Genomic DNA, 111,945 nt, shown 5'->3' on the forward strand with positions numbered 1-111,945 from the left:
GTGTAATATTATCATAAGGCAGGGTTCCCCAACCCCAAGAAGGAGAGGTTAGGAGGAGTGTAATATCATAAGGCAGGGTTCCCCAACCCCAAGAAGGAGATGTTAGGAGGAGTGTAATATCATAAGGCAGGGTTCCCCAACCCCAAGAAGGAGAGGTTAGGAGGAGTGTAATATTATCATAATGCAGGGTTCCCCAACCCCAAGATGGAGATGTTAGGAGGAGTGTAATATCATAAGGCAGGGTTCCCCAACCCCAAGAAGGAGATGTTAGGAGGAGTGTAATATCATAAGGCAGGGTTCCCCAACCCCAAGAAGGAGAGGTTAGGAGGAGTGTAATATCATAAGGCAGGGTTCCCCAACCCCAAGAAGGAGATGTTAGGAGAAGTGTAATATCATAAGGCAGGGTTCCCCAACCCCAAGAAGGAGAGGTTAGGAGGAGTGTAATATCATAAGGCAGGGTTCCCCAACCCCAAGAAGGAGAGGTTAGGAGAAGTGTAATATCATAAGGCAGGGTTCCCCAACCCCAAGAAGGAGATGTTAGGAGGAGTGTAATATCATAAGGCAGGGTTCCCCAACCCCAAGAAGGAGATGTTAGGAGGAGTGTAATATCATAAGGCAGGGTTCCCCAACCCCAAGAAGGAGATGTTAGGAGGAGTGTAATATCATAAGGCAGGGTTCCCCAACCCCAAGAAGGAGATGTTAGGAGGAGTGTAATATCATAAGGCAGGGTTCCCCAACCCCAAGGAGGAGAGGTTAGGAGGAGTGTAATATCATAAGGCAGGGTTCCCCAACCCCAAGGAGGAGAGGTTAGGAGGAGTGTAATATCATAAGGCAGGGTTCCCCAACCCCAAGAAGGAGAGGTTAGGAGAAGTGTAATATCATAAGGCAGGGTTCCCCAACCCCAAGAAGGAGAGGTTAGGAGAAGTGTAATATCATAAGGCAGGGTTCCCCAACTGGCATCCCACGGGTGGTTTTATTTGGCCCCTAAGTAAAATGTTTATCAGCTCCAAACTATTTTAATTTAAATAAAATCTGTTCCCAAGTATTCCCAAGCATAATAGAGAATGTCATCGTAGACAAATGTAAGAAAGGCTTGAAGTTGTTTGTCAAACATCTGTTTGGGCTTCTTGCGGTCAATTTGCAAATATGTTTCGGCCCACATCTGAATGTAGTTCATGATCCCTGTCATAAGGAGATGGATACTTGAAATACGGAAGGAGGAATGGAGGGGAAAAGAAAGGCAGAGGAGGTCAAAGAGAAAGAGAGAGAAGAAGAGGGAGGAAGAGGGGGAGCTTGAAGCGGTTTAAAAATGACGGGGAAAAAAGGGAGATGGTTTGTTCGAAGTAGAATGATAGAAAGTGTAAGCAGAGTGAGCTGTATGCCAGATCAAACTCTGGAGGAGAAATGGAAGTGAATGAGGGTGAATTATAGGAGGTGGTAGGTGTGGTAAAGATCTCGGAGCCCGAAGCTTGCAATGATGAATCTGTTACTGTAGGAGTGATATGATGATAATGATGGTCAGGATAAAGATGAGTCTGTTACTGTAGGAGTGATATAATGATGATAATGATGGTCAGGATAAAGATGAATCTGTTACTGTAGGAGTGATATAATGATGGTCAGGATAATGAGTCTGACTGTAGGAGTGATATGATGGTCAGGATAGAGATGAATATGTTACTGTAGGAGTGATATAATGATGAGTGTGACTGTAGGAGTGATATAATGATGAGTCTGTGACTGTAGGAGTGATATAATGATGGTCAGGATAAAGATGAATCTGTTACTGTAGGGGTGATATAATGATGGTCAGGATAAAGATGAATCTGTTACTGTAGGAGTGATATAATGATGGTCAGGATAAAGATGAATCTGTTACTGTAGGAGTGATATAATGATGGTCAGGATAAAGATGAGTCTGTGATGTAGGAGTGATATAATGATGGTCAGGATAAAGATGAATCTGTTACTGTAGGAGTGATATAATGATGGTCAGGATAAAGATGAGTCTGTGATGTAGGAGTGATATAATGATGGTCAGGATAAAGATTAATCTGTTACTGTAGGAGTGATATAGTTATGGTCAGGATAAAGATGAATCTGTTACTGTAGGAGTGATATAATGATGGTCAGGATAAAGATGAATCTGTTACTGTAGGAGTGATATAATGATGGTCAGGATAAAGATGAATCTGTTACTGTAGGAGTGATATAATGATGGTCAGGATAAAGATGAATCTTACTGTAGGAGTGATATAATGATGGTCAGGATAAAGATGAATCTTACTGTAGGAGTGATATAATGATGGTAATGATGGTCAGGATAATGATGAGTATGTTACTGTAGGAATGATATAATGATGGTAATGATGGTCAGGATAATGATGAGTCTGACTGTAGGAGTGACATTTTTGGAGAAAGTGGAGCCCAGGCCTTTTGGCTGATCCATTAGTGGTTTCAGGGTGGGTGTGAAAGGAGTTGGGTGCTGTGGAATCGGTGAGGGTAACCAGAAGTGGTCTTGTGATAATTGTTTGTGTTTCTGCTGGTCAGAGTGAGAAGGCGCTCCACGATAAACGAATGGGGGCAAGAAATGTGAATTGTTTTTGCTCTCAAGAAAAGAGCACCATTGAAGGGAGTTATAACTGAGGTAGCGGTAAATGTGGACCAACTGAAGAGGAAGACTCCCAGTGTTGATGTTTCGTTGTTATGGTGATTACTGAGGTAGCGGTAAATGTGGACCCACTGAAGGGGAAGACTCCCAGTGTTGGTGATGTTATGGTGATTACTGAGGTAGTGGTAAATGTGGACCCACTGAAGAGGAAGACTCCCAGTGTTGGTGATGTTATGGTGATTACTGAGGTAGTGGTAAATGTGGACCCACTGAAGAGGAAGACTCCCAGTGTTGGTGATGTTATGGTGATTACTGAGGTAGTGGTAAATGTGGACCCACTGAAGGGGAAGACTCCCAGTGTTGATGTTTCGTTGTTATGGTGATTACTGAGGTAGCGGTAAATGTGGACCCACTGAAGGGGAAGACTCCCAGTGTTGGTGATGTTTCGTTGTTATGGTGATTACTGAGGTAGTGGTAAATGTGGACCCACTGAAGGGGAAGACTCCCAGTGTTGGTGATGTTATGGTGATTACTGAGGTAGTGGTAAATGTGGACCCACTGAAGAGGAAGACTCCCAGTGTTGGTGATGTTATGGTGATTACTGAGGTAGTGGTAAATGTGGACCCACTGAAGAGGAAGACTCCCAGTGTTGGTGATGTTATGGTGATTACTGAGGTAGCGGTAAATGTGGACCAACTGAAGGGGAAGACTCCCAGTGTTGGTGATGTTATGGTGATTACTGAGGTAGTGGTAAATGTGGATCCACTGAAGGGGAAGACTCCCAGTGTTGGTGATGTTATGGTGATTACTGAGGTAGTGGTAAATGAGGACCAACTGAAGGGGAAGACTCCCAGTGTTGGTGATGTTATGGTGATTACTGAGGTAGTGGTAAATGAGGACCCACTGAAGGGGAAGATTCCCAGTGTTGATGTTTCGTTGTTATGGTGATTACTGAGGTAGCGGTAAATGTGGACCCACTGAAGGGGAAGACTCCCAGTGTTGGTGATGTTTCGTTGATATGGTGCGATGCAGACAGGGTGGTGAAACAGAAGAGTCATCGTCTGTCGTTCTGATATGGAGTCTTTGCCCGACCAAGTGATGTTAGGATATTTCAGTTATCCTGTACAAGCTTTTATGCCAAATACATTATGTTGTTACAGGTGTCAAGCTTATGGGCATGTGGCAGCAGTGTGTAGGGGGGAGGTTCCTAGGTGGCAGCAGTGTGTAGGAGGGAGGTTCCTAGGTGGCAGCAGAGTGTAGGAGGGAGGTTCCTAGGTGGCAGCAGTGTGTAGGAGGGAGGTTCCTAGGTGTGAGAAGTGTGCAGAAGGGCATGAGACAAAGGAATGTGTAGCATTGGGGAAAGTAGTGTGTGTCAATTGTAGGGGTGCCCATGAGGCTGGGGATCAGAAATGTCTCCGTGAGAGAGAGGCATGTTGAGGTTACCAGGGTTAGAATAGTGCAGAAGTTGTCATATGCTGAGGCAGTGAAGGAAGTAGAGGAAGATGGGTCAAGGGGAGGGATCCTGAGAGGAGAGGTGAGAGTAGTAGATCTGTACCAGTACAGAGGGAGGGATCCTGAGAGGAGGGGTGTTAGTAGTAGATCTGTACCAGTACAAAGGGAGGGATCCTGAGAGGAGTGTTAGTAGTAGATCTGTACCAGTACAAAGGGAGGGATCCTGAGAGGAGTGGTGAGAGTAGTAGATATGTACCAGTACAGAGGGAGGGATCCTGAGAGGAGTGGTGAGAGTAGTAGATATGTACCAGTACAGAGGGAGGGATCCTGAGAGGAGTGGTGAGAGTAGTAGATATGTACCAGTACAGAGGGAGGGACTGAGAGGGGTGTTAGTAGTAGATATGTACCAGTACAGAGGGAGGGATCCTGAGAGGAGTGGTGTAAGTAGTAGATCTGTACCAGTACAGAGGGAGGGATACTGAGAGGAGTGGTGTTAGTAGTAGATCTGTACCAGTACAGAGGGAGGGATCCTGAGAGGAGGGGTGTTAGTAGTAGATCTGTACCAGTACAGAGGGAGGGATCCTGAGAGGAGTGGTGTGAGTAGTAGATCTGTACCAGTACAGATGGAGGGATCCTGAGAGGAGTGGTGTTAGTATTAGATCTGTACCAGTACAGATGGAGGGATCCTGAGAGGAGTGGTGTAAGTAGTAGATCTGTACCAGTACAGAGGGAGGGATCCTGAGAGGGGTGTTAGTAGTAGATCTGTACCAGTACAGAGGGAGGGATCCTGAGAGGAATGGTGTTAGTAGTAGATCTGTACCAGTACAGAGGGAGGGATCCTGAGAGGAGTGGTGTTAGTAGTAGATCTGTACCAGTACAGAGGGAGGGATCCTGAGAGGAGAGGTGAGAGTAGTAGATCTGTAACAGTACAAAGGGAGGGATCCTGAGAGGAGTGGTGTTAGTAGTAGATCTGTACCAGTACAGAGGGAGGGACTGAGAGGAGTGGTGTTAGTAGTAGATCTGTACCAGTACAGAGGGAGGGATCCTGAGAGGAGTGGTGTTAGTAGTAGATCTGTACCAGTACAAAGGGAGGGATCCTGAGAGGAGTGGTGTTAGTAGTAGATCTGTACCAGTACAGAGGGAGGGACTGAGAGGAGGGGTGTTAGTAGTAGATCTGTACCAGTACAGAGGGAGGGACTGAGAGGAGGGGTGTAAGTAGTAGATCTGTACCAGTACAGAGGGAGGGATCCTGAGAGGAGGGGTGTTAGTAGTAGATCTGTACCAGTACAAAGGGAGGGACTGAGAGGAGGGGTGTTAGTAGTAGATCTGTACCAGAACAGAGGGAGGGATCCTGAGAGGAGTGGTGTTAGTAGTAGATCTGTACCAGTACAAAGGGAGGGACTGAGAGGAGGGGTGTTAGTAGTAGATCTGTACCAGAACAGAGGGAGGGATCCTGAGAGGAGGGGTGTTAGTAGTAGATCTGTACCAGAACAGAGGGAGGGATCCTGAGAGGAGTGGTGTTAGTAGTAGATCTGTACCAGTACAGAGGGAGGGATCCTGAGAGGAGTGGTGTTAGTAGTAGATCTGTACCAGTACAGAGGGAGGGATCCTGAGAGGAGTGTTAGTAGTAGATCTGTACCAGAACAGAGGGAGGGACTGAGAGGAGTGTTAGTAGTAGATCTGTACCAGAACAGAGGGAGGGATCCTGAGAGGAGTGGTGTTAGTAGTAGATCTGTACCAGTACAGAGGGAGGGATCCTGAGAGGAGTGTTAGTAGTAGATCTGTACCAGTACAGAGGGAGGGACTGAGAGGAGTGTTAGTAGTAGATCTGTACCAGAACAGAGGGAGGGATCCTGAGAGGAGTGGTGTTAGTAGTAGATCTGTACCAGTACAGAGGGAGGGATCCTGAGAGGAGTGTTAGTAGTAGATCTGTACCAGTACAGAGGGAGGGACTGAGAGGAGTGTTAGTAGTAGATCTGTACCAGAACAGAGGGAGGGATCCTGAGAGGACTGGTGTTAGTAGTAGATCTGTACCAGAACAGAGGGAGGGATCCTGAGAGGACTGGTGTTAGTAGTAGATCTGTACCAGTACAGAGGGAGGGATCCTGAGAGGAGTGTTAGTAGTAGATCTGTACCAGTACAGAGGGAGGGATCCTGAGAGGAGGGGTGTTAGTAGTAGATCTGTACCAGTACAGAGGGAGGGATCCTGAGAGGAGTGTTAGTAGTAGATCTGTACCAGTACAGAGGGAGGGATCCTGAGAGGAGGGGTGTTAGTAGTAGATCTGTACCAGTACAGAGGGAGGGACTGAGAGGGGTGTTAGTAGTAGATCTGTACCAGAACAGAGGGAGGGATCCTGAGAGGAATGGTGTTAGTAGTAGATCTGTACCAGAACAGAGGGAGGGATCCTGAGAGGAGTGGTGTTAGTAGTAGATCTGTACCAGTACAGAGGGAGGGATCCTGAGAGGAGTGTTAGTAGTAGATCTGTACCAGTACAGAGGGAGGGATCCTGAGAGGAGGGGTGTTAGTAGTAGATCTGTACCAGTACAGAGGGAGGGACTGAGAGGGGTGTTAGTAGTAGATCTGTACCAGAACAGAGGGAGGGATCCTGAGAGGAGGGGTGTTAGTAGTAGATCTGTACCAGTACAGAGGGAGGGACTGAGAGGAGTGTTAGTAGTAGATCTGTACCAGTACAGAGGGAGGGATCCTGAGAGGAGGGGTGTTAGTAGTAGATCTGTACCAGTACAGAGGGAGGGACTGAGAGGGGTGTTAGTAGTAGATCTGTACCAGTACAGAGGGAGGGACTGAGAGGGGTGTTAGTATTAGATCTGTACCAGTACAGAGGGAGGGATACTGAGAAGGGTGTGAGTAGTAGATCTGTACCAGTACAGAGGGAGGGATCCTGAGAGGAGTGGTGTTAGTAGTAGATCTGTACCAGAACAGAGGGAGGGATACTGAGAGGAGTGGTGTTAGTAGTAGATCTGTACCAGTACAGAGGGAGGGATACTGAGAAGGGTGTAAGTAGTAGATCTGTACCAGTACAGAGGGAGGGATCCTGAGAGGAGTGGTGTTAGTAGTAGATCTGTACCAGAACAGAGGGAGGGATACTGAGAGGAGTGGTGTTAGTAGTAGATCTGTACCAGTACAGAGGGAGGGATACTGAGAAGGGTGTTAGTAGTAGATCTGTACCAGTACAGAGGGATAGGCCGAGGAGTGATGTATGCTTCAGTAAGATTGTCTTTTTAGCGTTCATAGCTAATAGTTATCAACTTCACTGAAGGGATGGAAGATAAGTCACAGAAAACAGAGGTTGTGGTGGCAGCTGCAGAGAAGTATTTGGTTGAACGAGAAGAGAGACAGCGTGTAGAGTTGAGAAGATGGTGTCCTGTCCTTTCAGGCTGTTGGCCTGAAGTACGACTAGACAGATTTAGTGGAGTAGGGTGGTGGGTTTTTAACGAGTGTAGGGTTAGATGTGAAATGAGGCAATCCAACATTTATTCGGAATAGGTTTGATTTTTTTCGCATGCCAAATAAGCTGTTGACCAACAATGGTATTTCTAGGATTTTAAAACATTGGGGGCTTAGACCACAGCCAGTAGGGGGGTTTGTGGGCATCCCCCCCCACCCCCCAAAAATAAACATTAACAGCTACAGTTGAAGTCGGAAGTTTACATACACTTAGGTTGGAGTCATTAAAACTCGTTGTTCAACCACTCCACACATTTCTTGTTAACAAACTATAGTTTAGGTAAGTCAGTTAGGACATCTATTTTGTGCATGACACAAGTAATTTTTCCAACAATTGTTTACTGACAGATTATTTCACTTAACTCATTGTATCACAATTCCAGTGGGTCAGAAGTTCACATACACTAAGTTGACTGTGCCTTTGGAAAATTCCAGAAAATGTCATGGCGTTTGAAGCTTCTGATAGGCTAATTGACATAATTTGAGTCGATTGGAGGTGTACTTGTGGATGTATTTCAAATGGACAGTGACCCCAAGCATACTTCCAAAGTTGTGACAAAAATGGCTTAAGAACAACAAAGTCAAGGTATTGGAGTGGCCATCACAAAGCCCTGACCTCAATTCTACAGAACATTTGTGGGCAGAACTGAACAAGCATGTGTGAGCAAGGAGACCTGTACAAACCTGACTCAGTTACACCAGCTCTGTCAGGAGGAATGGGCCAAAATTCGCCGAACTTGTTGTGGGAAGCTTGTGAAAGGCTACCCAAAACGTTTGACCCAAGTTAAACAATTTAAAGGCAATGCTACCAAATACTAATTGAGTGTATGTAAACTTCTGACCCACTGGGAATGTGATGAAAGAAATCATTCTCTCTACAATTATTCTGGCATTTCACATTCTTAAAATAAAGAGGTGATCCTAACTGACCAAAAACTGAATTTTTACTAGGATTAAAATGTCAGGAATTGTGAAAAACTGAGTTTAAATGTAATTGGCTAAGGTGTATAAACTTCCGACCTCACCTGTAAATGCATGGATTTGGTGCACTTTGAGAGATCAGATATTTTCTCAGGTAACTTGTACCTGCCACAGCAGACACTGCCAGCACTAAATTACAGTAGCTACTGTGGGTCTCTCTACTTTGAAACACAAGTCTACAGTGTATTGCCAAAAAAACTCCATACCACTCAACAACTTCAAACAAACTCTGACCTGTCTAACGAACCAAACTGATTAAAGAATCCCACAGTACCCAAACACCCTCTCTCTCTCTCACATACAGTACCCAAACACCCTCTCTCTCTCTCTCTCACATACAGTACCCAAACACCCTCTCTCTCACATACAGTACCCAAACACCCTCTCTCTCTCTCTCTCACATACAGTACCCAAACACCCTCTCTCTCTCACATACAGTACCCAAACACCCTCTCTCTCACATACAGTACCCAAACACTCTCTCTCACATACAGTACCCAAACACCCTCTCTCTCACATACAGTACCCAAACACCCTCTCTCTCACATACAGTACCCAAACACCCTCTCTCTCTCTCTCTCTCACATACAGTACCAGTCACAAGTTTGGACACACCACATTCCAGGGTTTTTCTTTATTTTGACTATGTTCTACATTGTAGAATAATAGTGAAGACATCAAAACTATGGAATTATCTAGTAACCAAAAAAGTGTTAAGCCCTCTTCTGTTGCTGTCCCCTAGTCTTCTATGCACTGCATAACTGTGTGTACATGTGATTTTGGAGACCCTTCTGGCAAAGTAGTATTTTTTTTTTTTTAGATTAGAACACAATATCCCAGAATCCCCAGCTCTCATTGTTAGTCCCTGCTGAGACTTTGTGGCAACTAGTGACAACCCAACAGAGTCGGGATGTTTGAGACTGTGGATGCCGATGTGATAAGATTGAAAATTATTCAATTACATTTTTTGCAACAATGTCTCCAGAACAGGTACAAAAAATATTACACACTGGGTATAATTCAAATTTTTAGATTGTGATATAAAAAAAAATCACCTTGTCAGCAATGTCAAGGTAGGTAGCTAGCTAGCTACATAGTTGATGATAGCTACGGTGAATTATTCTAAAATGGATTAGATTGAGAAGAAACAATCTAAACACAATACCCCATACTGACAAAGCCAAAAATTATTATTATTATTATTTTTACATTTAAGCACATTTATAAAAAATAAATGACAGAAATACCTTATTTACATAAGTATTCAGACCCTTTGCTTTGGGACATGAAATTGAGCTCAGGTGCATCCTGTTTCCATTTATTATCCTTGATATTTCTACAACTTGGAGTCCACCTGTGGTAAATTCAATTGATTGGACATGATTTGGAAAGGCACACACCCATAAAAATAAGGTCCCACAGTTGACAGTGCATGTCAGAGCAAAAACCAAGCCATGAGGTCGATGGAGTTGTCCATAGAGCGTCGAGGCACAGATCAGGGGAAGGGTACCAAAAAAATTCTGCAGCATTGAAGGTCTCCAAGAACACAGTGGCTTCCATCATTCTTAAATGGAAGAAGTTTGGAAACACCAAGACTCTTCCTAGAGCTGGCCGCCTGGCCAAACTGAGCATTCAGGGGAGAAGGGCCTTGGTCAGGGAGGTAACCAAGAACCCAATGGTCACTTTGACAGAGTTCCTCTGTAGGGATGGGAGAACCTTCCAGAATGACAACAATCTTTGCAGCACTCCACCAATCAGGCCTTTATGGTAGAGTGTCCAGACGGAAGCCACTCCTCAGTAAAAGGCACATGACAGCCCACTTGGAGTTTGCCAAAAGTAACTTAAAGGACTCTGACTATGAGAAACAAGATTCCCTGAATGCCAAGCGTCACGTCTGGAGGAAACATGGTACGACCCCCTACGGTGAAGCATGGTGGTGGCAGCATCATGGTGTGGGGATGTTTTTCAGCAGCAGGGAGACTAGTCAGGATCGAGGGAAAGATGAACAAAGCAAAGTACAGAGAGAGCCATGATGAAAACCTGCTCCAGAGCACTCAGGACCTCCAGACTGGGGTGAAGGTTCACCTTTCAACAGGACAACGACCCTAAAGCAAACAGCCAAGACAACACAGGAGTGCCTTCGGGACAAGTCTCTGATCGTCCATGAGTGGCCTAGAGCCCGGTCTGGAACCCAATCAAACATCCCTGGAGAGATCTGAAAATAGCTTTGCAGCGACGCTCCCCATCCAACTTGGCAGAGCTTGAGAGGATCTACAGAGAAGAATGGGAAAAACTCACCAAATACAGGTGTGCCAAACTTGTACCGTCATACCCAAGAAGACTCAATGCTGTAATCGCTGCCAAAGGTGTTTCAACAAAGTACTGAGTAAAGGGTCTGAATACTTATGTAAATGTCATCAGTTTGACTTATTTATTTATTTATTTATTTTTTGTTGAATTTTTACCCCTTTTTCTCCCCAATTTCGTAGTATCCAATTGTTGTAGTAGCTACTATCTTGTCTCATCGCTACAACTCCCGTACGGGCTCGGGAGAGACGAAGGTTGAAAGTCATGCGTCCTCCGATACACAACCAACCAAGCCGCTGCTTCTTTAACACAGCGCAGATCCAACCCGGAAGCCAGCCGCACCAATGCGCCGGAGGAAACACCGTGCACCTGGCCACCTTGGTTAGCGTACACTGCGCCCAGCCCGCCACAGGAGTCGCTGGTGCGCGATGAGACAAGGACACCCCTACCGACCAAGCCCTCCCTAACCCGGGCAACGCTAGGCCAATTGTGCGTCGCCCCACGGACCTCCCGGTCGCGGCCGGTTACGACAGAGCCTGGGCGCGAACCCAGGGACTCTGATGGCACAGCTGGCGCTGCAGTACAGCGCCCTTAACCACTGCGCCACCCGGGAGGCCTTCAGTTTGACTTTTTATACATTTGCTAAAAAAATAAATCTACAAATAAAAAATCTGTTTTTGCTTTGTCATTATGGGGTATTGTGATGTCATTATGGGGTATTGTGATGTCATTATGGGGTATTGTGATGTCATTATGGGGTATTGTGTGTAGATTGAAAAAAAAAAGTTTAATCCATTTTAGAATAAGGCTGTAACATGGAAAAAGTCAAGGGGGCAGACATGCCAATAGGTACCAGTCATGGTGAGTAGAGACATGCCAATAGGTACCAGTCATGGTGAGTAGAGACATGTCAATAGGTACCAGTCATGGTGAGTAGAGACATCATGTCAATAGGTACCAGTCATGGTGAGTAGAGACATCATGTCAATAGGTACCAGTCATGGTGAGTAGAGACATCATGTCAATAGGTACCAGTCATGGTGAGTAGAGACATCATGTCAATAGGTACCAGTCATGGTGAGTAGAGACATGCCAATAGGTACCAGTCATGGTGAGTAGAGACATCATGTCAATAGGTACCAGTCATGGTGAGTAGAGACATCATGTCAATAGGTACCAGTCATGGTGAGTAGAGACATCATGTCAATAGGTACCAGTCATGGTGAGTAGACATCATGTCAATAGGTACCAGTCATGGTGAGTAGAGACATCATGTCAATAGGTACCAGTCATGGTGAGTAGAGACATGTCAATAGGTACCAGTCATGGTGAGTAGAGACATGTCAATAGGTACCAGTCATGGTGAGTAGAGACATCATGTCAATAGGTACAAGTCATGGTGAGTAGAGACATGTCAATAGGTACCAGTCATGGTGAGTAGAGACATGCCAATAGGTACCAGTCATGGTGAGTAGAGACATCATGTCAATAGGTACCAGCCATGGTGAGTAGAGACATGTCAATAGGTACCAGCCATGGTGAGTAGAGACATCATGTCAATAGGTACCAGTCATGGTGAGTAGAGAGAGACATCATGCCAATAGGTACCAGTCATGGTGAGTAGAGACATGTCAATAGGTACCAGCCATGGTGAGTAGAGACATGTCAATAGGTACCAGCCATGGTGAGTAGAGACATCATGTCAATAGGTACCAGCCATGGTGAGTAGAGACATGCCAATAGGTACCAGTCATGGTGAGTAGAGACATGTCAATAGGTACCAGCCATGGTGAGTAGAGACATCATGTCAATAGGTACCAGTCATGGTGAGTAGAGACATCATGTCAATAGGTACCAGTCATGGTGAGTAGAGACATCATGTCAATAGGTACCAGTCATGGTGAGTAGAGACATCATGTCAATAGGTACCAGCCATGGTGAGTAGAGAGAGACCTCATGTCAATAGGTACCAGTCATGGTGAGTAGAGACATCATGTCAATAGGTACCAGTCATGGTGAGTGGAGACCTCATGTCAATAGGTACCAATCATGGTGAGTAGAGACATCATGTCAATAGGTACCAGTCATGGTGAGTAGAGACCTCATGTCAATAGGTACCAGTCATGGTGAGTAGAGAGAGACATCATGCCAATAGGTACCAGCCATGGTGAGTAGAGACCTCATGTCAATAGGTACCAGTCATGGTGAGTAGAGAGAGACATCATGCCAATAGGTACCAGTCATGGTGAGTGGAGAGAGACATCATGCCAATAGGTACCAGCCATGGTGAGTAGAGACCTCATGTCAATAGGTACCAGTCATGGTGAGTAGCGAGAGACATCATGCCAATAGGTACCAGTCATGGTGAGTAGAGAGAGACATCATGCCAATAGGTACCAGTCATGGTGAGTAGAGAGAGACATCATGTCAATAGGTACCAGTCATGGTGAGTAGAGAGAGACCTCATGTCAATAGGTACCAGTCATGGTGAGTAGAGACATCATGTCAATAGGTACCAGTCATGGTGAGTAGAGACATCATGTCAATAGGTACCAGTCATGGTGAGTAGAGACATCATGTCAATAGGTACCAGTCATGGTGAGTAGAGACATGCCAATAGGTACCAGTCATGGTGAGTAGAGACATCATGTCAATAGGTACCAGTCATGGTGAGTAGAGACATCATGTCAATAGGTACCAGTCATGGTGAGTAGAGACATCATGTCAATAGGTACCAGTCATGGTGAGTAGACATCATGTCAATAGGTACCAGTCATGGTGAGTAGAGACATCATGTCAATAGGTACCAGTCATGGTGAGTAGAGACATGTCAATAGGTACCAGTCATGGTGAGTAGAGACATGTCAATAGGTACCAGTCATGGTGAGTAGAGACATCATGTCAATAGGTACCAGTCATGGTGAGTAGAGACATGTCAATAGGTACCAGTCATGGTGAGTAGAGACATGCCAATAGGTACCAGTCATGGTGAGTAGAGACATCATGTCAATAGGTACCAGTCATGGTGAGTAGAGACATGTCAATAGGTACCAGCCATGGTGAGTAGAGACATCATGTCAATAGGTACCAGTCATGGTGAGTAGAGACATCATGTCAATAGGTACCAGCCATGGTGAGTAGAGACATGTCAATAGGTACCAGCCATGGTGAGTAGAGACATCATGTCAATAGGTACCAGTCATGGTGAGTAGAGAGAGACATCATGCCAATAGGTACCAGTCATGGTGAGTAGAGACATGTCAATAGGTACCAGCCATGGTGAGTAGAGACATGTCAATAGGTACCAGCCATGGTGAGTAGAGACATCATGTCAATAGGTACCAGCCATGGTGAGTAGAGACATGCCAATAGGTACCAGTCATGGTGAGTAGAGACATGTCAATAGGTACCAGCCATGGTGAGTAGAGACATCATGTCAATAGGTACCAGTCATGGTGAGTAGAGACATCATGTCAATAGGTACCAGTCATGGTGAGTAGAGACATCATGTCAATAGGTACCAGTCATGGTGAGTAGAGACATCATGTCAATAGGTACCAGCCATGGTGAGTAGAGACATCATGTCAATAGGTACCAGTCATGGTGAGTAGAGACCTCATGTCAATAGGTACCAGCCATGGTGAGTAGAGAGAGACCTCATGTCAATAGGTACCAGTCATGGTGAGTAGAGACATCATGTCAATAGGTACCAGTCATGGTGAGTGGAGACCTCATGTCAATAGGTACCAGTCATGGTGAGTAGAGACATCATGTCAATAGGTACCAGTCATGGTGAGTAGAGACCTCATGTCAATAGGTACCAGTCATGGTGAGTAGAGAGAGACATCATGTCAATAGGTACCAGTCATGGTGAGTAGAGAGAGACATCATGCCAATAGGTACCAGTCATGGTGAGTGGAGAGAGACATCATGCCAATAGGTACCAGCCATGGTGAGTAGAGACCTCATGTCAATAGGTACCAGTCATGGTGAGTAGCGAGAGACATCATGCCAATAGGTACCAGTCATGGTGAGTAGAGAGAGACATCATGCCAATAGGTACCAGTCATGGTGAGTAGAGAGAGACATCATGTCAATAGGTACCAGTCATGGTGAGTAGAGAGAGACCTCATGTCAATAGGTACCAGTCATGGTGAGTAGAGACATCATGTCAATAGGTACCAGTCATGGTGAGTAGAGAGAGACATCATGCCAATAGGTACCAGTCATGGTGAGTAGAGACATCATGTCAATAGGTACCAGTCATGGTGAGTAGAGAGAGACATCATGCCAATAGGTACCAGTCATGGTGAGTAGAGAGAGACATCATGCCAATAGGTACCAGTCATGGTGAGTGGAGAGAGACATCATGCCAATAGGTACCAGCCATGGTGAGTGGAGAGAGACATCATGCCAATAGGTACCAGTCATGGTGAGTAGAGACATCATGTCAATAGGTACCAGTCATGGTGAGTGGAGACCTCATGTCAATAGGTACCAGTCATGTTGAGTAGAGACATCATGTCAATAGGTACCAGTCATGGTGAGTGGAGACCTCATGTCAATAGGTACCAGTCATGGTGAGTAGAGACATCATGTCAATAGGTACCAGTCATGGTGAGTAGAGACCTCATGTCAATAGGTACCAGTCATGGTGAGTAGAGAGAGACATCATGCCAATAGGTACCAGTCATGGTGAGTGGAGAGAGACATCATGCCAATAGGTACCAGTCATGGTGAGTAGAGACATCATGTCAATAGGTACCAGTCATGGTGAGTAGAGAGAGACATCATGCCAATAGGTACCAGTCATGGTGAGTAGAGACATCATGTCAATAGGTACTAGTCATGGTGAGTAGAGAGAGACATCATGCCAATAGGTACCAGTCATGGTGAGTAGAGAGAGACATCATGCCAATAGGTACCAGTCATGGTGAGTGGAGAGAGACATCATGCCAATAGGTACCAGCCATGGTGAGTGGAGAGAGACATCATGCCAATAGGTACCAGTCATGGTGAGTAGAGACCTCATGTCAGGTTTAAATGTATTATTGTCATAATGCATATTGTGTCATATCATGCCATACATAATCATATCATCCTGTCAATTCATATCTGACATTAAGATACTCTACAGAAACTTTATTGAGGTTGTATCTTACAGACTGAATAGCTAGTGTATAGTTTGATGATACAACCTCAGAGTTTCTGTAGAGTATCTTACAGACTGAATAGCTAGTGGCTAGTTGGATGATACTCTACAGAAACTCTGAGGTTGTATCACTAAACTAACCACTAGCTATTCTGTCATGGTGAGTGATGTCTAATGGCACATTTAGAGTACAATTACATGGATGCATGTAGGGGGGGGGGGGGGGGGGGGACTTTTATTTTGAAAAAAACATGTCTTCAATGGGAGCAGCAGGTAAAAGCAGCAGCAGGCCTCGACTATTTCTCAATTCATCATTCCCCGATGCCTCTTTCTCTTCGTCTCCCCCTCAAAATGGAGAATAAAGTCAGAGAGGAGGGACCTCTGAACTTCTCCTCTATGACAGTTGAGAGGAGAGTGGAGCGAGGAATCACACAGAAAGACAGTCTTTTCCCGTCTCCCGTCAAACTAGACGGTAGTCTCTTTCATATGTTTCTGTTGGTGTGTCTTTAGTGCTTTGGGTACAATGAACCCTTTCCCACACAGGCTACAGACGTACGGCTTCTCCCCTGTATGAAACCGTCTCATGTGCACCTTCAGACTCCCAGAGGTGGTGAACCCCTTATCACAGACAGTACAAGGGTACGGTCTCTCTTTAGTGTGCTTGATCTGATGCACTCTCAAGTTCCCCGATTGGGCGAAACTTTTCCCGCATATGGCGCAGACAAAGGGTTTCTCTCCGGTGTGTGTTCTCTGGTGACTCTTTAGATCCCCGTCCCGTAGGAACATTCTCCCGCAGTATGAGCAGCAGTACTTCTTTTCCAGGCTCTTGTAGTGCATTCTCGCGTGCACCTCCAACCTTTTCATGTCCGGGAAACTCTTCCCGCACTCGCACATGTGATGGCGGACCTCTGCCATGTGTATCCTCTTGTGTTTCTTCAGGCTTTCGCTTCTGGCAAAACGTTGGCCACACACAGAGCACTGGTGCGGTTTTTCCTTGGTGTGGATCAGTATGTGGGTCGCCAAGGACGTTTTCTGAGTGAAGCCCCTCCCACAGTAGGAGCAGTGGAGGAGGTTCTCCCCTGTGTGGATTGACCGGTGGGTCTTGAGGGTGTAGAAGTGGGTGAACGTCTGGCCGCATTGGTCACAAAGGTACGGTTTCTTGTTATTGTGTGTCTGCTTGTGCTCCCTGTACTCCAACAGGTTGCCAAAGCTCTCTGGGCACTTGGAGCAGTGGTACGGTTTCTCTCCCGTATGGGTGCGCTGGTGAGTCTTTAGGTCCTGCAGCAGAGTGAAGGTCTTCCCACATGGTTGGCAGATGTGCTTGGTCTTCTCTCCTGTGTGGATCGTCACGTGAATGTTCAAGTCGTCGAGCTTCAAGAAACTCTCCTCGCAGACAGAGCACTGGTGGGGTTTTTCTGTGCTGGCGCCCTCTCCTGTTTCAATGACAACATTACAAGACAGAGAGGATACATTTATTGGTGCAGAAACAAAGCGTTTCTTATTGGAAAATATCTGGGAGTCCATCCCCGTTTCTGCCTGTTTGCTTCAGTGTGGTTTCCTAGTAAACATGACTCAGGTGTGTGGGTCTCTCTTACCTTTGTGGATCACCTGGTGTCTCTTCAGGTCCTGGTATCGCAGGAAACACTTCCCACAGACGGAGCACTGGTGGGGTTTCTTTCCACTGTGCGTCATTGTGTGTGTCTTCAGGCTGCTGGCTGCAGTGAACCTCTTACCGCACTGGGAGCAGAAATATGGCTTCAGCTCCTGGTCAGGATCCCCTGGACTGTCAGGGTCAGAGCTGGTGCCCTCTCCTGTTTCAATGACAACATTAGTTGTGTTTAACACAGGAGGAAAATGATAAGGATAGCACAACTCCAACCTGGTGTTCCTCTCACCTTTATGGGTCACCAGGTGTCTTTTAAGGTCGTAGGGTCGAAGGAAGGCCTTGCCACAGACGGAGCACTGGTGGGGTTTCTCTCCGCTGTGGATCTTCATGTGTGCCTTAAGCCTGAAGGCTGCGGTGAACCTCTTACCACACACAGAGCAGGGGAACGGTCTCTCCGGATCTGGTTCCCCTGGACTGTCTGCGTCAGAGTTGTTGCCCCCTTCAATGACAACATTACAGGGGTTAAAATGGTGCACTGTCAATAAATGACAGTTTATTACAGACTAATACACATATAAATACCCAGCTAATTTATGGAAAGAAGCACTGCTGTGGATATGTTGATGTTTCTTCAAGTCACCTGTCTTCCAGCAGAGATCTCAGGGTCCTTTTTCATTACTGCAAATTATTGTTGCAAAATGTTTTCGGGCCCATTTGTTTCTGTTTGGTTCCTAATGAATATGACCCAAGTGTGTGAGCATAGACTTCAGGGGTGTATTCACTAGGAACAAAAATGGAAGCAAACAGAACAAAATGGAGAAGGAACCTGAATTTGTCCAATATAATTTTTGCACAAAAATGTTTCCCTTTCCGTTGCAAAACGTTAGCTACAGTGTGCGAATCAGTGTGTTTGTGTATCTCCAGGTGTCTCCCTCTCACCTGTGTGTATCTCCCGGTGTCTCTCTCTCACCTTTGTATCTCTCTCTCACCTTTGTATCTCCCGGTGTCTCTCTCTCACCTTTGTGTCTCTCTCGCTCACCTTTGTATCTCCCGGTGTCTCTCTCTCACCTTTGTGGATCTCCCGGCGTCTCTCTCTCACCTTTGTATCTCTCTCTCTCTCACCTTTGTCTCTCTCCCGGCGTCTCTCTCTCACCTTTGTGGATCTCCCGGCGTCTCTCTCTCACCTTTGTGGATCTCCCGGTGCCTCTCTCTTTCTCTATCACCTTTGTGTATCTCCCGGTGTCTCTCTCACTCACCTTTGTGTATCTCCCGGTGTCTCTCTCTCACCTTTGTGTATCTCCCGGTGTCTCTCTCTCTCACCTTTGTGTATCTCCCGGTGTCTCTCTCTCTCACCTTTGTGTATCTCCCGGTGTCTCTCTCTCTCACCTTTGTGTATCTCCCGGTGTCTCTCTCACTCACCTTTGTGTATCTCCCGGTGTCTCTCTCACTCACCTTTGTATCTCCCAGTGTCTCTCTCTCACCTTTGTGGATCTCCCGGTGTCTCTCTCTCACCTTTGTGGATCTCCCGGTGTCTCTCTCTCACCTTTGTGTATCTCCCGGTGTCTCTCTCTCTCACCTTTGTGTATCTCCCGGTGTCTCTCTCACTCACCTTTGTGTATCTCCTGGTGTCTCTCTCACCTTTGTATCTCCCAGTGTCTCTCTCTCACCTTTGTGGATCTCCCGGTGTCTCTCTCTCACCTTTGTGGATCTCCCGGTGTCTCTCTCTCTCACCTTTGTGTATCTCCCGGTGTCTCTCTCTCTCACCTTTGTGGATCTCCTGGTATCTCCCTCACCTTTGTGGATCTCCTGGTGTCTCTTGAGGTCCTGGAACAGCAGGAAACACTTCCCACAGACGGAGCACTGGTGGTGTATCTCCCCACTGTGAGACTTCATGTGAGACTTTAGTAAAGGCGCTGTGGTGAACCTCTTGCCACACTCTGAGCAGAGGTGCAGTCTTTTAGGGTCCGGGTACGGCTTCTGCCCTTGTTCGGGATCCCCTGGGCTGTCTGGGTCCGAGGTGGCGCTCTCTCCTGCTTCAATGACCACGTCACAGGGTTTAGAACACATCGAGACAGAAGCAAGAACAGCAAGTACACATACAGTAGACTTACACCCTATGGCAACTGTCCTCTGAGCCTCTATAACCACACCCTACGGTAACTGTCCTCTGAGCCATCATAACCACACCCTACGGTAACTGTCCTCTGAGCCTCTATAACCACACCCTACGGTAACTGTCCTCTGAGCCTCTATAACCACACCCTATGGTAACTGTCCTCTGAGCCTCTATAACCACACCCTATGGTACCTGTCCTCTGAGCCTCTATAACCACACCCTATGGTAACTGTCCTCTGAGCCTCTATAACCACACCCTACGGTAACTGTCCTCTGAGCCTCTATAACCACACCCTACGGTAACTGTCCTCTGAGCCTCTATAACCACACCCTATGGTAACTGTCCTCTGAGCCTCTATAATCACAACCAGTCGGACAGTACTGTTTCCGTTGAATTCAACGATGCACCGTTCTGTCATTCCGAACACGATCCTGGGGCTTGCGAAGGTCACGTTCTACCAACGAGCCACACAGGACCATGTCTTCCAGCAGAGAGATGTTTCTCTCACCTTTGTGCACCACCTGGTGTCTCTTCAGAACACACAGCCACAGGAAACGCTTCCCGCAGACGGAACACTGGTGTGGTTTGTCTTCGCTGTGGATCTTCAGGTGGATCCTCAGGCTGGTCGGCGAGGTGAACGTCTTGCCGCACTCCGAACAGCGGTACGGTCTGTCCGAGGTGACTGCTTTAATGACAACGTCACAGAGGTTAAACCGCTGCAGTACACAAAGGAGAGAACAGCACCACCAGCGCATACAGTATTAGGCATTATGGGCAATTCCATTTTAACTGAATGGAGACAGATTTTATTTGATTTTTTTACGTAAAATGTATGCTCTACAAAAAAAAATTACAAAAAAAACCTAGATTTTTAACAAACATACAACTTTATGCACAAGGACTACGTTTACACTGAACATTTGACCCCCCAAAAAAAACACATTTACTGGAAGAACTGTGAGGGAGTTTGGTAGGAGTTGTGAGGGAGTTTGGTAGGAGTTTGGTAGGACTTGTGAGGGAGTTTGGTAGGAGTTGTGAGGGAGTTGTGAGGGAGTTTGGTAGGAGTTGTGAGGGAGTTTGGTAGGAGTTGTGAGGGAGTTTGGTAGGAGTTGTGAGGGAGTTTGGTAGGAGTTGTGAGGGAGTTTGGTAGGAGTTTGGTAGGAGTTGTGAGGGAGTTTGATAGGAGTTGTGAGGGAGTTTGGTAGGAGTTGTGAGGGAGTTTGGTAGGAGTTTTGAGGGAGTTTGGTAGGAGTTTTGTAGGAGTTTGGTGGGAGTTTGGTAGGAGTTTTGAGGGAGTTTGGTAGGAGTTTTGAGGGAGTTTGGTGGGAGTTTGGTAGGAGTTGTGAGGGAGTTTGGTAGGAGTTGTGAGGGAGTTTGGTAGGAGTTGTGAGGGAGTTTGGTAGGAGTTTGGTAGGAGTTGTGAGGGAGTTTGATAGGAGTTGTGAGGGAGTTTGGTAGGAGTTGTGAGGGAGTTTGGTAGGAGTTGTGAGGGAGTTTGGTAGGAGTTGTGAGGGAGTTTGGTAGGAGTTGTGAGGGACTTTGGTAGGAGTTGTGAGGGACTTTGGTAGGAGTTGTGAGGGACTTTGGTAGGAGTTGTGAGGGACTTTGGTAGGAGTTGTGAGGGACTTTGGTAGGAGTTGTGAGGGACTTTGGTAGGAGTTGTGAGGGACTTTGGTAGGAGTTGTGAGGGACTTTGGTAGGAGTTGTGAGGGAGTTTGGTAGTAGAATTTCAGTCAAATCTCCCTCAGTTTATTATTTACGTGACCTGGTTTTCTTAAAGACTCAGCATAGAGAACGGCGTGTCGGTTACTCAGCATAGAGAACGGTGTGTCGGTTACTCTGCATAGAGAACGGTGTGTCGGTTACTCTGCATAGAGAACGGTGTGTCGGTTACTCTGCATAGAGAACGGCGTGTCGGTTACTCTGCATAGAGAACGGCGTGTCGGTTACTCGGCATCGGTTACTCTGCATAGAGAACGGCGTGTCGGTTACTCGGCATCGGTTACTCTGCATAGAGAACGGCGTGTCGGTTACTCTGCATAGAGAACGGCGTGTCGGTTACTCTGCATAGAGAACGGCGTGTCGGTTACTCAGCATAGAGAACGGCGTGTCGGTTACTCTGCATAGAGAACGACGTGTCGGTTACTCTGCATAGAGAACGGCGTGTCGGTTACTCAGCATAGAGAACGGCGTGTCGGTTACTCAGCATAGAGAACGGCGTGTCGGTTACTCTGCATAGAGAACGGTGTGTCGGTTACTCTGCATAGAGAACGGTGTGTCGGTTACTCTGCTTAGAGAACGGCGTGTCGGTTACTCTGCATAGAGAACGGCGTGTCGGTTACTCTGCATAGAGAACGGTGTGTCGGTTACTCTGCATAGAGAACGGCGTGTCGGTTACTCTGCATAGAGAACGGCGTGTCGGTTACTCTGCATAGAGAACGGCGTGTCGGTTACTCTGCATAGAGAACGGTGTGTCGGTTACTCTGCATAGAGAACGACGTGTCGGTTACTCTGCATAGAGAACGACGTGTCGGTTACTCTGCATAGAGAACGACGTGTCGGTTACTCTGCATAGAGAACGACGTGTCGGTTACTCTGCATAGAGAACGACGTGTCGGTTACTCTGCATAGAGAACGACGTGTCGGTTACTCTGCATAGAGAACGACGTGTCGGTTACTCTGCATAGAGAACGACGTGTCGGTTACTCTGCATAGAGAACGACGTGTCGGTTACTCTGCATAGAGAACGGCGTGTCGGTTACTCTGCATAGAGAACGGCGTGTCGGTTACTCAGCATAAAGAACGGCGTGTCGGTTACTCAGCATAAAGAACGGCGTGTCGGTTACTCTGCATAGAGAACGGCGTGTCGGTTACTCTGCATAGAGAACGGCGTGTCGGTTACTCTGCATAGAGAACGGCGTGTCGGTTACTCTGCATAGAGAACGACGTGTCGGTTACTCTGCATAGAGAACGACGTGTCGGTTACTCTGCATAGAGAACGACGTGTCGGTTACTCTGCATAGAGAACGGCGTGTCGGTTACTCTGCATAGAGAACGGCGTGTCGGTTACTCTGCATAGAGAACGACGTGTCGGTTACTCTGCATAGAGAACGACGTGTCGGTTACTCTGCATAGAGAACGACGTGTCGGTTACTCTGCATAGAGAACGACGTGTCGGTTACTCTGCATAGAGAACGGCGTGTCGGTTACTCTGCATAGAGAACGGCGTGTCGGTTACTCTGCATAGAGAACGGCGTGTCGGTTACTCTGCATAGAGAACGACGTGTCGGTTACTCTGCATAGAGAACGACGTGTCGGTTACTCTGCATAGAGAACGACGTGTCGGTTACTCTGCATAGAGAACGACGTGTCGGTTACTCTGCATAGAGAACGACGTGTCGGTTACTCTGCATAGAGAACGACGTGTCGGTTACTCTGCATAGAGAACGACGTGTCGGTTACTCTGCATAGAGAACGGCGTGTCGGTTACTCTGCATAGAGAACGGCGTGTCAGTTACTCTGCATAGAGAACGGCGTGTCGGTTACTCTGCATAGAGAACGGCGTGTCGGTTACTCAGCATAAAGAACGGCGTGTCGGTTACTCAGCATAAAGAACGGCGTGTCGGTTACTCTGCATAGAGAACGGCGTGTCGGTTACTCTGCATAGAGAACGGCGTGTCGGTTACTCTGCATAGAGAACGGCGTGTCGGTTACTCTGCATAGAGAACGGCGTGTCGGTTACTCTGCATAGAGAACGACGTGTCGGTTACTCTGCATAGAGAACGACGTGTCGGTTACTCTGCATAGAGAACGGCGTGTCGGTTACTCTGCATAGAGAACGGCGTGTCGGTTACTCTGCATAGAGAACGGCGTGTCGGTTACTCTGTTTTCTTAAAGACTCTGCATAGAGAACGGCGTGTCGGTTACTCAGCATAAAGAACAACGTGTCGGTTACTCTGTTTTCTTAAAGACTCTGTATAAAGAACGGCGTGTCGGTTTATGACAGGACACATTGAGCTTGAAAGAAGTGAGTGAAGTGGATTTACACCCGGTAACAGATCTCTACAAAAAAGGGTGTAAATATGCAACATCCTCCTCTACATATGTGGGGAGAACAAGTATTTGATCCACTGCCAATTTTGCAGGTTTTCCTACTTACAAAGCATGTAGAGGTCTGTAATTTCTATCATACGCACACTTCAACTGTGAGAGACGGAATCTAAAACAAAAATCCAGAAAATCACATTGTATGATTTTTTAAGTAATTAATTAGCATTTTATTGCATGACAAATGCAACATCCCCTTTTACATATGTGGGTATTATGATGCAACATCCTCCTCTACATATGTGGGTATTATTATCCAACATCCTCCTCTACATATGTGGGTATTATTCTACACACGGGCAATTAGTTAAATCAGCTCCGCAGCAAAACCACATTTGGTTCATCCGAAGCTAAATCTGCACGAATGTTTTACAAGTTTGGATTAAAGCACAGTAGAGTTCAGTAGAGTACAGTACAGAATAGTTCAGTAGAGTATATTTCAGTACAGTATAGAAGATTTCAGTACAGTTTAGTAGATTTCAGTAGAGTACAGTAGATTTCAGTAGAGTATAGTAGATTTCAGTCCAGTATATTAGAGTATAGTAGAGTTCAGCACAGTATTGTAGAGTTCGGTATAGTAGATTTAAGTAGAGTATAGTACATTTCAGTAGAGTAGAGAAGAGTTCAGTACAGAACAGTAGAGTTCAGTAGATTTCAGTAGAGTTCAGTAGAGTACAGTATAGTAGAATACAGTATAGTAGATTTCAATACAGTACAGTTCAGTAGAGTATAGTAGAGTTCAGTAGAGTACAGTACAGTATAGTTCAGTACAGTATAGTAGATTTCAGTAGAGTACAGTACAGTTCAGTAGAGTACAGTAGAGTTCAGTAGAGTACAGTACAGTATAGTTCAGTACAGTATAGTAGATTTCAGTAGAGTACAGTACAGTTCAGTAGAGTACAGTAGAGAAGAGTTCAGTAGATTTAAGTAGTGTATAGTACATTTCAGTAGAGTTCAGTAGAGTACAGTATAGTAGATTTCAGTACAGTACAGTAGACTTCAGTAGAGTACAGTAGAGTAGAGTGCAGTACAGTACAGGAGTACAGTACAGTTCAGTAGATTTCAGTACATTATAGTAGAGTACAGTAGAGTAGAGTACAGTATAGTAGAGACGGTAGAGTTCAGTTCGGGTGCAGTTCAGTAGAGTTCAGTAGAGTACAGTACAGTTCAGTAGAGTACAGTACAGTACAGTAGAGTACAGTTCAGTAGAGTTCAGTAGAGTAGAGTACAGTAGAGTATAGTAGAGTTCAGTACAGTGCAGTTCAGTAGAGTTCAGTACAGTGCAGTTCAGTAGAGTAGAGTATACAAGATATTAGTATAGTAACGTTCGGCACAGTAGAGTATAGTTCAGCACAGTTCAATATACTCAATACTAGTGTGCTCTACTGTGTTCTACACTCCACAGTACAGTATGGTACTATACTGAACTCCACTCCACAGTACAGGACTGTATGGTACTATACTGAACTATACTCCACAGGACTGTATGGTACTATACTGAACTATACTCCACAGGACTGTATGGTACTATACTGAACTATACTCCACAGGACTGTATGGTACTATACTGAACTATACTCCACAGGACTGTATGGTACTATACTGAACTACACTCCACAGTACAGTATGGTACTATACTGAACTACACTCCACAGGACTGTATGGTACTATACTGAACTATACTCCACAGGACTGTATGGTACTATACTGAACTATACTCCACAGGACTGTATGGTACTATACTGAACTACACTCCACAGTACAGGACTGTATGGTACTATACTGAACTATACTCCACAGTACAGGACTGTATGGTATAATACTCCACAGGACTGTATGGTACTATAATCCACAGGACTGTATGGTACTATACTGAGCTATACTCCACAGGACTGTATGGTACTATACTGAACTACACTCCACAGGACTGTATGGTACTATACTGAACTATACTCCACAGGACTGTATGGTACTATACTGAACTATACTCCACAGGACTGTATGGTACTATACTGAACTACACTCCACAGTACAGTATGGTACTATACTGAACTACACTCCACAGGACTGTATGGTACTATACTGAACTATACTCCACAGGACTGTATGGTACTATACTGAACTACACTCCACAGTACAGGACTGTATGGTACTATACTGAACTATACTCCACAGTACAGGACTGTATGGTATAATACTCCACAGGACTGTATGGTACTATACTGAGCTATACTCCACAGGACAGTATGGTACTATACTGAACTACACTCCACAGGACTGTATGGTACTATACTGAACTACACTCCACAGTACAGTATGGTACTATACTGAACTACACTCCACAGGACTGTATGGTACTATACTGAACTACACTCCACAGTACAGTATGGTACTATACTGAACTACACTCCACAGGACTGTATGGTACTATACTGAACTATACTCCACAGTACAGTATGGTACTATACTGAACTACACTCCACAGGACTGTATGGTACTATACTGAACTATACTCCACAGTACAGGACTGTATGGTATAATACTCCACAGGACTGTATGGTACTATAATCCACAGGACTGTATGGTACTATACTGAGCTATACTCCACAGGACAGTATGGTACTATACTGAACTACACTCCACAGGACTGTATGGTACTATACTGAACTATACCCCACAGTACAGGACTGTATGGTACTATACTGAACTATACTCCACAGTACAGGACTGTATGGTATAATACTCCACAGGACTGTATGGTACTATAATCCACAGGACTGTATGGTACTATACTGAGCTATACTCCACAGGACAGTATGGTACTATACTGAACTACACTCCACAGGACTGTATGGTACTATACTGAACTATACTCCACAGGACTGTATGGTACTATACTGAACTACACTCCACAGTACAGGACTGTATGGTACTATACTGAACTATACTCCACAGTACAGGACTGTATGGTATAATACTCCACAGGACTGTATGGTACTATACTGAGCTATACTCCACAGGACAGTATGGTACTATACTGAACTACACTCCACAGGACTGTATGGTACTATACTGAACTATACCCCACAGTACAGGACTGTATGATACTATACTGAACTATAATCCACAGGACTGTATGGTACTATACTGAGCTATACTCCACAGGACTGTATGGTACTATACTGAACTATACCCCACAGTACAGGACTGTATGATACTATACTGAACTATACCCCACAGTACAGGACTGTATGATACTATACTGAACTATAATCCACAGGACTGTATGGTACTATACTGAGCTATACTCCACAGGACTGTATGGTACTATACTGAACTATACTCCACAGTACTGTATGGTACTATACTGAACTATAATCCACAGGACTGTATGGTACTATACTGAGCTATACTCCACAGGACTGCATGGTACTATACTGCACAGTACAGGACTGTATGGTACTATACTGAACTATACTCCACAGTACAGGACTGCATGGTACTACACTCCACAGTACAGGACTGTATGGTACTATACTGAGCTATACTCCACAGTACAGGACTGCATGGTACTACACTCCACAGGACTGTATGGTACTATAATCCACAGGACTGTATGGTACTATACTGAACTATACTCCACAGTACATGACTGCATGGTACTACACTCCACAGTACAGGACTGTATGGTACTATACTGAGCTATACTCCACAGTACAGGACTGCATGGTACTATAATCCACAGTACAGGACTGTATGGTACTATAATGAACTATACTCCACAGGACTGTACTCTACTCTGTGTTCAGCTCATTGTGTCTTCTGCTACTGTCCTCCCTTCCTGAACATAACAGTATGTCAGTGGAAGAGAGGACAGTAACAGGAGACACTATGAGCTGAACATAAGTCAGTGGAAGGGAGGACAGTAACAGGAGACACTATGAGCTGAACATAACAGTCAGTGGAAGAGAGGACAGTAGCTGGTATGATGTACAGAGCGCCGACACTACCTTACAGAGCACCAACACTACCTTACAGAGCACCAACACTACCTTACAGAGCACCAACACTACCTTACAGAGCACCGACACTACCTTACAGAGCACCAACACTACCTTACAGAGCGCCGACACTACCTTACAGAGCACCAACACTACCTTACAGAGCACCAACACTACCTTACAGAGCGCCGACACTACCTTACAGAGCACCAACACTACCTTACAGAGCACCAACACTACCTTACAGAGCACCAACACTACCTTACAGAGCACCAACACTACCTTACAGAGCACCAACACTACCTTACAGAGCACCAACACTACCTTACAGAGCACCAACACTACCTTACAGAGCACCAACACTACCTTACAGAGCACCAACACTACCTTACAGAGCACCGACACTACCTTACAGAGCACCAACACTACCTTACAGAGCACCAACACTACCTTACAGAGCACCAACACTACCTTACAGAGCACCAACACTACCTTACAGAGCACCGACACTACCTTACAGAGCACCAACACTACCTTACAGAGCACCAACACTACCTTACAGAGCACCAACACTACCTTACAGAGCACCAACACTACCTTACAGAGCACCGACACTACCTTACAGAGCACCAACACTACCTTACAGAGCACCAACACTACCTTACAGAGCACCAACACTACCTTACAGAGCACCGACACTACCTTACAGAGCACCAACACTACCTTACAGAGCACCGACACTACCTTACAGAGCACCAACACTACCTTACAGAGCACCAACACTACCTTACAGAGCACCAACACTACCTTACAGAGCACCAACACTACCTTACAGAGCACCAACACTACCTTACAGAGCACCGACACTACCTTACAGAGCACCAACACTACCTTACAGAGCACCGACACTACCTTACAGAGCACCAACACTACCTTACAGAGCACCAACACTACCTTACAGAGCACCGACGCTACCTTACAGAGCACCGACACGACCTTACAGAGCACCGACACTACCTTACAGAGCACCGACACTACCTTACAGAGCACCAACACTACCTTACAGAGCACCAACACTACCTTACAGAGCACCAACACTACCTTACAGAGCACCAACACTACCTTACAGAGCACCGACACTACCTTACAGAGCACCAACACTACCTTACAGAGCACCGACACTACCTTACAGAGCACCAACACTACCTTACAGAGCACCAACACTACCTTACAGAGCACCGACGCTACCTTACAGAGCACCGACACGACCTTACAGAGCACCGACACTACCTTACAGAGCACCGACACTACCTTACAGAGCACCGACACTACCTTACAGAGCACCAACACTACCTTACAGAGCACCAACACGACCTTACAGAGCACCGACACGACCTTACAGAGCACCGACACTACCTTACAGAGCGCCGACACTACCTTACAGAGCGCCGACACTACCTTACAGAGCACCAACACTACCTTACAGAGCACCGACACTACCTTACAGAGCACCAACACTACCTTACAGAGCACCAACACGACCTTACAGAGCACCAACACTACCTTACAGAGCACCAACACTACCTTACAGAGCACCAACACTACCTTACAGAGCACCAACACTACCTTACAGAGCACCAACACTACCTTACAGAGCACCAACACGACCTTACAGAGCACCAACACTACCTTACAGAGCACCAACACTACCTTACAGAGCACCAACACTACCTTACAGAGCACCAACACTACCTTACAGAGCACCAACACTACCTTACAGAGCACCGACACTACCTTACAGAGCACCGACACTACCTTACAGAGCACCAACACTACCTTACAGAGCGCCGACACTACCTTACAGAGCGCCGACACTACCTTACAGAGCACCGACACTACCTTACAGAGCGCCGACACTACCTTACAGAGCACCGACACTACCTTACAGAGCACCAACACTACCTTACAGAGCACCAACACTACCTTACAGAGCACCGACACTACCTTACAGAGCACCGACACTACCTTACAGAGCACCGACACTACCTTACAGAGCACCGACACTACCTTACAGAGCACCAACACTACCTTACAGAGCACCAACACGACCTTACAGAGCACCAACACTACCTTACAGAGCACCAACACTACCTTACAGAGCACCGACACTACCTTACAGAGCACCGACACTACCTTACAGAGCACCGACACTACCTTACAGAGCACCAACACTACCTTACAGAGCACCAACACTACCTTACAGAGCACCAACACTACCTTACAGAGCACCAACACTACCTTACAGAGCACCGACACTACCTTACAGAGCACCAACACTACCTTACAGAGCACCAACACTACCTTACAGAGCGCCGACACGACCTTACAGAGCGCCGACACTACCTTACAGAGCGCCGACACGACCTTACAGAGCACCAACACTACCTTACAGAGCACCAACACTACCTTACAGAGCGCCGACACTACCTTACAGAGCACCAACACTACCTTACAGAGCACCAACACTACCTTACAGAGCACCAACACTACCTTACAGAGCGCCGACACTACCTTACAGAGCACCAACACTACCTTACAGAGCACCGACACTACCTTACAGAGCACCAACACTACCTTACAGAGCACCAACACTACCTTACAGAGCACCAACACTACCTTACAGAGCACCAACACTACCTTACAGAGCACCAACACTACCTTACAGAGCACCGACACTACCTTACAGAGCACCAACACTACCTTACAGAGCGCCGACACTACCTTACAGAGCACCGACACTACCTTACAGAGCACCGACACGACCTTACAGCTAATCTGAAGATGGTGCTGGCTAAAGCTAAAACTGGCGAGTGTAGAGAGTATAGGGATATTGTTATCCACGTCGGCACCAACGATGTTAGGATGAAACAGTCAGAGGTCACCAAGCGCAACATAACTTCAGCGTGTAAATCAGCTAGAAAGATGTCGGCATCGAGTAATTGTCTCTGGCCCCCTCCCAGTTAGGGGGAGTGATGAGCGCTACAGCAGAGTCTCTGGCCCCCTCCCAGTTAGGGCGAGTGATGAGCTCTACAGCAGTCTCTGGCCCCCTCCCAGTTAAGGGGAGTGATGAGCTCTACAGCAGAGTCTCTGGCCCCCTCCCAGTTAGGGGGAGTGATGAGCGCTACAGCAGTCTCACATCTCAACCGCTGGTTGAAAACTTTTCTGCCCCTCCCAAAAGATACAATTTGTAGATAATTGGCCCTCTTTCTGGGACTCAACCACAAACAGGACCATGCCTGGCCTGCTGAGGAGTGACCTCATCTTATCTACCAACATAGACAGGGCTCTAACTCCTCTAGCTCCACAATGAGACAGGGTGCAGGCTAGGCAGCAGGCTGTTAGCCAGCCTGCCAGCTTAGTGGAGTCTGCCACCAGCACAGTCAGTGTAGTCAGCTCAGCTATCCCCATTGAGACTGTGTCTGTGCCTCAATCTAGGTTTGAAAAAAACAACTGCATTTTCATCTTTTGAGCTTCTAGTCATGAAATCTATGCAGCCTCCTCACTTTTTATAGCTACTGTTTACAGGTATCCTGGGCCGTATCCAGCGTTCCTCACCGAGTTCATATCCTGTATTCATGGCAGATAATATTCATATTTTTCGTGACTTTAATTTTCGCATGGAAAAGTCCACAGACCCAATCCAAACGGCTTTTGGAGCCATCATCGACTCAGTGGGTTTTGTCCAACATGTCTCCGGACCTACTCAATGTCATTGTCATGTTCTGGATTTAGTTTCATCCCGTGGAATAAATGTTGTGGATCTTAATGTTTTTCCTCATAATCCTGGACTATCGGACCACCATTTTATTATGTTTGCAATCGCAACAAATAATCTGCTCAGATCCCAACCAATGATCATCAAAAGCTGTGCTATAAATTCTCAGACAACACAAAGTTTCCTAGAATTGGAACGGAAATGGCGCCACACCAAACTGGAAGTCTTCCGACGAGCTCTGAAAGACAGTACCGCGCAGTATCGAAGAGCCCTCACTGCTGCTCGATCATCCTATTTTTCCAATTTAATTGAGGAAAATAAGAACAATCCAAAATAGATTTTTGATACTGTCGCAAAGCTAACTAAAAAGCAGCATTCCCCAAGAGAGGATGGCTTTCACTTCAGCAGTGATAAATTCAGGAACTTCTTTGACAAAAAAGATCAGTATCATTAGAAAGGAAATTAAGGACTCCTCTTTAAATCTGTGTATTTCTCCAAAACTCAGTTGTCCTGAGTCTACACAACACTGCCAGGACCTAGGATCAAGGGACACACTCACGTTGTTTAATATCTCTTGACACATTGATGAAAATAGTATTGGCCTCTAAACCTTCAAGCTGCATACTGGACCCTATTCCAACTAAACTACTGAAAGAGCTGCTTCCTGTGCTTGGCCCTCCTATGTTGAATATAATAAACGGCTCCCTATCCACCGGATGTGTACCATACCTACTGGAAGTGGCAGTAATAAAGCCTCTCTTGAAAAAGCCAAACCTTGACTCAGAATATATTAAAAAAAACGAATCTGCCTATATCGAATCTCCCATTCTTCTCAAAGAAAATTTAAAAAGCTGTTGAGCAGCAACTCACTGCCTTCCTGAAGACAAACAATGTATACGAAACGCTTCAGTCTGGTTTTAGACCCCATCATAGCACTGAGACTGTACTTGTGAAGGTGGTAAATTACTTTTTAATGGTGTCAGACCGAGGCTCTGCATCTGTCCTCGTGCTCCTAGACCTTAGCGCTGCTTTTGATACCATCGATCACCACATTCTTTTGGAGAGATTGGAAACCCAAATTGGTCTACACGGACAAGTTCTGGCCTGGTTTAGATCTTATCTGTCGGAAAGATATCAGTTTGTCTCTGTAGATGGTTTCTCCTATGACAAATCAATTGTAAATGTTGGTATTCCTCAAGGCTCCGTTTTAGGACCACTATTGTTTTCACTTTATATTTCACCTCTTGATGATGCCATTCGGAAATAATGTTAACTTTCACTGCTATGTGGACGACACACAGCTGTACATTTTGAGAAAACACGATGAAGCCCCAAAATTGCCCTCCCTGGAAGCCTGCGTTTCAGACATAAGGAAGTGGATGGTGACAAATTTACTAGTTTTAAGCTCGGACAAAACAGAGATTCTAGTTCTTGGTCCCAAGAAACAATGAGATCTTCTGTTGAATCTGACAATTCATCTTGATGGTTGTACAGTCATCTCAAATAAAACTGAAGGACCTCACGTTACTCTGGACCCTGATCTCTCTTTTGACGAACATATCAAGACCGTTTCAAGGATTGAGTCACTGACGTGATCTTCCTGTCCAGGTTGGCGCCCCCACTCGGGTTTGTGCCGTGGGGGAGATCTTCGTGGGCTATACTCGGCCTTGTCTCAGGATAGTAAGTTGGTGGTTGAAGATATCCCTCTAGTCGTGTGGGGGCTGTGCTTTGGCAAAGTGGGTGGGGTTATATCCTTCCTGTTTGGCCCTGTCCGGGTGTATCGTCGGACGGGGCCACAGTGTTTCCCGACCCCTCCCGTCTCAGCCTCCAGTATTTATGCTGCAATAGTTTGTGTTGGGGGGCTAGGGTCAGTCTGTTAAATCTGGAGTATTTCTCCTGTCTTATCCGGTGTCCTGTGTGAATTTAAGTATGCTCTCTCTAATTCTCTGTCTCTCTCTCGGAGGACCAGAGCCCTAGGATCATGCCTCAGGACTACCTGGTCTGATGACTCCTTGCTGTCCCCAGTACACCTGGTCGTGCTTCTGCTCCAGTTTCAACTGTTCTGCCTGCGGCTACCGAACCCTGACCTGTTCACTGGACGTGCTACCTGTCCCAGACCTTCTGTTTTCAACTCTCTAGAGACATCAGGAGCGGTAGAGATACTCTTAATGATCGGCTATGAAAAGCCAACTGACATTTACTCCTGAGGTGCTAACCTGTTGCACCCTCTACAACCACTGTGATTATTATTATTATTATTATTATTATTATTATTATTATTATTATTATTATTATTATTATCATCATCATCATCATCTGACCATGCTGGTCATTTATGAACATTTGAACATCTTGGCCATGTTCTGTTATAATCTCCACCCGGCACAGCCAGAAGAGGACTGGCCACCCCTCATAGCCTGGTTCCTCTCTAGGTTCTGGCCTTTCTAGGGAGTTTTTCCTAGCCACCGTGCTTCTGCACCTGCATTGCTTGCTGTTTGGGGTTTTAGGCTGGGTTTCTGTACAGCACTTTGTGAAATCAGCTGATGTAAGAAGGGCTTTATAAATACATGTAATTGATTGAGTGATTGGTGACCCAACTGAGGTTTGTAACTATAGGTTTGTAACTATTATAGTCTATTCAATTGCAGAAATTCTGTTACCGATTTTTTTTTTTTTGGGGGGGGGTCAAAGAATTTCGAATTCATAAAGAAAATTGATATCAGTAAAAACACTATAGCTAAATTGGTAGGTCTACATTTACTTGTTACATTTGTGAACTTTCATTATCCTCCTTATGGAGGGAGAGACATTAGGAAATATCTTAAAGATATGTGGTTTTTAGTAACGAGGCAACGATTCAGTAAAATTTATCCAAAACTAAATATAAGAATTGATGTTAGTTGGGTTTTTACTTCGATATTATTGTGTTTTGATCTATTTCTTCTAACACTTTTTCTGGTAGATGTTATTTAGGAACCCTTGTCCATCCAATAAGCCTTTTTCTGGTAGATGTTTATTTAGGAACCCTTGTCCATCCAATAAGACTTTGTCTGGTAGATGTTTATTTAGGAACCCTTGTCCATCCAATAAGCCTTTTTCTGGTAGATGTTATTTAGGAACTCTTGTCCATCCAATAAGACTTTGTCTGGTAGATGTTATTTAGGAACCCTTGTCCATCCAATAAGCCTTTGTCTGGTAGATGTTTATTTAGGAACTCTTGTCCATCCAATAAGACTTTGTCTGGTAGATGTTATTTAGGAACCCTTGTCCATCCAATAAGACTTTGTCTGGTAGATGTTTATTTAGGAACCCTTGTCCATCCAATAAGACTTTGTCTGGTAGATGTTATTTAGGAACTCTTGTCCATCCAATAAGACTTTGTCTGGTAGATGTTTATTAGGAACCCTTGTCCATCCAATAAGACTTTGTCTGGTAGATGTTTATTAGGAACCCTTGTCCATCCAATAAGACTTTGTCTGGTAGATGTTTATTTAGGAACTCTTGTCCATCCAATAAGCCTTTGTCTGGTAGATGTTATTTAGGAACCCTTGTCCATCCAATAAGCTTATTCACATTTTTTGGGGGATGGAAAATGGTTAAAATGTATGTATGCCTTAATTTCTTCAAAATATAGACTCTCTGCTTTCATTTGACACACAATTTGACACGCTCCAATGAACTTCACGTTGGTGCTCATGGGTCATTTTAACATGGGAATGAACCTACACCGTATAGATCAACTTATTTAACTGATAAACAGGTGCACTGGTGTGGACACGCTGATTGACAGTGTTCCAACAGAGAGATGTGTGTGAGGAGCGACGCCGGGTGTGTGAGGAGCGACGTCGGGTGTGTGAGGAGCGACGTCGGGTGTGAGGAGCGACGTCGGGTGAGAGAGGAGCGACGCCGGGTGAGAGAGGAGCGACGCCGGGTGAGAGAGGAGCGACGCCGGGTGAGAGAGGAGCGACGCCGGGTGAGAGAGGAGCGACGTTGGGTGTTTGGGTGTCTCTCTTACCTTTGTGGATCATCTGGTGTCTCTTCAGGTCTGTGGATCGTAGGAAGCGCTTCCCACAGAAGGAGCACTGGTGGGGTTTCTCTCCGCTGTGTCTCTGCATGTGAGTCTTCAGGCTGCTTGGTGCAGTGAACCGCTTACCACACTGGGAGCAGAGGAACGGTCTCTCTTTGTCTGAGCTGGCACCCTCTCCTGTTTCTATAACAACATCACAGGGGTTAAACACAGGAGGAGTCCCTGGACACAGCCCTTAGCCGTGGTATATTGTCCATATATCAAAAAACCCCCAAGGTGCCTTGTTGCTGTTATAAACTGGTTACCAACGTAATTAGAGCAGTAAAAATACATATTATGTCATACCCGTGGTATACGGTCTGATAAACCACGGCTGTTAGCCAATCAGCATACAGGGTTTCGAACCACCCAGTTTATTATACTGTATACAACACTATGTATTGGTATGTAGGAAGGTAGAAAGGGAAGATGACTCCTCTTAGACCCCTTTCAATGTAAACTGATCAGGAGTTATTTGGTTAGGGGGCACAGATTATTACATACAAGATTGACAGCTATAAGCAGTCACTCAGCCGTCTGGGCCCTTCTCAAAAGTAGTGCTCTATATAGGGAACTGGGTTCCATGAAACTGGTCTCTGATGTTCTGATCAGGGATTACCTGGTTGGTCCTGTCCCCAACCTCCTTAGTCATCTGAAACTGGTTTCTGATGTTCTGATCAGGGATTACCTGGTTGGTCCTGTCCCCAACCTCCTTAGTCATCTGAAACTGGTCTCTGATGTTCTGATCAGGGATTACCTGGTTGGTCCTGTCCCCAACCTCCTTAGTCATCTGAAACTGGTCTCAATATACTGTAGCTCCCTCTGGATGTTTTGATCAGTGATTGATTACCTGGGTTGGTCCTGTCCCCATCCTCCTCCTCTCTGTCCCCAACCTCCTCCTCTCCATCCTCCTCCTCCTCCTCCTCTCTGTCCCCAATCTCCTCCTCTCCATCCTCCTCCTCTTCTTCTCTTTTAATAGTAACAAGTCCTGTAAATTGTCAAACCAAAAGATCTAAAACACTTTATAATATAAATGCCTCCACCAGAGGGAGCTCTAACTTGGTTCCCTGTAGAATCAAGAGCTCCTTGGGGGGGGAGACACATTCTGGTACTCTGCTGGAGTTCTGTGGAACTGAACCTGAAAAGTGTCACTTTCTGAAAAGTAACGGAACGGTGTGATTAGGGGTAGGCTATTCTTTCAAGAGGTGACTCTTAAAACGAGCACCTCTGTGCTGTTAATTGTTCTAAGTTGTTGTATATATATATTTTGTAATTGATGATAAGGTTGTTATAAATTGCATTGAGAATAATGTGTAAATCAGGCCCACCTGCCATCTCACAGGACCACAATGGAAATAATAACCTGCCATCTCACAGGACCACAATGGAAATAATAACCTGCCATCTCACAGTGGAAATAATAACCTGCCATCTCACAGTGGAAATAATAACCTGCCATCTCAATGGAAATAATAACCTGCCATCTCACAGGACCACAATGGAAATAATAACCTGCCATCTCACAGTGGAAATAATAACCTGCCATCTCACAGTGGAAATAATAACCTGCCATCTCACAGTGGAAATAATAACCTGCCATCTCAATGGAAATAATAACCTGCCATCTCACAGGACCACAGTGGAAATAATAACCTGCCATCTCACAGTGGAAATAATAACCTGCCATCTCACAGGACCACAATGGAAATAATAACCTGCCATCTCACAGTGGAAATAATAACCTGCCATCTCACAATGGAAATAATAACCTGCCATCTCACAGTGGAAATAATAACCTGCCATCTCACAGTGGAAATAATAACCTGCCATCTCACAGTGGAAATAATAACCTGCCATCTCAATGGAAATAATAACCTGCCATCTCACAGGACCACAGTGGAAATAATAACCTGCCATCTCACAGTGGAAATAATAACCTGCCATCTCACAGGACCACAATGGAAATAATAACCTGCCATCTCACAGTGGAAATAATAACCTGCCATCTCACAGTGGAAATAATAACCTGCCATCTCACAGTGGAAATAATAACCTGCCATCTCACAGTGGAAATAATAACCTGCCATCTCACAATGGAAATAATAACGTGCCATCTCACAGGACCACAATGGAAATAATAACCTGCCATCTCACAATGGAAATAATAACCTGCCATCTCACAGGACCACAATGGAAATAATAACCTGCCATCTCACAGGACCACAATGGAAATAATAACCTGCCATCTCACAGGACCACAGTGGAAATAATAACCTGCCATCTCACAGTGGAAATAATAACCTGCCATCTCACAGTGGAAATAATAACCTGCCATCTCACAGTGGAAATAATAACCTGCCATCTCACAGTGGAAATAATAACCTGCCATCTCACAGGACCACAATGGAAATAATAACCTGCCATCTCACAGTGGAAATAATAACCTGCCATCTCACAGGACCACAATGGAAATAATAACCTGCCATCTCACAGGACCACAGTGGAAATAATAACCTGCCATCTCACAGGACCACAGTGGAAATAATAACCTGCCATCTCACAGTGGAAATAATAACCTGCCATCTCACAGGACCACAGTGGAAATAATAACCTGCCATCTCACAGGACCACAGTGGAAATAATAACCTGCCATCTCACAGGACCACAGTGGAAATAATAACCTGCCATCTCACAGGACCACAATGGAAATAATAACCTGCCATCTCACAGTGGAAATAATAACCTGCCATCTCACAATGGAAATAATAACCTGCCATCTCAATGGAAATAATAACCTGCCATCTCACAGGACCACAATGGAAATAAGCCTTTAGACCTCAGTGTTTTTATCCTGAATAATTGTTTGTGTTATATTGTGTTATATTATGTTATGTTATATTATGTCATGTTGTGTCGTGTTGTGTCGTGTCATGTTGTGTCATGTTGTGTCATGTTGTGTCATGTTGTGTCAGGTCATGTTGTGTCGTGTCATGTTGTGTCGTGTCATGTTGTGTTGTGTCATGTCATGTTGTGTTGTGTCATGTTGTGTCATGTTGTGTCGTGTCATGTTGTGTCATGTTGTGTCATGTTGTGTCGTGTCATGTTGTGTCATGTTGTGTCGTGTCATGTTGTGTCGTGTCATGTTGTGTCATGTTGTGTCAGGTCATGTTGTGTCATGTCATGTTGTGTCATGTTGTGTCATGTTGTGTCATGTCGTGTTGTGTCAGGTCATGTTGTGTCAGGTCATGTTGTGTCAGGTCATGTTGTGTCATGTCATGTTGTGTTGTGTCGTGTCATGTTGTGTCATGTTGTGTCATGTTGTGTCATGTCGTGTTGTGTCAGGTCATGTTGTGTCAGGTCATGTTGTGTCAGGTCATGTTGTGTCATGTCATGTTGTGTTGTGTCGTGTCATGTTGTGTCATGTTGTGTCATGTTGTGTCATGTCGTGTTGTGTCAGGTCATGTTGTGTCAGGTCATGTTGTGTCAGGTCATGTTGTGTCATGTCATGTTGTGTTGTGTCGTGTCATGTCGTGTCATGTTGTGTCATGTTGTGTTGTCTTCAGCTGGAGCAGACTACTACTTTTAATTACCTAATCAATTTAAAATCAATCAATATTCACATAATAAGGTCTTGGGATAGTACATCTAGTCTATTCCCTGGCTAGTGTACTTATTACCTGCGTTGGCCACACCTCCTCCTTCCTGGTCCTCCTCTTCTTCCATATCTACTGGAACAACATCAACATCACACATATTGGTCTGTGTCCGGAATGACACACTATTCCCTATGTAGTGCACTACATGCTGTGCAATACTCTGAACTATAGCAGACCTGGGTTCAAATAGTATTTGGAAACCATTCAAATGCTTCATCTGTGCTTGATTGAGCTTGCCTGGAGCAATTGAACCAAATGGGATAGTCCCAAAAGTGTCACCCCGCCCCCCTGGCTATTTGGCCCTCCAGGCAGGCTCAACCAAACGCTGAAGGATTTGAATGTTTTAAATGATTTGTTATATATTTTTAAAACTAGATTAGGATGTAACCTCTCTCTCTAAAAACTCATATTAGGATTTAAACTAGCTCTCTAAAAACTCCTATTAGGATGTAACCTAGCAACCTAAAAGTCCTATTAGGATGCAACCTAAAAACTCCTATTAGGATGTAACCTAGCAACCTAAAACTCCTATTAGGATGCAACCTGAAAACTCCTATTAGGATGCAACCTAAACTCCTATTAGGATGTAACCTAGCAACCTAAAAACTCATATTAGGATGTAACCTAGCAACCTAAAACTCCTATTAGGATGTAACCTAGCAACCTAAAAACTCCTATTAGGATGTAACCTAGCAACCTAAAACTCCTATTAGGATGTAACCTAGCAACCTAAAACTCCTATTAGGATGCAACCTAGCTCTCTGTAACTCCAGGCAGCATTCTGCCTTCTCCCTACAGTTTTCAGCCATCAGCGTCAACTGGCTCGTGTGAACTACAGTCCTGACGCTGTGTTTTAACGTTGAGAAACATCAATAATCATCGCTTGAGATAAGGCTTTCAAAACAAATGGCTATGGAGCCTCCATCCTACTAAACTACACTGTAGCAGTTACAGATCCATACAGCCTCCATCCTACTAAACTACACTGTAGCAGTTACAGACCCATACAGCCTCCATCCTACTAAACTACACTGTAGCAGTTACAGATCCACACAGCCTCCATCCTACTAAACTACACTGTAGCAGTTACAGATCCATACAGCCTCCATCCTACTAAACTACACTGTAGCAGTTACAGATCCATACAGCCTCCATCCTACTAAACTACACTGTAGTAGTTACAGATCCATACAGCCTCCATCCTACTAAACTACACTGTAGCAGTTACAGATCCATACAGCCTCCATCCTACTAAACTACACTGTAGTAGTTACAGATCCATACAGCCTCCATCCTACTAAACTACACTGTAGTAGTTACAGATCCACACAGCCTCCATCCTACTAAACTACACTGTAGCAGTTACAGATCCATACAGCCTCCATCCTACTAAACTACACTGTAGCAGTAACAGATCCATACAGCCTCCATCCTACTAAACTACACTGTAGCAGTTACAGATCCATACAGCCTCCATCCTACTAAACTACACTGTAGCAGTTACAGATCCATACAGCCTCCATCCTACTAAACTACACTGTAGCAGTTACAGATCCATACAGCCTCCATCCTACTAAACTACACTGTAGTAGTTACAGATCCATACAGCCTCCATCCTACTAAACTACACTGTAGCAGTTACAGATCCATACAGCTATGGAGCCTCCATCCTACTAAACTACACTGTAGCAGTTACAGATCCATACAGCCTCCATCCTACTAAACTACACTGTAGTAGTTACAGATCCATACAGCCTCCATCCTACTAAACTACACTGTAGCAGTTACAGATCCATACAGCCTCCATCCTACTAAACTACACTGTAGCAGTAACAGATCCATACAGCCTCCATCCTACTAAACTACACTGTAGCAGTTACAGATCCATACAGCCTCCATCCTACTAAACTACACTGTAGTAGTAACAGATCCATACAGCCTCCATCCTACTAAACTACACTGTAGCAGTTACAGATCCATACAGCCTCCATCCTACTAAACTACACTGTAGCAGTAACAGATCCATACAGCCTCCATCCTACTAAACTACACTGTAGCAGTTACAGATCCATACAGCCTCCATCCTACTAAACTACACTGTAGCAGTAACAGATCCATACAGCCTCCATCCTACTAAACTACACTGTAGCAGTTACAGATCCATACAGTCTCCATCCTACTAAACTACACTGTAGCAGTAACAGATCCATACAGCCTCCATCCTACTAAACTACACTGTAGCAGTTACAGATCCATACAGCCTCCATCCTACTAAACTACACTGTAGTAGTTACAGATCCATACAGCCTCCATCCTACTAAACTACACTGTAGTAGTTACAGATCCATACAGCTATGGAGCCTCCATCCTACTAAACTACACTGTAGTAGTAACAGATCCATACAGCCTCCATCCTACTAAACTACACTGTAGCAGTTACAGATGCCCCCATCCTACTAAACTACACTGTAGCAGTTACAGATCCATGCAGCTATGGAGCCTCCATCCGACCAAACTACACTTCCACTACTCTTCCGGAGTTACACTTACACACAGGTGTTCGGAGCATGCTATAGACAGCTAATTGGCAGGTGGCCTCTTGTATTCCATCTGTTTTCCATAAACAAGCGCTGTAACTTGAAGATATGGCCGTATGGGAACAATAACCCTATCAAGGTGTGTATCAATTTAACCTTTTGTTTTTATTTTTTTTTAGAAAATTCCAAAACCGTACCGCAAGCGACTTGTGTTAATATTCAGATTGAGCGTATGGGCTCTTAACAAAACTCCCCCCTGTACAGAAGACGCCTTCATCCAATGTCTTCTGTAATGGAACTGAGAGCTAGGATCGGGGTCTAGATGTAACCCAGTGGCAGGTGTAGGCATCTTAGACTCACCCGAGTCAATGTTACCGTCTTCCCTCTCCTGTTCTACTCCCCCGTTCTCTTCCTCGGTTCTTCTCTCATCCTCCTCTTCCTCTTTTTTGACAATCACATTGAGCTCCAGTGTTTGACTGCAGTCCTCCAGCTTCACTGACGCCATCTCTTGACCTGGCTGTGAGCTTTTCTGGGCCGGACTCGGTTCAGTCATGGTATGCTAGAGGCGGATGCTTTTTAAGAAAGGAAAATAGATATGTTAATGTAATTAAAATAATATATAAAACAATAAAAATATATATAAATCACACTGGGAGGAACCGACTTTCATGCCAGGGAAAGCGCTGCAGATAAACAATTAGCTAAAGGCCATTTCACCAATCACCATGTTCGTATAGGCTAAATGGTGATGGAATGTACGACCGCGCGAAAGAATGTAGTCTTTCTACGTACAGTGTTTTCACTCCGACATAATTCATTCATATGGAGTTCCTCCCATGAACTGTAATGGATTTTTATCGATAACGTTCCTGGCCAGAACAACAACCGAGACAGCCCAACGGACCGTGGCTGTCTACAACCACACTGTTCAACATCTTCCACATCGCCGACCGACAATAAACGTTAACTGTAAGTTTCAGCGTCTGGTTATAGTTTAAATTACTATAATCAAAACACGACAGATTACCTGATATCACTGGTCTTTTATTGTTTGATTAGACTCTGAGCATGGAGAATCGGATGAGCCAGTACTGTAAACTTCCGCTTGCGCGCAGGATGGGAAAGGGCGTCATGTTCACGGGCGTCATGTAAGCGCAGGCGTCGGCCATCACACCGACCCATTCGCAACCCTCCTCCCAGTTTATCAATAAAAGACCAGCGATTTCAGGTAATCCGAAAATGCTTTCATGATCATTTAAACGATAGACAACAGTTGAACATTACAGTAAACGTTTATTGTCAATCGGTAATGTGGTCGATTGCAGCTGTTGAATAGTGTCAGTTTTGTCGGGCTTGCAGCGGTTGTTGTGGTTTCCGTGTGTCATGTTTATTATTATTTTTTTTACTCAGGGTCGTTATCGATAAAAGCCATTACATACCTGAGGACTCAAAATGAATGTATATCTGAGTAAGAGTATGGTACTGTGTAAAAAAAAGTGACGATTAGTTAATTACCCCTTATTGTTCTGCTGTAGCGCTTGTTGCACAAGCAATAAAACGGACTCCTCACACCGTGACAAATATAATGAAAAGAGGATACCGGGTCAGTATGTGTGTGTGTATATATATATATACTACCGTTCAAAAATGTGGAGTCACTTAGAAATGTCCTTGTTTTTCATGAAAACATCCATGAAATTAGTTGTAAAATGAATAGAAAATATAGTCAAGACATTGACAAGGTTATAAATAATGATTTTTAATTGAAATAATAATTATGTCCTTCAAACTTTGCTTTCATCAAAGAATCCTCAATTTGCAGCAATTACAGCGTTGCAGGCCTTTGGCATTCTAGTTGTCAATTTGTTGAGGTAATCTGAAGAGATTTCACCCCATGCTTCCTGAAGCACCTCCCACAAGTTGAATTGGCTTGATGGGCACTTCTTATGTACCATACGGTCAAACTGCTCCCACAACAGCTCCATAGGGTTGAAATCTGGTGACTGTGCTGGCCACTCCATTATAGACAGAATACCAGCTGACTGCTTCTTCCCTAAATAGTTATTGCATAGTTTGGAGCTGTGCTTTGGGTCATTGTCCTGTTGTAGGAGGAAATTGGCTCCAATTAAGCACCGTCCACAGGGTATGGCATGGCGTTGCAAAATGGAGTGATAACCTTCCTTCTTCAAGATCCCTTTTACCCTGTACAAATATCCCACTTTACCACCACCAAAGCACCCACAGACCATCACATTCCCTCCACCATGCTTGACAGATGGCGTCAAGAACTCCTCCAGCATCTTTTCATTTTTCTGCGTCTCACGAATGATCTCCTTTGTGATCCGAATATCTCAAACTTAGATTTGTCTGTCCATAACACTTTTTTTCCAATCTTCCTCTGTCCAGTGTCTGTGTTCTTTTTCCCATCTTAATCTTTTATTTTTATTGGCCAGTCTGAGATATGTCTTTTTCTTTGCAACTCTGCCTAGAAGGACAGCATCCAGGAGTCGCCTCTTCAATGTTGACATTGAGACTGGTGTTTTGCGGGTACTGTTTAATGAAGCTGCCAGTTGAGGACTTGTGAGGCGTCTGTTTCTCAAACTAGACACTCTAATGTACTTGTCCTCTTGCTCAGTTGTGTCCCGAGGCCTCCCACTCCCCTTTCTATTCTGGTTAGAGACAGTTAGTGCTGTTCTGTGAAGGGAGTAGTACACAGCGTTGTTCAAGATCTTCAGTTTCTTGGCAATTTCTCACATGGAATAGCCTTAATTTCTCAGAACAAGAATAGACTGACGAGTTTCAGAAGAAAGTTATTTGTTTCTGGCCATTTTGAGCCAGTAATCAAACCCACAAATGCTGGTGCTCCAGACACTCAACTAGTCTAAAGAAGGGCAGTTTTATTGCTTCTTTAAATAGCACGACCGTTTTCAGCTGTGCTAACATAATTGCAAAAGTGTTTTCTAATGATCCGTTAGCCTTTTTAAAATGATACACTTGGATTAGCTAACACAGCGTTCCAGGTGAACACAGGAGTGATGGTTGCTGATAATCGGCCTCTGTACCCCTATGTAGATATCCCATTACAAATCAGCCCGTTTCCAGCTACAATAGTAATTTACAACATTAACAATGTCTACACTGTATTTCTGATCCATTTTAATGGATACATTGTTTGGCTTTTCTTTCAAAAACAAGTACATTTCTAAGTGACCACAAACTTTTGAAGGGTAGTGTGAATGTATATTATATATGTTTTTCTGATCGTTTATTTCATTTCTGAACAACACTTAGATTTTAGTTTTTTGATTCAGACACTTTCTTTAAAATAAAATAAAAAGCATCCAGTCCACTTCATACCATGTCTGAACTGGGTTCTGACTGCAGTGTTCATACCATGTCTGAACTGGGTTCTGGCTGCAGTGTTCATACCATGTCTGAACTGGGTTCTGGCTGCCGTGTTCATACCATGTCTGAACTGGGTTCTGGCTGCAGTGTTCATACCACGTCTGAACTGGGTTCTGGCTGCAGTGTTGCAGCCCAGACAAGCTCACAACAGGGTCCAGAGATGGCATCAGTGAAGCTGGAGGACTGCAGTAAAACACTGGAACTCAATGTGATTGTCAAAGAGGAGGAGGAGGAGCGAGAAATTGAGGAGGAGGAGGAGGAGGAAGAAGAGGATGAGGAAGATAATGACATTGACTCTGGTGAGTCCAGGTTGGCTACGCCAGCATTTTGGTTCCATCATAGTCCTTAAAGTCCAGATCTGGGTTCAAATAGGATTTAAAAACGTGTTTGTTGGAGCCTACCTGAAGTGTCAGCTAGTTAAGTGGGGTGATGGTCACTTTTGAGACTATTGGACCAGGCACATATTGATTTCAATCAAGCACAGACGGATTTTCAATTCGAATTGAACCCATGGCTACTATTGTCTGGTGTGGCACACACAGCATGTGTAGTCCAAAAATAACGCCTAAGCCCCTGTTTTGATGTTGTTCAAGTAGATATGGAAGAAGAGGAGGGCCAGAAAGGAGGAGGTGTGGCCAACCCAGGTAATAAGTACACTAGCCAGGGTATAGACTAATATAGGTCATATATTACAATAGAAAGAGGACTAACCCAGGTAATATATTACAATAGAAAGAGGACTAACCCAGGTAATATATTACAATAGAAAGAGGACTAACCCAGGTAATATATTACAATAGAAAGAGAACTAACCCAGGTAATATATTACAATAGAAAGAGGACTAACCCAGGTAATACATTACAATAGAAAGAGGACTAACCCAGGTAATATATTACAATAGAAAGAGGACTAACCCAGGTAATATATTACAATAGAAAGAGAACTAACCCAGGTAATATATTACAATAGAAAGAGGACTAACCCAGGTAATATACTGTATTAGAATAGAAAGGGGACTAACCCAGGTAATACATTACAACAGAAACAGGACTAACCCAGGTAATATATTACAATAGAAAGAGGACTAACCCAGGTAATATATTACAATAGAAAGAGGACTAACCCCGGTAATATATTACAATAGAAAGAGAACTAACCCAGGTAATATATTACAATAGAAAGAGGACTAACCCAGGTAATATATTACAATAGAAAGAGAACTAACCCAGGTAATACATTACAATAGAAAGAGAACTAACCCAGGTAATATATTACAATAGAAAGAGGACTAACCCAGGTAATATATTACAATAGAAAGAGGACTAACCCAGGTAATACATTACAATAGAAAGAGGACTAACCCAGGTAATATATTACAATAGAAAGAGGACTAACCCAGGTAATACATTACAATAGAAAGAGGACTAACCCAGATAATATTATTACTATTATTATTACTACTACTATTACTACTACTACTACTACTACTACTATTATTATTACTATTATTATTACTACTACTATTACTACTATTACTACTACTACTAGTATTATTACTACTACTATTACTACTATTATTATTACTACTATTACTACTACTATTACTACTACTACTACTACTACTACTATTATTACTACTACTACTACTACTACTACTATTATTACTACTACTACTACTAATAATAATAATAATATTATTACTATTATTACTGGTATTATTATTATTAGTATTATTATTATTATTTTATATTTTATTACTATTATTATGTGAATATCTATTATAAAGTTTTAATGAACATTGTGTTCCAGTCTAATTGGTTTGATGTTTTACAGGGCTTGTTATTGTTAAAAGACAGGATGAGGAGGAGAGGGACAGAGAGAAGGATGAAGAGGAGGAGGAGGAAGGTGTGGATAGGACCAAGCCAGGTAATCACTGATCAGAACATGCATCCAGAGGAGGAGGTGGGGGATGGAGAGGAGGCGGAAGGTATAGATGGGACCTTGCCAGGATTTATTTAAACCCATTCAAATACCCATTCATATACACATTAATATACAATAAACACATTCAACTACCCATTCATATACACATTAATATACAATAAACACATTCAACTACCCATTCATATACACATTAATATACAATAAACACATTCAACTACCCATTAATATACATATTAATATACAATAAACACATTAAACTACCCATTAATATACAATAAACACATTCAACTACCCATTCATATACACATTAATATACAATAAACCCATTCAACTACCCATTAATATACAATAAACACATTCAACTACCCATTCATATACACATGAATATACAATAAACACATTCAACTACCCATTCATACACATATTAATATACAATAAACACATTCATCTACCCATTCATATACACATTAATATACAATAAACACATTCAAATACCCATTAATATACACATATTAATATACAATAAACACAAACTACCCATTCATATACACATTAATATACAATAAACACATTCAAATACCCATTCATATACACATTAATATACAACAAACACATTAATATACCCATTAATATACAATAAACACATTCAAATACCCATTCATATACCCATTAATATACAATAAACACATTCAAATACCCATTCATATACACATTAATATACAACAAACACATTAATATACCCATTAATATACAATAAACACATTCAACTACCCATTCATATACCCATTAATATACAATAAACACATTAAACTACCCATTAATATACAATAAACACATTCAACTACCCATTCATATACACATTAATATACAATAAACACATTCATCTACCCATTCATATACACATTAATATACAATAAACACATTCAACTACCCATTAATATACAATAAACACATTCAAATACCCATTCATATACACATTAATATACAATAAACACATTCAACTACCCATTAATATACATATTAATATACAATAAACACATTAAACTACCCATTAATATACAATAAACACATTCAACTACCCATTCATATACACATTAATATATAATAAACCCATTCAACTACCCATTAATATACAATAAACACATTCAACTACCCATTCATATACACATGAATATACAATAAACACATTCAACTACCCATTAATATACATATTAATATACAATAAACCCATTCAACTACCCATTAATATACACATTAATATACAATAAACACATTCAAATACCCATTCATATACACATTAATATACAATAAACCCATTCAAATACCCATTCATATACATATTAATATACAATAAACACAAACTACCCATTCATACACATATTAATATACAATAAACACAAACTACCCATTCATATACATATTCATATACAATCAATTCATTAAACTCCACATTTATATACACATTAATATGCAAAGTGCTGTACAGAAACCCAGCCTAAACCCCCAAACAGCAAGCAATGCAGGTGTAGAAGCACGGTGACTAGGAAAAACTCCCTAGAAAGGCCAAAACCTAGGAAGAAACCTAGAGAGGAATCAGGCTATGAGGGGTTCTGAGGCCCCACAAGGGTGTGTTCTCAGCCCTCTCCTGTTACTCCCTGTTCACCCATGACTGCGTGGCCATGCACGCCTCCAACTCAATCATCAAGTTTGCAGACGACACTACAGTGGTAGGCTTGATTACCAACAATGACGAGACGGCCTACAGGGAGGAGGTGAGGGCCCTCGGAGTGTGGTGTCAGGAAAATAACCTCTCACTCAATGTCAACAAAACAAAGGAGATGATCGTGTACTTCAGGAAACAGCAGTGGGAGCACCCCCCTATCCACATCGACGGGACAGCAGTGGAGAAGGTGGAAAGTTAAGTTCCTCTGCATACACATCACGGACAAACTGAAATGGTCCACCCACACAGACAGCATGGTTAAGAAGCTGAAGAAATTTGGCTTGTCACCTAAAACCCCCACAAACTTCTACAGATGCACAATCGAGAGCATCTTGTCAGGCTTTATCACCACGTGGTAGGGCAACTACACTTCCCTAAACCGTAAAGCTCTCCAGAGGGTAGTGAGGTCTGCACAACGCATCACCGGCGGCAAACTACCTGCCCTCCAGGACACCTACACCACCCGATGTCACAGGAAGGCCAAAAAGATCATCAAGGACAACAACCACCTGAGCCACTGCCTGTTCACCCCGCTATCATCCAGAAGGCGAGTTCAGTACAGGTGCATCAAAGCTGGGACTGAGAGACTGAAAAACAGCTTCTATCTCAAGGCCATCAGACTGTTAAACAGCCATCACTAACAAAGAGAGGCTGCTGCCAACACACAGACTCAAATCACTGACCACTTTAATAAATTGATTTAATAATGTTATCACTAGTCACTTTAAACAATGCTTTCATATGTTTACATATCCTACATTACTCATCTCATAGGGGCGGCAGGGTAGCCTAGTGGTTAGAGCGTTGGACTAGTAACCGAAAGGTTGCAAGTTCAAACCCCCGAGCTGACAAGGTATACATCTGTCGTTCTGCCCTTGTTCCTAGGCCGTCATTGAAAATATATATAAATGTGTTCTTAACTGACTTGCCTAGTTAAATAAAGGTTAAAAAAATATGTATATACTATATTTTATACCATCTATTGCATCTTTCCTGTGCCGCACGGCCATCACACATCCATATATTTATAGATACATATTCCATCCCCTTACATTGTGTGTATAAGGTCGTTGTGAATTTGTTAGATCACTTGTTGGTTATTACTGCACTGTCGTAACTAGAAGCACAAGCATTTCGCTACACTCACATTAACATCTGCCAACCATGTGTATGTGACCAATAACATCTGCCAACCATGTGTATGTGACAAATAACATCTGCCAACCATGTGTATGTGACAAATAAAACGTGATTTTATTTAAACCCATTAAACTACCCATTAATATACACATTAATACACAATAAACCCATTAAACTACCCATTCATATACACATTAATATACAATAAACCCATTAAACTACCCATTCATATACACATTAATATACAATAAACCCATTAAACTACCCATTCATATACACATTAATATACAATAAACCCATTAAACTACCCATTCATATACACATTAATATACAATAAACCCATTAAACTACCCATTAATATACACATTAATATACAATAAACCCATTAAACTACCCATTAATATACACATTAATATACAATAAACCCATTAAACTACCCATTAATATACACATTAATATACAATAAACCCATTAAACTACCCATTCATATACACATTAATATACAATAAACCCATTAAACTACCCATTAATATACACATTAATATACAATAAACCCATTAAACGACCCATTAATATACACATTAATATACAATAAACCCATTAAACTACCCATTCATATACACATTAATATACAATAAACCCATTAAACTACCCATTAATATACACATTAATATACAATAAACCCATTAAACTACCCATTAATATACAATAAACCCATTAAACTACCCATTAATATACACATTAATATACAATAAACCCATTAAACTACCCATTAATATACAATAAACCCATTAAACTACCCATTAATATACACATTAATATACAATAAACCCATTAAACTACCCATTCATATACACATTAATATACAATAAACCCATTAAACACATTAAACTACCCATTCATATACACATTAATATACAATAAACCCATTAAACACATTAAACTACCCATTAATATACACATGAATATACAATAAACCCATTAAACTACCCATTAATATACACATTAATATACAATAAACCCATTAAACTACCCATTAATATACACATTAATATACAATAAACCCATTAAACTACCCATTCATATACACATTAATATACAATAAACCCATTAAACACATTAAACTACCCATTAATTTACACATGAATATACAATAAACCCATTAAACTACCCATTCATATACACATTAATATACAATAAACCCATTAAACTACCCATTCATATACACATGAATATACAATAATAAAGAATGTTTATTCTTATTGTTAAAATAATAATAATAATAAATGTTTATTTTAGTTTCTAAATGCATTCTGTCATTACTAAATCATGTGATAGGTATTTTTATTTTATTGTAAAAATAAATAAAAATCACACACAAACATTTAATTAATAACATATTTAATCAGTCTTCTTCCTCAAATGAAGGAGATGATGACGCACTCTTTGCAAGAGGGAGGGATTCTGATTTCATTGGTCCTCAACTCGCGGTTCAGACTATTCATTCAGGATAGTGTTGGGCAGGTTAGTTCTGAAGGATTCATTCAGGATAGAGTTGGCCTGCTTGGGAGCAGGTTAGTTCTGAAGGATTAATTCAGGATAGAGTTGGCCTGCTTGGGAGCAGGTTAGTTCTGAAGGATTCATTCAGGATAGAGTTGGCCTGCTTGGGAGCAGGTTAGTTCTGAAGGATTCATTCAGGATAGAGTTGGCCTGCTTGGGAGCAGGTTAGTTCTGAATGATTCATTCAGGATAGAGTTGGCTTGAGGTTAGTTGGTGAAGGATTCATTCAGGATAGAGTTGGCCTGAGGTTAGTTGGTGAAGGATTCATTCAGGATAGAGTTGACCTGAGGTTAGTTGGTGAAGGATTCATTCATGATAGAGTTGGCCTGAGGTTAGTTGGTGAAGGATTCATTCATGATAGAGTTGGCCTGAGGTTAGTTGGTGAAGGATTCATTCAGGATAGAGTTGGCCTGAGGTTAGTTGGTGAAGGATTCATTCAGGATAGAGTTGGCCTGCCCGGGAGCAGGTTAGTTCTGAATGATTCATTCAGGATAGAGTTGGCCTGAGGTTAGTTGGTGAAGGATTCATTCAGGATAGAGTTGGCCTGAGGTTAGTTGGTGAAGGATTCATTCAGGATAGAGTTGGCCTGAGGTTAGTTGGTGAAGGATTCATTCAGGATAGAGTTGGCCTGCTTGGGAGCAGGTTAGTTCTAAAGGATTCATTCAGGATAGAGTTGGCCTGAGGTTAGTTGGTGAAGGATTCATTCAGGATAGAGTTGGCCTGCCCGGGAGCAGGTTAGTTGGTGAAGGATTCATTCAGGATAGAGTTGGCTTGAGGTTAGTTGGTGAAGGATTCATTCAGGATAGAGTTGGCCTGAGGTTAGTTCTGAAGGATTCATTCAGGATAGAGTTGGCCTGAGGTTAGTTGGTGAAGTATTCATTCAGGATAGAGTTGGCCTGAGGTTAGTTCTGAAGGATTCATTCAGGATAGAGTTGGCCTGAGGTTAGTTGGTGAAGGATTCATTCAGGATAGAGTTGGCCTGAGGTTAGTTGGTGAAGGATTCATTCAGGATAGAGTTGGCCTGCTTCGGAGCAGGTTAGTTCTGAAGGATTCATTCAGGATAGAGTTGGCCTGCTTGGGAGCAGGTTAGTTCTGAAAGATTCATTCAGGATAGAGTTGGCTTGAGGTTAGTTGGTGAAGGATTCATTCAGGATAGAGTTGGCCTGAGGTTAGTTGGTGAAGGATTCATTCAGGATAAAGTTGGCCTGAGGTTAGTTGGTGAAGAATTCATTCAGGATAGAGTTGGCCTGAGGTTAGTTGGTGAAGGATTCATTCATGATAGAGTTGGCCTGAGGTTAGTTGGTGAAGGATTCATTCAGGATAGAGTTGGCCTGCCCGGGAGCAGGTTAGTTCTGAATGATTCATTCAGGATAGAGTTGGCCTGAGGTTAGTTGGTGAAGGATTCATTCAGGATAGAGTTGGCCTGAGGTTAGTTGGTGAAGGATTCATTCAGGATAGAGTTGGCCTGCTTGGGAGCAGTTTAGTTCTAAAGGATTCATTCAGGATAGAGTTGGCCTGAGGTTAGTTGGTGAAGGATTCATTCAGGATAGAGTTGGCCTGAGGTTAGTTGGTGAAGGATTCATTCAGGATAGAGTTGGCCTGCCCGGGAGCAGGTTAGTTCTGAATGATTCATTCAGGATAGAGTTGGCCTGAGGTTAGTTGGTGAAGGATTCATTCAGGATAGAGTTGGCCTGAGGTTTGTTGGTGAAGGATTCATTCAGGATAGAGTTGGCCTGCCCGGGAGCAGGTTAGTTGGTGAAGGATTCATTCAGGATAGAGTTGGCCTGAGGTTAGTTGGTGAAGGATTCATTCAGGATAGAGTTGGCCTGAGGTTAGTTCTGAAGGATTCATTCAGGATAGAGTTGGCCTGAGGTTAGTTGGTGAAGGATTCATTCAGGATAGAGTTGGCCTGCCCGGGAGCAGGTTAGTTGGTGAAGGATTAATTCAGGATAGAGTTGGCCTGAGGTTAGTTGGTGAAGGATTCATTCAGGATATAGTTGGCCTGAGGTTAGTTCTGAAGGATTCATTCAGGATAGAGTTGGCCTGAGGTTAGTTGGTGAAGGATTCATTCAGGATAGAGTTGGCCTGAGGTTAGTTGGTGAAGGATTCATTCAGGATAGAGTTGGCCTGAGGTTAGTTCTGAAGGATTCATTCAGGATAGAGTTGGCCTGAGGTTAGTTGGTGAAGGATTCATTCAGGATAGAGTTGGCCTGAGGTTAGTTGGTGAAGGATTCATTCAGGATAGAGTTGGCCTGAGGTTAGTTCTGAAGGATTCATTCAGGATAGAGTTGGCCTGAGGTTAGTTGGTGAAGGATTCATTCAGGATAGAGTTGGCCTGAGGTTAGTTGGTGAAGGATTCATTCAGGATAGAGTTGGCCTGAGGTTAGTTGGTGAAGGATTCATTCAGGATAGAGTTGGCCTGAGGTTAGTTGGTGAAGGATTAAAAGGTGAGCCACATTCATATGACTGGTTGTCCTTTTAAATAGTTTTCAAACCAGCTACATGCAGCCTGGTCCAGGCCTCAGAATAAGTTGTGTAGTATTTATTGGGATCCTCAATTAGCCCCTCTTTCAGGGGTCCAAACAGGAAATAAAACACAACAAATAAAATACATGATATCCATAAAATATACATAACACTACATACTCTCCTGCCTCTGCCTCACGCTTCAGAAACAGGGGATGCCTCCTGTTCTATGAGCCGTTCCGGCTTGTTCAGACCAAGGCTTGTGGAAGGCTACTTACCGACATACAGTGCATTCGCAAAGTATTCAGACCACTTGACTTTTCCCACATTTTGTTACACTACAGCTTTATTCTGAAATAGATTAAACAAATTTAAAAAAAATCCTCATCAATCTACACACAACACCCCATAAGGACGAAGCGAAAACAGGTTTTCAGAAATGTTTGCAAATGTATTAAAAATGAAAACAGAGACCCTTTGCTAGGAGACTTGAAATTGAGCTCAGGTGCATCCTGTTTCCATTGATCATCCTTGATGTTTCTACATCTTGATTGGAGTCCACCTGTGGTAAATGTAATTGATTGGACATGATTTGGAAAGGCACACACCTGTCTATATAAGGTCCCACAGTTGACAGTACATGTCAGAGCAAAAACCAAGCCATGAGGTGGAAGGAATTGTCCTTAGAGCTCAGAGACAGGACTGTGTCACGACACAGATATGGTGAAGGGTTTCCTAGAGCCAACTGGCCAAACTGAGCAATCGGGGAGAAGGGCCTTGGTCAGGGAGGTGACCAAGAACCCGATGGTCACTCTGACAGAGCTCCAGAGTTCCTCTGTGGAGATGGGAGAACCTACCACAAGGACAACCATCTCTGCAGCACTCCACCAATCAGGCCTTTATGGTAGAGTGGCCAGACAGAAGCCACTTCTCAGTAAAAGGCACATGACAGCCAAAAGGCACCTAAAGGACTCAGACCGTGAGAAACGAGATTATCTGGTCTGATGAAACTAACATTGAACTCTTTGGCCTGAATGCCAGCGTCACATCTGGAGGAAACCTGGCACCATCCCTATGGTGAAGCATGGTGGTGGCAGTGCTGTGGGGATGTTTTTCAGCGGGAGGGACTGGGAGACTAGTCAGGATCGAGGGAAAGATGAACGGAGCAAAGTACAGGGAAATTCTTGATGAAAACCTGCTCCAGAGTATGGGGCGAAGGTTCGCCTTCCAACAGGACAACGACCTTAAGCACACAGCCAAGACAACACAGGAGTGGCTTCGGGACAAGTCTCTGAATGTCCTTGAGTGGCCCAGCCAGAGCCCGGACTTGAATATCCCAGTAGTCGCTGATCAGAACATACATCTATGAGGAAGGTGTGGGTAGAACCAACTCAGATCAGAATATACATTTAGGAGAAGTCAACTATCCTTTCTACCTTTTTAGATACCGATGCATAGTATAGCATATAAAATAGAAAACATGTGTTTAACCCCTGTAATGTTGCCATTAAAACAGGAGAGGGTGCCAGCTCTGACCCAGACAGCCTTGGGGACCCTGACCCGGAGAGACCGTACCTCTGCTCCCAGTGCGGCAAGCGGTTTACTGCAGCCAGCAGCTTGAAGATACACACGATGACCCACAGCGGAGAGAAACCCCACCATTGTTCCATTTGCGGGAAGGCCTTCTTGCGATCCTATGACCTGAGACGACACCAGGTGGTTCACAAAGGTGAGAGAAACACCCATACCCTGATGTTAAACTATTTGATTTATTATGGTACAGGTACACTATTGTGTAACACAAGGAATTTGAAGATGATCTCCACTGTTTGCTTGTTAGCTAGCTATTCCAGACAGCTTAAAAAAAATAGCTGCCAACATTCCATTAAAACAATGCAGTCAATCCACAGCTGTACACTTTCTGACATCAGTTGTTGATAGGACTTAGACAAGTTGTAAAATGCAAGTACTGATATTGTATCGTATAAAAACACTCACTGCTTTCCAAGAGAGCACACATTGAGACATTGTGGGTTTGTTTAGATATATTTTAGAGGCTAATTATACGGAAAATTTGTATAAAACCTGTATATGACCAATATTTTAGGTCGACTAATTATATTACCCAATTTCTGATGCAACACATGCCTTTTATTTTCCTGCGTCAGTTAAAGCAGGAAATGCATAATCTACTGCCATTCATTCCAATTAGACTGGGTTGGATTTCTCCCTGACCAAGATGGCTGCCATTTTCAGACCATCATGGAACTTTGAGGGTTCACAACACAGCCCCTCTAATAATTGAGTAGGATCTCTATGGGTGCAGGTACATGGTATTGTAGCAAATTTGGGGTGTATCTCCGACCAGTATGGTCGGTATGGTCCTGGACCAAACTGGGTCCAGGAGACTGTCAACCCAACAGTGATCTGAACCTCTTGACGAGTTTGCTAGGTGTTGGGTTAAGGTCGCTATAGTATTTTACTGTATGTACAGTATATTGTTAAGCATGCAAGTGATGCTGTTCTCTCCTCTCTGTCCTAGCAGCTTCTCTAACCCCTATAATGTTGTCATTGAAACAGGAGAGGTTGCCAGATCTGACACAGACATCTCTGAGAAGCACCACCGCTGCTCCGAGTGCGGAAAGAGGTTCCTCACAAAGACGCGGCTGAACAGACATGCGCTGATTCACAGCGGAGAGAAACCACATCAGTGCTCTGTCTGCGGGAAGTGTTTCTTACGACCCGACGACCTGAGGAGACACATGACCATCCACACCGGAGAGAAAACCAAGCACGTCTGCCATCCGTGTGGGAAGACCTTCACCTTGCTACGGCACCTCAAGATCCACCAGCGAGTCCATACAGGAGAGAAACCATACCACTGCTCCAAGTGCCCGGAGAGTTTCGCCCACCTGTTGGAGTATAGGAAGCACAGACAGACCCACCGTATCGAGAAACCATACCACTGTGACGACTGTGGCAAGATGTTCTCCCACTTCAGAACCCTCAAGGTTCATCGTCTGATCCACACAGGAGAGAACCTCCACCACTGCTCCTACTGCGGGAAGGGTTTCACGATCAGAGGGAACCTCAACACCCACCTACTGACCCACACCAAGGAGAAACCGCATCAGTGCTCCATCTGCGGACAACGCTTCGCCAGATCCCAGTGCTTGAAAAAACACAAGCTCAAGAAGTTACACATGGAAGAGGTCCTCTACCACATCTGCGACTGCGGTAAGAGCTTCACGGATGTAGAGAAGCTGCAGACGCATGCAAGGACGCACTTGAAGAACCTTGAGAAGAGGTTCTGCTGCTCGTACTGCGGTCGGACGTTCGTACGGGCTGGTGACCTTCAAAGCCACCAGAGAACACACACTGGAGAGAAACCGTACGTCTGCACTATATGCGGGACCCGTTTCGCCCAGTCTGGGAACCTGAGAGTGCACCAGATCACGCACACTAAAGAGAGGCCGTACCCTTGTACTGTCTGTGATAAGGGGTTCACCACACCAGGGAGTCTGAAGGTACACATGAGGCTCCATACAGGGGAGAAGCCGTATGTCTGTAGCCTGTGTGGGAAAGGGTTCCATGTACCCAAATTGCTGAAGAAACACCAGGAGCATCACACAAGCGAGATGACAGCCTCCTTGGACATGACATAGGAAAAGCCTACAATTTGTCTGGAGGACTTTTATTTTGAAAAACACATGTCCTCAATGAGACCAGTGGCCAGTACTTTAGTCACTGAGGCCTATCCTTTCTCAATTCATCTTTCCTCGATTATCTCGCATCCTCTCTCCTCACCTCCTCAACTGTATTGGAGGAGAATATCTAAAGTCCCTCCCCTCAGACCTTCTCCTCCAATGAGTTTTGAGAAGAAGCTGAGGAGAGAGAATGCAAAGACTCGAGGACTGATGAATTGAGAAAAAAAATCCAGGTTTCTCTGCTGCTCTCATTAACACTAGCATCGCTGGGCCTCGGGCACGTACCAGTGGAGGGTCTACATTTGAAACAGTCTATAAATTCATTTAAGGACATGGGTTTTCAAAATAAAAGTCATCTGAAATTGTGCTCCAAATGTGCTTTTCAACGTCTCACTAGTCATGACTGAATTTGTAGTGCTTCATTTAGTGATACAGCCTTCATAAAGCTTCTCTAGGTTAACGCCATATATGAAGACAATAATGATGTGTTACATCGTGTTGCCCTCTTTAGGTAGCCTAGTGGTTAGAGCATTGGGCCCGTAACTGAAAGGTTGCTGGATCGAATCCCTGAGCGGACAAGGTAAAAATCTGTCATTCTGCCCCTGAGCAAGGCAGTTAACCCACGGTTCCCCTGAGCAAGGCAGTTAACCCACGGTTCCCCTGAGCAAGGCAGTTAACCCACTGTTCCCCTGAGCAAGGCAGTTAACCCACTGTTCCCCTGAGCAAGGCAGTTAACCCACTGTTCCCCTGAGCAAGGCAGTTAACCCACTGTTCCCCTGAGCAAGGCAGTTAACCCACTGTTCCCCTGAGCAAGGCAGTTAACCCACTGTTCCCCTGAGCAAGGCAGTTAACCCACTGTTCCCCTGAGCAAGGCAGTTAACCCACTGTTCCCCTGAGCAAGGCAGTTAACCCACTGTTCCCCTGAGCAAGGCAGTTAACCCACTGTTCCCTGGGCGCCGTGGATGTCGATTAAGGCAGCCCCCCACACCTCTCTGATTCACAGGGGTTAAATGCGGAAGACACATATCAGTTGAAGGCATTCAGTTGTATAACTGACTAGGTATCCCCCTTTCCATTATTGCCATCGTGGTTATTATTTGACCCTGCTGGTCATCTATGAACGATCTGGCCTTAATGGTCACATGGACTCTTAAATCTCTATCCGGCACAGCCAGAAGAGGTCTGGTCACCCATCAGAGCCTGGTTCCTCTCTACCCAGTACAGCCAGAAGAGGACTGGTCCCGCCTCGGCGCCTGGTTCCTCTCTACCAGACACAGCCAGAAGAGGACTGGTCCCGCCTCGGCGCCTGGTTCCTCTCTACCAGACACAGCCAGAAGAGGACTGGTCCCGCCTCGGCGCCTGGTTCCTCTCTACCAGACACAGCCAGAAGAGGACTGGTCCCGCCTCGGCGCCTGGTTCCTCTCTACCCGACACAGCCAGAAGAGGACTGGTCCCGCCTCGGCGCCTGGTTCCTCTCTACCAGACACAGCCAGAAGAGGACTGGTCCCGCCTCGGTGCCTGGTTCCTCTCTACCAGACACAGCCAGAAGAGGACTGGTCCCGCCTCGGCGCCTGGTTCCTCTCTACCAGACACAGCCAGAAGAGGACTGGCCACCCATCAGAGCCCTGCTTCCTCTCTAGGTTTCTTCCTAGGTTTCTGCCTTTCTAGGGAGCTTTTCCTGGTCCCTTTGCTTCTGCCTCTGCATTGCTTGTTCTTTGTGGTTATAGGCAGGGTTTCTGCAGGGCACTTTGTGACACCTGCTGATGTGAAAAAGGGCTTAATAACATACACATGATTTGATGTGACACAATGTGAACATATGTTATGACAATAAATGCCAACTGTGTGATGTGTTGTTCTTTGTTTGGGGTTCTCTGAGGGGTGGTTTACCAGACGCAGATTAAGCCTAGTCCTTGTCTAAAAAGCATTCTCAATGGAGAATTTATAGTGAAAAAGTGCTTTTTTAGTCCAGCACTGGGCTTGATCTGTGTCTGGGAAACCGCCACCAGAGACTTTTAACATGTGGAGTGTAGAAATGCTAAAATAAAATGAATGAATACCTGTCTTGGTGGCAATTTTGGGGATTATTTTGGTTGTCCAAGATGAGGCCTATCCAGCAGTACAATTATCCTTAAAAAATAAAGACGTTTAAAAATGTTGAGCTTACCAAGTAGTTTAGACACATTCATTTTCTAGAAATGTCTTAGATTTAAATAAAAAGTCAAGGAGTCCTGCCGAATTGCGCCTTTAAATCGCTCTTGATAAGAGCATCCGATACATGTATCTCCTTTTTACACCAATACTACTGTACGCCGAATAGTATACTGCTCTACCGACTAGTAGGCTGTCATTATAAATAATAATGTGTTATTAACTGACTTGCCTAGTTAAATAAAGATTAAATATAAATCATAATAAAAACAATCCAAACAGAGTGAAAGAAGCGCAATGACTGCGCATACGTGATGCTCGTGAACACACCTTTTTCCTCATACAGGCGGAAGTTTACAGTTGGATTCCCCGACCCTCCTCCATGTCAAATAATTGAAGAAAACCTATCCCAGGTAATCTGTATAACGTTGAAATTTGTCCCCAACATCCTATGTCAGTGTTTAAGCTACTAGAACGACTACCAGCCAGGGAAGCGTCAGGTCGAGCTAACTAGGATGCGCCTATGGCTTTTTTCCCCCACGTCCTCCACCTAGTCAGTAGCCACAGAGGATGTATAATCTACAACATGTGCAGGCTATTCCGGTCTCAGTAACTAGCTAACCTTAACTAGATCAGTGACCATTGTTGTTTTTCCTCCAATGTTCTGCAAGCAGCGAACTAGCAAGCGTAGACTCATATCTGATACAATAACGGCGTTAGATAGCTAGACGTCAGTGTGTTTTCTGAATAGATCGATCGATCGATCACATATCTCCTCTTCATATTTAAGACTGTGGCACCATGTCTGATCCGGAATCCCCGGATGCTAGTGACCCGGCCCAGAGACGTCCAGAGATGACGTCAGGGAGGCTGGAAGACTGCAGTCAAACACTGGAACTCGGTGTGGCTGTCAAAGATGATGATGGTAATGACGAGGAGGAGGCTGATGAAGAGGAAGAGGATAGCGATGATGTAGACTCTGGTAAATTCAGTTGTTGAGTCAAGTCAATATTGGGCTACAATAAACTCTACTGTGCTGTGTAGCCTCTTCATAGCCTGACTGACAGCCTGTTTCCCCTATATTGCCAACTCCTTATGGAGTGTGATTTGACAAGAGCACTACTGTCTGTTTTCAGTCAGGCTAGCTTATTCATAGTGCTGATGGTCTTTCATCAACACTACTGTCTGTTTTCAGTCAAGCTAGTTTATTCATAGTGCTGATGGTCTTTCATCAACACTACTGTCTGTTTTCAGTCAGGCTAGCTTATTCATAGTGCTGATGGTCTTTCATCAACACTACTGTCTGTTTTCAGTCAGGCTAGCTTATTCATAGTGCTGATGGTCTTTCATCAACACTACTGTCTGTTTTCAGTCAGGCTAGCTTATTCATAGTGCTGATGGTCTTTCATCAACACTACTGTCTGTTTTCAGTCAGGCTAGCCTGGGCAACTCCATTCCTCCAGGGCCTGATTAATGTCACAGTGTTGTCCCAGCCCCAGCTAACACACCTGACTCCAATAATCATCTAATCACGATCTTCAGTTAAACATGCAATTAGTTTAAATCAGGTGTGTTTGCTAGGTAGGAATGGGGGGAAAGTGGGACACCAATCAGGCCCCAGAGGACTGGAATTTCCCTGGGCTAGTCTATTCATCACTACTGTCTGTTTTCAGGCTAGTCTTTCCATCACTACTGTCTGTTTTCAGTCAGGCTAGTCTGTTCATCACTACTGTCTGTTTTCAGTCAGGCTAGTCTGTTCATCACTACTGTCTGTTTTCAGGCTAGTCTATTCATCACTACGGTCTGTTTTCAGGCTAGTCTGTTCATCACTACTGTCTGTTTTCAGTCAGGCTAGTCTGTTCATCACTACCGTCTGTTTTCAGTCAGGCTAGTCTGTTCATCACTACTGTCTGTTTTCAGTCAGGCTAGTCTGTTCATCACTACTGTCTGTTTCAGGCTAGTCTATTCATCACTACTGTCTTGTTTTCAGGCTAGTCTGTTCATCACTACTGTCTGTTTTCAGGCTAGTCTTTCCATCACTACTGTCTGTTTTCAGGCTAGTCTTTCCATCACTACGGTCTGTTTTCAGTCAGGCTAGCCTGTTCATGACTACCGTCTGTTTTCAGGCTAGTCTATTCATCACTACTGTCTGTTTTCAGGCTAGTCTATTCATCACTACTGTCTGTTTTCAGGCTAGTCTGTTCATCACTACTGTCTGTTTTCAGGCTAGTCTGTTCATCACTACTGTCTGTTTTCAGTCAGGCTAGTCTGTTCATCACTACTGTCTGTTTTCAGTCAGGCTAGTCTGTTCATCACTACTGTCTGTTTTCAGGCTAGTCTATTCATCACTACTGTCTGTTTTCAGTCAGGCTAGTCTGTTCATCACTACCGTCTGTTTTCAGTCAGGCTAGTCTGTTCATCACTACTGTCTGTTTTCAGTCAGGCTAGTCTGTTCATCACTACTGTCTGTTTTCAGGCTAGTCTATTCATCACTACTGTCTGTTTTCAGGCTAGTCTGTTCATCACTACTGTCTGTTTTCAGGCTAGTCTTTCCATCACTACTGTCTGTTTTCAGGCTAGTCTTTCCATCACTACGGTCTGTTTTCAGTCAGGCTAGCCTGTTCATGACTACCGTCTGTTTTCAGGCTAGTCTATTCATCACTACTGTCTGTTTTCAGGCTAGTCTATTCATCACTACTGTCTGTTTTCAGGCTAGTCTGTTCATCACTACTGTCTGTTTTCAGGCTAGTCTGTTCATCACTACTGTCTGTTTTCAGTCAGGCTAGTCTGTTCATCACTACTGTCTGTTTTCAGTCAGGCTAGTCTGTTCATCACTACTGTCTGTTTTCAGGCTAGTCTATTCATCACTACTGTCTGTTTTCAGACTAGCCTGTTCATCACTACTGTCTGTTTTCAGTCAGGCTAGTCTATTCATCACTACTGTCTGTTTTCAGGCTAGTCTTTCCATCACTACGGTCTGTTTTCAGTCAGGCTAGTCTATTCATCACTACTGTCTGTTTTCAGGCTAGTCTATTCATCACTACTGTCTGTTTTCAGGCTAGTCTATTCATCACTACTGTCTGTTTTCAGGCTAGTCTATTCATCACTACTGTCTGTTTTCAGGCAAGTCTATTCATCACTACTGTCTGTTTTCAGGCTAGTCTATTCATCACTACTGTCTGTTTTCAGACTAGCCTGTTCATCACTACTGTCTGTTTTCAGTCAGGCTAGTCTATTCATCACTACTGTCTGTTTTCAGGCTAGTCTATTCATCACTACTGTCTGTTTTCAGACTAGCCTGTTCATCACTACTGTCTGTTTTCAGTCAGGCTAGTCTATTCATCACTACTGTCTGTTTTCAGCCTGTTCATCACTACTGTCTGTTTTCAGTCAGGCTAGTCTGTTCATCACTACTGTCTGTTTTCAGTCAGGCTAGTCTGTTCATCACTACTGTCTGTTTTCAGTCAGGCTAGTCTGTGCATCACTACTGTCTGTTTTCAGTCTAGTCTGTTCATCACTACTGTCTGTTTCAGGCTAGTCTGTTCATCACTACTGTCTGTTTTCAGGCTAGTCTTTCCATCACTACGGTCTGTTTTCAGTCAGGCTAGCCTGTTCATCACTACCGTCTGTTTTCAGGCTAGTCTTTCCATCACTACTGTCTGTTTTCAGGCTAGTCTTTCCATCACTACGGTCTGTTTTCAGGCTAGTCTGTTCATCACTACTGTCTGTTTTCAGGCTAGTCTGTTCATCACTACTGTCTGTTTTCAGGCTAGTCTGTTCATCACTACTGTCTGTTTTCAGTCAGGCTAGTCTATTCATCACTACTGTCTGTTTTCAGGCTAGTCTTTCCATCACTACGGTCTGTTTTCAGTCAGGCTAGTCTATTCATCACTACTGTCTGTTTTCAGGCTAGTCTATTCATCACTACTGTCTGTTTTCAGGCTAGTCTATTCATCACTACTGTCTGTTTTCAGGCTAGTCTATTCATCACTACTGTCTGTTTTCAGGCAAGTCTATTCATCACTACTGTCTGTTTTCAGACTAGCCTGTTCATCACTACTGTCTGTTTTCAGTCAGGCTAGTCTATTCATCACTACTGTCTGTTTTCAGTCTGTTCATCACTACGGGCTGTTTTCAGTCAGGCTAGTCTGTTCATCACTACTGTCTGTTTTCAGGCTAGTCTATTCATCACTACTGTCTGTTTTCAGACTAGCCTGTTCATCACTACTGTCTGTTTTCAGTCAGGCTAGTCTATTCATCACTACTGTCTGTTTTCAGTCAGGCTAGTCTGTTCATCACTACTGTCTGTTTTCAGTCTGTTCATCACTACGGGCTGTTTTCAGTCAGGCTAGTCTGTTCATCACTACTGTCTGTTTTCAGGCTAGTCTATTCATCACTACTGTCTGTTTTCAGACTAGCCTGTTCATCACTACTGTCTGTTTTCAGTCAGGCTAGTCTGTTCATCACTACTGTCTGTTTTCAGTCAGGCTAGTCTGTTCATCACTACTGTCTGTTTTCAGGCTAGTCTATTCATCACTACTGTCTGTTTTCAGTCAGGCTAGTCTGTTCATCACTACCGTCTGTTTTCAGTCAGGCTAGTCTGTTCATCACTACTGTCTGTTTTCAGTCAGGCTAGTCTGTTCATCACTACTGTCTGTTTCAGGCTAGTCTATTCATCACTACTGTCTGTTTTCAGGCTAGTCTGTTCATCACTACTGTCTGTTTTCAGGCTAGTCTTTCCATCACTACTGTCTGTTTTCAGGCTAGTCTTTCCATCACTACGGTCTGTTTTCAGTCAGGCTAGCCTGTTCATGACTACCGTCTGTTTTCAGGCTAGTCTTTCCATCACTACTGTCTGTTTTCAGGCTAGTCTTTCCATCACTACGGTCTGTTTTCAGTCAGGCTAGCCTGTTCATGACTACCGTCTGTTTTCAGGCTAGTCTGTTCATCACTACTGTCTGTTTTCAGGCTAGTCTGTTCATCACTACTGTCTGTTTTCAGTCAGGCTAGTCTGTTCATCACTACTGTCTGTTTTCAGTCAGGCTAGTCTGTTCATCACTACTGTCTGTTTTCAGGCTAGTCTATTCATCACTACTGTCTGTTTTCAGTCAGGCTAGTCTGTTCATCACTACCGTCTGTTTTCAGTCAGGCTAGTCTGTTCATCACTACTGTCTGTTTTCAGTCAGGCTAGTCTGTTCATCACTACTGTCTGTTTTCAGGCTAGTCTATTCATCACTACTGTCTGTTTTCAGGCTAGTCTGTTCATCACTACTGTCTGTTTTCAGGCTAGTCTTTCCATCACTACTGTCTGTTTTCAGGCTAGTCTTTCCATCACTACGGTCTGTTTTCAGTCAGGCTAGCCTGTTCATGACTACCGTCTGTTTTCAGGCTAGTCTATTCATCACTACTGTCTGTTTTCAGGCTAGTCTATTCATCACTACTGTCTGTTTTCAGGCTAGTCTGTTCATCACTACTGTCTGTTTTCAGGCTAGTCTGTTCATCACTACTGTCTGTTTTCAGTCAGGCTAGTCTGTTCATCACTACTGTCTGTTTTCAGTCAGGCTAGTCTGTTCATCACTACTGTCTGTTTTCAGGCTAGTCTATTCATCACTACTGTCTGTTTTCAGACTAGCCTGTTCATCACTACTGTCTGTTTTCAGTCAGGCTAGTCTATTCATCACTACTGTCTGTTTTCAGGCTAGTCTTTCCATCACTACGGTCTGTTTTCAGTCAGGCTAGTCTATTCATCACTACTGTCTGTTTTCAGGCTAGTCTATTCATCACTACTGTCTGTTTTCAGGCTAGTCTATTCATCACTACTGTCTGTTTTCAGGCTAGTCTATTCATCACTACTGTCTGTTTTCAGGCAAGTCTATTCATCACTACTGTCTGTTTTCAGGCTAGTCTATTCATCACTACTGTCTGTTTTCAGACTAGCCTGTTCATCACTACTGTCTGTTTTCAGTCAGGCTAGTCTATTCATCACTACTGTCTGTTTTCAGGCTAGTCTATTCATCACTACTGTCTGTTTTCAGACTAGCCTGTTCATCACTACTGTCTGTTTTCAGTCAGGCTAGTCTATTCATCACTACTGTCTGTTTTCAGCCTGTTCATCACTACTGTCTGTTTTCAGTCAGGCTAGTCTGTTCATCACTACTGTCTGTTTTCAGTCAGGCTAGTCTGTTCATCACTACTGTCTGTTTTCAGTCAGGCTAGTCTGTGCATCACTACTGTCTGTTTTCAGTCTAGTCTGTTCATCACTACTGTCTGTTTCAGGCTAGTCTGTTCATCACTACTGTCTGTTTTCAGGCTAGTCTTTCCATCACTACGGTCTGTTTTCAGTCAGGCTAGCCTGTTCATCACTACCGTCTGTTTTCAGGCTAGTCTTTCCATCACTACTGTCTGTTTTCAGGCTAGTCTTTCCATCACTACGGTCTGTTTTCAGGCTAGTCTGTTCATCACTACTGTCTGTTTTCAGGCTAGTCTGTTCATCACTACTGTCTGTTTTCAGGCTAGTCTGTTCATCACTACTGTCTGTTTTCAGTCAGGCTAGTCTATTCATCACTACTGTCTGTTTTCAGGCTAGTCTTTCCATCACTACGGTCTGTTTTCAGTCAGGCTAGTCTATTCATCACTACTGTCTGTTTTCAGGCTAGTCTATTCATCACTACTGTCTGTTTTCAGGCTAGTCTATTCATCACTACTGTCTGTTTTCAGGCTAGTCTATTCATCACTACTGTCTGTTTTCAGGCAAGTCTATTCATCACTACTGTCTGTTTTCAGACTAGCCTGTTCATCACTACTGTCTGTTTTCAGTCAGGCTAGTCTATTCATCACTACTGTCTGTTTTCAGTCTGTTCATCACTACGGGCTGTTTTCAGTCAGGCTAGTCTGTTCATCACTACTGTCTGTTTTCAGGCTAGTCTATTCATCACTACTGTCTGTTTTCAGACTAGCCTGTTCATCACTACTGTCTGTTTTCAGTCAGGCTAGTCTATTCATCACTACTGTCTGTTTTCAGTCAGGCTAGTCTGTTCATCACTACTGTCTGTTTTCAGTCAGGCTAGTCTGTTCATCACTATTGTCTGTTTTCAGTCAGGCTAGTCTGTGCATCACTACTGTCTGTTTTCAGTCTAGTCTGTTCATCACTACTGTCTGTTTCAGGCTAGTCTGTTCATCACTACTGTCTGTTTTCAGGCTAGTCTTTCCATCACTACGGTCTGTTTTCAGTCAGGCTAGCCTGTTCATCACTACCGTCTGTTTTCAGGCTAGTCTTTCCATCACTACTGTCTGTTTTCAGGCTAGTCTTTCCATCACTACGGTCTGTTTTCAGGCTAGTCTGTTCATCACTACTGTCTGTTTTCAGGCTAGTCTGTTCATCACTACTGTCTGATTTCAGGCTAGTCTGTTCATCACTACTGTCTGTTTTCAGTCAGGCTAGTCTGTTCATCACTACTGTCTGTTTTCAGTCAGGCTAGTCTGTTCATCACTACTGTCTGTTTTCAGGCTAGTCTATTCATCACTACTGTCTGTTTTCAGACTAGCCTGTTCATCACTACTGTCTGTTTTCAGTCAGGCTAGTCTATTCATCACTACTGTCTGTTTTCAGGCTAGTCTTTCCATCACTACGGTCTGTTTTCAGTCAGGCTAGTCTATTCATCACTACTGTCTGTTTTCAGGCTAGTCTATTCATCACTACTGTCTGTTTTCAGGCTAGTCTATTCATCACTACTGTCTGTTTTCGGGCAAGTCTATTCATCACTACTGTCTGTTTTCAGGCTAGTCTATTCATCACTACTGTCTGTTTTCAGACTAGCCTGTTCATCACTACTGTCTGTTTTCAGTCAGGCTAGTCTATTCATCACTACTGTCTGTTTTCAGTCTGTTCATCACTACGGGCTGTTTTCAGTCAGGCTAGTCTGTTCATCACTACTGTCTGTTTTCAGTCAGGCTAGTCTGTTCATCACTACTGTCTGTTTTCAGTCAGGCTAGTCTGTGCATCACTACTGTCTGTTTTCAGTCTAGTCTGTTCATCACTACTGTCTGTTTTCAGGCTAGTCTGTTCATCACTACTGTCTGTTTTCAGGCTAGTCTATTCATCACTACTGTCTGTTTTCAGTCAGGCTAGTCTGTTCATCACTACTGTCTGTTTTCAGGCTAGTCTATTCATCACTACGGGCTGTTTTCAGTCAGGCTAGTCTATTCATCACTACTGTCTGTTTTCAGTCAGGCTAGTCTGTTCATCACTACTGTCTGTTTTCAGTCAGGCTAGCCTGTTCATCACTACTGTCTGTTTTCAGTCAGGCTAGCCTGTTCATCACTACTGTCTGTTTTCAGTCAGGCTAGCCTGTTCATCACTACTGTCTGATTTCAGTCAGGCTAGTCTATTCATCACTACTGTCTGTTTTCAGTCAGGCTAGTCTGTTCATCACTACTGTCTGTTTTCAGTCAGGCTAGCCTGTTCATGACTACCGTCTGTTTTCAGGCTAGTCTATTCATCACTACTGTCTGTTTTCAGGCTAGTCTATTCATCACTACTGTCTGTTTTCAGGCTAGTCTATTCATCACTACTGTCTGTTTTCAGGCAAGTCTATTCATCACTACTGTCTGTTTTCAGGCTAGTCTATTCATCACTACTGTCTGTTTTCAGACTAGCCTGTTCATCACTACTGTCTGTTTTCAGTCAGGCTAGTCTATTCATCACTACTGTCTGTTTTCAGTCTGTTCATCACTACGGGCTGTTTTCAGTCAGGCTAGTCTATTCATCACTACTGTCTGTTTTCAGACTAGCCTGTTCATCACTACTGTCTGTTTTCAGACTAGCCTGTTCATCACTACTGTCTGTTTTCAGTCAGGCTAGTCTATTCATCACTACTGTCTGTTTTCAGTCAGGCTAGTCTGTTCATCACTACTGTCTGTTTTCAGTCAGGCTAGCCTGTTCATCACTACTGTCTGTTTTCAGTCAGGCTAGCCTGTTCATCACTACTGTCTGTTTTCAGTCAGGCTAGCCTGTTCATCACTACTGTCTGTTTTCAGTCAGGCTAGTCTATTCATCACTACTGTCTGTTTTCAGTCAGGCTAGTCTGTTCATCACTACTGTCTGTTTTCAGTCAGGCTAGCCTGTTCATGACTACCGTCTGTTTTCAGGCTAGTCTATTCATCACTACTGTCTGTTTTCAGGCTAGTCTATTCATCACTACTGTCTGTTTTCAGGCTAGTCTATTCATCACTACTGTCTGTTTTCAGGCAAGTCTATTCATCACTACTGTCTGTTTTCAGGCTAGTCTATTCATCACTACTGTCTGTTTTCAGACTAGCCTGTTCATCACTACTGTCTGTTTTCAGTCAGGCTAGTCTATTCATCACTACTGTCTGTTTTCAGTCTGTTCATCACTACGGGCTGTTTTCAGTCAGGCTAGTCTGTTCATCACTACTGTCTGTTTTCAGGCTAGTCTATTCATCACTACTGTCTGTTTTCAGCCTGTTCATCACTACTGTCTGTTTTCAGGCTAGTCTATTCATCACTACTGTCTGTTTTCAGCCTGTTCATCACTACTGTCTGTTTTCAGTCAGGCTAGTCTGTTCATCACTACTGTCTGTTTTCAGTCAGGCTAGTCTGTGCATCACTACTGTCTGTTTTCAGTCTAGTCTGTTCATCACTACTGTCTGTTTTCAGGCTAGTCTGTTCATCACTACTGTCTGTTTTCAGGCTAGTCTTTCCATCACTACGGTCTGTTTTCAGTCAGGCTAGCCTGTTCATCACTACCGTCTGTTTTCAGGCTTTCCATCACTACTGTCTGTTTTCAGGCTAGTCTTTCCATCACTACGGTCTGTTTTCAGTCAGGCTAGCCTGTTCATGACTACCGTCTGTTTTCAGGCTAGTCTATTCATCACTACTGTCTGTTTTCAGGCTAGTCTATTCATCACTACTGTCTGTTTTCAGGCTAGTCTGTTCATCACTACTGTCTGTTTTCAGGCTAGTCTGTTCATCACTACTGTCTGTTTTCAGGCTAGTCTGTTCATCACTACTGTCTGTTTTCAGGCTAGTCTGTTCATCACTACTGTCTGTTTTCAGTCAGGCTAGTCTGTTCATCACTACTGTCTGTTTTCAGACTAGCCTGTCCATCACTACGGTCTGTTTTCAGTCAGGCTAGTCTATTCATCACTACTGTCTGTTTTCAGGCTAGTCTTTCCATCACTACGGTCTGTTTTCAGTCAGGCTAGTCTATTCATCACTACTGTCTGTTTTCAGGCTAGTCTATTCATCACTACTGTCTGTTTTCAGGCTAGTCTATTCATCACTACTGTCTGTTTTCAGGCAAGTCTATTCATCACTACTGTCTGTTTTCAGGCAAGTCTATTCATCACTACTGTCTGTTTTCAGGCTAGTCTATTCATCACTACTGTCTGTTTTCAGACTAGCCTGTTCATCACTACTGTCTGTTTTCAGTCAGGCTAGTCTATTCATCACTACTGTCTGTTTTCAGTCTGTTCATCACTACGGGCTGTTTTCAGTCAGGCTAGTCATTTCATCACTACTGTCTGTTTTCAGGCTAGTCTATTCATCACTACTGTCTGTTTTCAGACTAGCCTGTTCATCACTACTGTCTGTTTTCAGTCAGGCTAGTCTATTCATCACTACTGTCTGTTTTCAGCCTGTTCATCACTACTGTCTGTTTTCAGTCAGGCTAGTCTATTCATCACTACTGTCTGTTTTCAGGCTAGTCTATTCATCACTACTGTCTGTTTTCAGGCTAGTCTGTTCATCACTACTGTCTGTTTTCAGGCTAGTCTGTTCATCACTACTGTCTGTTTTCAGGCTAGTCTGTTCATCACTACTGTCTGTTTTCAGTCAGGCTAGTCTATTCATCACTACTGTCTGTTTTCAGGCTAGTCTATTCATCACTACTGTCTGTTTTCAGGCAAGTCTATTCATCACTACTGTCTGTTTTCAGGCAAGTCTATTCATCACTACTGTCTAATTTCAGGCTAGTCTATTCATCACTACTGTCTGTTTTCAGACTAGCCTGTTCATCACTACTGTCTGTTTTCAGTCAGGCTAGTCTATTCATCACTACTGTCTGTTTTCAGTCTGTTCATCACTACGGGCTGTTTTCAGTCAGGCTAGTCTGTTCATCACTACTGTCTGTTTTCAGGCTAGTCTATTCATCACTACTGTCTGTTTTCAGACTAGCCTGTTCATCACTACTGTCTGTTTTCAGTCAGGCTAGTCTATTCATCACTACTGTCTGTTTTCAGCCTGTTCATCACTACTGTCTGTTTTCAGTCAGGCTAGTCTGTTCATCACTACTGTCTGTTTTCAGGCTAGTCTATTCATCACTACTGTCTGTTTTCAGTCAGGCTAGTCTGTTCATCACTACTGTCTGTTTTCAGGCTAGTCTGTTCATCACTACTGTCTGTTTTCAGTCAGGCTAGTCTGTTCATCACTACTGTCTGTTTTCAGTCAGGCTAGTCTGTTCATCACTACGGGCTGTTTTCAGTCAGGCTAGTCTATTCATCACTACTGTCTGTTTTCAGTCAGGCTAGTCTGTTCATCACTACTGTCTGTTTTCAGTCAGGCTAGCCTGTTCATCACTACTGTCTGTTTTCAGTCAGGCTAGTCTGTTCATCACTACTGTCTGTTTTCAGTCAGGCTAGCCTGTTCATCACTACTGTCTGTTTTCAGTCAGGCTAGCCTGTTCATCACTACTGTCTGTTTTCAGTCAGGCTAGTCTATTCATCACTACTGTCTGTTTTCAGTCAGGCTAGTCTGTTCATCACTACTGTCTGTTTTCAGTCAGGCTAGTCTATTCATCACTACTGTCTGTTTTCAGTCAGGCTAGCCTGTTCATCACTACTGTCTGTTTTCAGTCAGGCTAGTCTATTCATCACTACTGTCTGTTTTCAGGCTAGTGTATTCATCACTGTCTGTTTTCAGGCTAGTCTATTCATCACTACGGTCTGTTTTCAGTACTGTATCTTGTGTTCTCCACCAGGGCGTAACGTTGTGAAAGTGGACATGGATGAGGAGGAAGGAGGAGCAGTGAAGTCGGGTGAGTAGAGAGTCCTCTGGGTAGTAGTGGTACAGGAGAGTCCTCTGGGTAGTAGTGGTACAGTAGTGTCCTCTGGGTAGTAGTGGTACAGGAGAGTCCTCTGGGTAGTAGTGGTACAGTAGAGTCCTCTGGGTAGTAGTGGTACAGTAGAGTCCTCTGGGTAGTAGTAGTACAGTAGAGTCCTCTGGGTAGTAGTAGTACAGTAGAGTCCTCTGGGTAGTAGTAGTACAGTAGAGTCCTCTGGGTAGTAGTAGTACAGTAGAGTCCTCTGGGTAGTAGTAGTACAGTAGAGTCCTCTGGGTAGTAGTAGTACAGTAGAGTCCTCTGGGTAGTAGTAGTACAGTAGAGTCCTCTGGGTAGTAGTAGTACAGTAGAGTCCTCTGGGTAGTAGTAGTACAGTAGAGTCCTCTGGGTAGTAGTGGTACAGTAGAGTCCTCTGGGTAGTAGTGGTACAGTAGAGTCCTCTGGGTAGTAGTGGTACAGTAGAGTCCTCTGGGTAGTAGTGGTACAGTAGAGTCCTCTGGGTAGTAGTACAGTAGAGTCCTCTGGGTAGTAGTACAGTAGAGTCCTCTGGGTAGTAGCAGGACAGTAGCTAGCTAGAATGGGGTGGGAGAGAGTCCTCTGGGTAGTAGCAGGACAGTAGCTAGCTAGAATGGGGTGGGAGAGAGTCCTCTGGGTAGTAGCAGGACAGTAGCTAGCTAGAATGGGGTGGGAGAGAGTCCTCTGGGTAGTAGCAGGACAGTAGCTAGCTGGAATGGGTGAGGAGAGAGTCCTCTGGGAAGTAGCAGGACAGTAGCTAGCTGGAATGGGTGAGGATAGTCCTCTGTGCTCCTAACCTTCTGCACTCATTATTGTACACTCCTAGTTACCCATGTCTATATCAAACACTGATTGACAGAAATAATATACATCAGCAGACACTCAGGCCCCCGTTGCCTGGTTACCTGGTTGCCTGTTATAGAGGTTCTGATGTATATTATCGGTTCTATTCATGTGAATCTGTATTTTAACAGGGCTTTCTATTGTTAAAAGAGTTGCGGAGGAGGGAGGTGGCGGAGATGAGACCAACTCAGGTTGGTTACAGGCCTCAGGCCACAATAACCATTCATGGGGATGATAAAAGCTTTGGTTGTATCCACTTTGATAGTGTTTACGTAAGAGAACATTGATCTTAAGAGATGCACACGGTCCCCTACAGTATTTAACCTGTAGTGTTGTCACGGAAGCAGGAGGGGGCGCCAACTCGGACACAGACAGTTTAGACGGGGAGAATGAACAGAGTTCGAACGCTCAGAGTGCAGTGGAGAAGCCACACCATTGCTCCCAGTGTGACAAGACCTTCATCACCGTGGGGAGCCTGAAGAGGCACACACAGACTCACAGCGGAGAGAAACCCCATCAGTGCTCCGTCTGCGGGAAATGTTTCTCACGCTCAGACGACATGAAGAGACACCTCACCATCCACACAGGTTATTGTGAACAATTATTATTTTTCAGTATTTGGCATAAACTATTACAAGATAGAATATAGCTGTAAGCAGCCATAGTGGTGCTCAAGCCTTATTGCACCACAGCGCCAAATTCAGTACACCAAACCATGCCTGCCAATTATCACAACTCAACATCCACCAGACCATGCCTGCCAATTATCACAACTCAACATCCACCAGACCATGCCTGCCATAACATCACAACATCCACCAGACCATGCCTGCCATAACATCACAACATCCACCAGACCAGACCATGCCTGCCATAACATCACAACTCAACATCCACCAGACCACACCATGCCTGCCAATTATCACAACTCTAGCAATGGGAAATATCACTTAAATGTATTATTTTTAGATTACAAAATGTTGGAATCGATATACAGTGGGGCAAAAAAGTATTTATTCAGCCACCAATTGTGCAAGTTCTCCCACTTAAAAAGATGAGAGGCCTGTAATTTTCATCAGACGAAATGAGAAAAAAAATCCAGAAAATCACATTGTAGGATTTTTTTATGAATTTATTTGCAAATTATGGTGGAAAATAAGTATTTGGTCACCTACAAACAAGCAAGATTTCTGGCTTAGATGACAAAATGTTGGAATCGATATATATGGATGCTCTTGATCGACTATCAGTACCTCTAACTCATCCCTAGGAGAGAGGGTGAACCGCGTCTGTCACCAGTGTGGGAAGACTTTCACCAGTCTGGGAGGGCTGAAGAAACACCAGATGACCCACACAGGTGTAGTGGCTCCTTCTTCCAGGTGTATAGAGGATGATGTTTGTTGATGATCAGGGCGCGGCAGCGTAGCCTAGTGGTTAGGGCGTTGGGCCAGTAACCCGAAATGGTTGCTGGATGGAATCCCCCGAGCTGACAAGGTCAAAATCTGTCCTTCTGCCTCTGAAAAAGGCAGTTAACCCACTGTTCCCCGGTAGGCAGTCATTGTAAATAAGAATTTGTTCTTAACTGACTTGCCAAATGAAATAAAAATACATGATGTTAATGATATGATGTAATGTATTATAACAGATGTTGATATTATAATTGCCTACAAATGTTACCAGTGTCTCAAAACTCTCTTTGATTGGGCCTCGATGTGTTTTTTAAAATCTGTTATTTGTGACATTGAAACGTTCTGTCCGTCTGTCCATCTGTCCATCTATTTATCAGGAGAGAAGCCGTTCCAGTGTTCCGAGTGTGGGAAAGGTTTCACTGCGCAGGGTAACCTCAAGATCCACCAGCGCATCCACACAGGTCAGTTATATAATACAATATGCCGTTTTACCTCTCAGGTTTATATCCCTCAGAAAGACACTAAACGTTTTGTATCGGCTTTTAAATGAAAATGTATTTATGTTCATCTTGTGTTTCTGTCTTCCATGTCATTGGTATTTATGTTCATCTTGTTTCTGTCTTCCATGTCATTGGTATTTATGTTCATCTTGTTTCTGTCTTCCATATCATTGGTATTTATGTTCATCTTGTTTCTGTCTTCCATGTCATTGGTATTTATGTTCATCTTGTTTCTGTCTTCCATGTCATTGGTATTTATGTTCATCTTGTTTCTGTCTTCCATGTCATTGGTATTTATGTTCATCTTGTTTCTGTCTTCCATGTCATTGGTATTTATGTTCATCTTGTTTCTGTCTTCCATGTCATTGGTATTTATGTTCATCTTGTTTCTGTCTTCCATGACATTGGTATTTATGTTCATCTTGTTTCTGTCTTCCATGTCATTGGTATTTATGCTCATCTTGTTTCTGTCTTCCATGTCATTGGTATTTCTGTTCATCTTGTTTCTGTCTTCCATGTCATTGGTATTTCTGTTCATCTTGTTTCTGTCTTCCATATCATTGGTATTTATGTTAATCTTGTTTATGTCTCCCATATCATTGGTATGTGTTCTGTGTAGAGTTCTCATTCTCAGCCCGACGGTTTCAGGCTTGCCATGCTGTGTTAAGGGGTGGGGGGGAAACTATGGAAGTCTGCCCACCTTTTCAGCCCACTACGTTTCTCTCTCAGCCGCAGTAGCAGCCAGGATTCCAGTATTTGCTGGGCCAGAGACATTTGTGACCATGATGCAACATTTAGGAAAAAGTCAAGGGGTTGTGAATTCTTTCTGATGTACAGACAGCGATTTAAGTTGAATAAAATCTCATTGACTGATTATCAGACAAGACACAGGCTTTTGGTTTGGAGGAGGACAGGCTGCCACGCCAGAGAAGAGCAGAATCCACTTGTTACAGCCACATAACACGCTGGCAAAATGCTCTGATCACTTAATATATATGAGCAAACTGGAATCAGGTTACTCACTTAGCTAACATTTCCCCAAACTGGAATCAGGTTACTCACTTAGCTAACATTTCCCCAAACTGGAATCTGGTTACTCACTCAGCTAACATTTCCCCAAACTGGAATCAGGTTACTCACTTAGCTAACATTTCCCCAAACTGGAATCAAGTTACTCACTTAGCTAACATTTCCCCAAACTGGAATCAAGTTACTCACTTAGCTAACATTTCCCCGGCCTAATTGTTGTCCAATATCCAAAAGAAGATTCAGCGAATTAAATAAATAAATAATAATCTGCCATTTTAGTTAATTGATTTATCAAGACGAGTCACCCACACTTTTCTTAAAGCACTGTGGTGGCGCTGTCCCAGTCAAGTCAGTGCTGAAATGATCATTTAGGTGACCACACACACGACTATTGCTTTAAATTAGTATAACGGTTGGATATGACATTGGGAGTTTCAGTATTTGCATTAGCTTATTTTATTACATTTTATTGCATTTTTTTTTTAACATTAAGTTGATTATAACTAAGCGCAGAGAGAAACTCCCCTATCTGTTTCTTCGTCCCCTCACTCCGCTGCCGCCTGCTTCTGCAACGTTGTTCTCAACCCCAGTTTAAATCAATATACACTTTATTAAAAAATGGAAGTTATTCTATTCACAGGGGAGAAACCGTACCAGTGCTCCCAGTGTCAGTAAAGCTTCTCCCGGCTGGCCCACTATAAAGACCACCAGCAGACTCACCGGGAGGAGAAACCGTACCACTGCAATGACTGTGGGAAAAGCTTCTCCTACTTCAAGGTTCGTTGTTTTACGGTCTTAATTCATCTATTTACTCGTCGTCTGCTGTTTTGTTTTTATCTTTCTCACGGTTTATTGATTTAATGTATGGGAAGCACTTTGCACTGCATTTTGTTGTAAGTAATGATCTAAATAAATGTTTGATTTGATACAAGTCGCTCAAGTGCCACCAGATGATCCACAAAGGGGAGAACCTCCACCACTGCTCCGTATGCGGTAAAGGGTTCGCCATCCGCGGCAACCTGAAGACCCATCTGCAGACACACACCAAGGAGAAACCACACCAATGCTCAGAGTGCGGGAAACGGTTCTCCCGAGCCCACGACCTGAAGAAACACAAGCTGCTCCACACGGGGCAGAAGACCTACCACATTTGCCAGTGTGGCAAGGTGCGTGTCAATTAAAGTTGCCTTATGTAGCTTTGTGTACGAACCAACAGTTTTCAGATAGAAATGCGAGTTATAGATTTGCCATTCTCTTTGAAAAGCAAGTCTTATAAGCTGTGTGTGCGATATTTCTCTGTTTCCCCTCTTTCATTTTTGTGTCTTTTTGTTTATCTGTCTCCAATCGAAGAGCTTCACGGAGTTGGGGAACCTGCGGACCCACCAGAGAACCCACACCGGAGAGAAACCATTCTGCTGTTCCTTCTGCGGCCGAACCTTCTTGCGTGCTGGAGACCTGAAGAGCCACCAGCGGACACACACCGGAGAGAAACCATTCATCTGCGCCATATGCGGGACCAGTTTCGCCCAATCTGGCAACCTGAAAGTGCATCAGATCACACACACTAAAGAGAGGCCGTACCCTTGTACTGTCTGTGATAAGGGGTTCACCACACCGGGGAGTCTGAAGCTACACATGAGGACACACACAGGGGAGCGGCCTTTCCTGTGTAGCGCATGTGGGAAAGGGTTTACGGCGTCAGGGCAGCTGAAGAGGCACCAAGAGTGTCACATGAGAGACACTGTCCAATCATCTCCTAGTGAAGACACGGGGGTGGCGGTGGCTTCAAAATAAAAGTCCTCTCTAAGCGGACTACGAAATAAGAGTACTGGAAACGTGCCAATGTGTGTCTGAACTGTGATCATGATGGGAGGTTTTACTGCTTCATGATGTCCCTATGGGCTCTGGTCAAACAAGACACCATTCACTATGGGCTCTGGTCAAACGAGACACCATTCACTATGGGCTCTGGTCAAATGGGACACCATTCACTATGGGCTCTGGTCAAACGGGACACCATTCACTATGGGCTCTGGTCAAATGAGACACCCTTCACACTGGGCTCTGGTCAAATGAGACACCATTCACTATGGGCTCTGGTCAAACGAGACACCATTCACACTGGGCTCTGGTCAAACGAGACACCATTCACACTGGGCTCTGGTCAAACGAGACACCATTCACACTGGGCTCTGGTCAAACGAGACACCATTCACACTGGGCTCTGGTCAAACGAGACACCATTCACACTGGGCTCTGGTCAAACGAGACACCATTCACACTGGGCTCTGGTCAAACGAGACACCATTCACACTGGGCTCTAGTCAAACGAGACACCATTCACACTGGGCTCTGGTCAAATGAGACACCATTCACACTGGGCTCTGGTCAAAAGGAGTGCACTATAAAGGGAGTAGGGACACCATTCAGTGACCTAGACTATTCCTCCCTTTTGCAGAACGTCAGTTGTTTACTCCGTGAGCTCAAATATGAGCTTTTTAAAGTGTCAGAGAATGTGATGTTTGACAAGAAATTGTTCATCTGAGTCCTGAATGACACCCAATTTAGTGCACTACGTTTGACCAGGGCCCATAGGGTTCTGGCTAAAAGTAGTGCACTACATAATAGGGAATAGGGTGTCATTAGGGATGCAAAACAGTGTATACTATACTACAGTACTAATGAACACATTCTCTGGTAAACACAGTTTACTGATTTTGTCTCTTATTATATTATCTGAGTATTGATCTGATTTTAATAAATAACACTCAACTATTCTAATGCGTTTCATCCTGTGAAAACTTAGTTTTAAATAATTAAGTTCCCCTGTCTTCCTGTAGGTGGTGCTATTGAGTCGCAATCACAATGTAGTCCGTAGTTTCCCCTGTCGTCCTGTAGGTGGTGCTATTGAGTCGCATTCACAATGCAGTCTGTAGTTTCCCCTGTCGTCCTGTAGGTGGTGCTATTGAGTCGCAATCACAATGTAGTCCGTAGTTTCCCCTGTCGTCCTGTAGGTGGTGCTATTGAGTCGCAATCACAATGCAGTCCGTAGTTTCCCCTGTCGTCCTGTAGGTGGTGCTATTGAGTCGCATTCACAATGCAGCCAGTGAAGTTTGTGTTTTTAGCCCATAGCGCTCTGTAGTGCACTGTATAGGGAATAGTGCACCATTTGTTATGTAGCCTTAGTCCCTCCCATTAGTTTCACACTAAAGTGTGTTTCCTACTGATAAGGAGCTCTTCCTCAGAATAAACATGTATTATCCCCTAAAAAAACAGGTGGTTTATAACGAAGAATGGACAAAATTAGTCAAACCAAAGTAAACCAAATGGGCTGTCGGGGAACTACGTGTAATTTAACTACACTGAACAAAAAATATAAATGTAATAATTTCAAAGATTTTACTGAGTTACAGTTCCTATAAGGAAATCAGTCAAGTGCTTGCCCAGGTGAAATTTAAAAGCGGCTGGGCCAGTGGTCTTGAGAGATGTGGAGGGTCAACACCTTTTAGTTTGCATTCCGCTTTGATTTCTACATAAACATTCCTGTGTCTGATCTTCCCAGTTTTGGTTTTGCTTCCTGTCTTTTCAGTTTGGGGTTTTATTTTGTTTGCCTCTTGGGAAAATTTAGTGGGTGTCTTTTACGTTCCAGTTGTTGTTGTTGCTAGTCAACTATCAGTGGACACCCCCCATGAGTGTCTTTCAGAACCCCTCCTGTTTCGTTTTGGTTGTTGTCAGTGACTCTGAGCAATTATTATTTGGGTTTTCTTGCTGGGGAACGTTTACAAAATGGGTTTCAGTAGTGTTTTCTGGGGAACGTTACAAATGGGTTTCAGTAGTGTTTTCTGGGGAACGTTACAAAATGGGTTTCAGTAGTGTTTTCTGGGGAACGTTACAAATGGGTTTCAGTAGTGTTTTCTGGGGAACGTTACAAATGGGTTTCAGTAGTGTTTGCTGGGGAACGTTTACAAAATGGGTTTCAGTAGTGTTTGCTGGGGAACGTTACAAAATGGGTTTCAGTAGGGTTTTCAGTTAATTACTTTTTTTGGCATGTCGCTAACTACTGGAACGACACAAAATGGGTGAAGTAGACAATCTCTTCCTGTCTTTTATCAGACGTGCCGAATTCTCACTTGAAACATTTTGTTTTTGTGGTATTAAGCTAAATTACACATTCTGCTGACATTTGACCCCCGAAGTGATCTGTTCTTGCAATATGTAGTCTAACGTTTCAGATTTAGAGATGGTAATTTATGAAGTAGTTTGGGATGTAGTAGTGAAATACTTTTATTTTATTTTTTCAAAGTCACTGAGTAAACTTTGTTTCTCAAAAGTAGTGTTAGCGTACCAGTAGCTTAACTTCCAGTGTTCAGTAATTGGTGGCTTGGTAAAACTATATTTTCAGAGCAGCTTTCCCAACGCTGTTAATGGGACCTGGTGCGGTCTCTGCTTTGCACCACGCCCGCTTTTCGCGAACTCGGCCCTGGGGTCCCTAAGGGGTGTGTGTATTTGAGATTTTGTCCTAGTCATACACAGCTGATTTTAAATAATCAACTCATCAAGCTTTGATTATTTTTAATCAGCTGTGTAGCGCTCGGGCAAAAACCAAGGTAACACTTTATTTGGTTAGTCCATCTGTAGATGTTCTACAGACTATCAGTAACATTTCTACTAGCTCTAACGTAACCTTAACCCTTATCCTGACCCTAAACTGACCCTTACCATAACCCTTATCCTGACCCTAAACTGACCCTTTACCATAAACCTTATTCTAACCTTGGCAAGCAGTTGCTTTATGAACAGATTGTCTGTTGATAGTATGACCAACTGTAGAGGATCTATAGATACCAAATCTGCACTATCCAAATAAAATGTAACCAAAACCAAAATGATCCCCCTCTGGGAAATGCTGCACACAGCAATATAGGGAGATAGATTGGGGTTAAGGCCTTGTGATAAACTAGTGTCCTGTCCAGGAGGTGTGCTGGTACATCAAGCTGTCTCACTACAGAAACAGCAGACAGAGCAGGAGCCTATGAGCTGTTCCAGATCACACAACCCAAGACTTGTGCATGGCTGCTTGCTTACTCAGGGAGGGAGAGGTGGAAGGGGTAAGACGGGAGGGAGAGAGGGGTTGGAGAGTGGCATGGAAGGCAGAGATAGAGAGGGGTTGGAGAGTGGCATGGAAGGCAGAGATAGAGAGGGGTTGGAGAGTGGCATGGAAGGCAGAGATAGAGAGGGGTTGGAGAGTGGCATGGAAGGCAGAGAGAGAGAGGGGTTGGAGAGTGGCATGGAAGGCAGAGAGAGAGAGTGTGCAGATATTGTTGGGGAAGGAGTGGCAAGTGAGATTGGAAAAGTTCGAGGAGTATCCAAATTGGTAGTTACAGTCTTGTCCCATCGCTGTATCTCCCGTACTAACTCAGGAGAGGCGAAGGTCGAAAGCCATGCGTCCTCTGAAACACAACCCAACCAAGTCGCACTGCTTCTTGACACAATGCCCACTTAACCTGGAAGCCAGCTGCACCAATGTGTCGGAGGAAACACCGAACACCTGGCGACTGTGTCAGCGTACACTGCTCCCGGCCCGCCACAGGAGTCGCTAGTGCATGATGGGACAAGAACATCCCTGCCGGCCAAACCCCTCCCCTAACCTGGACGACGCTGAGCCAATTGTGCGCCGCGCCATGGGTCTCCCGGTCGAGGCCCGGCTGCGACAGATCCTGGACTCTAACCCAGAATCTTTAGTGGCACAGCTAGCACTGCAGTGCCTTAGACCACTGCACCACTCGGGAGGCCCCTTCACTGGTGTTTCTGAATGTATACTGCAGTATGACTTTGCACTGTTTAATCAGTGTGTGTGTGTGTGTGTGTGTGTTTCCATTCCTCCACAGAGTGATTGTATACTGCAGTATGACTTTGCACTGTTTAATCAGTGTGTGTGTGTGTGTGTGTGTGTGTGTGTGTGTTTGTGTGTGTGTGTGTGTGTGTGTGTGTGTGTGTGTTTCCATTCCTCCACAGAGCTTTCAGACTGTGTGTCCATCAGCTATTTGCTGCAGCCTCCTCCCTCCAGCTACAAATGTGGTGACCATGGAGTTGAGGGGGATCAGGACCAGCTACAGTGTGGTGACCATGGAGTTGAGGGGGATCAGGACCAGCTAGTGTGGTGACCATGGAGTTGAGGGGGATCAGGACCAGCTACAGTGTGGTGACCATGGAGTTGAGGGGGATCAGGACCAGCTACAGTGTGGTGACCATGGAGTTGAGGGGGATCAGGACCAGCTAGTGTGGTGACCATGGAGTTGAGGGGGATCAGGACCAGCTACAGTGTGGTGACCATGGAGTTGAGGGGGATCAGGACCAGCTACAGTGTGGTGACCATGGAGTTGAGGGGGATCAGGACCAGCTAGTGTGGTGACCATGGAGTTGAGGGGGATCAGGACCAGCTACAGTGTGGTGACCATGGAGTTGAGGGGGATCAGGACCAGCTACAGTGTGGTGACCATGGAGTTGAGGGGGTTCAGGACCAGCTACAGTGTGGTGACCATGGAGTTGAGGGGGTTCAGGACCAGCTACAGTGTGGTGACCATGGAGTTGAGGGGGTTCAGGACCAGCTACAGTGTGGTGACCATGGAGTTGAGGGGGATCAGGACCAGCTACAGTGTGGTGACCATGGAGTTGAGGGGGATCAGGACCAGCTACAGTGTGGTGACCATGGAGTTGAGGGGGTTCAGGACCAGCTACAGTGTGGTGACCATGGAGTTGAGGGGGATCAGGACCAGCTACAGTGTGGTGACCATGGAGTTGAGGGGGATCAGGACCAGCTACAGTGTGGTGACCATGGAGTTGAGGGGGATCAGGACCAGCTAGTGTGGTGACCATGGAGTTGAGGGGGATCAGGACCAGCTACAGTGTGGTGACCATGGAGTTGAGGGGGATCAGGACCAGCTAGTGTGGTGACCATGGAGTTGAGGGGGATCAGGACCAGCTACAGTGTGGTGACCATGGAGTTGAGGGGGATCAGGACCAGCTAGTGTGGTGACCATGGAGTTGAGGGGGATCAGGACCAGCTACAGTGTGGTGACCATGGTACTGCTCTCATTGACAGCCTCACTGTGACCTCACTGTGACCTTCCTTCAGGCGGCAAGAGTGTTGCCTCAAGCCTTTATTGGACTGGTACTGCCAATGTAACTATGGCAGCACACAAGTGCGCAGAAGTTGCCTGTTTTTTTTGTTTGCTAACTGATATGATACAATGTTTGGAGGTGTGACTTGTTGGAGGCGTGGCCTTAAAAATCGCTCCGTGTGAACACCAGTGGGAGGAAGTGTCAACGCCAAATTGTCTGGTATGTTGACAATAAAGATTAAACTTGTACGTTGCCAGTTCTGTAGTCTTCGTGAGACTGACGTAAAATCACGCGATACCAAAGAGAACGTTAGGGTTCTATTTTCAAGACCGTGAACATTTTATCACGATATTATGACACGAATGAATGGCAGAATTAGATGTACTTACTCTTTCTCTCTCTTACCCTCTATCTCTCTAACTTTATTTTTTTTTTAATCTCTCTTACAATAGCTTACAGGGGGGATATCCGGGGGGCTTGAGGTACCGGAACGCATGAGAAAAAAAAGTGTCAATCACAAAGTAGCAGCGCAGCAGAGTAAACAGCCAAGTAGCCTACTATATATGGTGGTGAAACGGACAGCGCTCTTCAAGGTGATGATTCCTTCAAACCATTTTAGACGTCACTACTGAACACCCGTCATACGCATAGCCTATACCAGGGGTAGTCAACTCTGACCCTACGAAGTCCGGAGCCTGCTGGTTTTCTGTTCTACCTGATAATTGATTGCGCACACCAGGTGTCCCAGGTGTAAATCATTCCCTGATTAGAAGGGAACAATTTTTTTTAAAGTACAGTGGAACTGGCTTCAAGATCCAGAGTTGAGTTTGAGGGGCCTATAGTATGCCAACCTACTCGAGTTTAGCTGTGGGGCTTAAACAAGTCTGAATTTCTTAGAGCCTAAATTTCGAGACCTCAATGTTGAGCAACATGTTTAGACGTTATTGCAGAACAAGGGCCACATGAACACACACTCAGCTGTGGGCCTTACAACACATCAATGTAACAGTAGGACAAATATCACAATATCAGAATATAACTTCAATCAATGTAGACTACAGCAGAACACACTCAGCTGTGGGCCTTACAACACATCAATGTAACAGTAGGACAAATATCACAATATCAGAATATAACTTCAATCAATGTAGACTACAGCAGAACACACACTGCTGTGGGCCTTACAACAAATCAATGTAACAGTAGAACAAATATCACAATATCAGAATATAACTTCAATCAATGTAGACTACAGCAGAACACACACATGAGGATATATAGGCCTCCTTATATTATAATATGAAGCACATTCACGTTAACTTCACAGTAGACAACTGTGTTCCTGTCTTAGTTTTCTAAACCTTCCCACAATGACTTTCCACACGTCAAGTCCATTTAACTCCTGACAGTCAATGTGTTGTGTCTGTGACATGTATCCTCTTTGTAAGTCTGTTCGAAAGCCTTCATTTTGAGTGTTTACTATAAGCTGGATGTACTCTTTAGCTTGGTCTACAATGCTTGCTGCCACCAAATGCACCTTGGTTCGGGATGTTCAATTTCTTGCTCAAAGCCATTGTAAGGCTGTCAGGAAGACTGCACATTTTCTTTCTCTCTGTCGGATCTAGTCAACTTCCTGCCCTGCATATTCACTTCCTCTGTTTAGCTCCCCGGCGACTGGACAAACATGACCGCTACCATGGAGACACCGCGAACTTAATTGATCAGGGAATATGAGAATATATCAATAGAATGTGTTTTTCAGGGGTTTCAGAGTGAGAAACACCAATGATTATTTCATTCTGGTTCTGTTTGATTAAAGTGACACCTCTAACCTAAACAACACTCCATTATAGACTACTGTCCTGATCTGGGTCACTGTTACTGTTTGATTAAAGTGACACCTCTAACCTAAACAACACTCCATTATAGACTACTGTCCTTAATTCTCTCTCTCTCTCTCTCTCTCTCTCTCTCTCAGATAGGACACCAGTGTCAACGACAGATTTATGTGTGTGACAATGCAGATGTTGGTTGACTGGTTGATATATCTGCCCTCCTGTCTACACCCTCTATCCTCTCCTATTGTCCCATACACTAATCTATACTCTTATTTATGCTTTGGGCGAGTGCACTGCAGTTCTCCCTCGAGTTCGTGACCCCGACTATGAATACCACTACTGTAGATAATAGAAGACTCGGGGAGAGAGAGAGAAAGAGGAGGAAGAGGAGGGGTCGTTGGGGCGTTTTCCAGTAAAGAATGCTTTCACTTTCAACGGTCTTCTGCAATGCAGAACGAGCGCATTTCTTCAACTCGTCTAACAGAATAGCGGAATACTTCACCGAGGGACGTCCGTTGTTAGTTAGATGGAAAATGGAGATTTTAATTGGCCTACTTATTTCATCATTGTCTCTGTATTGTGACTTCACCGGTAAGTTAGACTTCTGTCTAATTCCACAACTCTGTGACGAGTGCGGAATTAAGTTGAGTTTAATAGTTTAGGTATTTTTTTTCTGTTTTGTTTCCTTAAACAAATGTTGGTACTGCGCATTTGATTTCAAGTATTTTAGATAACTAATGACTGACAGTGAATGGTTGAATTCTTTAGGAATACATCCTCCCTCCTGCCATGGTTCAATGACGTACTAAATTCCATGTGTGTGTACGTGTTAGTGGTGCTCAGGTCAACTGTTTGTTCACCCGCACGGAATTGCTAATAACCCATCCACAACAACCCGACTAGATGTGATAAAGTGAAAATCTGAGGGCCGCACCCAACCCTAACCCGCTAATATAGAAAATATGCGATAGGCTACAGTCAAAGAGAGCGGAACGATTTTTTTGACAGGGGGAGTAGTTTTTTTTATAAACCTGATTTAGATATAAATGATAATTTCCTACATTTCGGTAGGCTATTTGTTAGTCGACTATTCTATAATTAGATGCATGTAGCTTCTCTTTTGTCATTATATGTTGACCTAGAATACTAAATAAACCCTTGATCAACATAATAATGTAATAGATCGATAGAATGAACGCTTCATTCTAGTTGACATCCGTAAAGTTCTCTCTGTCATCTTACGCAGAGCGAAGACGTTTAGGGACCGGCGAGAAAATACAATGACGCAACAAAAAATAAAACGGAAAAGATTTTCTGTGCAAAATGTCCAAATGACATCAATTTGACCGGCTGGAAAGGAGAAAGAAAGCTGTGAAAATGAAACCCAATATGTTTCTGATGAGATTGCAGTTCGGTTTTTATGCGGTTGAAATACTATCAGGTTTTATGATGTTTAATGATGAAGACGGCACCTCTACAGATGGTATCTAACGGAGCTTTGTAATCTCTCAAGTAGGCAGAAATAAAGAATTCATATTTCTCCGCTCCTGTTCCCAAGTCCACATGTTGTCTACATTTGGTGTATCATTTTACTGCAAGAAATGCCTAGTTCTGCAAGAGTTCATATTATGGCTATATGAATACATCTGAACAGAAGGCTGCAGTTCCCTTGATGTGCCACAGTCCCTATCTCCATGTAATACATCTGAACAGAAGGATGCAGTTCCCTTGATGTGCCACAGCCCCTATCTCCATGTAATACATCTGAACAGAAGGCTGCAGTTCCCTTGATGTGCCATAGTCCCTATCTCCATGTAATACATCTGAACAGAAGGATGCAGTTCCCTTGATGTGCCACAGCCCCTATCTCCATGTAATACATCTGAACAGAAGGCTGCAGTTCCCTTGATGTGCCATAGTCCCTATCTCCATGTAATACATCTGAACAGAAGGCTGCAGTTCCCTTGATGTGCCATAGTCCCTATCTCCATGTAATACACCTGAACAGAAGGCTGCAGTTCCCTTGATGTGCCATAGCCCCTATTTTAAGTCCCGTCTTGTGACTGTCGAATTTATATATGACCTCCCAATCATCTCGTTTTACCACTTGTTTTCCAAACGTTACTTTTCTGGCTCTCCTTTCTCTTTATTTTCAACTTTCCCTTCGCAGCATTTCGTCTTATTGAATTCAACGTCGACAACGTCTCTTTTTTTTTTTTTCTAACTTCCGCGACGCATATAAGGCCCTGCCCCGCCCCCCTTTCGGAAAAGCTGACCACGACTCCATTTTGTTGATCCCTGCCTACAGACAGAAACTAAAACAAGAGGCTCCCACGCTGAGGTCTGTCCAACGCTGGTCCGACCAAGCTGACTCCACACTCCAAGACTGCTTCCATCACGTGGACTGGGAGATGTTTCGTATTGCGTCAGATAACAACATTGACGAATATGCTGATTCGGTGTGCGAGTTCATTAGAACGTGCGTTGAAGATGTCGTTCCCATAGCAACGATTAAAACATTCCCTAACCAGAAACCGTGGATTGATGGCAGCATTCGTGTGAAACTGAAAGCGCGAACCACTGCTTTTAATCAGGGCAAGGTGTCTGGTAACATGACCGAATACAAACAGTGCAGCTATTCCCTCCGCAAGGCTATCAAACAAGCTAAGCGCCAGTACAGAGACAAAGTAGAATCTCAATTCAACGGCTCAGACACAAGAGGCATGTGGCAGGGTCTACAGTCAATCGCGGACTACAGGAAGAAACCCAGCCCAGTCACGGACCAGGATGTCTTGCTCCCAGGCAGACTAAATAACTTTTTTGCCCGCTTTGAGGACAATACAGTGCCACTGACACGGCCTGCAACGAAAACATGCGGTCTCTCCTTCACTGCAGCCGAGGTGAGTAAGACATTTAAACGTGTTAACCCTCGCAAGGCTGCAGGCCCAGATGGCATCCCCAGCCGCGCCCTCAGAGCATGCGCAGACCAGCTGGCCGGTGTGTTTACGGACATATTCAATCAATCCCTATACCAGTCTGCTGTTCCCACATGCTTCAAGAGGGCCACCATTGTTCCTGTTCCCAAGAAAGCTAAGGTAACTGAGCTAAATGACTACCGCCCCGTAGCACTCACATCCGTCATCATGAAGTGCTTTGAGAGACTAGTCAAGGACCATATCACCTCCACCCTACCTGACACCCTAGACCCACTCCAATTTGCTTACCGCCCAAATAGGTCCACAGACGATGCAATCTCAACCACACTGCACACTGCCCTAACCCATCTGGACAAGAGGAATACCTATGTGAGAATGCTGTTCATCGACTACAGCTCGGCATTCAACACCATAGTACCCTCCAAGCTCGTCATCAAGCTCGAGACCCTGGGTCTCGACCCCGCCCTGTGCAACTGGGTACTGGACTTCCTGACGGGCCGCCCCCAGGTGGTGAGGGTAGGCAACAACATCTCCTCCCCGCTGATCCTCAACACTGGGGCCCCACAAGGTTGCGTTCTGAGCCCTCTCCTGTACTCCCTGTTCACCCACGACTGCGTGGCCACGCACGCCTCCAACTCAATCATCAAGTTTGCGGACGACACAACAGTGGTAGGCTTGATTACCAACAACGATGAGACGGCCTACAGGGAGGAGGTGAGGGCCCTCGGAGTGTGGTGTCAGGAAAACAACCTCACACTCAACGTCAACAAAACTAAGGAGATGATTGTGGACTTCAGGAAACAGCAGAGGGAACACCCCCCTATCCACATCGATGGAACAGTAGTGGAGAGGGTAGCAAGTTTTAAGTTCCTCGGCATACACATCACAGACAAACTGAATTGGTCCACTCACACAGACAGCATCGTGAAGAAGGCGCAGCAGCGCCTCTTCAACCTCAGGAGGCTGAAGAAATTCGGCTTGTCACCAAAAGCACTCACAAACTTCTACAGATGCACAATCGAGAGCATCCTGGCGGGCTGTATCACCGCCTGGTATGGCAACTGCACCGCCCTCAACCGTAAGGCTCTCCAGAGGGTAGTGAGGTCTGCACAACGCATCACCGGGGGCAAACTACCTGCCCTCCAGGACACCTACACCACCCGATGTCACAGGAAGGCCATAAAGATCATCAAGGACATCAACCACCCGAGCCACTGCCTGTTCACCCCGCTATCATCCAGAAGGCGAGGTCAGTACAGGTGCATCAAAGCTGGGACCGAGAGACTGAAAAACAGCTTCTATCTCAAGGCCATCAGACTGTTAAACAGCCACCACTAACACTGAGTGGCTGCTGCCAACACACTGACACTGACACTGACTCAACTCCAGCCACTTTAATAATGGGAATTGATGGGAAATGATGTAAATATATCACTAGCCACTTTAAACAATGCTACCTTATATAAATGTTACTTACCCTACATTATTCATCTCATATGCATACGTATATACTGTACTCTATATCATCGACGGTATCCTTATGTAATACATGTATCACTAGCCACTTTATACTATACTATGCCACTTTGTTTACATACTCATCTCATTTGTACATACTGTACCCGATACCATCTACTGTATCTTGCCTATGCTGCTCTGTACCATCACTCATTCATATATCCTTATGTACATATTCTTTATCCCCTTACACTGTGTACAAGACAGTAGTTTTGGAATTGTTAGTTAGATTACTTGTTATTACTGCATTGTCGGAACTAGAAGCACAAGCATTTCGCTACACTCGCATTAACATCTGCTAACCATGTGTATGTGACAAATAAAATTTGATTTGATTTGATTTGATTTTTGCCCTCCGTGGATTGACGTTAACTTTTGCTGCCAAAAGCATCATTTGGCGATTGTCCGTTTCGGCTATTTGGTCTAAAGTTTAGACTTATACACTAATACCAGATAGCCTAAAATAATGAAAGAAAAACCTCAATTTAGCCTGAATAAATTGCACAAGAATTGTACATTTTATAGATTTCTTTAAGCTATACTTCCTATTTTTTCAACCCACTCAACCCTCCCTTCAGCCACACACAGTTTGATGACCCTATGAGTCAACACGTGCATCACTAGTGTGTGCGGTATGTCTGTATGCGTGTGCATGTTGTTCTTCGTGTGTGTGTGTGTGTGTGTGTGTGGCAACTTCTGGGTTATGGAGTGTAATATGTAGTTGATTAACATACAGATGGATAAACATTAGACAATAATATCGTCCCGTTTGGTTTGAACAATAAAATCAACAATGACAGAACAATAAAGTTTTCACTTGACCTTGGTCTTCCAGATGCTGAGTGCCCGGTGATCAGTCCTGCCAGGCTGGTGGTGAAGTATGGAGACCCAGCCTCCTCTAACTGCAGCTCAGATACCCCTGTAGAGATGGGCTGGGAATCCACCCAGGGAGGGACGGGTCTAACAGACCAGGAGGTGAAGATCCTAAACTGGAGGGTGGACAGGTAAGAGAGGCAGACTTGTTACACAGCTGAGACTTTTAAAACACCTTTATAGATTGACTTTACTGTTATGAGGCTTCGATGGTCTTTAATGATTGGTTTTACTGTTATGTGTCTTCGATGGTCTTTAATGAAGGTTTTACTGTTATGTGTCTTCGATGGTCTTTAATGATTGGTTTTACTGTTATGTGTCTTCGATGGTCTTTAATGATTGGTTTTACTGTTATGTGGCTTCGATGGTCTTTAATGAAGGTTTTACTGTTATGTGGCTTCGATGGTCTTTAATGAAGGTTTTACTGTTATTTTATACATTTATTCATCTCTTGTGTTGACTTCTGTTTTTTTATTTTCATTGATTTAATTTAAATGCAGTTTAAATATTCCATTTGATTTGACAGTGTGACTGACTGGGAGATCAAACCTTCATGCTTCACAGACGGAGGCCAGTGTGAGAAACAGCTGGACATCACAGTTTATAGTGAGTGACATCTCTCTCTTATCTTCTCTGGTGTTTCTGAATGTATTCTTACTATGGCTCTGCACTGTTAATCACTGTGTGTTTCCATTCCTCCACAGAGCTTCCAGACCGTGTCTCCATCAGCTACAGGAAGTACCCTGATCCGATGGTTGAGGGGCATCAGTACCTGCTACAGTGTCTTGTCCAGAACATCGCTCCTATTGGGAGACTCAGGGTGACCTTCTTCAAAGTCAGTGCCACTGGTGAACAGACAGAATTAGACACACAACACAAAGCCAAGGACAACATCAAGACACCAGAGAATGGGACCTACACCCTGCACTTCACCCCTGGTAGAGATGATGCCGGGGCCCAGTTGTTGTGTTCAGCCATGTTGGATCTGGGACCAGAGGGACCCCAACCTCCTCCTGTAATGGACTCAAACCGCCTCAACATCAACGTGCACTGTGAGTCCTTCTGGTTCTCTGTCTACACACATTTAGTATATCCGTTAGTTAATTAGATACCAGACGAGTCATGACGTTGACTGATGTTGTTTTCACTTCATTTTCTCTCATTAATCAACTTGTTTCTCATCTCTCTTTATCTCTCATTAATCAACTTGTTTCTCTCTCTCTCTCTCACTCACTCACTCACTCACTCACTCACTCACTCACTGTCCCCCCCAAGACAAGCCTCAGATCACTAGTCCTGGATGTTTCTCCATGACCATCACGGAGGGCAACACCCTATCACTTAACTGTAGTGCAAATGGTAACCCTGCCCCCTCCTACAATTGGTTGCTCCCCCAAGCCGACCCCAACACCATGAAAGAGAGATCTGTAGTGACCATCACCAACATGGCCAAGTCTCACTCTGGAGATTACACCTGCATCGCCATCAACCCCCTGGGAAACAGCACCTGTACTGTTAACGTGGAGGTCACAGGTGAGATGGATGGATGATTGGTAGGTTTGTTGAAAGATTGCTTGATTGTTTGGTAGATTGAATGGTTGGCAAGTTGGAAGATTGTTTGATTGGTTGTTAGGTTAGTTGGTTGATAGTTTGGTTGGTTGGTAGGTAGGTTGGTTGGTAGGTTGACAGATTCGGTCGTCCATCGGTCTTGGTCTGTCGAAGGTCCTGTTATGGAAAAAATATTTATTAAAAATTAAACAATAGAATTCACGCATGGTGTAATGACAAGCTCTCCTATTACCTCTGTGACCGCGCTCTCCTATTACCTCTGTGACCGCGCTCTCCTTGTAATGAAAAGCGTTCCTATTACCTCTGTGACCGCGCTCTCCTTGTAATGAAAAGCTCTCCTATTACCTCTGTGACCGCACTCTCCTATTACCTCTGTGACCGCGCTCTCCTTGTAATGAAAAGCTCTCCTATTACCTCTGTGACCGCGCTCTCCTTGTAATGAAAAGCTCTCCTATTACCTCTGTGACCGCGCTCTCCTATTACCTCTGTGACCGCGCTCTCCTTGAAATGAAAAGCTCTCCTATTACCTCTGTGACCGCGCTCTCCTTGTAATGAAAAGCGTTCCTATTACCTCTGTGACCGCGCTCTCCTTGTAATGAAAAGCTCTCCTATTACCTCTGTGACCGCGCTCTCCTTGTAATGAAAAGCTCTCCTATTACCTCTGTGACCGCGCTCTCCTTGTAATGAAAAGCTCCTCTTTGGAACTGAAGAGGAGCATCACCACATAGAAACACTAACTCCGAAGAGAAGCCCAATGGCTCCAATGTGACATGACCTTTCACATAATCATTGGTATTTTACTCCATACAAGCACTGTGATGTTGACATTCCAGGAGTGTTTATGTTTTTTGAAACCTGACACAGCTCATGACTATACGATGTGTCCCGTCCCCCCTGTCCAACCCCCCCCCCGACCCCCCCCCCCCCCCACATACTGCTAACATAGAGCAGGTCAACTCTGACCCCATGACTATACGATGTGTCCCCCCCCCACCCCACATACTGCTAACATAGAGCAGGTCAACTCCGACCTCATGACTATACGATGTGTGTCCCCCCCCCCCCCCCCCCACATACTGCTAACATAGAGCAGGTCAACTCCGACCTCATGACTATACGATGTGTGTCCCCCCCCCCCCCCCCCCACATACTGCTAACATAGAGCAGGTCAACTCTGACCTCATGACTATACGATGTGTGTCCCCCCCCCACATACTGCTAACATAGAGCAGGTCAACTCTGACCTCATGACTATACGATGTGTGTCCCCCCGTCCCCCCCCCACATACTGCTAACATAGAGCAGGTCAACTCCGACCTCATGACTATACGATGTGTGTCCCCCCCCCCCCCCCACATACTGCTAACATAGAGCAGGTCAACTCTGACCCCATGACTATACGATGTGTGTCCCCCCCCCACATACTGCTAACATAGAGCAGGTCAACTCTGACCTCATGACTATACGATGTGTGTCCCCCCCCCCCCCCCCCCACATACTGCTAACATAGAGCAGGTCAACTCCGACCCCATGACTATACGATGTGTGTCCCCCCCCCCCCCCACATACTGCTAACATAGAGCAGGTCAACTCTGACCCCATGACTATACGATGTGTGTCCCCCCCCCCCCCACATACTGCTAACATAGAGCAGGTCAACTCTGACCCCATGACTATACGATGTGTGTCCCCCCCCCCCCCCACATACTGCTAACATAGAGCAGGTCAACTCTGACCCCATGACTATACGATGTGTGTCCCCCCCCCACATACTGCTAACATAGAGCAGGTCAACTCTGACCCCATGACTATACGATGTGTGTCCCCCCCCCCCCCACATACTGCTAACATAGAGCAGGTCAACTCCGACCTCATGACTATACGATGTGTGTCCCCCCCCCACATACTGCTAACATAGAGCAGGTCAACTCTGACCCCATGACTATACGATGTGTGTCGTCCCCCCCCCCCCCCACATACTGCTAACATAGAGCAGGTCAACTCCGACCTCATGACTATACGATGTGTGTGTCCCCCCCCCCCCCCCCCCACATACTGCTAACATAGAGCAGGTCAACTCCGACCTCATGACTATACGATGTGTGTCCCCCCCCCCCCCCACATACTGCTAACATAGAGCAGGTCAACTCCGACCTCATGACTATACGATGTGTGTCCCCCCCCCACATACTGCTAACATAGAGCAGGTCAACTCTGACCTCATGACTATACGATGTGTGTCCCCCCCCCCCCCCCCCCCACATACTGCTAACATAGAGCAGGTCAACTCTGACCTCATGACTATACGATGTGTGTGTGTGTCCCCCCCCCCCACATACTGCTAACATAGAGCAGGTCAACTCTGACCTCATGACTATACGATGTGTGTCCCCCCCCCCCCCCCCCACATACTGCTAACATAGAGCAGGTCAACTCTGACCTCATGACTATACGATGTGCCCCCCCCCACATACTGCTAACATAGAGCAGGTCAACTCTGACCTCATGACTATACGATGTGTGTGTGTGTCCCCCCCCCCCACATACTGCTAACATAGAGCAGGTCAACTCTGACCTCATGACTATACGATGTGTGTGTGTGTCGTCGTCCCCCCCCCCCCCCCCACATACTGCTAACATAGAGCAGGTCAACTCTGACCTCATGACTATACGATGTGTGTGTGTGTCGTCGTCGTCCCCCCCCCCCCACATACTGCTAACATAGAGCAGGTCAACTCTGACCTCATGACTATACGATGTGCCCCCCCCCACATACTGCTAACATAGAGCAGGTCAACTCTGACCTCATGACTATACGATGTGTGTGTGTGTCCCCCCCCCCCACATACTGCTAACATAGAGCAGGTCAACTCTGACCTCATGACTATACGATGTGTGTGTGTGTCGTCGTCCCCCCCCCCCCCCCACATACTGCTAACATAGAGCAGGTCAACTCTGACCTCATGACTATACGATGTGTCTATTCTATAGTTGAATTGTGAATAACCCCCCCCCCCCACATACTGCTAACATAGAGCAGGGTTCTCCAACCCTGTTCCTGGAGAGCTACCCTCCTGTAGGTTTTATCTCCAACCCTGTTCCTGGAGAGAAACCCTCCTGTAGGTTTTAACTCCAACCCTGTTCCTGGAGAGCTACCCTCCTGTAGGTTTTTATCTCCAACCCTATATCAGACATGCCAAATTATTGGCAAATGATCAGAACTGTGTTGCCTGTGTAAACGCAGCCTAAACGTCTGTTTCCCTCCTCAGGAGCTTCCTGTCAGACTGCTGGAAGTGCCTTGGTGGCTGTGCTGCTCCTCCAACTCATTCATTGGCTTTAAGACCACTTCCTGAACCCACTGATTGGCTGAATACATCTGCTTTTATTTTTTTCTTCTTCAAAATCCCTCCCACTGTGATTGGTGGCTGTCTGTCCACTTTCTGCTAACTATTGATGGATTTTTTATTTTTTATTTATTGATTGATAACCATGACAACAATACTTTTGATAATATTACCTTGTAACTTTATGATTTTGCCTTAAATCAACAGTTTGGATCCACCTACACATTTAAAGGTTTTTTCTTTATTCATACTAATTTTCTACATTGTAGAATAACAGTGAAGACATCAACTATGATGCTGTGCCAATAGTAGGACACACCTACTATTCCATGGTTTCCATGGTTTCTATATATGTGTATATATATCATGGATTTAATTCATTTTACACCTACTATTCCATGGTTTCCATGGTTTCTATATGTGTATATATATCATGGATTTAATTCATTTTACAGTGTTATTGCCTGCCTTTTCTTTCACTATCTCTGACCATTCGTGATCTTCGTCAGCTATGACACGTAATACTTCATTTCACATTTCCTTATTAAGTTATGGTGTCAGATAACATACAATGTAATTAGACTTTTGTTAATATACAAATGACCTTGTTCCAGGTGGGGATGTTGTTCTGCACTAGTGTGTCAATAGCAGGACATCTTTGACTCTAGATTACACCTACTAATCATATTACATTGTTTGGTGGGGATGTTGTTCTGCACTAGTGTGTCAATAGCAGGGCATCTTTGACTCTAGATTACACCTACTAATCATATTACATTGTTTGCGAGATCAGACATTGTATATTATTCTAATCCGAATGTTCATTGTAGGCAGTTGCTTTCATTTCAGAGCGTCTAATTTGTAAAGGTTTCGACTGTATTAAATGATAAATTTTGTCGATTCCGTGAAACATTTACACGATCTTGTGATGTAGGTGGCGAAGCTTTAAGAGTTCTTATCGATTCAACGGTAAAACAACGTGTTCCATTGATCCCATTGCAGCCATTACTGGGGCCATGTGCACATGAACACACACTGCTGTAACACACACTCTGCTGTAACAGACTCTGCTGTAACACAGACTCTGCTGTAACACACACTGTGCTGTAACACACACTCTGCTGTAACACACACTCTGCTGTGGGGGCCTAACCAGACGTCACTGTAACACACACACTCTGCTGTGGGGGCTTACAAGACATCAATATAACACACACTCTGCTGTGGGGGCCTTACCAGACATCACTGTAACACACACTCTGCTGTAACACACACTCTGCTGTGTAACACACACACTCTGCTGTAACACACACTCTGCTGTGTAACACACACACTCTGCTGTAACACACACTCTGCTGTGTAACACACACTCTGCTGTAACACACACTCTGCTGTGTAACACACACTCTGCTGTAACACACACTCTGCTGTGTAACACACACTCTGCTGTGTAACACACACTCTGCTGTAGGGGCCTTACCAGACGTCACTGTAACACACACTCTGCTGTGTAACACACACTCTGCTGTAACACACACACTCTGCTGTAGGGGCCTTACAATACATCAATGTAACACACACTCTGCTGTAGGGGCTTACAAGACGTCAATGTAACACACACTCTGCTGTGTAACACACACTCTGCTGTGTAACACACACTCTGCTGTAACACACACACTCTGCTGTAGGGGCCTTACCAGACATCACTGTAACACACACTCTGCTGTAGGGCCTTACAAGACATCACTGTAACACACACTCTGCTGTAACACACACTCTGCTGTGTAACACACACTCTGCTGTAACACACACACTCTGCTGTAGGGCCTTACAAGACATCACTGTAACACACACTCTGCTGTAGGGGCCTTACCAGACGTCACTGTAACACACACTCTGCTGTAGGGCCTTACCAGACGTCACTGTAACACACACTCTGCTGTGTAACACACACTCTGCTGTAGGGGCCTTACCAGACGTCACTGTAACACACACTCTGCTGTAACACACACACTCTGATGTAGGGGCCTTACCAGACATCACTGTAACACACACTCTGCTGTAGGGCCTTACCAGACGTCACTGTAACACACACTCTGCTGTGTAACACACACTCTGCTGTAGGGGCCTTACCAGACGTCACTGTAACACACACTCTGCTGTAGGGGCCTTACCAGACGTCACTGTAACACACACTCTGCTGTGTAACACACACTCTGCTGTAACACACACACTCTGCTGTAGGGGCCTTACAAGACATCAATGTAACACACACTCTGCTGTAGGGGCTTACAAGACGTCAATGTAACACACACTCTGCTGTGTAACACACACTCTGCTGTGTAACACACACTCTGCTGTAACACACACACTCTGCTGTAGGGGCCTTACCAGACATCACTGTAACACACACTCTGCTGTAGGGGCCTTACCAGACGTCACTGTAACACACACTCTGCTGTGGGGCCTTACCAGACGTCACTGTAACACGCACTCTGCTGTAACACACACTCTGCTGTAACACACACACTCTGCTGTAACACACACTCTGCTGTAGGGGCCTTACAAGACATCAATGTAACACGCACTCTGCTGTAGGGCCTTACCAGACGTCACTGTAACACACACTCTGCTGTAGGGCCTTACCAGACATCACTGTAACACACACTCTGCTGTAGGGCCTTACCAGACGTCACTGTAACACACACTCTGCTGTAGGGCCTTACCAGAGGTCACTGTAACACACACTCTGCTGTAGGGCCTTACCAGACGTCACTGTAACACACACACTCTGCTGTAGGGGCCTTACCAGACATCAATGTAACACACACTCTGCTGTAGGGGCCTTACCAGACGTCACTGTAACACACACTCTGCTGTAGGGCCTTACCAGACGTCACTGTAACACACACTCTGCTGTAGGGCCTTACCAGACATCACTGTAACACACACTCTGCTGTGTAACACACACTCTGCTGTAGGGGCCTTACCAGACGTCACTGTAACACACACTCTGCTGTAACACACACTCTGCTGTAGGGCCTTACCAGACATCACTGTAACACACACTCTGCTGTAGGGGCTTACAAGACGTCAATGTAACACACACTCTGCTGTGTAACACACACTCTGCTGTGTAACACACACTCTGCTGTAACACACACACTCTGCTGTAGGGGCCTTACCAGACATCACTGTAACACACACTCTGCTGTAGGGGCCTTACCAGACGTCACTGTAACACACACTCTGCTGTGGGGCCTTACCAGACGTCACTGTAACACGCACTCTGCTGTAACACACACTCTGCTGTGTAACACACACTCTGCTGTGTAACACACACTCTGCTGTAACACACACACTCTGCTGTAGGGGCCTTACAAGACATCACTGTAACACACACTCTGCTGTAGGGGCTTACAAGACGTCAATGTAACACACACTCTGCTGTGTAACACACACTCTGCTGTGTAACACACACTCTGCTGTAACACACACACTCTGCTGTAGGGGCCTTACCAGACATCACTGTAACACACACTCTGCTGTAGGGGCCTTACCAGACGTCACTGTAACACACACTCTGCTGTGGGGCCTTACCAGACGTCACTGTAACACGCACTCTGCTGTAACACACACTCTGCTGTAACACACACACTCTGCTGTAACACACACTCTGCTGTAGGGGCCTTACAAGACATCAATGTAACACGCACTCTGCTGTAGGGCCTTACCAGACGTCACTGTAACACACACTCTGCTGTAGGGCCTTACCAGACATCACTGTAACACACACTATGCTGTAGGGCCTTACCAGACGTCACTGTAACACACACTCTGCTGTAGGGCCTTACCAGAAGTCACTGTAACACACACTCTGCTGTAGGGCCTTACCAGACGTCACTGTAACACACACACTCTGCTGTAGGGGCCTTACCAGACATCAATGTAACACACACTCTGCTGTAGGGGCCTTACCAGACGTCACTGTAACACACACTCTGCTGTAGGGCCTTACCAGACGTCACTGTAACACAAACTCTGCTTGAGGGCCTTACCAGACATCACTGTAACACACACTCTGCTGTGTAACACACACTCTGCTGTAGGGGCCTTACCAGACGTCACTGTAACACACACTCTGCTGTAGGGCCTTACCAGACGTCACTGTAACACACACTCTGCTGTAGGGCCTTACCAGACGTCACTGTAACACACACTCTGCTGTAGGGGCCTTACCAGACGTCACTGTAACACACACTCTGCTGTGTAACACACACTCTGCTGTAACACACACACTCTGCTGTAGGGGCCTTACAAGACATCAATGTAACACACACTCTGCTGTAGGGCCTTACCAGACGTCAATGTAACACACACTCTGCTGGGTAACACACACTCTGCTGTGTAACACACACTCTGCTGTGTAACACACACTCTGCTGTGTAACACACACTCTGCTGTAACACACACACTCTGCTGTAGGGGCCTTACCAGACATCACTGTAACACACACTCTGCTGTAGGGGCCTTACCAGACGTCACTGTAACACACACTCTGCTGTGGGGCCTTACCAGACGTCACTGTAACACGCACTCTGCTGTAACACACACTCTGCTGTAACACACACACTCTGCTGTAACACACACTCTGCTGTAGGGGCCTTACAAGACATCAATGTAACACGCACTCTGCTGTAGGGCCTTACCAGACGTCACTGTAACACACACTCTGCTGTAGGGCCTTACCAGACATCACTGTAACACACACTCTGCTGTAGGGCCTTACCAGACGTCACTGTAACACACACTCTGCTGTAGGGCCTTACCAGAAGTCACTGTAACACACACTCTGCTGTAGGGCCTTACCAGACGTCACTGTAACACACACACTCTGCTGTAGGGGCCTTACCAGACATCAATGTAACACACACTCTGCTGTAGGGGCCTTACCAGACGTCACTGTAACACACACTCTGCTGTAGGGCCTTACCAGACGTCACTGTAACACACACTCTGCTGTAGGGCCTTACCAGACATCACTGTAACACACACTCTGCTGTGTAACACACACTCTGCTGTAGGGGCCTTACCAGACGTCACTGTAACACACACTCTGCTGTAACACACACTCTGCTGTAGGGCCTTACCAGACGTCACTGTAACACACACTCTGCTGTAGGGCCTTACCAGACGTCACTGTAACACACACTCTGCTGTAGGGGCCTTACCAGACGTCACTGTAACACACACTCTGCTGTGTAACACACACTCTGCTGTAACACACACACTCTGCTGTAGGGGCCTTACAAGACATCAATGTAACACACACTCTGCTGTAGGGCCTTACCAGACGTCAATGTAACACACACTCTGCTGGGTAACACACACTCTGCTGTGTAACACACACTCTGCTGTGTAACACACACTCTCTACTGTAGGGGCCTTACCAGACATCACTGTAACACACACTCTGCTGTAGGGCCTTACAAGACGTCAATGTAACACACACTCTGCTGGGTAACACACACTCTGCTGTGTAACACACACACTCTGCTGTAGGGGCCTTACCAGACATCACTGTAACACACACTCTGCTGTAGGGCCTTACCAGACGTCACTGTAACACACACTCTGCTGTAACACACACTCTGCTGTAGGTCCTTATCAGACATCACTGTAACACACACTCTGCTGTAACACACACTCTGCTGTAGGGCCTTACCAGACGTCACTGTAACACGCACTCTGCTGTAGGGCCTTACCAGACGTCACTGTAACACGCACTCTGCTGTAGGGCCTTACCAGACGTCACTGTAACACACACTCTGCTGTGTAACACACACTCTGCTGTAGGGCCTTACAAGACATCACTGTAACACACACTCTGCTGTAGGGGCTTACCAGACGTCACTGTAACACACACTCTGCTGTAACACACACTCTGCTGTAGGGGCCTTACCAGACGTCACTGTAACACACACACTCTGCAAGGGGCAGAGTTCATAGGCTCGGCCTTAACTGGGGAGGGGAGAGGTGAGAGGGGCAGAGTTCATAGGCTCAGCCTTAACTGGGGAGGAGAGAGGTGAGAGGGGCAGAGTTCATAGGCCTTAACTGGGGAGGAGAGAGGTGAGAGGGGCAGAGTTCATAGGCTCGTCCTTAACTGGGGAGGAGAGAGGTGAGAGGGGCAGAGTTCATAGGCCTTAACTGGGGAGGAGAGAGGTGAGAGGGGCAGAGTTCATAGGCTCGTCCTTAACTGGGGAGGAGAGAGGTGAGAGGGGCAGAGTTCATAGGCCTTAACTGGGGAGGAGAGAGGTGAGAGGGGCAGAGTTCATAGGCTCGTCCTTAACTGGGGAGGAGAGAGGTGAGAGGGGCAGAGTTCATAGGCCTTAACTGGGGAGGAGAGAGGTGAGAGGGGCAGAGTTCATAGGCTCGTCCTTAACTGGGGAGGAGAGAGATGAGAGGGGCAGAGTTCATAGGCCTTAACTGGGGAGGAGAGAGGTGAGAGGGGCAGAGTTCATAGGCTCGTCCTTAACTGGGGAGGAGAGAGGTGAGAGGGGCAGAGTTCATAGGCCTTAACTGGGGAGGAGAGAGGTGAGAGGGGCAGAGATCATAGGCTCGGCCTTAACTGGGGAGGAGAGGACGGCCTTAACTGGGGGGGAGAGGACGGCCTTGACTGGGGAGGAGAGAGGTGAGAGGGGCAGAGTTCATAGGATATAACAGCTGAAACTGTGTGTCTGTAATGAGAGGGACAGAGGATCCACTATATAACAGCTGAAACTGTGTGTCTGTAATGAGAGGGACAGAGGATCCACTATATAACAGCTGAAACTGTGTGTCTGTAATGAGAGGGACAGGGGATCCACTATATAACAGCTGAAACTGTGTGTCTGTAATGAGAGGGACAGAGGATCCACTATATAACAGCTGAAACTGTGTGTCTGTAATGAGAGGGACAGAGGATCCACTATATAACAGCTGAAACTGTGTGTTAGTCCTGTGTTGTTGACTGTGTTAGTCCTGTGTTGCTGACTGTGTTAGTCCTGTGTTGCTGACTGTGTTAGTCAGTCTCACTGTTGTTCATAGTCTCGGTCTTAACTGGGGAGGAGAGGAAAGAAATGAGGGCAGAGTTCACCGGATGTAACAGCAGAAACTGTGAGTGTGTGTAATGAGAAGGGCGCAATTCACAGGATGTAATAGCAGAAACCGTGTGTGTGTGTGTGTGTGTGTGTGTGTGATAGATGAGGAACAGTGACCAAGGAAATCAGAAGTAACAGTTAGGTCATACTTACCAGAACAGTACGAACTATCATAAATCCACCTCGATGAAATGGGTCGTAACTCGGAACACAAACACACTTGATGGCTGTTAAACATGGTTACCAAGACCATGTATGTGGTATTACTGATTGGCTATCAACTCCATCTCCTGGGTAACGATTAACCAATTATATAATATTAAACATGGTTTAAGTACTGCTATTAGCAGTACTGCAGCTCTGCTGTATGTCTCTCTGCTATTAGCAGTACTGCCGCTCTGCTGTGTGTCTCTCTGCTATTAGCAGTACTGCAGCTCTGCTGTGTGTCTCTCTGCTATTAGCAGTACTGCAGCTCTGCTGTATGTCTCTCTGCTATTAGCAGTACTGCAGCTCTGCTGTGTGTCTCTCTGCTATTAGCAGTACTGCAGCTCTGCTGTGTGTCTCTCTGCTATTAGCAGTACTGCAGCTCTGCTGTGTGTCTTACTGCTATTAGCAGTACTGCAGCTCTGCTGTATGTCTCTCTGCTATTAGCAGTACTGCAGCTCTGCTGTGTGTCTCTCTGCTATTAGCAGTACTGCCGCTCTGCTGTGTGTCTCTCTGCTATTAGCAGTACTGCAGCTCTGCTGTATGTCTTACTGCTATTAGCAGTACTGCAGCTCTGCTGTATGTCTTACTGCTATTAGCTGTACTGCAGCTCTGCTGTATGTCTTACTGCTATTAGCAGTACTGCAGCTCTGCTGTGTGTCTCTCTGCTATTAGCAGTACTGCAGCTCTGCTGTGTGTCTCTCTGCTATTAGCAGTACTGCCGCTCTGCTGTGTGTCTCTCTGCTATTAGCAGTACTGCAGCTCTGCTGTGTGTCTCTCTGCTATTAGCAGTACTGCAGCTCTGCTGTGTGTCTCTCTGCTATTAGCAGTACTGCAGCTCTGCTGTGTGTCTTACTGCTATTAGCAGTACTGCAGCTCTGCTGTATGTCTTACTGCTATTAGCAATACTGCAGCTCTGCTGTGTGTCTCTCTGCTATTAGCAGTACTGCAGCTCTGCTGTGTGTCTTACTGCTATTAGCAGTACTGCAGCTCTGCTGTGTGCCTCTCTGCTATTAGCAGTACTGCAGCTCTGCTGTGTGTCTCTCTGCTATTAGCAGTACTGCAGCTCTGCTGTGTGTCTCTCTGCTATTAGCAGTACTGCAGCTCTGCTGTGTGTCTCTCTGCTATTAGCAGTACTGCAGCTCTGCTGTGTGTCTTACTGCTATTAGCAGTACTGCAGCTCTGCTGTGTGCCTCTCTGCTATTAGCAGTACTGTAGCTCTGCTGTATGTCTTACTGCTATTAGCAGTACTGCAGCTCTGCTGTGTGTCTCTCTGCTATTAGCAGTACTGCAGCTCTGCTGTGTGTCTCTCTGCTATTAGCAGTACTGCAGCTCTGCTGTGTGTCTTACTGCTATTAGCAGTACTGCAGCTCTGCTGTGTGTCTCTCTGCTATTAGCAGTACTGCAGCTCTGCTGTGTGTCTTACTGCTATTAGCAGTACTGCAGCTCTGCTGTGTGTCTCTCTGCTATTAGCAGTACTGCAGCTCTGCTGTGTGTCTCTCTGCTATTAGCAGTACTGCAGCTCTGCTGTGTGTCTTACTGCTATTAGCAGTACTGCAGCTCTGCTGTCTCTGTTTGTCTCTGTTTGTCTCTGTTTGTCTCTGTTTATCCCGACTCTGTTTATCACGTCTCTGTTTCTCTCTGTTTATCTCGTCTCTGTGTATAAAACCTGTCCATGTTTTAACATGTTACTATTGAAACACAGTAGTCCAACTAACTGTTTAAGTGGTCTGTCATATTCGTTGTCAATCTTTGGTAAGCAGGCCGCTGTTTGAAGAGTTTCCATTCCACTTCTTTGGCGTCATCCCTAATAAAATGCTGTCACACTGCAACCTTTTTCGACATTTCACATCGTAGCATCAAGTATGTCCTGGTAGGCAAGTCTTAGGCTACAATTAGGCGCATTTGTTTGTTCCGTCCGCAAAATAAATCAGAGGGATTCACAGTTAAAGGGGATGTTTGGCATTATATATGTTAATATAAATAAATCAGGGAGATTCACAGTTAAAGGGGATGTTTGGCATTATATATGTTAATATAAATAAATCAGGGAGATTCACAGTTAAAGGGGATGTTTGGTATTATATATGTTAATATAAATAAATCAGTGAGATTCACAGTTATAGGGGATGTTTGGCATTATATATGTTAATATCAATAAATCAGTGAGATTCATAGTTAAAGGGGATGTTTGGCATTATATATGTTAATATAAATAAATCAGAGGGATTCACAGTTAAAGGGGATGTTTGGCATTATATATGTTAATATAAATAAATCAGAGGGATTCATAGTTAAAGGGGATGTTTGGCATTATATATGTTAATATAAATAAATCAGAGGGATTCACAGTTAAAGGGGATGTTTGGCATTATATATGTTAATATAAATAAATCAGGGAGATTCACAGTTATAGGGGATGTTTGGCATTATATATGTTAATATAAATAAATCAGGGAGATTCACAGTTAAAGGGGATGTTTGGCATTATATATGTTAATATAAATAAATCAGGGAGATTCACAGTTAAAGGGGATGTTTGGTATTATATATGTTAATATAAATAAATCAGAGGGATTCACAGTTAAAGGGGATGTTTGGTATTATATATGTTAATATAAATAAATCAGAGGGATGCACAGTTAAAGGGGATGTTTGGCATTATATATGTTAATATAAATACATCAGGGAGATTCACAGTTAAAGGGGATGTTTGGCATTATATATGTTAATATAAATAAATCAGGGAGATTCACAGTTAAAGGGGATGTTTGGCATTATATATGTTAATATAAATAAATCAGAGGGATTCACAGTTAAAGGGGATGTTTGGCATTATATATGTTAATATAAATAAATCAGGGAGATTCACAGTTAAAGGGGATGTTTGGCATTATATATGTTAATATAAATAAATCAGGGAGATTCACAGTTAAAGGGGATGTTTGGTATTATATATGTTAATATAAATAAATCAAAGGGATTCACAGTTAAAGGGGATGTTTGGCATTATATATGTTAATATATATAAATCAGAGGGATGCACAGTTAAAGGGGATGTTTGGTATTATATATGTTAATATAAATAAATCAAAGGGATTCACAGTTAAAGGGGATGTTTGGCATTATATATGTTAATATATATAAATCAGAGGGATGCACAGTTAAAGGGGATGTTTGGTATTATAAATGTTAATATAAATAAATCAGAGGGATTCACAGTTAAAGGGGATGTTTGGCATTATATATGTTAATTGTCGTAAACCATACAATTCGGAAAACACATTTGTTATAAAATAAAAATTTTATTAGTGTTGCGATGTTATTATATATAAAGCATTATAAAGTGGGTGGTTCGAGCCCTGATTGCTGATTGGCTGACAGCCGTGGTATATCAGACCGTATACCAAAGGTATGACAAAACATTTATTTTTACTGCGCCAATTATGTTGGTAACCAGTTTGTAACAGCAATAAAGCGTCCCAGGGTGTGTGATATATGGCCAATATACCACGGCTACGGGCTGTGTTCTATCTTCTTCTTTTATTTATTTAAATGTTTTGTTTATTTTTTACTTCAGTTTATTTTAGTAAATATTTTTAGTAAATAGTAAATATTTTTCTTAGCACTTATTTTTCTTAAAAAGGCATTGTTGGTTAAGGGCTTGTCAGTAAGCATTTCACTGTAAGTCTTTATACCTGTTGGATTTTGGCGCATGTGACAAATAACATTTGATTTATCCAGGCACTCGGCGTTGGGTCATGCCTTAAGAACAGCCCTCAGCCGTGGCATATTGGCCATATACCACACACCCTCGGGCCTTATTGCTTAATCATAAAATGTGTGGTTTGCAACACTTAACAACCCATGTTAAATATAAGCAACATGAATTTTAAGTGGCTATACTATACATCTCTGGACATCTGATGAGCATTTCGCATTGAACTCACCTTTTTGACCACAGACTGTTTCGGAGGAGCAGAATTGCCTTGTTGACAACCTGCAAAGGCGTGCGATTTAGAATGATGATTTCTGGTCTGGTAATTACAAAGATCGGCCACTAGATGGTGACAAAACTGTTTATTTCTAGGATCTCGTCTAAGAGAATTGTGTTTTTTTTCTTCATGTTTTGATCGGCTAGAGGCACGATAGACCTGCACCAGGCTGGGAAGACTGAATCTGCAATAGGTAAGCAGCTTGGTTTGAAGAAATCAACTGTGGGAGCAATTATTAGGAAATGGAAGACATACAAGACCACTGATAATCTCCCACGATCTGGGACTCCACGCAAGATCTCACCCCGCGGGGTCAAAATGATCACAAGAACGGTGAGCAAAAATCCCAGAACCGCACGGGGAGACCTAGTGAATGACCTGCAGAGAGCTGGGACCAAAGTAACAAAGCCTACCATCAGTAACACACTACGCCGCAAGGGACTCAAATCCTGCAGTGCCAGACGTGTCCCTCTGCTTAAGCCAGTACATGTCCAGGCCCGTCTGAAGTTTGCTAGAGAGCATTTGGATGATCCAGAAGAAGATTGAGAGAATGTCATATGGTCAGATGAAACCAAAATAAAACTTTTTGGTAAAAACTCAACTCGTCGTGTTTGGAGGACAAAGAATGCTGAGTTGCATCCAAAGAACACCATACCTACTGTGAAGCATGGGGGTGGAAACATCATGCTTTGGGGCTGTTTTTCTGGGACCAGGACGACTGATCCGTGTAAAGGAAAGAATGAATGGGGCCATGTGTCGTGAGATTTTGAGTGAAAACCTCCTTCCATCAGCAAGGGCATTGAAGATGAAACGTGGCTGGGTCTTTCAGTATGACAATGATCCCAAACACACCGCCCGGGCAACGAAGGAGTGGCTTCGTAAGAAGCATTTCAAGGTCCTGGAGTGGCCTAGCCAGTCTCCAGATCTCAACCCCATAGAAAATCTTTGGAGGGAGTTGAAAGTCCGTGTTGCCCAGCAACAGCCCCAAAACATCACTGCTCTAGAGGAGATCTGCATGGAGGAATGGGCCAAGATACAAGCAACAGTGTTTGAAAACCTTGTGAAGACTTACAGAAAACGTTTGGCCTCTGTCATTGCCAACAAAGGGTATATAACAAAGTATTGAGATAAACTTTTGTTATTGACCAAATCCTTATTTTCCACCATAATTTGCAAATAAATTCATTAAAAATCCTACAATGTGATTTTCTGGATTTTTTTTTTCTCATTTTGTCTGTCATAGTTGAAGTGTTACAGGCCTCTTAGCTGCGGTACTAATTACAGGCCTCTCTCATCTTTTTAAGTGGGAGAACTTGCACAATTGGTGGCTGACTAAATACTTTTTTGCCCCACTGTATATATACACACACACACATGCTGTCATCAAGGCAAAGGGGGGAACTTTGAAGAATCTAGAATATGTTTTGATTTGTTTAACGCTTTTGAGTTTTTTTGGTTAAGTGGGTAGTCAGTACCAAGGGTAGTCAGTACCAAGGGTAGTCAGTACCAATGCCAAGGGTAGTCAGTACCAAGGGTAGTCAGTACCAAGGGTAGTCAGTACCAAGGGTAGTCAGTACCAATGCCAAGGGTAATAGGTGCCAAGGCCAAGGGTAGTCAGTACCAAGGGTAGTCAGTACCAAGGCTAAGGGTAGTCAGTACCAAGGCCAAGGGTAGTCAGTACCAAGGGTAGTCAGTACCAATGCCAAGGGTAATAGGTGCCAAGGCCAAGGGTAGTCAGTACCAAGGGTAGTCAGTACCAAGGCCAAGGGTAGTCAGTACCAAGGCCAAGGGTAGTCAGTGCCAAGGCCAATGGTAGTCAGTACCAAGGGTAGTCAGTACCAAGGCCAAGGGTAGTCAGTACCAAGGGTAGTCAGTACCAAGGGTTGTCAGTTCCAAGGGTAGTCAGTACCAAGGGTAGCCAGTACAAAGGGTAGCCAGTACAAAGGCCAAGGGTGTTCATGTCCCAAATGGCTCCCTATTCCCTACATACTACTTTAAAACCAGAGCTTTAACTTGGTCTGTTTCATGCCTCACTCTGCCTCTCCTCTCCCAGCAGCAGCAGTCCTGTTGTTTCTGATGGATAGAAACTCTGTGTGTGTGTTTGTATTTCCCTTCTGATAAGAAACTCTCCCTTCCTCTGAGTAAACACGTACCACTCAGAGTCGGGGGGGGGGGGGCTGGATGAGTGAAAAAGAAGGAAGAGGTAGAGAGTGAGCTTGAAAAAGTTAGAGGAGAGAGGGCAGAGGGATTGAGGGAGGGAGGGAGAGAGGGCAGAGGGAGTGAGGGATGGAGGGAGGGATGTAGAGAGGGAGGGAGAGAGGGCAGATGGAGGGAGGGAGGGCAGAGGGAGATAGAGAGGGCGAAGAGAGGGAGATAGAGAGGGCAGAGGGAGGGAGAGGTACATCTGAGAATCTGACTGAACACTACTTGAATGCACCATTAACAGAGACATTATAAACTCCTGGAATATAAGTCCCAAACAGCACCCTATTCCCGATGTGGTGCAAGGCCACTGGTCAAACGTAGTGCACTATATAGGGAATAGTGTGCCATTTGGGACAAGTATAAGAGGAGGAGGAGGGCTGACATTACAGAGAGGTAGTTCAGGAATGTTGTGTGTGTTCAGATCTAATCAACTTCCTCAGTTCTGTTTAGCTCTCTGGCACACAAATATCATACCGCCCAATAATGCTAACCTCCCCTGTTATTGTAATGGTGAGAGGTTAGCATGTCTTGGAGGTATGATTTAAAATGCTAACCTCCCCTGTTATTGTAATGGTGAGAGGTTAGCATGTCTTGGAGGTATAGGATATGAAATGTTAACCTCCCCTGTTATTGTAATGGTGAGAGGTTAGCATGTCTTGGAGGTATAGGATATAAAATGCTAACCTCCCCTGTTATTGTAATGGTGAGAGGTTAGCATGTCTTGGAGGTATAGGATATAAAATGCTAACCTCCCCTGTTATTGTAATGGTGAGAGGTTAGCATGTCTTGGAGGTATAGGATATAAAATGCTAACCTCCCCTGTTATTGTAATGGTGAGAGGTTAGCATGTCTTGGAGGTATATGATATAAAATGCTAACCTCCCCTGTTATTGTAATGGTGAGAGGTTAGCATGTATCGGGGGTATATGATATAAAATGCTAACCTCCCCTGTTATTGTAATGGTGAGAGGTTAGCATGTCTTGGAGGTATGCTTTAAAATGCTAACCTCCCCTGTTATTGTAATGGTGAGAGGTTAGCATGTCTTGAGGGTATGATATTTGTGGGTCTGTAACTTTCTCACTCTCCACAATCATGGTACCGTCCATATGAATGTAGAAGTGTTTAGAAACACATTATATTCTTATTTACAATAAAAGAGACTCTAAAGCAACACATTATTTACCACTGATTTCTATTGGGCACGACATCATCTGAAACAACCAAAACAAACAGCAAATACATCCAACAAGATTGTAGAGTCATAAGCTTTATGTGATCATCTGGTACTCGGAATATGGGACCAAATATTTACTACTTTAATACACATAAAGGTGAATTTGTCCCAATACTTTTGGTCCTATAAAAAGGGGGATACTTTGTAAAAAAAAAAAAGTGCTATAATTTCTAAACGGTTCACCAAATTAAAGCTGACAGTTTGCAGTTTAACCTCGTAGTCGTTAATCCAAAGTGCTGAAGTACAGAGCCAAAACAACTGAACATGTGCCCCTGGTTCACCAAATTAAAGCTGACAGTTTGCAGTTTAACCTCGTAGTCGTTAATCCAAAGTGCTGAAGTACAGAGCCAAAACAACTGAACATGTGCCCCTGGTTCACCAAATTAAAGCTGACAGTTTGCAGTTTAACCTCGTAGTCGTTAATCCAAAGTGCTGAAGTACAGAGCCAAAACAACTGAACATGTGCCCCTGGTTCACCAAATTAAAGCTGACAGTTTGCAGTTTAACCTCGTAGTCGTTAATCCAAAGTGCTGAAGTACAGAGCCAAAACAACTGAACATGTGCCCCTGGTTCACCAAATTAAAGCTGACAGTTTGCAGTTTAACCTCGTAGTCGTTAATCCAAAGTGCTGAAGTACAGAGCCAAAACAACTGAACATGTGCCCCTGGTTCACCAAATTAAAGCTGACAGTTTGCAGTTTAACCTCGTAGTCGTTAATCCAAAGTGCTGAAGTACAGAGCCAAAACAACTGAACATGTGTCCCTGGTTCACCAAATTAAAGCTGACAGTTTGCAGTTTAACCTCGTAGTCGTTAATCCAAAGTGCTGAAGTACAGAGCCAAAACAACTGAACATGTGTCCCTGGTTCACCAAATTAAAGCTGACAGTTTGCAGTTTAACCTCGTAGTCGTTAATCCAAAGTGCTGAAGTACAGAGCCAAAACAACTGAACATGTGTCCCTGGTTCACCAAATTAAAGCTGACAGTTTGCAGTTTAACCTCGTAGTCGTTAATCCAAAGTGCTGAAGTACAGAGCCAAAACAACTGAACATGTGTCCCTGGTTCACCAAATTAAAGCTGACAGTTTGCAGTTTAACCTCGTAGTCGTTAATCCAAAGTGCTGAAGTACAGAGCCAAAACAACTGAACATGTGTCCCTGTCCCAATACGTTTTGTCCACATACCCCGAGTGTACAAAACATTAGGAACACCTGCTCTTTCCCAAATGTAACCCGGTCTATAAAACTGTAGGATATATATAGACTGAGTATATTCTACTCCTCTCTACACTGAGTGTACAAAACATTAGGAACACCTGCTCTTTCCCATATATAACCCGGTCTATAAAACTGTAGGATATATATAGACTGAGTATATTCTACTCCTCTCTACACTGAGTGTACAAAACATTAGGAACACCTGCTCTTTCCCAAATGTAACCCGGTCTATAAAACTGTAGGATATATATAGACTGAGTATATTCTACTCTTCTCTACACTGAGTGTACAAAACATTAGGAACACCTGCTCTTTCCCAAATGTAACCCGGTCTATAAAACTGTAGGATATATATAGACTGAGTATGTTCTACTCCTCTCTACACTGAGTGTACAAAACATTAGGAACACCTGCTCTTTCCCAAATGTAACCCGGTCTATAAAACTGTAGGATATATATAGACTGAGTATATTCTACTCTTCTCTACCCCGAGTGTACAAAACATTAGGAACACCTGCTCTTTCCCAAATGTAACCCGGTCTATAAAACTGTAGGATATATATAGACTGAGTATATTCTACTCTTCTCTACACCGAGTGTACAAAACATTAGGAACACCTGCTCTTTCCCAAATGTAACCCGGTCTATAAAACTGTAGGATATATGTAGACTGAGTATGTTCTACTCTTCTCTACACCGAGTGTACAAAACATTAGGAACACCTGCTCTTTCCCAAATGTAACCCGGTCTATAAAACTGTAGGATATATGTAGACTGAGTATGTTCTACTCTTCTCTACACCGAGTGTACAAAACATTAGGAACACCTGCTCTTTCCCAAATGTAACCCGGTCTATAAAACGGTAGGATATATATAGACTGAGTATGTTCTACTCCTCTCTACACTGAGTGTACAAAACATTAGGAACACCTGCTCTTTCCCAAATGTA

At 44.3% G+C, this 111,945-nt stretch overlaps 4 protein-coding genes across 13 annotated transcripts; 3 read left to right on the top strand and 1 right to left on the bottom strand.

Annotated features, from left to right (window-relative positions):
• Nucleotides 1–16,183: 16,183 nt before the first annotated feature.
• Nucleotides 16,184–42,959, bottom strand: LOC110514903 (uncharacterized). 9 transcript variants are annotated; one of them, XM_090194805.1, is made up of 10 exons: nt 42,862–42,952; nt 42,195–42,406; nt 39,319–39,369; nt 36,492–36,629; nt 35,591–35,785; nt 20,201–20,377; nt 19,369–19,608; nt 17,865–18,074; nt 17,565–17,780; nt 16,184–17,402 (listed from the first exon to the last, which is right to left on the bottom strand). In XM_090194805.1, exons 2-10 carry the CDS (start codon nt 42,385–42,387, stop codon nt 16,435–16,437), a joined length of 2,388 nt encoding a protein of 795 aa, XP_090050931.1. In that variant the 5' UTR covers nt 42,388–42,406; nt 42,862–42,952; the 3' UTR covers nt 16,184–16,434. The 9 variants fall into 9 exon arrangements, with proteins under 9 accessions (XP_090050931.1, XP_090050937.1, XP_090050933.1 ...); XM_090194811.1 differs by having other exon boundaries at nt 19,369–19,605; nt 20,201–20,374; nt 39,319–39,366; nt 42,862–42,949; XM_090194807.1 differs by having other exon boundaries at nt 39,319–39,366; nt 42,862–42,949.
• Nucleotides 42,960–42,980: 21 nt separating this feature from the next.
• Nucleotides 42,981–59,621, top strand: LOC118938403 (uncharacterized). 2 transcript variants are annotated; one of them, XM_036942230.2, is made up of 6 exons: nt 42,981–43,062; nt 45,327–45,538; nt 45,836–45,883; nt 47,074–47,166; nt 55,590–55,802; nt 56,654–59,621. In XM_036942230.2, the coding sequence occupies exons 2-6, from the start codon at nt 45,400–45,402 to the stop codon at nt 57,736–57,738; spliced, it is 1,578 nt and encodes a 525-aa protein (XP_036798125.2). In that variant the 5' UTR covers nt 42,981–43,062; nt 45,327–45,399; the 3' UTR covers nt 57,739–59,621. The 2 variants fall into 2 exon arrangements, with proteins under 2 accessions (XP_036798125.2, XP_036798124.2); XM_036942229.2 differs by lacking the exon at nt 42,981–43,062 and having other exon boundaries at nt 45,122–45,538.
• A 635-nt stretch (nt 59,622–60,256) lies between these two features.
• LOC110515431 (uncharacterized) lies at nt 60,257–78,585 on the top strand. The gene is given in 10 exon segments (XM_036948547.2): nt 60,257–60,344; nt 60,722–60,913; nt 71,928–71,984; nt 72,998–73,057; nt 73,214–73,453; nt 74,137–74,223; nt 74,653–74,736; nt 76,445–76,581; nt 76,737–76,970; nt 77,155–78,585. Coding segments are annotated over 9 exon segments (1,524 nt in total). The 5' UTR covers nt 60,257–60,344; nt 60,722–60,732; the 3' UTR covers nt 77,599–78,585.
• Nucleotides 78,586–84,902: 6,317 nt separating this feature from the next.
• LOC110493334 (neuronal growth regulator 1) lies at nt 84,903–95,914 on the top strand. The gene is made up of 6 exons (XM_090194948.1): nt 84,903–85,355; nt 90,054–90,222; nt 90,618–90,697; nt 90,796–91,143; nt 91,367–91,624; nt 94,930–95,914. The coding sequence occupies exons 1-6, from the start codon at nt 85,184–85,186 to the stop codon at nt 94,998–95,000; spliced, it is 1,098 nt and encodes a 365-aa protein (XP_090051074.1). The 5' UTR covers nt 84,903–85,183; the 3' UTR covers nt 95,001–95,914.
• The last annotated feature ends 16,031 nt before the right edge of the window (nt 95,915–111,945 follow it).

This window comes from Oncorhynchus mykiss, chromosome 13 (genome assembly GCF_057628025.1).
Source record: "Oncorhynchus mykiss isolate SJ-2025 chromosome 13, ASM5762802v1, whole genome shotgun sequence".
NCBI lineage: Eukaryota > Metazoa > Chordata > Actinopteri > Salmoniformes > Salmonidae > Oncorhynchus > Oncorhynchus mykiss.

Excerpts from the sequence above, each read along its gene's own strand:
- LOC110493334 (XM_090194948.1), top strand. The coding sequence starts at position 85,184 with ATGCTTTCACTTTCAACGGTCTTCTGCAATGCAGAACGAGCGCATTTC. Across the intron at positions 90,223-90,617 it reads CTAAACTGGAGGGTGGACAG|TGTGACTGACTGGGAGATCA; the intron begins GTAAGAGAGGCA and ends TTGATTTGACAG. Across the intron at positions 90,698-90,795 it reads GCTGGACATCACAGTTTATA|AGCTTCCAGACCGTGTCTCC; the intron begins GTGAGTGACATC and ends ATTCCTCCACAG.
- LOC110514903 (XM_090194805.1), bottom strand. The coding sequence starts at position 42,387 with ATGACTGAACCGAGTCCGGCCCAGAAAAGCTCACAGCCAGGTCAAGAG. Across the intron at positions 36,630-39,318 it reads AGGAGGTGTGGCCAACGCAG|GACTTGTTACTATTAAAAGA; the intron begins GTAATAAGTACA and ends GACAATTTACAG. Across the intron at positions 17,781-17,864 it reads ACACCTGGTGACCCATAAAG|GAGAGGGCACCAGCTCTGAC; the intron begins GTGAGAGGAACA and ends TCATTGAAACAG.
- LOC118938403 (XM_036942229.2), top strand. The coding sequence starts at position 45,193 with ATGTCTGAACTGGGTTCTGACTGCAGTGTTCATACCATGTCTGAACTG. Across the intron at positions 45,539-45,835 it reads AGATAATGACATTGACTCTG|ATATGGAAGAAGAGGAGGGC; the intron begins GTGAGTCCAGGT and ends TTGTTCAAGTAG. Across the intron at positions 45,884-47,073 it reads AGGAGGTGTGGCCAACCCAG|GGCTTGTTATTGTTAAAAGA; the intron begins GTAATAAGTACA and ends GATGTTTTACAG.